The following is a 135,808-nucleotide window of genomic DNA, read 5'->3' as shown; positions in this document are numbered from 1 at the left end:
GTTGCCGTATTTCCTTGGGATAGATCCAATGACCCAGCGCGGTTTATTGGTGCGTACGCGCGACTATGTTAATGATTACACGCCGTCGATTAATCCAGCCTCGCTCAACTCTCACGCCAATGGTGCATTCCGTTACTTCCACTCGTCCATTCTGGGAAGCTTAAGGTACACAGAAACGGTCAAATTCAACGGAGTACGATTGTTCTTTTTAAATTTTTATCTCGTCTCCTTAGTCTTCACCAGGAATCGCGAGCATTTGCCGGTGCGATCAACATCAACGATCACATGTTTAACCCCACGGTGCTGGAGCGAAACGATGGCTACCGGATGCTGACGCGCGGCATGACCACGCAACCGATGGGACGGAACGATTTGAGCTTTGATCCCGAAATCAAACACTTCCTCTTCCGGATGCGCGGTCGCTTCGGTACCGATCTGAAGGCGCTGGACATACAGCGCAGTCGCGATCACGGAATAGCGGGTTACAATGCATTTCGACAGTACTGCGGATTAGGTCGTGCTACTCGGTGGGAAGATTTTGTGGAGCTACGTGGACCAAGAGTAACGTTCATGAATCAATTATCGGGGGATATAATTTTCAAAATTGTCTTTCTCTTTTTGGCAGGATATTCAACTACTTAGCTCACTCTATAGTACCGTGGACGATGTGGATCTAACGGTGGCTGAGTTCTTCGAGAGACACATACCCGGTACTCAGGCCGGTCCCACTTATCACTGTATTCTGATGGAGCAGTTCCTGCGTACGGCCAGCATGTCGCGCATACTGTGCGACAATACGCCAGGTGTGGCGCAGATGCAGCAGCGTGCTTTCCAGCAGATCTCGGACGTGAATCCGTTGGTACCGTGCACGATGATGCCCTCACTCGACACACGTCTGTGGTAAAGTGTTTTTCCATTTCATGTGTGGTGCATATTTTAAAATGTGTTTTCTAGAAAATTTATTAAAGGAACCACATTTAGAGTACAGATATCACGAAATTTCTTTTCCAACAAATCTATCTTATATTTAGAGTCCTTATTTGTAATGCGAAATTATTGACTTCTCGTTTATTTACATGTATGTGGCAGGTTTTGGTCTGAGCAGTCAGTTTGTCAGTGATAAGACAAAATATTCAAAATGTACAGCTGAAGCTGTGATGGACCAAATTGTCATAGGTATAACTAGTATAATCTGATTTAATTGCTATTTGATGACAAGACTTGGGCATCTATCCAAGTTGATGATTTGATTTTACAAAGTATTGAGAATAGGTTTTAAAAATCAATTAATTGTTTGATTATAGAACATTTATTTTGACATCTTCAAAATCTTCCCCATTTATTAATAATGTACATATTCCATTTGTTACCCCAGGCATCGAAGCCTTTCTTTGTGGGCGTCTGAAGAGATCAGCTCCAGTTTCCTCAGCGAATTCTTCTTGATCACCTCAATAATTTAATTTAATTTAATTTATTAGGATGAATTGTCGGACCTCCGCAGGTCTACACAAATAGCTTAACTAATACTTATACTTATAAACTACCAGAATGGAAACGCTGACGAAGACGATCTTTGAACACTGACGTAGAAATAGTAATCCTAGACGGTGCAAAAAAATTACGGCAGCAAGGAGCGCAGGGGAATCTAGTTCACCTTTCAACAGTCGAAATGCGAATACACGCTGCATGTTTTTTCTCCTGACATTAAGCGTCTCCAAACCAAGCAACAGGCACCGTTGGTAATAAGGAGGTTCGACTCCGTTAGACCAAGGAAGGAGCCGTAAAGCGTAACTAGTAAACTTTCGTTGAACACTTTCCATGCGATTGATTGAGCGGGCTGCTAAGGGGCACCAAACTACACAACAATATTCTAAGAGGGAACGAACAATAGCGCAATATACGACTTTTAGGCACATATGATCGTGAAACTCTTGACTAGTGGTGGCTCATACGATTCATTTCACGACCCGACCCGAAGTCGGGTACGAGACAATCGGAATCAATTCCGACCCGTGGGTGCAGCGGGTGCGCTAGGTTGGAATCGGAATCAAATCCGACCCGCGGGTGCAACGAGTTCAAGTCGACCTGAATGATGAGTTGCAAGAAAGCATAAGCGACTCCGACCCGTTGGTGCAGCGAGTTCGGGTCGGGTCGAGTCAAGGTAGGTTCAATCCGACCCAAACCGACCCAAACTCACTGCACCAACGGATCGGAGTCGCTTATGCTTTCTTGCTTCTACCGGAGTCGTTGCATCTACTTGTACCTTTCTGGTCGACCCGAACGACTCCGGGTCGCTTACGGATGGCTCCGACCCGATATGTTCGGATCGACCCGCCCATCACTACTCTTTACACATTTTCATTATGAGTCCTAATGTCTGGTTACCCCTGGATATAACACTTTCAAGATATTCATGAAACTTGAGCTTACAATCTATCAGGACACCAAGATCTCGTACGCAGGGAGTTGGTTTCAGCGAGGTATTAGAGATACAATAATTGTGTCTGATCAGGTGACGTGCTCTAGTGAAGGATATAGTCTGACATTTAACTGGACACAGCTTTAATCGGTTACGGTTACACCAATCTCCGAATAAGTCAAGCATTTCTTGTAGGCACTGGCAGTCACTTGTGTCTTTGACCACAGTAAAAAACTTCAGATCATAAGCAAGATATGATCCCAAGGGCAATATAGACTAGAAGCAGCGCTCGCGAAGTGATAATTTCATTTTTGGGAACAAAGAGAAGTCACAGAGGGTTAAGTACAGTAGAGATTATAACTCAATGATATTTGTGCAATGTTTGGCCCAAAAAAAAACATTGACAGTTGTTAGACGGTGCGCTGTTATGCTGCAAGATCCTTCCACGAATTCATGCAATTTCTCTTTAATGCATTTTTTCTTTAATGCATTTTCTCTCTCAAACGTTGCATAACTTGCAAATAGTACTCCTTATTTATTTATTCCATTTTTATTCATTGCATTCGCAATTGGAAGCAACATCCAGTGGTAGATCCGATATTTCTTGGTTTAGGGAGATATAAAGTATGATGTGCCTAGCGGTATGTATCTTCATGAAAATAGACTGGAAGATAGCATTTGACACTCTACTTTGCTCTATTTTACTCGCAAAAGTTGCAAAATTGAGACTTGCTCTTCCAGTGGCTCAGATCATATCGCGTGGGTCATTAGATCATATCGCGTGGGTCATTTGTATAGCGTCATACTCGATGAACATCTCTAACGAGATTACAAGCGACTTTGGCGTGTGCCAGGGATGCAACATTGGCTCTCTTCTTCATCTTTATGAATGATGTCACTCTCGCACTACCTCCAGGCAGTGTCATCATGTACGCAGATGATGCCAAAATTTTGCTCCCGTTCGCCAGTGATCAGATGACGGGTTTCTTCAAGAATGCCTTGATTTGTTTTGTTCCTGATGCGAACGCCAAATGGCCTGACAGTGTATATCCAAAAATGCATGTTATTGTAATGCATTTTATTATTTCGAAGGAGGAACCAGCTTTTAGCAATCTACAACATAGAGGACACTGCTGACAAAAGGGAATCGAATGTTAAAGTCCGTGGTGGTATGCTTGCCGCGAATTTGACTTTCAAAGAGCATACTGATGATGTCATTGATAGAGAAAAAAATGGTGTAGTATTTACTATTACGGTGCAATCGTCAATATCTGCTATACTTATTTATTTGTTTTATTTACCCGGCGCTACAACCGCTTTGCGCTACAACATGGCCAGCCCACCGGAGCCTGGCAAGCTTGATACGCTGCACAACAGTGAGGTTGCCGTACATCTCGTATAGCTCGTCGTTGTAACGGCTCCTCTATTGTCCTTCCACACATACGGGGCCATGAGTTCTTCTGAGCATCTTCCTCTTGATCGCGACCAAATGGGTTTCTTCAGATTTGAACAGTATCCATGTTGTTGTCGTTTGAATAGTTTTGAGATGCTTTGGCTCCAACGGAGTTCTTTCGCCTACAGCGTCCATGTCTCAGAGGCGTATGTGAGTACTGGTACTATATAGGTACTATATAGTCCCAGCTTCGTCCGTCGCGACAGATTCTTTGAGGTGAACTGCTTTCTCAGCCTGTAGAATAATTGGTTGGCAGCCAGCGTCGTGGCGGGCAGCTCATCTATTATGCTATTGTCGTTACTTTTATTTCACCCGAGGTAGTTGAACTCTTCATCGAACCAAAGCAAACTCTAGGATTTTTCTCGTACCTTTTATCCTTTCCAAATAACAAAGAGTGCGTTGTTTTTTTCATTTAAGTTAGGAAACTTTATTCACAAAACAACATACAGCTACAGCTAATATAATTTCATTTCGTCTTTAAATAACACTATTTCGTTTTACCACTACACTATTCGGTATGGAAGAAGAAAGGAGCATGAGGATGGGAGGTTGTTCGGCGGATGATGAATCGTTTGAATGGTGCGAAGGCCTATCATGGCCTGGTCGGTAAGTGACATCGATTGAGTTTGCTCAATGTTTCGTGCTATCGTGTTGGATGCTGCATAGCTGCCAGCATTTTTCACTTTTTTCATTGATTACTTTTTGTAAGCCGGTGATACGGTAGTTGTGTGATGGTCTGAGCCAAAACAAAATATAAATCAAATCATAGAAAACGTGCACGCCAGGAGGGATAATGTGGCTAAGTTTCGGCTTATAGCTCGGCTATACAAACCGGCCCAAAGAACGAACATATGGCAAACAAACAAAAAAATAATACAACAAAATCCGACAACAATCTTCTTCCAATTGGCTGCCTTTCTTACTTTAGTACGCACTGGCAATCGATTGTTTGGTATGGGAGAAGGTGTGAAACAAAAAGTGGAACGTGCCGGTCGCGGCTGAATGAGGTCGATCAGTGCACTAAGGATGTGGGTGTGTGTGTGCAATGAGTAGTTATCCAGTGTCGATCAAAGACTGAAGGGGGATTATGATTTTATGTGGCCCAACATCGTGGCATCGTGGTGGTACGAGGAGTATTTCTCTATTCACTTCACTTTAGATATGCAAAATCACTCACAAAAAAAGCGTGCGCCATCTCCGTGCGAGTCGCTGCAGGAGTACTTTTAGGTGATTAGAAGAAGATGGCCAAAATAATAATAACAAAGAGTGTGTGTGTGTGTGTGGGAAGGAAGGATGCGGGAAAAACACAATCTAAACAAACGTTATACACGTTGCGTGTGCAAAATGTCTACACACGTACTATGATCGCACTCACCCGCACGCCAAGCGAAGGGAGGGAAAGAGAGACACGGGCAGTGCGATCAATACTGGATACGATAACGAGCCTACTTCTTGTAGTTGTGGTAGTAGTGGAACGAGTTCAGGCTGTTGTCGTACGACAGGTCCTTCCACAGCGACAGATCGACCTCGGGGATCTGCGAGCACGGCACGACCTGGTTGCTGTGAGAAATTCGCAGGAACGCCTTTGGCTGCATCGACGCGACATGGTTGCCGTTGTCGCAGAACAGTCGGGCCATGCTGGCCTTGCGCAGCTCAGCCAGCTGTTCGCGAGTGAAGGCCAGATCCTTGTCGCCGCGCTCGTAGAAGAACCGATCGGCCACACGGGTGCGGTAGAACTGCTCGGTCAGAATGCACAGGAAGGTGGGACCGGCGAGGGCACCGTTGACGTGGGCCTCGAGCGAACCGCCGACCGTTAGATCGATATCGTCAATGCTAGCGTACAGGGACTGCAGTTTCGAAACGTCCTGCGGCGAGATCAGATCCATCAGATCCTCCCAGGTGGAGGCACGCTTGAAGCCGCAGAACTCGCGGTAATCGTTGTAGCCGGCCAGACCATGGTCACGGTTGCGCTGGATGTCGATGGCACGCAGATCACCTCCGAACGGACGACCGCGACGGAACAGGAAGTGCTTGATCTCGGCGTCGAAGTTCGTGTCGGTCAGCTCCTCGGGCTGGGTGGCAAGACCGCGCGTCAGGAAGTCGTAGTTGTCGCCGGCTTCAATGATCGAGGGACGGTTGAACCAGTCGCTCAGACGCAGCGAACCAGTCGGCTTGCGGATCTCCGAAACCAAACTGTGTAAGAAGAGGAGGAAAAGAAAAGCAGAGATCTTGATTAGTAATGGGCTCTCCCAAACAAACACCTTTGCGACCGGTCACTTACTCTAGACGTCCTTCGATCTGCGAGTGGAAGTAACGGAAGGCAGCAGTAGCGTGAGAGTTCAGCACTGACGGGTCCTGGCTCGGGTCGTAGTCGTTGATGTACTCTCCGCCCTTCACACGGTAGATCAGACGGTTCTTGACCATGTTCTCCCAGCCGAGGAAGATTGGCAGCCACTCGTAGTAGTTGATGTGCTGGTACTGGGCAATGTTGATGCGGCGCGCCTCCTGGAACAGCAGCTCATCGTCCCAGTGCGGGTTGTACTTCTGCAGCTGGTCGGCGATGCGGTTGTGCTCGCGCAGCAGCACGATCTGCATGATCGTCAGGCCCGGGTTCTGGTTGACACGCGAATCTCCGGCCAGATAGCACACCTCGTCACGCGACTCGTTCTCGCACTCGGTCGTGGCGTTCGGGTTGTTCGGGGGCCATTCGTATCCGTCGCGCTCGACCACCGCCATACGTCCACCGGTGAAGGCACGGATGCCAGCGTTCTGCTGATCCGAGTTGCCGTACACGAGCGACAGGTCCAGGTAGGAGGTAACGGTCGTCAGCTGTTCGGCGGGCTGGCTCGGATGGGTCGGCGTGCACTGATCCTCCCGGTCGGTGAGCGTGCGGACAAAGTTGATGCACTCCGTTTCCGTCTGCGAGTGGGCCGGATCGTGCTCGGGGACGATGATCGGGTAACAGCTGCTCGGTGCACGCTCCTTGCCAATCAGCTTGCCTTCATCAGTACAGCAACGGGTCGGGTGTTTCTCTGTAAAGGTGCAAGTAAATTAGCCAAGCCCCTCGCACATCACACACAATAACGCCACAATCGCCACACTTACTCGACTGAGTACCGCCAGCCTGCATGCTCATGTCGTGCGTCATGATCTGTCCCCACTGCATGTTAGCGAGAGTGTACTCCGGATCGGGGATGTCCTGCTCACCGAAAGCGACCAGCGAAACGACACGGGCATTGGGCAGCTCCTGGCCAGTAACGGACACGGTCGGCAGCGAGATACCATCACCGTACTTGGGCGTCAGCAGACGACCGTACCGGCGGTTCGGCGTACCCCAGGTCGGGTTCTGCAGGTTGTTGCACGAGCCATCCAGGGTGCGGTAGCGCGACTTCTCGCATGCCGGTGGTGCTGGGCACTGAGGCTGAGCCTGCAGCGCACTCAGGAACGGCACAGTGTAGCGGGTTTTGCTAACCAGCGGGCTGTAGGAAGATGTAGGAAACGTGACTGGTTTAGTAAGATCTGAGCCTGAATGTCCTGAGAGCCAGCTGTTACTTACGCGTAGTGCGGAGCAGCAGCATGGCTGTAATGGTTGGCGGTAACGACGTGAGCGGCCGGTGCATACACGTGGGAAGCTTTCTGCAGCAGCCTTGGCTGTGCGGCCGGTTGATCGTGATGGACCACGCTGTACGAGGTGGCCACATTCACTGCATCGACCTGGGCGAGGGCGATCAACGCTGATGCTACTACAAACAGCATCATCTGTAGAGAGGAGAAAAAGAATAAAGCAATGTCGATCAGTAATGTTATCTTTACAGCAGGTAAAATTGAGTTATCACACGGTATAGAGAGAACAGTTGGTTACGGTTGGTTGCCGCTTTACCAAACGCTCATACATAAATCGGCACACTTTGACCTCTGGTGTCAAAATGGTTGCACACGCGCCACATCCACGGCCCGTTGAGAAACTCTAGTAATTTGGATTGTTTGCATTAGGCTCTGTTCGGGCGCGCACAGCAGCCGTCAACAAAATGCAGCAATCAGTGCTGCAACAGTGCGCATGGCTGTGAGCTTATTACTCCCCAACTAGTAGCAGCACGCCAATGTTCTTACAGAATTCTTAATTCATCTACCCTTAGCATGGAGGGTGACCTAGACACAGCAATGGATACACACTTGCACACCAGCTTACAGGCAATACTGTCCACCGTTTCCATTGAGAATTCCCCGTGTCTAACTTCACTAGTAGTTTATGTAGTGACTACCTTCTGCCCCACTACCTCCTAACCCCTTTTTCTACTTAGCGCTCATTGGATTTACCCGCAGTCTTACTACTTGCAATCATGGAAGGTGTGTGTGTGGTTTGGAGGCCCGCTAGCTGTTTGCTCGAAGCACTGGGTGATGTTTATTCAATGTCGACAGCTTTGGGCAGGGTGGTGCGATCGCGGCACTTGCAGCCGTGTTCGTGTGCACATTTTATCAATTATCCGTTTGTGTGCAATGTAATTGCCACCATCCGGTATATGTGTGTGTGCGTCTGTGTGAGTTTGCTTTAAGGTTCGCAGGTTTGTGGCATTGCTTTGTAGTATGGCTCGTGCGTATTGATTTTGGTGGAAGTGGGTTGCGTTTTAATTAAAAGCGCATTGTAAATTCCACCCATTTCTAACAGCAAAATCAGAAAAATGCCTCTACATGGCTTTCTATCGAACCCGGTGGTTGCGGTTTAGCCATTTCCAATATGCTTCCCACAGCAGTACCAGACATCACTTAATTTACTTTCCAAGGCACACCAAGGCGGCCGTAGCGTGCCATTAAGTGCACAATTAACTGCGCCGCCATCACACCTCTGCGACACTTGCAAATCAAAACTATCATTTTGATTCACTTAATTACTTTCAAATGGTACCAAGCTTAATGCTACATTCCAACCTTAAACCATACACTGGCAACTTATCTCCCAACGACAGTGTGATGCAGGTCGTAGGGTTGGTAAATTATGACGCCCCGACCTTCAAGCTTTCAGTGCACCGGCCGAACGGGGAAGAGATTGAATTTAATCCTTTTGTGAGCGGGTCTGGCGTGATGCAGTGTGTCACCCTACGTTTGTTGGTGGGAGTTTTGCTGCCCCCATTATCATCAGCAGCATCAACAGGCGGGAATGGAAAGCCAATTGACTGCTTAGTCAAATAACCGAATAATGGGTGGTATTGATCGTAACCCCCGCTTGAAGGACACACGAAGCTACGAAGTGACCATTATGTACTCTCTAGTCGGGTACTTTGGGCGTAGCCGGTATGATTGCGCTTGTGGCTTTTGTTGATGATTAATGCGCAGCAGCTTTTGCTTACCATTCCGGGCCAAAGTGCTCTTTTTTTGCTTTGCTTTGTGCAGCAGACTTCTTGACTTTGTGTAGCTACAAACCACGCGGGAAAAACGGGTCACCGTATTTATTTCTACAATTCAGGAAGCATTCGGACCACTCGTTGCTGACCTTACTTAAAAGTGGTGCGCGGGCGAGCTTACGCGATCGTCAGGCTACTCCGCGTGGCCAACTGGATCGCGGTGCACGAACGGTTAAAGGTGCAGCTTGCATATGAACCGCTTTAAATAGTAAAGCCAGTCGGGAGGGCAAAGAACATTTTATCAGCTTGCCTGCATCGCAACAATTTACGTTGGTTGCGGTGGTAGCAATTCCCTCCATCTCCACCACGTGTATGCACGAAGAACTCGCATGAGTTAGAAACGGCTCGGCAGCGTTACCACGGGTAGCGTTTGTAACCGCGTCAACATTGCACTCAGCAGCAGCAGCTACTACACCTGGAGTGGATTGTGATGGCATTCTGGTTCTGGTCTGACTTCTTGTAATGTCATGAAACACGGCACGGCATCGCATTGGAGTGCAGACATGCCTGCCTTAAACGAGTGCGACAAAGGAAAAAATGGTACCGGGCTGGAGTGTGAATCGTGCCCCAGGAAGGGAGGGACGAACGCAAAGTGACGTGCGCGGTGACAGGGAACGATCGCACTGGGAAGCAGAGCATTATGTAATACCTGCCCATACTATTAAACATACTTTTCCATCGGCTCTCGTCGGCGTCTTCGGGAATCGAGGTTGGAAGTCGCTTGCCGATCGAATGTCGAAGCCTCGGCCTCCTCGGTCTGTGCTCACGTATCCGTTGCTCTGAAGGGCAGCTCAAGTTTGCCAGCCATCATTTAAATCAGCACGGTAGCAAAACTGCGATCGGTGGAATATTGTTACGGGCGTTGCGGTCCCTCACCATTCAATTCAGCAGTTTGCCGTTTAATTAATTTAAACTTTTGTCCACAGCTCGTAAATCGTACCGAACAGATTGGTTACAGTGCGCCCCTGCTGAGAGCACAAAGCATGGTGTGCCAGAGCGTTTTAAAACAGCGATTGATTATCATGGTGTGATGGGGTGTTTTTATTAGCCTGCGCACACCTCCTACTACAGCAACAATAAAAAAAAACAGGCGATGGAGTTTTGATAGAGCTGTTTTGTATCGCTATTACCGTAACGAAACCGGGTGTGTAATGTTTCTATTCGTTCGGAAGGCTTTGTCAGCTTCGACCGGCATGCTATGCGGTCTAGGAACCGGACGTACTCGTTGCTCGAGCTTAAACAGCCATTTAATTAGATCGTTTCAAATTTCTATGCGACCTTGAAGGAGATCATGTATCACTCGCTGCTGGTGGTCGGTTGCGGTGTCGTTGGAAGTGTTTATCCACCAATTAGCTGTGAGGGATATGGATCGACAAAGGAGTAGGCGATACCGATCGGTCGGGCTGGTCAGGCTGTCAGATTAGCAAAACGGTGGCGCTTGTCGATTGTACCGAGTATGCGGGAATGATAGATCGTGATCACCGCTGAGACGATCGTAGCCGATTCGCAGATAATCTTGAATCACGACCGTTTCTTTTCAGACACAAAGTAGAATCGGAATCGTACTCTCTTGTGCATTATTAATCGGAGTGATCGTCCGTACCAACCCTACCCCAGCAAAGGGAGTCAACTTTCACCAGACTAGTAACCTTCAACTTGTTTACCATCGGAACGGACTGTGTCCGGTGAATGGGTGAAGGCAGGAAAGGCTACAATAGCAAAGCACTGTTTAACCATTGTGAATCGAGTGTGAATCGAGTGTGAACCAGCTTCTTGCTTTTGTTTCAATCTTGTCCGCCTGCATGGATCGTGGCGGGAAAAAACATAATTTTACCGGAATCCTTTCACATACCATGCATGCGGCTTGTTATTGAGAGCGACCGGATTGCTGGACCACGCAATCGAGTGTTGATAATAATTGATTGGAGTTGGTTTTGTTTTGGTGATGCCGTCGATGCGAGTCCGAGGTCCATTAGTGGCGTGAGTGTAAATTATTGCTTTAAGAAGTGGTTGTGTGCGATCGGGAGATCAGGTTGTCATTCCCGTGCATTGTGATCCAATTCAAATGGGGGACAGCTGTGTGCGTTAATCTTGATTTTACTTTTCTATGAAACAGGATGCCTTTTAAGGTGCTTCTATCGATTGCTTTTGAGACCCAAGTAGCTACTGTATAATTGTTTCTTTTGTAATATAAATCATGCTTTCCCATGAGCGCTAAGTTTATTGATTACGATTACATACACACTCTACCTTTCATCGGGTTTTAAATTGTTTTTTTTTTTTAATATATAACAAGCAGAAAACCTTTGCTTTACCCGCGCCACTATGTGGTTCGTGAGTGCAGGTCACTTACATCATACCGGCGGCTCGTTGCATGCCAAGGCGACCGCCAACTTCCTTCTCTCTAGGGCACGATAATGACAGCTACAAACGCTCCGGTAACACTAGACAAAAGAGCCAACCTTGCCGATCTCGGGTGACAATTTACGGATTTAACCAGCACGAAAGTCAAACACCTTTCGCACGCATCGTTAGCGCATGGTTTGGCGCAAGTGAGGACTGAGTCTGCGGTTACCTGTTGGTACGGTACGTGAGCTGCGGTCAGCTTCGTCCAAGAACGCAGCGATCCATCAAATGTAACGACTGCCGGCAGTGCAAATACCGACGCATTATGTTGCATTATTAATTACCGATCGCCAAACCGTCAAGGGAGTAGTAATGCTATCGATACTACCACCGTCAGCATGTTTCGCCGGCGGCAACGTAAATCCAATTATCAGATGTCGTTGCACATTGCGAATTTCAGAGCCTGAGTGTGCCTTGGTCCTTCTAAGTCTTCCTCTGCACAGGTATTTTGACAGTGGTGTAGCGGGAAACTTCACTAATGAGTCCGTCGGTACAAATCATCGATCGAGCAGTGTAATTTGCACCTATTATGGCGGTTGATTCGTGTGCAGTCGAAAAAAACCCGATCGTTGAACGCTGTTTGGGGCTGTTAAGGTTATAATCTTGAGGTGATGGTAATGCACTGGTAATGAGTAGGGGTCCACACTTCACTATGTTGGTTATTACCTATTATTGCCTCGGGGAAATTGGACTTGTTGGTGAGACAAACCGTGGCTGTTCCAAACAATGTATGATTGAAAAGAACCTTTCAGATCATTTACAAACCGTTTCAATCATTGATCTTAGCTTCATAATGAACACATCAAATAACGCTGGCAGTTCTAATGTCGAACAAATTGCGACAGCAGTTTAACATCTCCGTCAAAAGCGTGATCTAAATGCATCACAATTGCTACACAAAACCAATCGCTGCCATTGTTCAGTTTAGATGTAGCGAAATGTACCAATCGGCGACTACTTCGACACTTCTCGAGATGCATCGATTTTTGTTTGGCGAACCATTTTTCACGAATCACGAATGCATTCCGTGCGTCCAAGTGGATCACCGTTCGGCTGATCGATCGCCAAATCGATTGAGCAACCGGCTGGGTTTTCTCGTGCCCCCGTTATCCATTGAATCTATCGGCTGTTGGTAACGGATTTTCGGACTCAAAAGTCTAGGCTAAAATCTTCGTCACGACCTTGTACGTTGTAACTCCCACTCAGCTCGACATACCAGGAGGTGCATGCATTATGTTGCAAATCTACGCACCGGGGAAAAACGGTAACTAAACCACCAATACTTTGATCGAGCGCTTCAATGCCAACCGTGGCTCCGTCCTCTGGTATGTGCGCCAGGTGGCTGGAAGTTTAATTTTTATACGTCAATAAACTCAACGTTGCCCGTTTGCACGGACATAAAGCTGGAGGGCAACCCCGCACGGTTGATCAACAGGTTCGTGAAGTAGTTCAGCAGAACCTAAGTACCACAACCGCGCGCGAGAGACAGAGGGTCACCTACGTACGCAGGCGGGATTGTGTGGAGCCATAAATCAATGCTTTTAGCCTTAGCCGTGCACGGTACCGTGCTTTGCGGTGCAAGGTTTCATTCAGTTTTGCACCTTCAGCGATCACAACACAATAATGATCGTTATTGTAGCATTCAGCATAAATTCAATTGGATGAATAACAAGTGAGTGTCTGTCGATTGGTTTCAAATCGAATCCAATAAATCCATCTCTTAGTCCCACGAGCGAATTAGTGAAATTTGCACAATTCCATTGAGCTAATTCTCTGTTTATTTTTCCCTATCTGATTCACTACCATCTTGAGCTTTAATTTTACATCAACCACGATGGCATAAAATAAATAAATAAGTGGCACGATGGCAGTCACACCCGGTTGTCAAATCATTAAGCCATTAAGCCGCTATAAATCACCATCGTTCTGATGCGTCTCAATTTCAACTCAATCACCGGCCGGCCCTCTTCCAACGGTCCAGAGGCCAATAATGGAAGTGCCGGTGAACGGTGTCGATGATAATGATCTTCCTCATAATTGCCTCGCTAAAGATGCGAGGCGACTCCTTTCGGCTTCGTACGTGAAGATCAATATCATCGGCGATCGATGATGATCGTGTAAAAAAAAAAAGTTACATCGCTCCGAGCGATGTTTCGCCTAACAAACCACGGCTCTGTACTCAGACACTGTAGGGGTAGTAATGCTACCTGACATTGGCATTACTTTGCACATCAGCACACCGCTGCTGTAGTTCGGTAAAACTTTGGCCACTCATTAGCGAGATGTACACCGGTTTTGGTAACCCTCGGTTGCGCTGTATCTGAAAGGGTTTCCCATCTTTCCGTCCTTCCACACGGTGCGCGCGTTCCATTGTGCAAGAGAGACACACACGGTCGGTGCCACACAAATTATAGCCATTTAGGGCAGGCGAAACGAAACGTAGCGAAAAGCGCTCCCGCAAGTGCTCCAAAATATTTGCGGTGTTGCGGCTGTGGTGTTGCGGGGTAAAAGAAAATCTAACGAAGAATGAAAGGATTGCTCCAACACACATTGTGTAGTGTGCGGGCGTCTCGAGATGCGGCTCGTTTGCGACAGTCAGGCAAAGATTGCAGGTACCGCTTCACCGGGACATGGCTTGTTAGCTTCATGTTCCGTTGCCCAACGGAAACTCCTCCCCCTTTGGTGCAATCGGTGCGAATCGGGTGCGTATTGTTTCGCGGCAGGATGCAGACCAATGGTGCAACTGGTTGTTGTACACAACTGAGTACACAATTGAGATTGAGATTTGAGGGTTGTTTTGGCCAAAGTGTGTTGATTATGGCTTTGGTGAGCGTTTTTCTTCTGCAATATCTATAGAGACAAGGTTTGTCATAATGCTCAAAGTGGGAAGTTTGTGTATTCTTTGTAGATACCACACTGTGGTAATTTTTAAACCTGTTGGTACTTAGTATTTCTTTCATATTTTCCAATAGACGGCGCTAGAGTTTGTTCTTAGTTGACTAATTTCGAAGCCATCATTATATCATTCCATCTACTAGCAAATGTAGCCTCTATTCTGAGCTTCAAATCAAAGTAGAATGTAATGTACATCTACTAGCAAATGTAGCCTCTATTCTGAGCTTCAAATCAAAGCCTCTATTCTGAGCTTCTGTATCAATTTCAGCTTAGCCAAGATTGCCTATAATCGTTCATCACGGAAATATCCTCCCACCAGAAAAAGTCATTAAAATCATTTAACAACCTCCTCGAGTGCAATTTCATTTGCGGAAATGAAATCCAAAATGTCCCATGAAACCTGCTTTGAATCAAGCTAACTCGCTCCAGCAAATACCGCACGGTTCACAAAACATTGTTGCATATATACCTTACGCCTCACTTCCCCGTAGCAAAAAATGCACTGTAAACAAATCACCAATCATGCTCAGCAAACACGATTTCAAATGCGCACGGTCGCACGGTGTCACAAGAGACCGTGAATCCGGACCTAACCTACCGAGCCGCTCGATAACCCTCCCCCTCGGGGTCGGGGTGCGTGGAGTGATGCATTGTAAACAGGCTCCCCCGTTCGGCAAACAGACAAACAAATCGGCAAGTTACCCACGGTGCAACCGATTGTGCCGAGAAGGGTGGGCGGCTTAAAGAAGCATACGAACGGGCGCCCCAAAAGCGCATGTGGCACGTGTTTAATAGTAAGCTTTCGTGCGTTGCATTCAATGCAACCGAGGGGGCTGTTAAGCATGAATCAAAACTTCGCAAACAAATGAACTAAGCTGGTGGCTGTGGGAAAGTGGTTGCTTTCACATCGTGCCTCTACACCTTCCGATGCGTGCAGTGTGGCGCGGCGCAATGATCTACGTTGTATCGCACACCAAGCGTGCACGCAATATCGAGTGAGAACGAATCTCAGCCCGTGGCAAATTCTCATGCCGGGTTGTGATAAGGTTGGTTTTAGCTTAATTAATGTTGATTCAAGTAATGCAACGCTGGTGCGTTGATAGGAGCAAACAATCGGTCTCCATTGCTCACTAGCAACCTCTTAGCAAACCCAACAGCAGCAACAATCGTTGCTGGTAAATGGAACAAAATTGCTGCAAGCTTCTAAATTACTTCACAACACACTTTCATTCCCTACTCCTACTGCCAATAAGAAATTCAATCCATCCATTCCGACGTGTGTAATGTCTATCATTAAACATCCACGGCAAAACGCTACCAACCATCTTCATGCAACCCCGCAATGCTTTTCCTCATTTCGGCCAGTGATAGTAATTATGCTGTACCACGTACCACTGGGGGCTGCAATTTGTCTAAAGTGTTACCGAGTGCGTCGCGCGTTATCGGCCATTTCTTCCGAATGGCCAGGGCTATGGGTAAAGTACAAACTCACTTCCGCGTAAGGCGAGCGGAATGGTTCCACAAACCCACAAGCTCCCCGGGGGTTAAAGGTTGGCCATTTATACACACATCTGCAAAGACGAACGCTTGCCCCATCCGATTGACCGTTGCGTAAGCACAGTGGTTGTTGGATCGGTCAAACGACAGCTCAGCAGCGGAAAGGAATAATCAGTACCAACAACAGGAAACGGTGCTGCCGGTGATGTGATTGATTGGAAAGGAAACCTCGCATCAAAAGTATTGTGCCAACAAAACAGAATTAGATCGAAACGAAAATCGGACACCAACAAGCTTAACAACGGTACACAGGATGATGGGGCGCGAACGCTTTATGATGTAGCGAGATAATTCCAACGTCCTCGTGCCAGTAATGGCACATGACCTTGGTGCGCGGCGTGCAGGGCGTGAAAGGCGCAACCAGCTCCGGTTTATAAATCATTTAACTTCACCAGGTGGAGCCTTCACCAGTTTTTTTTTTGTTGTTGCTGTTGCCGTGGTGTCCACTTATTTTCCGAAAAAGACCAATTTCAAATGTAAATCATCGATTTGCGAACGTTACGCCGGACCACTGGACCGCGGACTGTCATCTTGGGGTGGTGCGTGTCGCAATGCGATCACATTTTACGCACGACCAATTAATCGATCTCGAATGACCCGCCATCGACTAATGATCGATGGCAGTAATCTTGTTCGCTACAGTTGGTCCCACCGCTGCCGGACCCTTGCTCTTGAGCCACTTCCTAGCAAAAAAGTAGGCGCAAAGTAAACGGAATGGTAAGAGATGATTAGAATAACACAGCTTGAGGTTGTGGATGTAGAGGAGCCATTGAGGGGCTCATTTTAGTGTCCCACTGAGTGAACTCGACTAATTGCTGCCAACCCCTCTTCAAAATCGTGCGCTACTCGCGGTGAAGGGGAATTAATTCGAAACGGGCTGACAATCGCGCATGGAATGTGGCGTGTGATGGATTTTCAAACAAAAACATTGATTCTACACCCAATGTGCCAATCAAATGTGGCATATCAGGCGTTTTACTCAACCGGCAACAAGGAAGTGTTGAACGAAATTGGAAAGTTCGATTAGGTTTCCACGATCAATAGGACATTCTTCCCCCATCGAACGAAGTGTTTGTTTCGAAATGCAACTTATTGGAGACACTCTGTGGAATGTTGATTGTCCGCTGCCCGGGCGCACATGTTTAATAGGAGGCTGAAAAATTGAATCCATGCATAAGGCAGCCGGCCAGAGTGTACTCATTACGGGCATGCAAAAATCAATCACCGATTCCAATTTTAACAAGCAATCACTATCACGCTCCGTGACACAGCACGGCCATCTGCATATGACGGCCTAAATGGGAGCGAAACATGACAACGCTGATCATGACCGGGCATAATACCCTGCCGACAAAACAACTCGGTCCCGGTCCCAGTGTGGACACCCGGAGCTGGATTTGGCCACGGTGTTTAGTCGCCTATTTTCCATCCTTCCCCCTAATTCATTCCACCAGCTTCCTTACACCACATTCGTTCCCTGCAATTGGCGCGTGTTTACATTGTAGCCAGAGTCGCCAGAGATAATATCGCATGGAGTGGTAATTTCAGGGCAATTTCACCAACGGGCCGGAAAACGAAGCAAGGCGATCCTGAAGGCAGCAGGTACTGTTACGTACCCAGCTGGTCCCGCACGGTTGAAAGTATCAATCAAAGCCTGACGACGGGAGCAGGTGGTTGTATAATTGATTAATCTTAAGCTACCCGGGCTGTGATGGTGGCCTTATTTGCGATGTGTAGCCTAAGCCTATAACAAAACACCCGGTTCCAAGTCTTCTAATCCTAGTTCCGTGAGAAATATGTGACGGTGATTGGTGAAACCGGGGGTTATGATTAGACGTGTGCGCGGGACTTTACGTAAAGTCACGCACTAATGTGACAACCTCATTTCAAGGAATTACACGCAGCCGGGAGATGTGGGTGTCCAAAATTACCTGAAATGAAAGGAAAGAAAACAAACAAGGTCAGTAAAAACGACGCAAGACACGATTGACAGCGTGCACAGGAAAGCGTATTTTTATTTACGTTGCATCTAGTATTCACTGATCAGGTAAATGTTTAGTGCATTGTGTTTTTCTGAACCTTAAGCTACCCAAATTTGTTCGTGGTTCAGTGTGTTCCGCTAAATTCTAATTTCAATTTTGTTTTCCTAAAATTATTGTGAAAAATTCACACCAATTCTCAAAATCCTCGTACTACTACAATGTCATACATCTTTCTGTTCGAAGTTATTGTCGATGATTTGAATATCTTTTCGGACAGTCGAAATTCGCTCGGTCAGAATGACCCCGGTACGGCACGGCAGGAACTGTGCGTTCGTCTGCAGCTTGCCAGCCTGGTACGGTGTGAGGTGTGTGAGAAAGATTTTGGCTCCGCGCTAGACATCGAGGTTCGTAAAACGGGTGAAAACTGTCTCTTCGCTTACAATCCCTCGTCCGAGCTGATGGAAGAGCAATCGCTCGACTTGCGAATATCGGCCCACGGAAAGGGTCCCGATGGGAGCAAACGATTGATCGGTAGCTGGAGGGAACCGGGGCATGAAATGTTGGTCGCATTGGCCCAGGCGTACGACCTGCAGAATGGTACACCGGCTCAGGACAACTCCAAGGAATCGTTGGCATCTGCCGAATCGCTTACAGCAGATGCCAAACGAAACAAACCCGTTTTGAACACACTGAAAGCAATGTATCCGCTGGAAGCTGAATCGAACGGTAGCAACAACAACAATACGGTCGTTGGGTTCGTCGTTCTTACCATCCGAATGTCTTGCCTTGGACCGAACATCAATCAGAAGGTACTGTTCGGAGGGCGTGATCTGCAGCAGCAACCGGTCACTTGCTACAAGGTGCAAGACGAACCGGTCGTACAGTGTGTGACGCTCGAGGACCAGGACGAGCAGCAGCTGGTATGTCCGAAGGGAAGCCTTGCCAGCATTGTCGGAACGGCCATCGAGCCGGAAGTGCAACCGTACGATGAGTATGCGGCAGAACTGAACGGGAATGCCATCTGTATCCGGGTGGAGAAGGACGCCAACATTGCGGTTAGCCTTGACGGAGAGGAAACTGACGGTTGCACCAAAGGGTGTTGGGTAAGTTGAATCTGAAGGTTGTTGTCCGTGTCCGAAAACATGATCAATTTCCACGTCTTTTTCTATCTCTCTGTCTGAAAAACAGACCTCTCTTACCCTTCCGGATGGAGTGTACGGACTGAAGGAGGAATACGTACGCCGGGAAGCGAACAACTGCCAGCTGCCCGTCATCCGCGGCACCCTCAAGTACCCGGCGTATCATTGGGCGGGCGATTTTATGGTCGCTAAAAAGACAACGCCCGTTACGGTGGACGACTACCGGAAGCGGCCCGATCCTACGCGTACCGTCGGGCTGCAAGCGCTCCCGCCCGATCAGCTCGAGCGAGACTGTGCCGGCATCGAGATCTGTCGCAAGGGATGGCACGATCCGAATGTGGATGTGTTTGTGCTGAAGCTGGGCAAGAACAAGCGCACCACCGCGGCGGATGGAAATCCACGCAACGAGGTGGAAATTGAGCTGCGAACACCGCGTGGCCCATCGCGTGAGATACGGCCAAAGGAAACGAGGGGGGTGCAGGTGATCGAGGCCGAGTTTGAACCGGCCCGGGAAATGCAAAAGCCGGCCGCCGGTGAAGGTGGTGAACCGACCAAGAAAGCGAAGCCCGCCGGCAAGAAAGGCAAAAAGAAATAGAAACAAAACGCAGCAAGACAGAGACAGACACACAAATGGAGCCTTTCCGGTGAGCGTGGTTCGATTATTTAATGCACCTGTACCATATGGGCACAAGGAGGGAGGGGGGGGGTAGGGGATGGTTGGAAAGGGTGGTAGTACTACAGCGTGCAAACGCGGTAATAAATCAGAGAAAGTTTTTTTGATCTGTATATGTTTGCACCGGTAGCGAAAGCAACACTGCTGGGGTGGCCGCGGCGTGTGGGCTTTAGTAACCCAGGGCTAATAAGACTCATTTGAAATGGGCTTTGTTTCCGTTTCGAATGCTGATCGGAATTATGCAATTGTGACGAGTTTGCTTCGAACTGATCAAAAACTGGTTCACCAATTGTTGAATAATATTTATGACGATTTTCTGTTTGTTTTATGTTACACATCAGCCATCTCTGTGGAGCTTTTCGTTTTAGGAGCCGTGTGATAAATTTTATGCTACTCATCATAATTTTCTCATTTGACAGCTTATGGATGGAAAGTGCCATAAGTAAAGAAAATATGACTCTATCGATACAACCTTCACGGGTGGTACCTTTAAGTAACCAAAAGCAGGACACAAAACAAGTGAACTTAATTGGTTGTAATTTGGCACAACACTTTTACAACTTTTTGGTAGTGTACCGTCATCGTTGAACGATGCGTTACGCCATGAAACGCACGCATCATGCAAGATGTGGAACGAAATGTCCAACCCAACCCCGCTTACCACCAAAACTACGAACGAAAAATTTAGTAAGCTTCATAGCGCAAGCTGCTTGCGAAATGTGTGTGTTTAATTTGTACCAATGTTTATGTTGAATTTAATACGAAATTTATGTGCTACCACACGGCAAGCGAAAAAAGGGTCAATTCTTTCGTAATTGTCCATAGTTGTTACTGTCAATGTATTGTTTAATTTAAAATGTTCAATTTGGGCCAAACAATTTACTCCTCGGCGGCTCATGCTGCCCACCGTACTCTTCTTCTTGTGATGTCAATTAGCTTCTGCTGCACCATATAAGTGCTAAATCAAAATCTGCATCATCCAACAATGGCTAAAGCCTTCACGTTTGAACCGCTGGTAAATTGATTCCACCAGCATATAATTCCGCTGACATTTTGCCTCCGGAAGCGCGGGGGAATTATTATTTCAATTACATCGCCCACCTCTTCCCCTATGTCCGCACAAATGCCGTACCGCGGTAGCATCTCACGACGGCCATAAAAGCATGCGCGCGCAACTCAAACTTCAACGTTCAGCGCACAGTTGGCATGTCTTTCGTGAATGCCACCGCACCGACTCGCTGGTTGCACGCCCCAAAATCGACGATAAATAGATTTACCGAACAACGACGCCACGCCACGCTGTAGCCGTTTGCATAATGCTCAGAATCAAGGTTTCCAACATCGTGTAATCAATTTGTTTGATGATTCGCTTTTCTCGATACCGGCGCGTTCCACCGTGCCACGCCAGTGGCACACGAAAAGTGCGGATGTGGATTTTGCTTTCGCCTTCGCGCACACAAACACCCGGCGGCGCATTACCAAAAGGGTTCGTGGCTTGCTGCTGCGTTGAAGTCGTTTGATTGCCACTGTGTGTGCGCGCGCGCACTGGTTGCATTTGAATGCGTGCAGTTTGTATTGTTTTAGGCGCGCTTTCGTTGTGGAATTGAATTGAAGGAAACAAAAGAGCGAAAAACAAACCGTTGTAGTTTCGGGGTTAACTGCTTAACCTTTGCCTAGCAAAGGCGCTAGGGTTGTGTTTTTCCCTCCTCCGCATTCCAACTGAAAAATTGATTGCTCTTTTCGCGATGACATTTGACACCTGATGGAAAAGGTCTCCCGCGCACGCCAGCATGGTCATCATTTCGAGGTGCTGAAATAGGACACCAGTGCGATATGAATGTCATGATCGTGCGCGGCACGAAATGACATGAAAATTGGTCCGAAAAAAACGGCTGCCGGACGGAAACCGTAAAAAATTGTGACGCTTCGAACTGAACATCTCTTCCGAAACGCGATACGATTGCTTCCATTTGAGTTTCTTCAAGCTGTATGAGAAGGTTTGCAAATCGGTTAATAAAACACGGTGTAACAATGTATAAAAAAAAGCCGATCCACCAAACAAACGCAGAGGCACTGTGGCACTTGGCAAGCAGGCACCACGCGATCGATTCTGTAGACGATTCTGTGCGCGATTGGGTTGAGGTCGTGTGAAAGTGTTCGCCCCTACCGTACCGGGAATGGCATTGGAGCTAATTAGCGTTAATGTGGCCGCTTCGAAGGTGAGAAGCTCCAGCGTTCCCGCGCTAACCATTAATCAATTTGCAAACAGAGAAGGAAAAACAGTAACAACCTAGATGAACTGCGGTATTGAACTAATTTCGGAATTGTGTGTATGTTTTTTTTTTCATTCCTTTTTTATGTTTACATGCCTCCGCACTAAGAAAAAAGGGCACTAACTTCGCTGAGCGATGAACCTCACCACGTAGCTGCTCGTTCCGATTGCCGCTTTGTTGTATTGTTGCCCACATGCCTCGGATTATGCTTATGAAATAAACACGCATACACGTTGTAATTGGTGAGGAAAAGGGACGATTTACAACCACCGATAAGGTTTGAAGGAAATATCGCGTTGATGATAGTATTTCAAATTAAGTTATTATCATGCATCGATCACCTTAGGGGGTAGGATCAGCTTTTCCACTATGAAGTGGTTCGGTTGGCATCATCATCCTGATGTAAGCGCACACAAACATACCAACGCCCTTCACATTCGGCCGGTGCAATGTCGCGTGACTGTTCGGCGTACTGTCTGTCCATCCGTGATCCGTTAAAACAACGCGCCTTATAAAGTAAAAGGTGAACATTTTTTTTTTTAATTTTAAGTGACCAAATTTAAGCCATCACTGTCCAATTGACCTGCCGCCGTGGTGGGTTAGGTTCGTATGAAAAATGTATGAACCACATGGCAGAAGTAAAAACAAAAAAAAAACTAGAGGAAGAAATATGACATCCATAATTATGCGCAGATGAGCCGCGCACGCGCATGAGAGAGGCTGCACCTTTCGGTGGCTCCGATCAATTGGAGCAAAACCACCATCACCGTAACAGGGGGCCAAAAGCAACAGCACGCTGAGTGAGTGGTTCGATCATGCCGGCAAAATCTTGCAATCCCCCTACCAGTAAACTGTATTACCAGCGGGTGGCGTTTATTTTTTTGGATTTAGTGCTGCATTGAGTGAACTCGTACATCTTACAGGCGTAAAATTAGATGAAAAATTTATAAGTCAATAAATCATATCGCCCCCAACCCACCTCCCAAGTGCTATTGCTGGTGGTGCGTGGTAAAAAGGCGCAGGGAAAGGTGCATGTGAAAGTTTTGTTTTTGTCCTTTCGTTCCATCGTACCGGCACCTGACGGAAGATGAATAGCTTAAACGTCAATCATGATCGTGGCCCGTTGTCTATTGGTCCATTTATCAAGTTAGTGATCGGTGGAGTGGAATTTGACGCTCATTGCAGGGATGACAGGCTGCACACTTGCTCCAAATAATTAAACCAGCAACTGCTGGGCGCCTCGTGCAAGCCGTCCCATTATGGGCTTGCATTAGGGCATATTCTTACGCTCGTACCTGGCATACAAAAGGCTCTGGCATGTTCGCAGGAGTTTGCGAAATGTGGCCTTACCCCTCTAATAACACAAAAATCTTAACCTCTCCGAACGACTTAACCGACCCCGTTAATCAATCTTGTACTTGCCTGCCCCTTGCTTAAGACGTCACGTTTGGGAATGTGTGGTGCGTGTCTCGCGAAACGCGAAACCGCACGCAGGAACAGTGCGTTTTTGTTCAGGCTCCGTCTTCACAAAGGCTCACACATCTCACAGCGATCGTGAGTTTTCAGCGCGCTGCTACCTTGAGCAATCCTAGCAGCGTGCCCAGCAAACCACACATTAAAGGGTTTGGAGTTTTTCCTTCCCATTGCGATCGGCCGTGTGTGAGCGGCGCCGATGGTCACTGTTCTTTTCGAAATCGGCACAGCGCAAAACGCACCAACCCCGCCCAGAACGCAGCGAACGCGCCGGGTCGTCGTTTCATTAGACAAAAAGTGTCCCGGCTTCCCCGAGCACAGGCGGTAATTGCGAAGCGAGCTGACAATTATGTGTGAGTGTTTGTGCATTCTGCAAGGGCCGGGTGGTAATTATCACGCGGTGGTGACCAACCCGCGGCAAACTGTTGCCGCAATCGCAATCGGTTCGGTTCTGGTTTTGTCTCCTATTGCCCACCGATGAATGGGAATGCGAAATGCGAAATTCTTCGAATGTTTGCGCATTTAACTGCGCCCGGGCATGAATGAAGCATGCTTCCGTCTCTGCCGTTTGATTGATGTACTCTCGAAGGTTTAGCGAGTGTTGTTCTTACCTTCGCAGGGCAGGATCTATGCACGGTAGGGCGTGAATAACGCGTCCACACCTGTCATAACAGTGTCGTTTAAAGCGATTACAAAACGTCACTTGCTAACCTACTTTAATACGGTTGCGATCTCTCGCTACAGATAGATCACAAACGCGCAAGCCCGCACAGAGTTGTGGAGTCAATTTGAGCTGTTTATTGGAATTAATAGCGTTAAGAGATGAAATTGTTTTCTGTATTTGCTGCAGTTGCTCTCGCAGATCCTAATCAGATACAACGCATTCCAATTTGTAGTACGCGCGCTCTCTCCCAGGTTGAAGGGTTTTCCCTTCTATTCCACAGAACCACTGTCATCTCATTCCCGCAGATTACATTAAACCGCGGAATGTCCGTTAATTAACAGACCACCGCAGGGTTCATTAGAGTTGCATTTCAAATTGAGTTATTAGGAGCGTGATTGAAATGTCTCAACATTCCGGGAAACTGGACGTCCATATGTCTCGAAAGACCAAAACCTGATGAAAATCTGCTGCGCGCTGGACCACCCTAACCGAGGCTAACTGAAGTGTTACATCTGTTTTCCGCGATGCTGCGGTGTAATTGCTAGGACGTCATGCACTACACTCGTCATTCCCGATTTGGACGCGAACTGCGTGGCGATTTAATCAGCATGAAAAGATCTTCACCTGAAAGTGTGTAAATTGGTCATGCAGCACGTGAAAGAACCGTACGAATAGCGCACCGTCTGAGTGTTTGATTGCGGGTTGACTCAAACGAGACAATAAGCGTAACAAACGCAACTTTACTCTGTAATTTAACCAACAAGCAACCCAAGAGCATCAATCATAAAGGTCCAGATCATGCGTTGGGTGGACATTAGTGCAGATATCATGTTTCTAGAATGATACGCTTTTGAGGGTCATGAAACGAACGGTGAGTTAGTGAGTTACAAAATCCTCTCCGGTCCATCGATACAGAGCAACTTTCCACACAATTCTAATGTCTAATATCCACTGAAATGTGCGTAGGTATCGTAGCTACTGACATTTCGAGTGTACTCCAAACCCATCAAACCATGCGGACCACCGGTCGGAGACTGTGATTATGTCGTCGCAAATCATAGCCCTACCGTGTGCTGCTGCTGCCTCTGTTTTTGAATGAGGTTTGGAAAGTCGTTGGTTTTGCATTGAAAAATTGACATTCACTACCGGGCGAGGAGTTGGTGATGGTGGTGGTGGGATTGTGCCACAGGCTCACCAAGACGCGAAAGTTTGGCTAATCAGTGAGAAATTGCTAAACAACTGCAACCCTTTACGTAAGAGCGTAAGCGAGGGTGAGTAATGTAACCAGATTTATGAGGTGTTAGAGACGTATAATTGAGCCTGGCAGATGATGATGATGCGGGAAAAGATGTAATTAAAAATGTCCCATACTGAGCGTAGGTAGATAATTTGTGTGCGCATGATTCACATGCACAGTTTGATAACAAGTCACTGATTCGGAGATGAGATCTGAAATTCCCATTGCACAATTTTTGATGGCGCATAGAAGGAAAGGGCTCTACCTAGATGGGATCCGCACAACAAACTATATAGCTAGTTGAGAAACTGTTTCAAACCCAAAAACCTTCCAGCCCTATGATTGACAGATGTAGGTTACTGGTATATTCGTCCTATTGCTGTTCAGTTTGCGTTTCCAAAATTAAACATCCTCCACAGTGGAGAGCGAACCTGTTTCGCTGCACGCAAAACTAATGGAAACCTGTCGCCTCAAGCTAAAACCTTTGTTTATTTTACACTCCTTTTGTGTTGACCCTCGGGTCGAACCTAACCTTTGTCAGCCAGTCAGCAAGCCTGCGAGCCTGCGTGTATTTAATTACGCATAGGTACACGCACGGACTGATGCAATGCGATCAACTACGGGTCTCAAGATCACTCGCGCAACCCTTATTTCCAAGGATTACGAAATTCGCGAATATCCAAACACCCAGAACCTCCGGACACCTTGAAGGACGAAGAAGAAAGAGAGAAAGATACACGTGGGAGTGGAAAGGGGGGGGGGGCACAACAGTGATCGCCCGCAAGTGAAAGCGATCCAAAGCGTTGGCCTTGCCAACGCCAAGGCTCTTCGCATCGCGACAGGGCCGAAGGCGACAGTGATTGGCGATGTGAAGCGTGAGAGAATGGGAAAGAGTGTCGATCGGTGTCGACGTAACCATCCGGTTTCCTTGTGCGACAGCGATCAGAACCTTCCGTTCGCCGGTGACGGTGTGGCGTCAGAATCCAACACTCCATGGTGAATGGTGAAAAGTATTCAAAAAAGCACTTAACCAGTTTGGTGCACAGAAGTTTGGCCCAGCCTTTGTGAAAGTTGTTCTACCGAGCTCGGCTCGTGAGTCATTTCGGGCGTTCTTCAGCCCAACAACTCCAAACGCGCATAGGAAGGTCGTCAATATCGGGCGTTTTTTGTTGTTACTTTTCTTCCTTTTTTCCATCTTCTCCATCACACCTGTGTGTGAGATTGAGGAAACGCAACCGGAATGTGCACCCCTTGTGGCAGTGGGTCATTAAGAGTGGATGATATAATTTCCGAGCGTGAGGAAAGCGGTTGCCCCCGAGGCTTACTGATCCACCTACGTACTTCTTCTGCGATTTGCCATTGTTGAGAAACTGTGCAAGTAATCGGGCATATCGTCCCGAGACATCTCACGTACTTGCAGTGATTACATGCAGACAATGATAGGTGATGATCGTTTTGATGATCAGCAAATTACACGCACACACGATCGTAAGTCGGAGGGAGAAGCAGATCAGCGGTACCAGTAGTTCCGGAGATCCGGTCCGTTGGTGTGGTTTCTCTTTTTCTTTCTCTTGTATTTTCTATCGGTGAGGCTTGTTGGCAGCTGTTACAGGATGAATTTTATCAGATTTCCGCCACTTAGGCATTGGAACCGGCTCTAACGACAGAACCTGCTGTGTGTTTTGTGTACGACAGCGCTTAAGCAGGTACTAAGGAGGTGCACTTACACCGGACAGGGTGTGTGACATTGCAACTTTGAACTATCGAACATAAAATCATTCGTTTTCGTTTACATTTCTTTATCAAAACTGGTGTATAGAGCTTCATTAAATGAACTACTAATAATGTTTAATTAAACGTTTAATTAAAAATCATCAGTTCAAGTTATTAAGAATTGTTTGTTGAATCCATTCATTCAATTTCTTCATTAAACAAGAAAAGAGAACCCTTTTAAATCTATTCTTCTATCGATATCTCTTATTTAACCCGTCTTATGTAACTAAGCTTTATTTTAAAATGTGTGAAAAAGTTGACTTTGTATACCATATAAAATTTATTTTAAAAATTATATTTAAATTAAGATGCTTTTACACCAATTTTAAATTACCATGAGCTGTTTTCTAGGCTTCTTTGCCATTGTTTCATTTTATTTTAGCAACCATTTAACAAACTTCACCACAATATGTTACAATTAACACCAGAAGGATTATTTTACATCGCCCTTTGGTCAATTAGAGCATCGAAAACAAAAATCCGATCACACAACGGTGCTAAAAACTCAATTGACCGTTTTCCCTCATTTCCATCTCACACCCAAAATTCGAACAACACTTTGCTATTTAGAAGCGTTGCTCTCAATTAAACCACCATGCCTCAATGAACATAGTTCGGAGCGTGTGTTGTTTTACCAACATTACAAGGTGAGTCGAGAGCGTTCCTTTCGACCCGTTGCTCATGATCGGTTGCCTGCAGTGCTGGAGGAGAACGCTCGCAGGTCACTCTAGAATCCGCACCGGGTCAATGGAGCAGCAAAACATGTTCTTGAGCTTGAGCATGCCGCTTGCTCCAAAAACATCCAAAAGGTTAGTGTAGGGCATTTCGTTACGAAATGGCTTCCTTGTTGTTGTGTCCTTGCAGTGGTTCAAGTTTGCTTCAAGTTCCTTAACATCGCTATTTGTGCGAATGATCCGGTTCACTGACTAAACTAAATTCCGGAACTTTTCCCATGCACTCCCTTATCACAGTTTGTCAAGTATTTTTTTTAAATATTTTCTTGGAATTGTTCTTTGAGGATAATTGTTTCCATCTATCAAATGAAAAATCCTTCACTTCCTTGTTCTTTTTTTCAGAAATGTTCACAATCACAATCACAATACACTTGTATTTCCGCTCACCTTGGTCGTGTATGTAAGAAAATCCTCTGATTGGGCACTAGTTAGCACTGGCCGCGCTGCAAACACTCGCTATCTTCTCCGCCAACGATGGTTTTAAGTTGAAATTATTTTGTGAAAGAAAAGCACACAGTGATGTACAAAATAGAGAAAAGGACACTCGAAGGAAAAGGTTGCCTGGTGCGTCTAGTTTCTTAGCACCCGCTGTTTGTGCGTGCCAAGAAGCCAAGATCGAACTGTGACTGAAACGGATCCGTTTGCTCCGTTTTATACGCGGACCACTTATTTTCCCCGTTTCGCCTAGGCGATGGTGCAGCCGAGCCGAGGTTTTCTTCTCTTCGTCCCGCGCTCAAACGCCGAACACCGTTGCACCGTTGGGAAGGGAGAGGTGTATCGTAAGGGAAACCCCGAACTCCCCGAAACATAGGCACACTAAAAAAAACACCCCACAACCACGTAAACCGATCGAAACCCGAAGCCGGCACGGTATAGTACGGGCTGTACAGTTTTTAAAATATCTCAAAACCCACCAAACGAACTGACGGTTACCATAAAAGAAAAAGAAACAACCGATCCGAGGCGCAAGCCGCTCGGTTCGTTGATCGTACGGACGAGAGCAAACGAAAGCGAGAGTAAATCTCGTTCGCCCATGCGGTGCTATAAAATTTATGCGCGCCAAACACCCATTACGCCGCGCTGCAGTGGAGAGCAAGCAAAGAAGAGAGAGAGAGAAGTGAATTGTAACGGATAGTTAAGTTAGTGAATTAATGCTCTGCGGAAGGGTTCAATTGTGGAGGGCTGGTGGGAGTGCAAATAAACATGCGGCCTAGGCTCGGGCACGTGAAAAACCCGAAGCTTAGTGGAACGAGCTTAAACAAGGGTGTCTTCTACTTTGGTGCGACGATCGTGTGCTGATCGTTAGTTATACCACTTCAGTTCATCTAATTTTATGCATTTTCTTTAAGTTTTTGTTTTTGATACAGTGAAGAAAAGAATAATGGTAGCTTTTATAAAGCAAGCGAATCAATTTGCTACAGCGCTTATCAACAGAAAAAAATATTGAATAACTAACAGTCCTAATCTTCAACTCTAGGAACCTATTTTCTGTTTTTGCCCGCTAATTTGTTTTGTTTCACTCTACCTTTCTTTTTGAGTAATGCGCAAGATTTATTCATCGAGTGAAATACTGTAAATTACGGGGATTTTTTTTACATCGTGCTATTTTAATTTGAAATATATTTTTTTTTTATATTTCATTCAAGATTCTTTCCCTCTACTCGAAAAATACACTGATCCACAATCAGTCAAGCACAAAACGAAGCACATAAAATTATTTGGTAGGCCAAGAACGACTACGACTTTTGCGTCAAATAAGAAATAAAACCTTTACATCCACCACCGGCTAAGCCGTGCACGATGCAAAGATATGCTAGTATTCAAGAGCAGTAGTTCAAGAGTCTTGGTAAAATCGAGCATTCATTAATCCATACTGACCGGTCACACCGTGATCCTGACCGTGACTAAAACAGGTTCTTTACATATTAATTTTGCAGAGTTCTCATAGATTATGATGCGTAAAGAATGATAATTATTTTTCTTGTTTCTTTGTAAATGTATAAATATCTCGTATGAGGATGTATCCTAACCAACAAAAGTCATTCTTGATATAAAAGTTGCATCCTTCCCGAGATTAATAAAATGTCCACAAAACATGGAAGGAAGCTGCCGCGACTGAGAGGAAATTTAATCAAAAATTAGGACAATGATATTTTTGTTAAATATTGAATAAATAGACGTATGTTATTTGTTGGAATCAATTATTTAATTTGTATTTCTAGATTTAAATTTGTACTAGAATGATGATGAAATTGTAGTAGAGTTTATAAATAACAAAAAAATATTATAATTGTTTTATTTTGCCTTGATGTTTATATCTCATTATCATCGTTTTGAAAGAGCTTATGTATACGTGAAATGTGTTACAATTATGAACAATTCAGGAGTAATAGTGTTGGCCTTACTGCTGCGTTCTATATTAGACTTATGTGAAAATCAATAAAATTAAGTCTATATAGTTTTTAATCAGTTTTTAATTCGTATAGAAGCGTGCGCAATCAAAGGACGGCACCCCGTAGCTTCTAAAACGGACTCCGGTGACGGTTTGTGGACGTCGTATAAGCCTGTTCCGGTATCTACCACATCTTGGCACTGTTAGACGAAAATCAGAGCATCGAAAGAAAGACCAGCTCTTAATGGCCGACGACCCTGAGCGACAGGAAGCTCCAAAGGAAATGAAAACCAAGGAACAAGTCGTTACATCGAGGTGTTCACTTGGCCTGGAGGACGATGCAACCAGACAAACAGTGAAATAGACCCTGAAAAACATGAAACATTTCAGGAATCATAAATATCAATGCGACCATTTAAGGCGAATGTCGGAGGGATTTCGATATAACGAAATTCTTGTTTTTGCTATGTATTTTTTTTTTTATTGAACTGTTACATCTTAATTAGGCCATACGGCCCGTTGAAGATTAATAAATAATAATAATAATAATAACACTCTAGTTCTCGAACTGGTCCAACATCTCCCAGCTGTGTCCCATCGACTTTATCTGGACAAACATGATGCAAAAGCTCTACTTCAACAATTTTGTTGTGACAACTTAGGAGAAATTAATAAAAATCGAAGGTAAATCTGAAAACATACCTACACGCATGACTTCGTTCGCCACGGCGAAAAACTTTCTTCTTCTTCTTCATTTGGCACAATAACGGTTGTCGGTCACGGCCTGCCTGTACAACTTGTGGGGTTGGCTTCAGTCCGTCCTACGTATGGCTGATTGGAGCTTGATCCCATGACGGGCATTGTTGTTAAGTTAAGTCGGGTTGTTAAATCGTACAATTTCACGACTGTACCACGAGACCGGCAAAAATCTTTACAATATTAAAAAAATAATAATAATAACTAGAATAAAAATATTGGAAAAAATGGTTATAGAAAACGAGTTTCATTTCAAAACGTTGAAAATTGATTAAAGTTAAGCTATCTAAACCAATTTTAATGAAAATGTAGGCAATACTACAGAATAGTAAAATGAGAATGGAATGGAAAATGGGGAAGTAGTTGACTCATTGATTAATTGATTAATTCCACTAAATCCGTATAAAATAGGAAAAAACAGCTATTTATTCAGTACCAACAAACACAGAAAAGAACTGTACGTTTTATACACACGCAAAAAAAACTGCGCTATATACGACGTTTGTCTCGAATGATTTATCTTACGTTTTTATGTTTGTCGAAATCAATTTGCCACACGCAACTTAACCTTTAACGGCGCAATAGAACCCCTACACAATAGCGCTACGATTACTCCCACACACGAAATTAACCTATTAATTTCCCATCTCGTACGCACGTAACGAAAATTATGCGCCAGTATGTTTGTTTTCCGGTGCGACAAAAATAGTACCCAACCTCCCTGCGCCACTGCGAATCCATGCGCGGCAGCAAAACAAACGTGCGAACTGGTTTCTTTGAGACTGTAGCCCCCCTACCCCCCAAAACAACAACAAAACGACCACGCACGCTAAGTGGATAATAAGCATCCTCCTCCCAGCAACTTCTGGGAAAGTGCATCCGTTTTCACTCAGCCTTCAGCGAGTTTGCCAAAAAAAAAGAATTTTGCTCACCCTGACCCTGGCTGCCGAAAGCCGTGCCACTTCGAACCAAGGATGTGCACCACCAATGGGCACCAACACCAGAGGGCCACCGAACTCTCGTGCCTTCGCCGCGGACTTGTTGCTTTTGCGACATCGCCCCATAGCCGACAATGGGCGACAACCGCCGGACGGTGATCTTAGATCGACTTCGGGTGCAATTGACAGAGAGAAAGAACAATGCGCACACAATGCATATGGTGGCTTGCGCGATTCCATTACGCGCGCTTTTAATTGCGTTTGGTTGCACGCAATCCTGTCCATCGATTGCCAACGAGGCGTGATCCGGCAAACGATCTACGGTTTACGAGTGTACGTTGGAGTGTTTGTCGCTAGTTTGGCTTCAGCACCTTTTAGCAATTGATATGCCCTTGCAAAGTCCACACTTTGTGTGTGCCTTTGTGTGTGTGCCATGAACAATAAATTCAATTGCACATCCAATGCACATCCGAATCGCGATGACGTGCGCAGCGAACGCTTCAATGCTGCGATTTGGTGACTTGTTCGGCTGTTTCCCATATTTATCAACAGCCCAGCTCAGTGGCTCGGTAAAAATGGCATTAATTTAAACAAGCATAACGCCAGCCACCCTTCAGCGCAAGGTTTCCGCTTGGGCGAGGAATCACTTGAAAATGTTTGGGCAATTTGTCTGTCCTGTGGCCCTGTTCCAGTGGTTGCAAACATGTTTCTTCTCTTTATGTTGTGTTTTTTTTTTCTTCTCATAGCTGTATTACACATCACATGTCAAAGTTCATTGGCGAAATTGAAACTAAAATATAAAAAAAAAAACGATTGCCGATCACTGCCCTTGTCAATGCATTCGATAGAGGTTTGATGTGATGCAAGCCATCTTCATATGGCTGAAGATCAACCCTTTTCGTGGAGCTATATTGTGTTTTATGACTGCGACAATCGCAGCCCCAATCCGATCGGTCAAATCACTCAAATGTGACGATGCACTTCGCAACCAGTACCGAAAGTTGCTGCGAAAGCCCACCGCATATATCGATGACAATCGGATTTTGAGCGTCTCTTTTCCTTCTTCCTGCGCTACCTGCCCTGTTCCAAAAACGCACCCAACTGTCCAGCGGGTGCTTTATGCGTGCCCTACCGCCACCCAGCAATGGAGCCGCATGGTGGTGGGTGTGAAAATGGCGGAAAATAAATACATCGATCCGAAACAAATGCGTGTCGCGAAGCAAAAGCTTGCCACAAGGTGACGGTGACGATTCCGCGGGTGAAAGGAATCGCGCACTCTCTTTCTGTCCCCGTACCGGTACGGTCCGGTCTCGTACTCTTTCCTCTGGTGGGCGGGTGTTGCGGGTGTTTGTGTGGCCCCCCACCCCGGTGGCCTCGTCGTGCGGAACGGTATGCGTCTGCGCAACCAGTGAAAGACACACTCTCGCGCACATTGATCAGGGAGATCGCGCGGTGAGGTGGTGGTCCGGCGGACGAACGGACGGACCGACCGAAAGAAAGGATGAGCTTGTACGGTGGATGGTGTGTCGGCCGGGTCAACCCACCGGCCGTTAGGCTAGCGGTCGCGGCGGGACGGTTAGCGGCGATGATCTAACGTCCAACGAAACCGCACAATAACAACGCACAGCAGCAGCGGCAGCAACAAAAAAAAAACTGTTCCAGTTGTGAGTTTTGCGATCGAGCCAAGTGGCCGAATTGAAGCACTTGACGACTGTGCCCGGGCAGCCGAAAATGTGGTTTGCTGTGAGGTGAGGTTTCGAAATGGAGACTAAGCATTTTATTACACGTTCGTGCACGATATGTCCTGGTTTTTTAAGGTGATCGGTGAAAATTGGATAGAGGGTTGGGATTGGACGAGGAAGCTAAGAGTGGACAGTGGTTTTGTGCAAAATTTATTGGACGCATTTCTAGCGGCTCCAGGGAAAAGCACTCACCGTGGTCTATGGGGATAGTTGTGTAGTAACGTTTAATTATGTAGGGAAAAGGGAACATAATAATTCCGAGTTATTGCCATGCAACTTCGTTCGGCAGGTTGTCATACGATCCCAGACAGGTAAGTATGACAGTTTTTCAATAAAGTGAGCAAATTTGTAAAATCGTGAAAAATCCTAATTGATCTTGTCCATACTGTGTTTTATTCAGGATAAATTCAGGATAAATCTCATCTAGTTATAACATAACTGCATTGATGTGCATTCTTCTATTTCCTCTATTTGGTGTAACCACCAACCGATCAAGCCGGTTTATGTACAGGCGATTAAGGCTTACTATTAAGTAAAGGCGAATCTAGCCAGAAGTGTTAAATTGTACTTAAAATATAGTAAATAAAAACATTAAGCACCACGCAGCAGCTCAATAATGGTCCATACTACGAGGGATGGGTGATATAAGGCTTGAACCCACGACGGCTATGTTGTTGAGTTCTACGAGTTGACGACCGTTCCACGTGGATCTCCCACTGATACACATAAGCTGCATTATTGGGTTCAATTATGAACTTCAATTATGAAACGATCCCTCCATATACACAAGCAAGCAAGATGAACGTATCACATTTAATCATTTCAAATAAGATTGTTTTTTTCTTACCTCAGTATTTTGCTGTTCCAATAAACTAAATTAAACAGAACAAAATATTAAAGATGATTTTGAACTTACTTCCATGGCACAACACAAAAGATTTACACAGAACAGAATTAACCAAAGAAAATACTCAAGTAGCATCGAGAAGATGCTAGAGACTACTGTACATGTTCATTTTATCATAAAATATTCTCTTTTCCTTTCTATAAGCATCGGACGGTAAGCGTGGCCACGGTTAATGTGATGTTTGCATGATCAGATCTAAATGTCATTCAGCTGAAGTTTGAAGCTCCAACACTCACAGTGCAACAAAATGAAAATAGTACAGTGTATCATCATCTCACAGCACAACTGAAGTGTAATATCTTTCTCATGTTTGTGTCTTCTCCAAAATAGCGCACAATTAACGAGCGCACAATTAAATCAATATTCGATGATGATAGCAGCAGCGATAAGAAGCACAATAAGCAAGCCGTTTATTGCATAGCATTAATAACCTCAATTACTGATACACTACACTCCGGTCAGTTACTGTAGAGAAAGAGTAAGGTAGAAAAGATGCGTGTAAGAAATGACCCCACCTCCCCAGTAACAGTAACGTTTTATCGATTGTCTGCCTGATGCTGCTGGTTCAAGTTCGGCGTACGGTGACGGTGAGAGATGGTGAAATTGGAGAGTGTGATTTCGATGCGTGCAAAAACAGCGAACCTTCTCGCCACCATGCTTCGACTGGCAGTTGGTAGCGTAACAACCGCTGGTCAATAAAAAAAACCCGCAACCAATGGCTTTCAATTAATTGGAAGAGGAGGAGGGGGGGAAGTACACCGGTCTGCACGTATAATTTTGCCAGCAACCAGAACTGCCATCTAAAACTCCCCCCAATAACACACAATTGCAAACGCCAAATTCCATCGCGGTAAAGATACAAGTAGGAAAGTCGTAATGCGTTCGTTTTAAAAACGTGCACTATTAAGATCCACGTGTACTGTCGTGCGTCCCATAAAATCCTTCGTCACTGCCCTCCCCCCAAGGGAAAGTCGTTGCTTTTCTGTTTGTTCACACTTGCGCCGGCAGATGGCTATCGCTAGACGACAGGTCGCCCGCCGCCAGACTGCATGACTCCTCCACCGTCGTGCGGCGACGTGCGGAAACTGTTATGACTGACCCGGTGCATTTGCCGAGTAAGCAAGTGTAGAAGGATGAACCTGCCAATCATCGGACAGTGTCCGATTGAGCTGTCGAGGTGTGTTTGTGGGAACCGATCCGGAGAGGGTAAAACCCGTCTGTCTGTCTGTCCGTCTGGCGCACAAATGTCGCAACGAACGGAACGGACTCTCGATGCTTCCGTCAGCTGACTGACGGTGCTTCGGTGCAAGTGTTAACCGGACACACTGTTTGTTCAGCCTGTATTGCACAAAGCGGCTCATTACAACCGGTACAAATGGACGTTGCGCGTGTTGTTGCTTCGTTCCGTTGCGCTATTATGCGATCGAGGTGGTGTGCATGTTGTTGGTTTAAATCTGTGAGGAATGTAATGTGTGATGTTGATAATACCCCTAGAGAGGTATGAAGAATTGTTTGCACTAAAGGCAACAGAAACTAATAATATCATTTTAAGAAATACTATAAAAATCACAGCCTTTAAACCCCCGTTTCTAAAGCATCGATCACTAGTACTGCCCCTTGACAGCGGCACTTGTGATAGCGAACGACGAACCGCTGCGCCACTAATTGCTCGTAAAACTTTTGTCACCCAGCACTGGCCAGAAGAACATTGCCACATAGAGCAATTTTCCAACTCAACCAGCTTGTTGTTGTGTTCTTGCTTTTTTGTTTGCTGAAGCCACATGCAATCAGCAACCTTCCATGCTGCACATTACACCCATTCCGTTCTGGGTGTTGTTCAGAGCTTTTAAGCAAACCAAACCATTGCTCAGAAAAAATGCAGAACAACAATCCATTGCGGGTTTTGCCAAATTGTGAAATGTTACTCGTTTGTTTGCACCAAAAAAACCCAAACCACGCACTCTCTAGTGGGACGATCCAAATGACCTGCCACCTGCCATTTATCACTCTCGAGCGCCATGAAAGTTGCACCACCATTCACCACTCGGCCAGCGAGTCCGGCGCACGTGTGCGGAGCGTCATATAATCTGCTACTATCTGCCGCAGATGGAGGATAAAAATTGCCAACGGGTGCGAGTCTGTTACCGTGAGGTGTGCAAGTGAACCGTAGGTCGGCCGGCTGGTCGGTCAGCCAACTCGGAAGCAGTCGGCCGTGTCACGAAACTTTTCTTTCCCGATGTTTTTTTTTTCACTCTCTCACTAATGTGTGGTGAGTGTAGGCGTTCGAATGCTGCATCCAAATGTGGATGTGAAACGTCTTGCGTGCGAGGGGCGTTATAGGGACGATCGGTGAAGATGGGATGAGCGTATGTAAGCTGATGCTAATTGTAATGAAATAATGATCCGTAAAATGATTCAGGTGTCTGGTGTAATCGTTGTTTGTTGTTTATTTTTGGCAAAATGGTTACCTTTTAGTTATGAAAACAGTTTTTTTGCCTAAATAATTTAGTTATCCTTTCGTAAGTTTGAAGTTTAAAAAAAATCGCATTCGTTTTAATAAATTAACTGAACCATAATGAGCTATGATCTAGATCCCTGGCTGCAGCCTCCCATCCATGTAGACACCCGATCTCCGGCAGGTCTCGCTTCACCTGATCCAGCCATTGAGTTCGCTGTACTCCCCCTCATGCCGAACTGGGGATTGCTATCGAGCATCTTCTTGGTGGGGCATGAGTCCGGCATCTGGGAATCAATGTTAAAGATTTTCTATTTCAACAACAACAGAACAACACCATATTCGTGCACTATTTTTTATTCAAAAGGAACGGCCATATTGTTTACGTTTGAAATGTACTAAATTCAAATTAAAAATTATTTCCTCTTCTTCTTCTTCTCCGGGGTCATGCCAACCTATACAGACCGCCACAGAAATTATTTAAAATGTTTTATAGATTAAACGATTAAACATTCACAATTGACAAATACGAAATATTAGAGTCTGAAGAAAATATTTCATAAATGCAATAATTGTTTGTGATAGAACTATTCCTATTAGAAATGTTCTAACACATAACAAAACATTCACACATTTACATTTACTTCTTTTTATATCGTGTTGTAAAGATCCTTGAATTTACCATACGATTCTTTATGGGTATAAAGAGTATATGGTAAATAAAGTCACCCTCCATAATCCATAATCATTCAATAGGTTCAGTCCCGTGGTTCAGTCAACAACTCGAACGACTCAATATCATACTCATCATGGGATCAATTCTAGAATAGACCGCCCATTCGTAGCAAGGACTGACTATCCGGCAGCGTGACACTGAATCTCACCGCGTAGGACGTTAGACCAAATAGATGAGATGAATTCATTATCATAATCATAATTAAAGTTCTATAAACGACAAAGCGTGTAACACAACATCAAACATAAATAATAACAAAATAGAATTTTAATAATAGAATCAGAAGTGTATAAATAACATTGGCGTGATCTGACCCAGCCTAACTTGATCTAAGCGAGAACGATCGCAGCGATGGTCAAAAAAGTGCCACACTGTACGCATTGCTTGAACAAGCAACTCTTGAAATAAATTGGAGTGTTCTATCTAGTCATTCCTGTTCGAGTTTTGTTAACCGTTTTATTAAAATCTGATACGTGTTCTTCACGTTTTTTGAAGATTTTTTTTGTTCAAAATATCCTCTAATAGCTATAGACTTTATTTGCTTTATTTGCTAAGCAATGGAATCTAAAAAAAAAACAAAACAGCTGAATCCGAATTAAATAAAACCTTATTTTGTGTTTTTAAAAAAAAAGTAGATTTCTGTATAATTTACTATTTCAACAAATAAAATTCTTCAGTAACGCATAATGACGAAACAACATACGTGATCATGCCAGCCTATACAGGCTTACAAAACTTCTTTACAAGACGCATCCGGATAGTCACTATGAGGTTTGAATCCATGGGTAAAAGGCATATACTAAACGATTAATAGCCTCGCAAAAGTCAGTTAGTTCCAAAATAATATAAAAATAACCAAACCAATTTAATACAGAATCAAATTAATTTTGTCTTCACAAAACCTGAAAAACATAATGATATACTTCTTTCCTGGGATTATATATTGATCCATTTAATTGTATCATTGCCCTATCTCTTCATAATAAAATGCCTAACATATCATCAAAACAAGAAAAGCTTCAGCTAACTACAGACAAGGTCATTGAATCTATGGTTTCATTGTAGGAATAAAACCATAACACACGCTCTATCCGCTCTTTAAGCACTTCCACGTGCAGCAACCACATTGTTTAAGTGGCTTATCTCCTTCTCAGCTTTACAGATCAATAAACTGTGAAACAATTCTCAATTAGCTGCATGGGAACAGTTTCAAAATATCTAAAGCATGAATTTATGACTTCATAAATCACGATCATCCAAAGTCGTCAAACTGAACGGACACTCACTCGAAAGCAAAACAAGGCGTTGATCAAACCGTCCGAAACCATAACACAGTAATACGCGTTGATACCGTTCCTTTCTTAGAGGTCAATCTATTACCAGCGTCCTACACGCAGCCGCGGCCCCCAGGCAAGCGCACCCTGAGGTGCATTTTTATCGCACTGGCGACCAGATCGTGGTCACTAGTCCAACGAGATGCATCGAGGCTGTAGCTGGAAATATAACTGCCCAACTGACTAAGCGACAAAGAGACGCCAACCAAACAAGGTCACACCGCTGCATACAAACATGCGTGGTGCAAAGGGGCTCCAACGTCAGCTCTCATTTTGCAAAATTCGACACATTCGCTCTAAGCTTTATAGCACCTCGTAAGTTGTCCCCTTCTTAGCCCTGAAATCTTCCGCCAAGATCAGGAGTAATCGTAGCCGGATTGCTAAAAAAACAGATGCCACCTGCCTTTTACAGCAAGGAATCGGAATCGGAGCCCTGTTCACGATTCTCACACCGCAAAACGAGTAGGAAACCCATGGACAGACACAGGTGGCTTATCTGCATTTGGTCATTGGGGTGTAAGACATCGAGTGAATGTCCGGATGCTGTGGCTTGGGGGTTGAACGATAGATCTATCCTCACGTTTACGACTCATTAATCTGGCGACCCGCCGTCGATCGTGCTGAAATGGATGAACGCAACTCTGAAGGAAATTGTACCAGAATCTTTACCCTGAATTGAATCTCCCAGCCCGGGCAAGGTAGTCCGTTTTCAAGAGAGCGCGATAGGCAAGGTCTCTTTGTAGTATTTTTTTCTGTATGTTATCAATCATCGTCGTCCATCGTTAGCTAGCCAGTGGGTGCGTTGTGCCGTGGCGATCGTGACGTTGAACGAGCGATCAAAAACGTTTTTTTTGTTTCGAGGGTGTGAGCACCCGCTGTCAGCGACGTTGACGCATTAAACTTGAACTTCACTCGCCACGTTTTGGACGCACCCAACTAACCGACGACTCCAATGATCTTGAACGACAGTATCAACCGTAAAAACAACTGTGGTCGTTTTGATCAGAAGGTTACCCGGATTGAATTGATCACCATTGGCTCGTTGATTTTCCAGCGAATAAAAGATTTTCTTTTGTTGATTTGGAAATTTGTCAAGCAGTTGACTGACAGCAGGGTATCGAGCTGGGTAGCAATGTGGCCAATTCACACCTGCCATCTGCATTCTTTAATTGATCGTAACTAATGATCTGGCTGGACCCCACGCTACCGAAGGTTGATTACCGTCCGATCAAATGTTCATTAATAACAACACGCGGTTTGTGATGGATCAGATCCGATCGTTGCGAAATTGGAGTATGCATCTTATAGTTTTATTTTGCACCTTAGGGCAATCTTTAGACTGAGCAATCATTAATCTAATATTAAAGAATACCAAAGACATTAGAAACACGTGTCCACACGGGTTTATTGTTCCGGAGCATAACCATTCTAATTACTATTGAGATTTGGCCCTCTTATAAGATTCTGACGAAACCCTCTTGGAGTTTTTTAATGATCATAAGGTACATTTTGTGCAGTTACAGTTTATTAAAATAGACCTCGAAATAGCTATATCGTTCTATATCTAGTTGGTCTCCGATGTAAAAACAAACCCAACTAAAAAGACTCTACAATGGCTTAATAGTTAGTCTTGAGACCTTTTGCGTAATGTGAATCGATTCAATGTGTATCAATGAACTTTGTGTTTTCAAGGGAAGACAAACCATGTTAGATCATTTGATAGTCGTAGTCGACAAAGTACGGCTCGCACGTCTTTAGTAAATGAATGACGTTTTGTCATCAAAACTAGGAGGAGTACATATTATGATTTCCTTTTTGAATCACTGGAAGTTGTGATACTATCACCTGCTATGCACCTGAGAATATCTAAATAGTTGTTAGTAATGGAATATACAAATAACATGCTGACTAACATACGTTGAACTAGCTGCAGATATTAGTTTAGAGTTCAGCTATTGATAAAATGATATGTGTCCGCGATTAAATTTATCGTTTTAAAGTGAATAGACGCAGTTAAAGTAAAAAGACACCAGAAGATTTTATTGAAATGAGGATTAGTAGTGGGTAATACATTTCATTTAACGATTGATTTAGCCAAGTTTGGTACTTTCTTGCACCTACTGAACCTACTGCGTGATAATATGCTACATATAATGTCCTATGTATGTTATAAAGTGATCGGAGCATGATCTACAAAACCTTTCTCTTTAAATTAACTTTGAAAAATACAATTTAAAACGTTTTAAAGTCGTTAAATTTTTGTGTAAAGTTAGAACGTTTTATTCAATTATATAAACTATCAATAAATACTTTAAGTATTATAACCGAATAATAACCGAAAAAAAACAGCAATAATAGGCTACCGATTGGTAAGGGAAACGATCCACGTCTGATATTGTTGGTGCTGGTATGTCCACCATTAGACCACCTGTTTGTTCGTTGTCTGCTAGATTAGATTGTGATTTAACTATGTGACCCTACGTAAACACATTAACGAAACTGTTACCACATTAACGACAGCGCGTTTAAACAATTATCTATGTTAAAACGATGTTTATTTATTGCCATTTAAGGCATAACCAAATGGAGTTATAAAACAGCGTGCAAAATCTCATGAATCACCGCTGCACATGTTCAAGTGTTTGTGTGCTGAAAGCAGTAACAGAGCACTAAGAAGAAAAGAAGGGCAGTGCTACCTAAGGCTTCCCATAATGTGCAAACGATCTAAACATTACGATAAGCCCGATTTATGATGCCGAACCGCAACGCGCTTAGCGTCAAAACAAGTGCTTAGTGCGCGCGCCGGTTTGCCATTTTCCATCATTTCACAACGAGCCTGCGCGCCTGCATCACAAATGGAAAGCCCATTGTGTTGAATCAATAATCCATTTAGCTGAACTTACTAACCTCGCACATGGTGCCGGCTCAACGATACCTGGGTAAAGTAGGAAGAGAGGGGGTCCTTTCCCGGTCGCATCTCGAATGCGCATCGAAAGGCTGATATTATACTCAACATCAACTAATTGCTTGATTATGGACCGGTATGTAAGGAGTGGAGCGTGCGCAAAGCGGGACTAATAAACGAACTAATAAACACAAACGAACCAACGAACGCTGCCTCCGCGGCCGAGTGCCGAAAATTTTGCGGATTGAAAGCGAAAAATGATTTATTTATCATCGTGTGTTGAATTAATGGACGCTTCCGTATCTCTGCCCGACCGCGGGTAAGGGTGCTTTTCCCGCTTTCCAGCATCGGATAACGGGCGGATAACATGATTGGATCCGGCTTAGTGCACGTGGTGTGTCGATGGTGACGTTTCGACGGTGGAAAACAGCCATCATACAATCACCGTCCCGACCCCGTTGGGTGTACTACCTCATCTCATAAATCATCGTCTTTCTTTCGCCGTACTACCAACACGGTGGCCGCCGCCACCTGGTCGGCTACCGGACTCGATCGGACAAATCGACATAATGGTTAGCTGCCACCAACGCGACGGGCGCGAGAACGCGATGAAACGCGACGATTAATTCGGCCCACAGCGGACGCACTCACCTCTTGGGTCAGCAGTACACCAGTAGCAGCATGAGGTTAGAGCGCAGGTTGCATAAGTGGCGCGGCTACACTTGAGCCGGGCCCACTTGAGCAAACTTCAATTTCGTTGGACCCGACCGGTCGCGTGAAATGGTGTCACACCACCAAATTGCCACCGTAGTTCTTGCCGTAGTGCACTTTTACCGTACGCATCTATCCCTTGCAGAGCGCGGGTTAGCCTTTTTGGACGTCATTATGCACATGTGTGTACACGGCACCCTTCCCTTTTAACCCTTGCCAACATGCGGTCGAATAATTATTCTGCCCAAGTGGACCAAATGGGGTCCATCGGTGGGGTTCGCTCTTATTTCGGCGCCTCCAAAATGTGGCAAGCAAATTGCGCCAATCATTTGGGAGCGTTCTCTTGGCGAAGAAATTTTGAACAACCCAAACGGTAGCCCTTTTGGCAGCGTATTTCAGGGATATTTACATAATTAAAAAGACACAGCGTAGTGAAGTGACCTTAAGACAAAGGAAATATTTCGAAAACGTTATGCAAAATAGAAGTTTTATAATGGTTATAAGGGAGATATACGAACATGATCAGTGCGCTGCTAGAAGATCGCGTCTATTTTAATCTCCATATTCTACTTGTAACTACATTATATATCCGTTCCAGAAGATCGAATCTGTCTGTACAATTATGTGTAGCCTGTTTAATTCCTGAATTATCTGGCTTTTTAGACCCTGTCATTAAGAAATCGATTAAGAGATATGAACAAATACATATTACAATCAATGAACACGTGTTTTCTTCAGAAATTGTGAAATTTGGATCATCTAACTTTTAAAACAGCGGAGTACAGTAGCACAATAATTTCATTTCATTTCATTTCATTTATTAATTCAATATCCGCCATCAAGGCTAAATAAAACAGACTTAAAACTAATTAAACCCTAACAAATAAACAAACTAATTCATGAAAAGCTAAGCCTAACTAAACTAGTCTTGACCTAGCAAAAAAATTTAAGAAAAAAAAACATAATATGTTGTTAATATAATAGTATAATAATTATAATAGCCTTAATAATTATAATATTGTTATGCAAAATAAACAAACGAAAAAGAAAATAATGAGATGATAAGTCCCACCACCTCTTACGCCAACACAGGTTTCAGAACGAAGGACGTATTTTTACGATAATATTTCACTAGGTATGTAGGTAGTTTAGAATAAATTAAAAATTTACGAGCAAATGGTGGCATCGGACACCATTCAAAATACTTCACCGAGTCATACATACTCCCAAGACGACCAACGTATAGTATAGTTCCATCAAGAAAAAACGGGTCTAGCACACTCTTAAACAATCAGGACATAACTGCGACATGAATAGGACCAGTTCCACTGGTACCAACACCGGCTCCAGGGCACTAGTTTATGAAGCAGAAGAACCTAATGTATCTGGAAATGGCCACTTACAATCATCAATGAGTGAATCTTGCTGTGACCTCCCAGACTGCATGCAAACAGCAAACTCTCCAAAACTTAATTAGGTTGTCCACTTGTTCGCACGCGTGTCTCAAAATTATGTTGTCTCTTTCTTATATATTTTTTGTGTAATTTGTTTAATATGTCAAGAAAAATCTTATCATCATTATCAAGCTCGTGATGACAAATGCAGTTGTACATTACATAGTGACATAGGACTTCTACAATAGAATAACATTACACAGTTTGTTTAACATACTAGTTAATTTGGCCCGGTTGCAGGATATTGCAACAGAACCTTAGAGGTGTATACTGCCTGCAGGGCACATTTAAAGGTTTTCATGCACATGTAGATAAACAATTCTGTTCTCTTTTGAAGTCTTTTTACTAATACTCTATATGACCGTGTTGCTATCTTGGTACAGGTTCCTATCAAATTCCTATCCCGGTTCATAGCCCATCAATTTTTTTGTTTTATCTACAATATATGGTAAATGTTACTGTTTCCATTACATTAGGAACCATGGTCCACTTTCTTTCTCAGTATGTTTTACTATCGGCTAGACTCGTGGTACAGTCGTCAACTCGTACGACTTAACAACATGCCAATCATGGGTTCAAGTTCCAAATGGACCGTGTCCCCATACGTATGACTGACTTTTTTCCTGCCATGGATTATCAAAAAGTTATTGAAAACCAAGCCCCGCTGTGGTACAGGCCTTGACCGACGGCAAACGGTTGTTGTGGCAAAGAAGAAGATGTTTGACTATTCTGCTATGATTGACCATTTTTACAACCACATACTACATACAAAAATTTAATTTAGTCATCTTTCAGTCAGTCTTTTTTATAGAGACTTTGAGCCGATTGGCCACATTCGCCTCTTTTAATAATGTTATCTATACCTAAAATTTAACAATCTGCTTTGCAAGCCATTTGTGGTTTGCAAATTACCTTATACCGGATAGACTCAGTTTACTTAAAACTATCTGTTGATTTTATTGTCTGTAACAATTTGGTTTTGGTTAAAGTTGTTTATAAAAGTTAGTATTATGAAGGAATTTTAAAAGGCGAATGAAGGAATGAAATATGAAGGATTTTTTTTTATATTGGCAATCGCTGTCTGGTGAGAGAATGTTTTCGATGCTGTGGTCCAATTGGCAGGTGATGCGTTCTGCTGTATAACCATGGCATTCGGTTAAGATGTGACGGATGGTAATGTCGACGCCACAGAAAATTTAGTCGTTCTAAACTTTTGGAATAGCTACTGTTAAATGTCATGACATGTTCATATGATATATGGATGCGAGTCTCCCATCCACAGAGGTCACTGTCACGGCTTATTATTGACCCGTGCCCCACCTTCTGCAAGAATATTTGAGCACCAAGCAACCATGTATGTGCCAAATGCTAATAAAAACAATTGCACTAACTTCATTCAACTTTGTTACTTTATCATTTTCCCATATATAAAAGAAACCCTAACCTAGGAATGTCCTTATTCCGTGTATATTATTGTCCCATTACTTTTTCCTATAAGAGTTGCTGTTCATTTCAGGTTTTCAGTTCAGTTTAGTTGTATTGCCACTGCTGAACCATACGATAATTTTTCCCGCAAGATATACTTTCAATGGATTATTGAAATTCAATTATTTATATTTTGCTTTTTTCAACTGTTTAACACAACTCGTACAAAGCCTTATCCACGCATCTACGTATGAAGGCCCGATCCATGGGAAATATAAACCCGTTATATGCATGTTTTTAAGATCTTCATGTGGACCTAATTTTCAGCTCCAATGTGTTCACTATATTGCATTGTACCCGAATTTTTGGAGTAATCTATAATGAAAAATTGTATTTGTTCAACGTTCATACTGTACGATTTTGCAATCCTTTCTAGCGAGCATTTGATTTCACTTGGATGATACAGTGAACCCTCTCTTATTTGACACCTCTCCAATTTGAAAAACCTCTCTTATTTGAACATTTTGCACAGTCCCTTGATTTCCAGTACATTTTTGTTCCTCTAATTTAGAAAACCTCTGAAATCTGTGTCCCTCTTATTTGTGTATGGTGTTGCCATGGTTATTGAAAGATGTGTGCTCAAATTGGCGATTCTGTTCGCAGTTTCCTATAGCAACAGTTAAGGCTGCATACTAAATGTTCTGTCTCTTTCTTGTTTGGATGGACCTTTCATTCACTTTTCACCTCTGTAATTTGAAAACCCCTCTTATTCGACAGTCCCATCGCCTCTCAAATAAGAGAGGGTTCACTGTAGTTCGAAGCAAGTACTTTTTTGTCTTACTTTTTGTTTAAATGTTTTGTACCACACAACACTACTCTGCATGATCAAATAGATGGAACGGGGTATAATCTTTACCACACAATTATTTAGAATCACTGGGAATAATTTGATGATTGTTGATACACTTACAATACGTTGGTAGAAGAAAACAATGATGTCTTTCGATTTGAATATCTCAATGATTCTATCAATCTACCATTGCTTGTTGCCTCAAAGAAAGGCATCCTCTTTATGAAATAAAAATCATCCAAGCACCCATAGTTGGTTAGCAAACCGTTCTATAGTGAGTAACTTTTTCGTACAGGAAGATCCTATAGTGAGCAATCGTTTCACCTATGAGCGTAACGTGAGCGTGACGTGAGCGTCACCTCTTACTTCGTTTTGTATAGGGAGATAAAGAAAGCAACCAACGGATGGCAATTAACCACTCAAGAATCGTTGATATTTTTAAACTTATTTTTCAACATATCTAACTTTTCTCCAATATTGGTGCCGTAGCATAGGCTTAGCGTAGCATCGTCAAGTCGTATGACTTAAAAACGTATCCTTCATGGATCTTAGCCCGGTACAAATCGAGACCCATTGATATTTGATTGATAAGATCAATATTTAATATTTACTGATCGACTGTGATCAACAGAAATTGCATTTACTGTGGACCAGACGGCCTTACATAACGGCCTCATTGCAATTGTAATATCGCCGTATAATTCACAAGTTCTTTCACGAATATTAAATCAACAATGATATCTGCACATCAGATCATTTCATGTCAATTATGTCTGCGTGGATGTGATAGAATATATCTTTCAGCGTGATTGTCCGACTTCATTCTTATGACATAACAAGTCTAGTCATCCGTTGTGCTCTCTCGAATCTGTATTCGATCAAAATTCCTTTTCTAAAATTTCCAAAATCATGACTGCAATTTTGAAGCGCGGCATTAATTGTATAACTTCATACCTACTATCACGAATGTCAGCTTTCAATATTCTGAGGATGTATTCTGCACATTCCCTATTCGCCGAGATCGTTCTGCAAACTTCCGCCGCTTTTCTTTATATTAAAATTATCTAAATTATTTTAATTTCAATTATTACAATATAATACAAGAATGTAGTAAAACTTTGGATGTCCTCCAAAGCTACCATACATGCATACTTTCAAGCAAACTGCACACTAAACGATCTCACTCTTCCTCTTGATAGTTGTGAGCTGCTCTAAAGCACGCAGGCAGTCACGGCATCACATTAACTGCAAGTAAATGAACCATTAGTGTCAGACCAACTTATTTATAACACCGAATCGCCATCAACATCAGTTGGCCGACACGGTGAAAGACAAGGACAATTGTGTTATGTTGGGAAATTCTTGCACACATCCTGGAGCAAGGACGGGAATCGTTCCAAAACAGACGATGGGGACAACTTTCACATAGTAAGATTTGATTCTGTTGCAGGGTTGTGTTGGACAATTTAGGTCAAGTACTGGATCCATCAGATTGCATCAGAAAAAAAGGATTGTACTACAGAGAAGAGCAAGGGTTATTATTGGACGTTTCTAAAATAATTTAAAAAAACAAGAATAACATCTCCCAATTAACAAATGGGATTTAAAGGTAAAACTAATTGCATTTTATTTGCACACACGCGTAAAGATGCGCTTGTAAATTACAAAGTAAATCAGATCTGTTTTCCACGTGCTACGCCCTGCTCGAAAACGGTAAAATGGTTCCATTCCAAAAAGCTGTCTGGACTTTTGGGCAGCAAACCCAGCAGGGCGGAAAGTGCGGATGGTGCAAAAATAAAGGCTCCGATACATTATTTACCTTACATGAGAGCGTGTAAAATACAGAATCACACTAAATAACGCAGCAGTATTGGGGTGGTTGGCCGGCACGGGCTACCCTGAAACCCAATTAATCTTTCTTTTTTTACGGAACACGAAATCATTCGCCACGTGTGGCAGTGTTTCTTTCAATAAAGGAAAGGATCGGTCGAAAAAGAGAGGAATTGAAACTCGTAATTTGTATGTTGCACGTGCGAGAAATTAATGTAAACAAAAATCTTAAAAAAGTGTAAATTATAAAATGACAATTAAAAAGACAAACATACACGCACATGCCCGGCTACACCTTTTGCTTATGCTGCTTTCATTAAATTGATTTAAATAATTTCGTATGCGTTTCACTCGTGTGCACGTTATCATCGCTATCAAAAATGTATAATGAAAAAAAAATGTCACGTCTTTGCAGCACTAGCAAATTGTCTGTTTAAACTATGATCACCGTTACGTTCTATACAATAAATTTATTATTAACTATACTGATATTTAATAATCTTTGATTCCCATTACTTAACCATTAGTTATACCATGAAAAGAAACGGTTTAACGAACAATTTAAAAATACCATTAAAACGCCTCCTACGATGAAAAACTGTCAAAGGATGTAACTTTCTATCAAACCGAAAGAGTAAGCTAAAGTAAAGCTAGCCATAAAAAAAAAAAACAAAGAGAGAGAGAGGACAATCGAGCAAATGATCGATCACATGCAAATACCGACCGGTCCCGACTGGGCTTCGGTAGCGATGAATCGAGAAGTAAAGTAATCGCCAACTTTATTTAGTTCGCTAATGTTCGCTTAGCTCATTTTACCGCGGGCCATTTCACGATTTCCACACGCGGAACACGCGGGAAACGGGGTGATCTCTATATATTGCCCCCCTTCTCTCTTTTTTTCCATCCCTTCGCGTTAAGATCTCCGCGTGCTCATGAAACAGTGAGTTGAATTGTGTTGTTTTTTGCTTCTTCCATAAGCTACTCCCTTGAGTGCACTAATCTATTGCTCCGCAACTGCCTCCACGCTTTGGATTTCGTGATCCACGTCAAGAATGCCGCTCTGTTGTGTGTCAAAAGCTGTGGCAACAGCAGCAGCAGCATAGGCTTGCAATGGGTGAGGTTTAATCTAGTTTCGTTTGTCCGAGAATGGGGAGGTAGAGGTGTGTGAACTATTTGGTTGTTTTTTTCTACCTTCATCTCACTATCTCCCTCTGTTTCTCCTAGGTCTAGTTCTAATTCCTTAGGCTAAATAAACGAAGTATGAGAGTTGAGAAAATAGATCAAACTATGATTGTTTTGTTGTGTGCTATGTATGATGTGCTGCCAAATAGCAAAGCAGCAATTTATAATTAAAGCGTAATTATTCGACGATTAATGTAACTGCTGCTGCCGCAGCTAAGAAAATGAATGCTATAGCTCATCAAAAATAGGCAATAAAAAGGCTACACATTGAAAGAATAATCGTCCAAACCCGCAGTTTGTTCCGCGTTGTGGCGCTGAAATTGAAACTACAAAGTGCGAAAACATTGTCCGGTTCTAGTCATCGAAAAAAGCCACCCAAACGTGGTGGCATGCAGCATAGGGGAGCAGAACAGGTGGACCCACCCTAGCCCCACCGGTTCGGGTCGTCCGGGGGTGAACAAACCTTTTTTGGAGTTTCGCTTCGGTCGCCCGTGCCTCGCACCATTCTCTTCCGAAACATACCGCGAATTAAAAAAAAAACCAGAAAGATCGCGATTGCGTTTTGATCGAGCAGCAGCACAACATTAGCGTTAAAGCCGCACCGGGCGGGTAAGAGATGAGATAAACAAGAAAAAGAAACGCATAACCACACCGGAGAGGACAACATTAACTGCCGAAAACAAGCCATCAGCCAACAAACAAAAAACCGCCAAAGCAGCAGTGTGTGTAACGAAGAGGGTAGGGCAATGTCAATGCCAAGAAAACGGCAGCCAACGTGAAGCCAACGCGACCTTCGAGTGCGTCTGACACGATCGCCGGCGGGCAACAAGTGCACGCATGTAGGGAGGGTGTACAAATGAGAACGCATTACAAAAAATGGAATGGGTAATGCTAGAAGAAGTGTGTTGACCAAAAACGCCCCAGGAACTACATTTTGCGCAACTCGGAAGAATTTGATCGAGTTATGTTGATTCGTTTTTTTATCTCTCGCTCGCTCGATCTCTCTCTAGCTATGTCGCATAATCGGTGTGCCGTGATGGGGCAACTTGACCGTACTGTGCGGTAGGCCGTACGATCACCACCAACTGCTACAGATTGTTCCTGCTGCGATTGAAAAGACTTTTCAATATATTTACGTTTCTTAGATGATTATAATTCTAGCAGATTCCTTGCATTTGCTTTTAAATATTTACGCATTTTTACATGCATTAACCGGGTTACATAATGGTTTTTTAATGCGTAACCTCTAATCTAGAATAGAAGTCATTTTGTTCTAATTCATGGGCCTCCAAACTTTTCAGCCCGCGGGCCGCATTGCTTCAAAAATCACTATGTTGAGGGCCATTTGATGTTACCTATAATTGATGAGTGAACGTTTTAATCTCATTTTATAACAAAATACTAACGATACTTGAACAGATTCGTGTTACTAAAGCTTGATTTTTGTCTAAGATATGTAAAAAAATACAATTTCTTTTCAAAAAGTCAAAATAACCTAATATTTATTCTAAATCTGGCAAAGTCATCGGGGCCGCATTTTAAGCTCTTGAGGGCCGCATGCGGCCCGCGGGCCGTAGTTTGGAAACCCCTGTTCTAATTCATCCGAAAGAAAGTTGGTTACTCATACCAAAATTGTTGTTTGCATAAGATTTATTCCTCTTCAGTGCATTTAGGAATGTTTTTCTTAGAACATAAAACATCTAAAAATTATAAAATAATCTATATATCATTGAAACTTTGTAGTTTGAGTATTCTCTCTATAACTCCTTCCTTTACATTCATCAAGATTGGTCTTAATCATTCCTGTTTATAGAAGACAAATGATATGACGGACCGGATGATAATTTAGGTCCGCATTACAAAATGAGTAATTTTGTATTAAGGCCGGGCTACATTGATCGTACTCCGTAGTGTAATTTTTGTGCACGCGTACGCCATCTAGCGGCGGCGGGTTGAAGCAAGATGCTGGTATAATTTATCTGTCAAAAAACGTTTTGGGTCCAGGAGGCTATAATTTTACCCAATGATGGAAAGATGTTGGAAGATGGGGAAAAATGTTGCCTAGTGCTTTGTATGAATGACGATTTATCCACCAACAACAATTAACGGCCTATTTTGTTGCAATTTATGGACGTTTATAAACATTTCATACGGCATACAAGAAGCCTGCTCGAAACTTGATGAGACACCAAGTATGAATAATTTTGACACATAAATTATACCGACATCTAGCTTGCGCTGGTCGTCGCCAGATGCGCTAGTGAAAATCGAAATTACACTTGGGAGTACGATCAATGTAGCCCGGCCTTTAGAATGGATAGATTTTGAAAACCATCGTAAAAATTGATAATTTTTAAAGATTTAATTGAATGCTACATTCATTGAGAGATTTAAAAGCAACTAGTTTAGGCCTTTCCGGGGATCCAGGTGGCATTAACACGGGATATGGCCAATGGAAAGAAGTGTGAGAGCAAAAATGTGTGAAAGTTCGATGAAATATATGTACTGTTAAGAGCCGCCTTCGCGACATCAAAGAGCCTCATGCGGCTCGCGAGCCGCACTTTGACGATTGCTGGGCTAACAAGAAGAGAGGAGTAAACAACTGCCTGGGGCCTCGATGATTATGTTACTGCAAAGATGGCATATGTAGCATGTGCTTCAGTAGTGGTTGATATGAGTGAATATCATGAACTGGGTTTGAAAAAGCTTGTTTTTATGTATCCATTTTTCTACATGGCCAAAGATTTGGCATCAAAATATTTCTTACGAAATTATAGATAGATTCTGTGATCACCGAAACGTTGTTTGTTGATATTTGTTTTCCTATGATAAGTAACATGAAGTGTTTCGGTTGAAGAAATGATCCTGCCTGTACCACTTGTGAGCTTGGCTTTCAGTGACTTATTGATTTCCCCCCATAGCAGGATAATTAGTCCTACATCAGTATGGCGGCACGATCCATTTGGAGCTTGAATCCGTGACGGGCATATTGTTAAGTCGTACGAGTTGACGACTGTACCACGAGACCGGCTAACTGTTCTAGTTCTACTGTGATTACTGTTCTAGTTCTAATAGACATGAAGAAGTAGTAAAAAGAGATGCATTTGCTAATTACAGAAATTCTCCGCCCCTTATTGTTTTGTTAGATTAAAGATCAAAGATTTGATGTGCATCAATCAATCTAAAAATTATATGCGAGTGCATACAGCTTTTACAGACTATATTCACAATGCGATCATGCCATCCCCTCCAACGCTTATTAAGTATTAGTAACCAGTGAGTAATCAATATAGTAATACAATGGCAGGTCCTTGTTACGGAAGGCCAGAACTGGAATTTAACCCATTCGCCTTTGTAGGAGTCGAGACGTCCATCGAATAGATCCCCAGGCTACAGGAATAAGATATATGGATAGTTCATGATCCTATGTTATAATTACTACTTCTATTTATCATTATATCACACGCAGTCGTTGCTACGAAGTGCTGCTTCGTGTCCCATCAGTACTACCCATCGCAGCAAGTATGGTTATCTATTAGCCCTCTGAACCTTCCCGGTATTACATTATTTGAATGTAAACAACCTGGAAATATTGCTACGTTCGGAGTTATAAATTTATGATTAAGAATATTATTATCAATGTGCCAATTAAATATCAAATGATTTGCATTATAAGTAAGAAGACTAATTATTCAAACTTCGGTGTCACATCAGAAGTTGCTATATCTTTTAATCCTATTTTCTCCGATCATTGCTTTGTTTGCAAGTTGTCGACGTTTTCACGAAGCAGTTCTCGTGAAAGCATTAAACTTTGATATTAATAAAAAACGAGTAAAACTACCTAAAAAACGTCGAAACCCACCATTGACTAAAGCAACAAAACTGTATCTCTAGGTCTACAATTTCAAGGTGTAAGTAGATTACGTGCGAACCGGAAGTCTTTTTCATCGCTAAATTGATGATCTTCACCAACCATTTGAATCATGATGAAAAAAGTATCTTCAAGCTTGTTCAAGACAAAATTTGGGCATTGATGAACTATGTCGGTTCATTGTTTAAAATCTGATTTTTGGTAATATTACAAGATTTCGTTAGCAATTTCGTTAGATTTCGGCTCGGCTTCCTGCTAGTGCAGTCCATAATGTTCTTAATTATTTTGATACACGTTTTGAAGTAGCCAAAAGGGATTGGAACTGGACAAAAATGGCACCTAGGAGCCACTAGGGAGAAGAAAAAAAGGCATTTTTTTCAACAACAAAAAATTGATCGGCACAAGCAATATGCAGCTATGGTCGAGAGCAAGCCAAAGCTTAATCACTATCGGAACACGGTATTTTGGAATGGTGTGCGACGAGTGGAGTCCATATTGTAAAAATCGAATCCTCCCAGCTTGCCGGAGTTGCAATAAATCGAGCGGTATTGGGATGAGAGCGTGAAAATCAAACTTTTTGGTCAAGTAACATGCATTTGATCCCTTATGAAGTAGAAATGTGATTTAATGACAGGTTGAAGGGATCACGTAGCTTAATTATGTAGCATGATTGAAGCAAGTTTTCAGATATTTCCATTTCGTATTATATATGATAATAGATTGGTCTAAATACTTATCACAACTCATTTGCTCATGAAACACGTGGTCAATCATGCTGTCAAACAGCTGCCGGTACTTCAACTCAAGCTCGTTTAAGATTCCATTTCTTCCGGGCTCGAAAGACCTTCCCGATACCGGTTTAGCCACCTACGCCGAGATTTTAACTCATATACCGCCCCCTGGAGGCATGAGAGCCGCAGCTATCGCACGTGCTAAACTTCAAGTTTCAACGGAAGCTTACACTAAGCCCCCTCCAATCGCTGTGTATTGTAACTTCCTTTTGCAATTAATTACAAACTGTTGTGAATTATTTTCAATGCAAAAAATAGATAAAGCAAATCGTTTATAACCTAATCGATTCCCTGCCCAGGCAGCTCACATTGATTTTAAAGTCACACATAATCCAACCACCCACTGATAAGTGAAGCTAAACGTTATCGACAGAGCACTTGTTGGAATGTGTGAATGGTCGAATGGTGAAGCAAGATTCGCTTGTCGTGACTAATCGTTCGTCCCTATTTTTGCTTATCATCTACGATAGATTAGAGGTTCTTTATCTAGTCTTTGGCTTATTTTTTCGGGATGCAAACACAAGCGCTCGCCACTACATCCTCCAAGCCATCCAAGGGTTGGCTTTCCGAATCGATAATAGCCGCTTCCTGCATTCGCATTGTTCAATCGATAGACCGTGTCGTTGTTTTTTTATGTATAATGGAGAGACTTGTGAAATTTTCCACCATTGGTAACAAACAGACAAGAAGTAAACACGACTGCAGATCATGGAATTGATGTAATAAGACTTTGCATACTTAAACTTTGGTCGCATCTGTTTGAAACGTGATCGACATCAGACGGTTTCTAGAATGATAATTACACCAGACTATACCACCAGATAAGATGATATAGAGAGGGGTTGAGATCAGAGTCCGATTGCTGAATACATTGTAGCTATCACTCACTCACACTTACCCCTAGGATGAGAAGGGCGCTTTAAATGTCCATTACAGCTTATCATACAGTGTCCTACACGTGATGTTACTTTATTTTACTGCTAGTATTTTAGTGCATTCAATTTAAATTGTTGTTTAAAAAAGAATTGTTCCAATTCGGAAACTAACTGCTCTTGATGTCGTATTCGATAACTTCATTCCTTCCATTATTCTTACACCTCGTCTCGAACGCGCGGGCATACTTTTTTCGTTAATCACTGTTAATAGCTTCTTCGCCGGACACGCTTACACTTACAACCGTCCGTGCATTCGATGTAAAGTGCTCGTGGTGCTATCAGTGGTATTAATGCAATGGCGCTGCCGCCGGACGAACTTATCGCGGCTATATCGCCCTCAAGGCGAAACAACAGGTAACCCCCGATCGGATGACAACCAGCTGTCATCAGTTCCCGATCGACCAGCAACCGAAGCGAAGGTCGCCGTCGCCAATACACCCGCTTCCCGTGCCCATCCGTACGCCGCCATGAACAAACCGCCAGTCCTATTTTGCATTTTACTGCTGCTCGTTGCACCGAGCCTACAGGTACGTCACTGCTGCACGCTCAATTAATTGCACGCTCACTTCCGCTCGCTGCGTCCGTGCTTGTGCCTAACCCTGCCATCTTCACCTTGCCTCTTTTACGCAGATCTCCACGCCAGGTGATCCACACTATTGGGCCGGTGTGGTAGAGTTCAGCTCCGATCGTGTGAATGGCGAAACGGCCGAAACCAGCACGGCGAACCGTCTCGTCCAGTATCTATCGATTATAAACTCCCCCGAGGCGGACACTACCGATGTGCTGGCATTTCCCGAAGGCACGCTGAACCGTGTGGCAACCGCTTCGTTCGTACCACATCCGAAGGATGCGATCGCACCGTGCAACATCCTTGAGTACGAGCCGGTCGTCCGGGACATTTCCTGTGCCGCACGCAACCGCAAAAAGTACGTCGTGATTAATCTGACCGAGAAGGCCCGCTGTCCGGAGGCGGGCGATGTGCGCCCGTGCAGTGCCGATGGGCTGTACCACTTCAACACGAACGTGGCGTTCGACCGGGAGGGTGTGGTCGTGTCGCGGTACCGAAAGTTCAACCTGTTCGGGGAGGCCGGTATCAACACGACCGTCTACCCGGAGATGGCGAGCTTTGAGACGGACTTTGGGGTGAAGTTTGGCCACTTTATCTGTTTCGATCTGATGTTCAACCAGCCGGCGCTGGAGCTCGTACGGTTGGGCATTACCGACTTTATCTTCCCGACGATGTGGTTCTCCGAGCTGCCCTTCCTAACGGCGGCCCAGATCCAGCAGGGGTGGGCATTTTCGAACAACGTGAATCTGCTCGCGGCCGGCGCTAGCTTCCCGGGGGTGGGCAGCACCGGTACGGGGATCTACTCCGGTCGGCGCGGTGAGCTCACGACCGTCATGAACCACGAACCGCAAACGTGCGTATATTGTTGACCGATGCCGCCATTGTGAAGGGTTTAAGTTTTCATTTCATTTCGCTCTTCTCTTTTGCAGCAAGCTTTATGTCGCACAGGTGCCCAAAATGACATTCCCAAATGCGGCGATTAACAAGATCCCGCAGCCGAAAGGTACGCCGGCCCAGATGGCCAAGCTCTACCTGAAGCGTGACCAGATCGACAAGTACGCGACGAAAGATCTGCCGATGACGTCGAACGCACTGCTGCAGGAGTCGGTCTGCTACGAAAGTCACTGTTGCAACTTTACGATTAACTACAGCGTCAAGCCGAATCTGCAAAATACGGTAACATCTTGTCGCTGTTCCGCTTATCACACCTTGCCGGATGGCTTCCTAATATGATATGCGTTAAACGGAGATAACTCTCTCGCATGCTCTCATTTGCAGAACTACTATCGCTACAAGCTGGCGGCTTACGATGCTGGCCGTACGTTCGACGGGTTTGCCGATGGCCAGATTACGACGTGTGCCATTTTTGCCTGCTCCTCCGCCAACTATAGCGACTGTTCGCGCCGGTTCGCTGCAACCGAAGCGTACGATGAAGCGGTCACGTTCAACACCATCACGATACAGGCAAAGTTCGCTAACAACGATGAAACATTTGTGCTGCCGAACAACGTGGATACCAGCATCGTACCGTTCGACGTGTCCGAGACGGAGTACACCGTCGTACCGAGCGTAGGCGATCCGTAGGTTTTCTTGTTTTTTTGCTTGTTTTGTCCTATCATTTCACTTAGTAACGGTTTCGCATTGTTACAGGACACCGCACAACATTGTGACGTACAAGCTGACCCGCGCTCATTCGGACCTCTACACGTTCGCGATCTGGGCGCGCAAGTTCGAGCAGTACGCATCGGCCGGCGCTGCCAATCCGGCCGGTTTGTTCTCCGCGTTAGTATTGATTGTGAGCGCTGCGGTGATGGGGGGGCTGACGAAGAATCTGTGGCAATGTTAACGACACTTCCACCCTTTTTGCAGCATTCATGGTGCAGAATTGTAGCGAGTGCATTTCACCATCACATTGCATCCATATCTCGTCATGCGATCGCTTCACGCCATCAAACATTGCTTCATTCAAATCACATCGTTTCATGCTATGGGGTGAGATGAGGTGGGTAAAGTAAACGTTTTTGATTAATCGTTAATTTATAAATGATGATCTTTGCGGTTAATACAAATAATCGGTTTTCAAGAGATCAAAATAAAAATAATAAACGTTCTTATTATTCGGAATCGTTTTCGATTTAAACTTCTTGTCCAATTGCAAACCATTCACCGACACGCCTTTAAAAAACAAATTCTTCGGATATTAAAACACTCGTTCAAATGGTTCGATAACGCCACGCGCATATAGTTTCACATACAGCTCTCTACAATTGTTTTGATTTTTATTAATCAATATTTGCTTTCCTTTTTTCTGCACGCGTAATAATTGCTTACCACCCACTGCTACTGCGCTACCGCGTATCGTGCCGAAACGTGTGTGTGCGTGTGTGTTTGGATTCTTTGTTTGCCAATATACTTTAGAGTTAATTATGCTATACGAGCCGTACCACGCCGCACGCTGCCTATTTCCGAGCGTGTTGAAACGGCACATCGTCGCCAACGGTCGCCATTTCAAACGGAGAACACTACTCTCTAAAAAGGGTGTGATTTTTTCCTTGTTTTACATTCTACTTTTACCGGGATGAACCTTCACTGGTTGAAGCATTCACGTGATAAGGTTTCACACACACACACACGTACACGGGAGGGCGCTTTTTTTGTTATCAATTTAGAAGCATTAATTTTGAAATTACGAGTTGATTACGTGCAAACACTGGGGGAATTTGAAGGGCCATGCCGTTTGAGTAAGAGAAACGTTATAAGAACGGTTACAATCCAATGTGTTACCAGCTGTGTTCGGGTGGCAAAGTGACTGTATTTAACGGTAGAAGTGCGTAACTTCTAGTGTTTCAGGGCAGGTGGAAGGTTGGCGGGAGCTTAACTATTGGGAATCGGACTATTATCGTGTTGAGAGGGGGGATGAGGGAGGGGTGGGGGTTGTGTGTGATTTCCACGATCCGGAAAACACACATCTGGCATCTCCTATTGGTTTTGGTCGCTTCTGGGCTTAGCGTTTGTAACGATACTTTGAACTTTGTGCTAGTAACTAAAAAAAACATAAACGACGTATCGTGTGTAATGTAAGCAAAAGACGAAATAACATTCCGCAATGTTGCAAAGCTGCTCCTGCTGCTTCTCGCATTACACGCACTCTATAAGAACTAGGGCGATCCGGGGTAGGTATGGGAGGAGGATGGGGAATCCAGAGAGTGATAGGACCTAGCCGCCGGACGACACACTACTGACTGTATAATCTTTTTTTCTAATATATAGGAAGGTTCTTCTTTAGTGTGTGAACACCACACAAAAATGCGATTGAAAGAAAGAAAGATAGGAATGGGAAAGGATAACGAAAGGATTGTGTTTTTGTTTTTGAATTTTCAAAGAAAGTCACGGGACAGCAAACAGAGAAATGCGGGGAAAAAGGACCGAAAAAAGGAAACGGAAAGGACACATCTAGTTCGACTTGCTGTTGCAGAAGTTCTTCTTGTGGATCTTGAGATGGTTGGCTTGGGCGAACGATTTGCCACAGGCCTGGCACCGGTACGTCAGCTCGGCCGTATGGTGCGACGCGTAGTGCTCGGTCAGCTCGTTGAGATCGCTGTAGTTTTTGCCGCACATGCTGCAGTCGAGCGGATTGTCCTTCTTGTGCACCTTCATGTGGTTCTTTATATGGCTCTGCTGGATGAACGACTTCTGGCAGATGTTGCACCGGTACGGACGCTCGCCGTTGTGTATGCGGATGTGGTAGATAAGGTTGATCTTCTGGATGAAGCTGATGCCACAGATCAGGCACTCGTGCGGCCGCTCGCCGGTGTGTATCTTCGTGTGGTTCGACAGGGCCGACGATTGTACGAACGCTTTGCCGCAGGTTAGACATTTGAACGCACGCTCACCTAGAGCCGTAAACAAGAGCAGGGACAGTGGGTGAGTGTGAAAGACATTGCGAGGAGAATTTGTGTTTTGCCGTGCTGTTGAAGTTAGTTTAAAGTGCTGCCTTCTTAGGGAAAAAGAACGCAGAAGCGGGTTAGTAGTTTGTAGTGACTAGGTACGGCAATAACGGACATTTGAATAGTAAATTAAATAGAGAGTAAAGATACCATTTGTAGAACACAAATAGCAAATCTCGATATAACTCGTTCCAGCCAAATTCTACTAAATTAAATAGGAAATACACCATTAATAGAGAATATAGGACAGTCATTAGAAAAATAAAAATGGATTAATCAAGAGGGAAGCGTGTTCAAATACATAATTCCTTCGTTATTTTCTGTATGACACTTAAATATTTATGAAATCAAGTAAGATTTTTCATGATTTCGCTGTAGACTTTTAACATGCCGTTCACTAGTCTAATTGGATGAAAAATATTATTTCAAAGGTTTACAGCCATTAGAGAGAAAGAAGCATCGATTTCTTATGCTATCTAAACCGAATAAATTTGAACAAAAATTGGTTAAAAAATGGTTAATGAAATATTTAAGATTTATCCAAAATATACCCAATCCATGCGATCGTACATTGAACTGTCCGTTTATCGACACACCCAAAACACCCCCTTCGAGTCGCCCGCCCGCCACTTACCTGTATGGATGCGCTTGTGATTATGCAGCGTCGACTGGTGCGCAAACACCTTGCCACAAACGTCGCACCGGTGCGACAGTTCCGGCACGTGGATGCGCACGTGGTAGTTCAGCTTGTACTTATCCTTGAAATACTTCCCGCACACATCGCACTGGTGCTCGCTGACCGCGTTGTAATCGTGGTACTTTCGCTCCTTCTTGCCGGGCGACTTGACCGTGCGGATAAACTGCTCCTGCAAAGAAAGTAACACCGTATGCGAACGAAACGGGAAAAAGGAATAGGGGGGGAGCTTAACAACAGGATCGGCATGAGTCGCAAACAGACCTGGTTCCACCATACTTCCGGGATTTTCGTCACGGTGCGGACGTAGTTTTCCGTGTACTCTTCCTTCACCTTCACGATGAACCCTTCCGGCAGCTGCGGTATGACGATGTTCCGGTTCGCTTTGCCTTTCTTTTTCTTTTTACCCGTACCGGTGGTGGTGGTGTTCGTGGTGCTGGTAGTGCTGGTGGTCGTTGTCGTCGGTGTGGCCGTGTCCGTTGAAGCCGTTGAGGTTTGCGCCTGAGGTGTTTGTTGCTGTTGCGTTTGCGGCGGCTGCTGCTGCTGTTGTTGTTGTTGCTGCTGCTGCGGCTGTTGTTGCTGTTGTTGAGGCTGCTGCTGTTGTTGTTGCTGTTGCTGCTGCTGAGGCTGTTGCTGCTGCTGATGTTGCTGTTGGGCGGCCAGCTGAGACTGCATCTGGGCAGAGATGTGCTGCTGTAGACCCACCATCTGGGCCTGCTGTTGCAGCTGCAGCACATGCTGCTGGTTGTGCGCCTGGCCATCCGGCAGCTTCTCGTACGGATCGAACTGTTCCTTTTTCAGGTTCACGATCATTCCGGGATGCGCGAAACCGAGCAGCTGATGCTGCGACTGCTGGGGCAGTTGGTGGTGCTGCTGGTGTATCAGCGGCGGGCCAAGCTGATGCTGAAGGTAAATACCTTCCCGTTTCACCTCGTTCGGTATGAAGCTAAAATGGGTAGGGAAGAGAAGAACAACAACAAATGAATTCACTCCTGTTACCAAAGATTTTCGTTCGAAAAATGTTTTAAAACACTCAAATTTCTCGCTCTTCGCATTCCGTAAGACACAGTTTGAACACCCGCCACCGTCACCCAGCAACCGCTCCCGCCTACTCATTCCCCTACACACGGCACTGGGAGCAGGCAGGAGGTCTACACCGACCCACACTTCACTTGCTTCGCGCCACCAGTACTTACAAATTCATTTTCACTCGCTGGCTTTGGGACAGGGGCACTAAACGACGCTCAAAAGCATAATTTTACAACAGTTCTCGCCCAGTTTTTGCACTCGGTTACACTTAACAACGCCAACGAAAATAAAACAATAACATTTTCTACTTTTTTCTTGCTGACAGCACTCTTGACGAAACGTTCCCAAATAACCCGAAAAAAAACAAACTTAACGAAAGAGTCAATTTTAACGATGACGGCTGTGAGTGCCTAGTGAGGTGCAGCTGATGGAGGAATCCGAACCGTTGCTGCTTTGGAACAGTTGAGCAAGCGTGGATATATCAACTGCTTGTGTAATTTTAGTTGAATTTTGCCAATTGCTCTTGAAGATAAAACCAATTGCGGATTAAATACAAAGGTAAGTGCAGAAAGACTTTACGTACATGAGAGATTGTTGCAGCACATTGTTAGGACCGTGTGTTTGGTGCATTGGTTGAACAAGATTTCTGAAGTGGTTTACTGGAAATCCAGTCAGGTTCTACGGCACCGCTGTTGTTTGATATCCATACTGACTGTATCCACGTAGCAAGGATTTATAATTCCTTGGTGTTTTAATAAGATCTGGAAATACTACGTAAAACCTGCATGGTCCTTACGTTAGGAGAAGAATATGGTATCAAAGCAAAATCATGGAGACCAGCTCACGCTACATAGTGAACCAAGAACCAAGTCTTTCTCAGTGTTGTCGCAGTGTTTGTGATCTTTCAACTTGATCATTCTTTCTTCGTATGAATATGCAACATATTCTTCTGCAATCAGATCCTTTATTCGGTAACACAATCTCCATCCATGGCCCTTCGCTTCCAATCACTGACAATCACAGTATTCCCTCAATTGTAGCATTAATCCACGTTACAAATCGTGCCACATTCACGTAAGCACCGGGTACGTTCTGCTGATGGCAGCTCAAGCCCCACGAAACAATTCCCGCCAGAACGTACGCACCCGACCCGTTCGGACAAGCCAGCCCGGAACCGCCATCCCCGTCGCACATGTCCGCACCTTCCTCACCACCGGCACAAAGAACGCTCTTGTGCAGGCGGAAGAACGGTCCCAGCCGGGTTTCGGCAAACAACTTTTTGCAGGAAGCTCTCGCTATTACCGGCAGGTCGACTCGCTTTAACACATTCGCGTAAGCGCTGGTTAGCGCCTCTCTACCCCAGCCGGTGGAAATGCAGAGTTGGTCATCGAATCGATCGGTTGGGTTGGGCAGACATATCGGCCGGATATGCTTATCGTAGACCACGTTCTGCTTTAGCTGCGCCAACGCAATATCGTTCAACAGTCCCACGCTATTGTACTCGGGATGAACGATTATGGTCCGATCGATATCAATGTTCTGGATGTGGAATGAAAAATCGGCAGGAAAAACCATTATCCACCTGTTATACGAACATCACTTGCTGTTCAACCTGCTATTACCTGTTTCGGGTACACGTTCTCATCCCGGTTCATGTCCCACTCGCCGAAGCTAGCGACGAGATTTTCGGTTTTGTTAAAAATGTGTGCAGCCGTAACAACGAATCTCGGATGTATAAGCGTACCTCCACCAACGTAGGTAAACTGCTGCTCGTTGGACGAGTAGAAGGCTTTCAGAATCGCCACAACCCAAGGAAATTCACCGTACTGTGCGTACGTACGGTTTCCCTCCACTTGATAAATCAATCCTCCCGGATTGCTTATGCCGCAGCCATATTCTATGGGTTCGTTGTTAGTCACCTAACAAAATAAAAAGGCGCTTTAATAAAGCAGTTTTCCTTGTTTCGATTGCTAGCTACCATATCCCTACCAACTCATATCGCATGCTCGTCGCATTTGAGCAGCACACTTGCATATAGTCCTGGCACACGTCTTCCTCGCCGAAGCGCAGCATAATGATTTCCTGGTTCTGCGCATTCGCCTCGTTGTACGTACCGTTCGGGCAGAGATACTTGGGCGAACAGAATCCTCCCGGACATTCCTACGCAAAGAAATGAAAGATTTGCTTTACAAAGCGACAATACTAAACGTGCTTACTAACAGTCGTTTCTTTACTTGCAGTTCATCTGAGCCATCGTTCTGCGCACTGCTTGGGACGATCATCCGCTGAGCGTACAGTAGCACGACGAGACAACAGCAACACCACCAGCTAGGCATCGTGAGTACCTTTTCGTATGATCACCGTATTGCAACTGAACTGTAGAACAGCTTGAGGCAGCTAGTACAAGAGCGAAGAGGATTCGATTGAATGATAAGGCATAGGTTAATACGAGATACTCTAGCGTGGCACAGGGTTTGTCGTTCAGTGAGGGTTCTAGCACCAGAAAATCGAAATAATTTGCATCAACGACCAATTCTTCAATATTCTGATCATTACTTTCCATATTGTAAAATTATGCTCTATTTCGTCAGCCTTGTTCCTTCATGCGATGATCACGCTAAAGTGCCATCTTTCTACATTTACATCTGGTTTGACTTTTATGATGATTTAGTGATTAATTGACAATAATTTGAATTTATTAAGAGTGATGCGTAAGCCTGCAATCACATCGGCGAGCCCCGCACACACACAAAAACCCCTACGTAACGCATCTCTTGATAAGCAAAATCCCGCGTCGGGATTCCCCGCGAATCGAAATCTACCGTAGGTCGAAGGTCAATACAGCAGAGCAATATGATTGGCAGCCAGCAGCGGCGTTCGTGCGCGGCATTTGCATTTATTCAACCATAAGCATGATACAGACAGTTTATTACAATTTTATATCAAAACTCTCGTTCAGCGCTTGGTCGACGATATGTTCGTTGAGCCACTGCACGTACCGGTTAACGGCCACGTACACGCCCGGGGTGTTGAAACCGCCGCAACCGATGCCCCACGATACGATACCAGCCAGCACGTACGTTCCGCTCTCCGTCTGGCAGGCGAGCGGCGACCCACCATCCCCCTTGCACATGTCCACGGCGTCCTCGCCGCCAGCGCACAGGAAACCCTCGCGCAGGGTGTAGAACGGTCCTAGCCCGGCGTACCGCAGCATCCGCGTACAGTTGGCGCGCCCGATCACGGGGAGCGTCAGTTTCTTCATCACGTTCGCGTACACGCCCCGTTCCTTGCCCCAGCCGTTGGAGACGCACCGCTGGCCCACGAACTCGTCAGTCGGCTGCGGCAGGCAGATGGGCCGTATGTGTGCCGCGTACTGGACGCTTTCCGCCAGCACCAGCAGCGCAATGTCGTTCTGTATCGGGTTGAACACGTACTGAGGATGTTTGATGACCTCCGCGACGTCTATATCCTGGTGCGGGAAAATGCACTCATTGGTGTTGTTTTACTGCATTAAAAACAAATTATATTGTATATCTGCCCACTTACTTGCTGCGGGAACGGTTCCTTGGTGGTGCTGATGTCCCATTCGCCGAAACGTGCCACCAAATCCGTCTTACCGTCCGTATTGTGTGCCGTCGTCACGACAAGCCGTGAATGGATCAGTGTACCACCACAGACAAAATCGCCGGAGTTTGCCTCCTGCTTTTTGAGCGCCAAGATGTACACCACCCAGGGATATTCGGCATACTGGGACAGCGTGTCGTTGTTGCGCAAGTCGTAAATTAAACCACCCTCATTTGCCTGACCGCAGGCAAGGTTGGTGGACGGCGGTGGTTCAATTAGCTCCTAAACACCCAAAAAAGAATAGTTCCAGGCCACCATGAATCTGTGCCCAAACGGCTGCGATCATTTCGTGCATCGTTTACTCACATCACTGGTGGCCGGTTTTTCCGTACTGGTGGCCGTCGGTGCGGGAGCCGACTGACAGCACACCAGCAGATAATCATTGCAATCGTCGAAATCGTCAATCTCGAGCCCCGCGCGCAATCCTATCAGCTGCGTGGTTTGGGCATGCTTTATATCGTCGATGAAGGTCCCGTTGGGACAAAGGTACTTCGAAACGCAGTACCCACCGGGACATCTCTAAAGACGGGCGAAATATTAAATACGTTAATGTGTGTGCAGCATCACGGGGATGATCGGGCCGGCTGCTGTTCTTACCAGTTCTTCTTCAATGTCTTGCCCGGAAGCAATGAGCGTGGTGAGTGAGATAACAATACAGAATAATAAAACTTTCATTGTGCTTTATGTGCCACTCCGTTGATGTGCATCGATCGAGCAGTTAAAGCAAACTAACGCGGTAAGGATTTCGCAAATCGTTGATAAGTACGGATTGTAACCGGTTTTGATGTAAAGCACAATACAATCGTACATTTCACTTCTTACTAACATTCTCTCACTTGACGCTTATATTGCCGCCGTTGGCGATGCTGGTTGAGCATAATCAGCCATGTTAGGCTAGGTCTCAGCTGGGGAAAAATTACGACTGGCAATTGGATTTGTTAACGAAAATTATGTTTCGAACAATTGCTTGACCTACATTGACATTTTGAAATCCCCACATTGACGCACATTGCTTACCCATGGACGGAGCTGAGGAAATCCCCAACTCATTCTCGGATTTCAGAAAGGTCCTGACTGAAGAATTGATTTGGTAAAAATGTGCAAAGTATTGTTTAAGTAACTACTAAGCAATCCAAGATCATTTAGGAACCATAATTTATTTTAAAAAAGTTTCTTAAACTGAACAACATAACTGAACGCATAACAGCCAAAATGCAAACTGTTGCGATTAAACTGAAATTCGAAAACACCACAGGCGTTATTATATTTCCCAAACATGCTTAAACATAGCTCGACTACGATCTTAAAAATAGTAGCACACAGTATCGTTTGTTTAATGTTTGTGCACGCAACGATCGTAGATTAAAGCAAAAGATCCTCCAAAAACTCGTCAAACTCTTCTTCACGTGTCTTTTCTTCCACTTCATGGCCTGCAGAAGAAAGAGCATTAAACAGTGCAATATGGTTAATCATGTTCAGTATCATCATCGCCAGCCGATTCCTTACCCTTCGTCCAACTTCCTTCAGCAACTTCCGGTGCACAGGAACCATCTTGTTCGCCTACCGCTTCCGGTACTTCATCCGGTTCGATGCTTTCCTGTGTTGTCGTGGCGACAGATGTGCCTTCCTGAGTAGGCGCAGCCACGCTACTCGAGGAAACAGCATCATCGCTTACCCTCCTACCGCCACTGGAAGATTTTGCTTTACGATCTCGTTTTTTCAGCCGTTTGATTTCCCTCTTTTTCGAGTGATAGTTAAGTTTGTCGGAACATTTGGGACAAAGGCCTGAGACGGGGGGTAGAATGTGACGGATTTAATATTGATTATCAGTGGAACACCATGCAATGCCGCCTTACTTACGCAGCTTAACTAGTGCGTTCTTTTTCTGCCCATGCTCCTGGTAGCCAAAGTTGACCTCCCAGCTGCGCAGCTCGTTCCGCTCTTCGCAGTGCCGATCGCCGCAAACGAACTGTCCCTTGCCGACAACCACCTCCTTCTCGATTCTCCACCGCATAGCAACCTTCGGAGGGTGAGATGTCAGATTTGTTTTTACCGTACAAAGACCGCGTGACTTCCCACCGTCTGGGGACGGCACACTTACCTTGTTCTCCTTGTACCGGCTCAGGTCCGCTATGCAGTACTCGCGGAACAGCTTATCGTAGTACTTCTTGGCCAGCTGCTTCTCCCAGCTGTCCACCGTTTCGTCATCCCACAGAAACCGGTGATTCTCGCGCACTACATCGTGGTCCGTTTTGTCGCGGGACGTATCACGCTGCAGCAGCTTCGTTGCACCCGGCTTCGTGAGCATGTACTCGTTGATTAGATGCTTGTGCAGCTCGTACGGATTCAGGTGGGCCAGATTCCGGTGATACATCTTGGATGTGGATGGTAAAGTAGCCGGCCGCTCCGAAATCAAACAACCGGTGGCGTAAGCTAGCTCGTGTTGCGCAAACGTCGAGGCACGGTGTCATTCGCGCAAATCCTGTGATGATGATAGTTCGTTACTGCAGGATGATAAATGGAAAGAAGACAAAAGGTTAAAATTCATTTCTGATTAAAGAGTAGCTAAGCAGGCGGTCGCATCGAACCAAGCAGGTCGAGGAGGTATAATGAATCAGTGAGCCTTGTACTGAAAATTAGTATAAATTGATTAAAAAATAAATAATAATAATAACTACTATATATACCGTATAAGTTATTTCCATCAACCACCAAACATTGACCTTCACAGACCCTTTTTTGCCCTAAAAAACTTGCAAATTAATGATGGGAAAGCACCATCACGGCACCGGATTTGTTTGTAAACAGTGGAACGGTGTGACAGTGTGCATGCGCTCGCATATCGCGTCCGCCACTGACATCTGCCTCCATCGTTGTGTGCGTGATGTTTGTGTGCTGTGATTGTGTCGAAAGGGTGCGAAGGGTGCGATGTTCTGGGTAGGAAGGGCGACGACGGGCAGCGGCAGCAAAAAAGAAGAAAAGATTGATCGGCCATTTTCCATCAGCAGCATCAAAGCATCTTTTTCCACCGCCAGGGAAAGGTTTGTAGCTGGATAATGCGTGTGTGAAAGAATTAATTCTCTCCACCCCACCCGCGTGTAGATTGTGTTGTGTTGTGAATACACACAAAAAAACGGCGAAAAGTGTAATTGTTTCTAGTGGAAATTGTGTTGAACTAAAGTGTGCTGCTGCTGCAGTTTTGTTTGCGTACGAAGATGAGCGCGGTTGACGAGAGAACGATTTACGCAAAGCTCGAAGCGATGAAAGACATTCGGTAAGGCGGCGACCCCATCGCAAAGGCGGAGGTGGTTCTGTTCTGTGGTGAAGGGGGTTTTATTTTACATTCTCCTCGTTACTCGTTTTTTTTTTCTAGCTCCAAAACGCTACAGCTGGAAAAGCTGAAGCTGAAAATTATCCGCGAGGTGGAGAACGGCGATGCGGAGGAAAAATGTTTGTCCGAGTATCGGCGCGAGCTGGAGCTGCTGATGCAGGAGAAGATGAGCCATGTGGAGGAACTTCGCCAAATTCATGCCGACATTAATGCTGTAAGTAAATTGGCTGTTTTCTTCCTGTGCAGCTGTTTTTATTCAACAGCAATTTATATGCTAAATTCCCCATTTTTATCTTTTTAGATGGAAACCGTTATTAAACAGGCGGAAGAAAATCGTATCCGTTCGATTAATATGGCCAACCGCGTACACGAGGAATACGTGCCGCTGAAAACCGAGGTGGACTCTATGCGTCGCGACTATCTCGGGCTGGAAAGATTGCCGGAACTGCACGAAGAGGAAGGAACCATTATTTCACCCGAGTGCGTACACTTTGTCCGTCCCGTTTCTCGAGCTAAAATAATTTAATTAATATATTCTTTCGTCCTGTTTCAGCCGCTTCCAAAACTATTACACCGCCAACAAATCACTCTCGACACCTTCCGCCACCTTCTCTCGTCCACCGCTGTCCGCCCACCATCCACTGCCACCCGATGCGCCGGCCACATCGCTGCCGCCGTCCGCACCGCCCGGATTTCTTCCACCGCCCCCGGTAGCGATGCGAATCAACAAACCTCCGGAACTGCCTACGAACCGGCTCCAGCAGGCCCCATCAACGATCGGCATCGGCCATCCGACATTCAGGTCTGATTTCAATGTGAATTTAAGGTGATTTTTCGTTCAGTTTTGTTCTGTTCTTATATGTTCTGATACACTTTAGTATTTTATTTTATATATTTTTATTGTGTTTGTTACAAACATCTCGTTTGTTACAATTGTATTTCTTTCCTCTATCCACTGTATTCGGGTTTTTCACAGCTATTGAGAGCTTCGTGTTTGGTTCGATTTTTTCCTCTTTCAGCAGACAGCAGCCACCCCCGATGAAGTCGTGTCTATCGTGCCATCAGCAAATCCATCGCAACGCCCCAATCTGTCCGCTCTGCAAAGCCAAGAGCCGTTCGCGTAATCCGAAGAAGCCGAAAAAGAAGGACCATTAGTTGCGTACCCTGTGCGACGGCTCACCACATATTCTTCCCAAATTTTAAGCTTGATGGAGATAAGTATTTACTGCATATTGGAGTGGTTTGATTGGATTGATTTTGCCCGTCTATGTCTCCCTTTTCTCCCCTCGTGTGGGCAGCGCCAGTGTGTGGGGCGGAAGGTTAGATTTGTAAGCATATATTTTGCATTTTCGTAGCATGTTAAGGATACGTACAATTTTATGTAGCGCGAATGCGTATGGTCAGCAGTATAGATGTAGCTGTAATGATTTTGCCCAAGTCGGCTCCGGGCAAAATCTATAAATCTCTCAAACATTTTAACAACAAACAAGCCCGCCAGGAAAGTCGTACTAGCATTAAGTTTCAATCGTCGATCGGCAAACATAAATAAATAATTTTCATCATCGTAAACAAAACATTTCTGCACATAATCAATGCGATGGGAGCGATACAATGGGAAGGGTAGAGGGTAGAAAGAAAGAGAGAACCGAAGGATTTATGCTGAAGCGTCAACAATAGAACTTGTTCATCCGGTACATTTTTCGCAAAAAAGTTATGTTATTAATAACCATTCAAAACCACCTTTATACATTTTTATACGGTTGCGAACACGCAGAAAGTGTTTTTTCAAGGAAATTCTTGAAAATGTTATTTTGCCATTCCTGGAACGCCTAGGAACAGACAGCCCGCAGATGATTGAAGCGGTCAACCCGCCTGCTGTAAACGTAAAAAAAATCTAGATCGCCGAAACCTGTCAGCCCCAGCCGTCATTCGTTTGTTCGGTGTGAATCGGTCCGGTCGTGTTTTGTACGAAAGCTAATTGGTGCAGACTTTATTGTCTGAATTCCGGCTAAAAACCAGCAGGCAAGTGTATTCTTTACAAATTTCATGCACTTTTAACGCGTATCACCAACATAAAGGAACAATTAAGAAGGGAAAGCCCTTTTAGTTAGATATTTTTTTTTGCATTTCGGTCTCGAACGTAATTAGCACAATCCACCACCTCCACACGCCAGAGTAGCACCTACACACCTCGCCTCTCACACACTTACACACCGCCATTAGCAGCAGTGCGTTGCAAAACGCAAAACGCGTTTTTTTGCGGTAGGAACGAGGGAACAGACAAAGTGGAGGAAAGCTTTGTATTTATCCATTTTATTTCTATACGTGCCGGAAAAAGCATCACGTTCCTCTCTTTCAAGGCTTGTGTATGTGTGTGTGTGTATCCTGTGTTGCTAGCTAATTAAAATAGACGATTTGTTTTATTTCTTATTTTTACAGCAAGCAGCTTCGCGGCCAACGCTTCTCGAAGAATTCGCAAGAAAGTCCAGCCAAAGAAAAAAAAAGCCGTTAGATAGTCCGAGAAAATGATTCCGATGTTCGTAAAGGGTGCATTGCTGGCCGCACTGGTTGCGCTGCTCACGGTGAACGCATTGCCCGCGGAGGAAACGGCAGGTAAGAAAATATGGGAAAGTGATTCGGGATAATTCTACAGCCAGCCTATTGTGGCACGAATTTCTTAGAATGGTGCAATTCACCACACATACACACACAGGCACAGGTCAGCCGTGCATCCTGGAGCATGATTTGCATGCACATGGCATGACGCCGCGTTGCATATTTTTGCGCAAGCAAGAATATGTACCTGCTGCTCCACCAAAGAAAAGGGGTTAATCTAATTTTCAGCGTATTATTGATGTGTTGGGAAGAAGGAGACTGAGATGAATCATCACTCGTTCGACTCGGAGCCGCTTCAACGGTTGTACAGTTGTTTTTCGTGTTTGGTGCGTTGCCGTGGCCTCGCACTGGTTTGCATTTGCGTATATCCCACCACCACCACATCATCATCATCATCGTGATCATCCCGTTCGCATATCGAACGTGTGTAAGCGGACAGAAAGTCGTTCAGAGAGAGCCACCAAACGGGTATTATGCGGGCAAAAGGTGGCGTGCGTGTTTTGGGTGACTCTAACCCTTCTTCCGTTTCCCCTGCGCACTCACTCCCCGCTGGAATGTCGGTTGAATTAGTCAAGCTTAGGAGGAGGAGAGAGGAAAGACGATGACGACGTTTTGTGCGATAAGAGTGCAAGCGTTCGCGGAATCCCGTGGGGGTTGTTTGAAATGGTTGGGGGTTTTATTTTTTGCATCCATCCATCGCGCACACAAGTGCAGCTGTATAGTATTATGCATCCATCAGCGGTTTTGCGCGAATGTTTCTCCGAGAGAGCCCTTCTGCCTCCTGCATGACGTCTGTTTATAGTTTGCTGCTTCCACCGAACAGCGTTTGTGTTACCAAGCCCCTCTGCCAGATGACCGATGGAGTGGGAGGGATTGAAGATTAGCTGACCGGTGGGGGCAAACGGCTGGACTGAGCGAATTGTGTGTTTGTGTGAAAAAGGCTTGGTATTTGCAGAAAATGGCTTACGCGGCAGTAATAAATTGCGTCTTGTGCTTCATTTGCATCGTAAACAAACAGATATCGTTCGGGCTAGCTTTTCGCGTGCATTAGAGAAATGATGGCGCATAATCTTGTAGTTCGTTTGCAACAAAATATTGTCGGCTTTTTCAGCATATCAAATATGTCTTTATCGTGTAATGAATTTAGTTCATCATTTTTGTTATCTTGAAAGTGACAGTTTGCTAAAAAAAAAATATATAATTTTCCGCTCTTCCCAGGTGTTACTGTAACGCCGAAAATCGAAGTGGCTAACGTCAGCGATGATCTGCCACAAACAACTGTAGCTCCTACTGGTAAGTTTGTCCGTGTATAATTAAAAAATAGTTGCACGAACAGAAAAGTGAACTTTGCCATTTGTATAGGGGAACATGGCACATTCCCGTATCCGTATTCCCCTATACAAGCCTTTTATTGTCGTGCCTTTCGCTTCAATTCTGCGGAATTTCATAAGTAATTTTAGCTTATACAGTCTGTTCCCCAGTTGCGCGATTTTCAAAATTTGTCAATGTTCCCCGACAAACATTGCGAGGGTTGCGAAAGATTTCATGTGCTCGAAATCTTATGGTATTTTAAAAAATCGTTGATTTTTATTCAAGGATTATTTTTTGTGCGGTAGTATTTGGCGAAAAGATCACTACTAAAATTTTTGTGGATTTTTGAAAACTAAAATGTCAAAATTCAGGAGTTTAGTATGCTACAAATCGCACTGTTATACCTGCTCTCGGGGTGCTATAATTATAACTGCTAAAACTAGGTGTGAAAAAATTACCAAGGCTCGCAAGCTGTTTAATGCGAGGGCTCTGGGGCGGTGAACTTGTACGGCATGCGAGCCCTCGCGCGCCCTCGCAAATCGCTGTCAATTGCATGGCGGGTCCTTTAAAACTTTCGCATCCTTTCGAGCTTCTCGATCTCCGTCAACTCCATACAATTTTGACCGGTGCTCGGTGGATTTGAAATTGAAACTTAGCAAGTGTTAGCCAAATCGGTACAATGTGATACAAGAATTGTTTTAAACATCCTAAATTACACTTTTTCAAAACCATTTAAATCCCAAAAAAAAACAGTTCTATGCGAATTGTGCGAACTTAAAAAAAATATGTGTATGACCACTTATGAATGACCGTTTTGACTCAAAAATAAAATATTCGAGTAACGCGAATGTTTTCGGACCGCATTACCTTCGTTTCTCGAGAACAGACTGTAATTGTATTTTTGAAAAAATCATTATTTTACTTTTTATTGCATGTTTTTTAGATTTAAACATGCAATTTAGAATGCAAATCAACAGAATTACAGAACTCTACGATATCTCTTATCATTCGTATGCTTTTATTTTAGATGATAAAAACACGACAACGTCAACCACCACCACAACTACTACGGAAGCAACTACCACCACCACCACCTCCACCACTCCGGCCACCACCTCCTCCACGACTCCGAGTTCTAATACAACCACCACCTCCACCACTCCGGCCACCACCACCTCCACGACCCCAAGTTCTAATACTACTACCACCACCAGCACCACCCCAGCTACGCCTACGACGTCGACGGTGGCTCCCAGCACTACGCCGGCTCCAACACCGGTGCCGCACTGTAACCGATTCGACCCGTACTCCTTCGTTGGCGGTATGATCCTTGCCTACGGCTCGCTGGCCATCTCGCTGGTACTGTACAAGTTCTACAAAACGCACACCAGTGCCGGTGCCATCAACAATTCCAACAACTATCGTACGCTGTAAGCGATCGCAAGGGCAAGGGGGCGAGTCGTCCAGTGTGTCCCACCATCACCAACCGCCCTGCGATTCACCAGTGATCGCCCCCGGTATCAGTAGCCCACTTTTTTATCATCCATTTGCGTTCAGCTTTTGCTAGTGTGGACGTGGGTTCTATTCACTGTCCCAAAAACACACACACAACCAAACCAACTGTTTGGTGGTGATTCAAAGTAGGGACAGCAAAACATCTCTTTTTTACTTCTTATTATTGTCCAATCTATTCGATTTTCTATTTTCATTTCATTTCCATCAGCCCACTATCCCGTGGCAAAGTTTGTTCAGTGATAGAGGTATTTTATATTTTTTTCCTCGTGCTTGTTTTCGTTTCGCCCCCGGAAGCCATTAAAATCTAAGTCTGGTGCGGATAGGATGTTGGAAGTAGAAAGAGTGCGACGCGTGCGTAACAATATCAATCAATTTAGATAGGCACTCGTTTTGGTGAAAAAAAGAAAAACCGACCGCTTTCAGTAGCATAGAAGTAGCTTTCAGTCGCATTTTTCCCTTCCTTCTCGTTAGTAGTACCAAAGTGCCAGGTAGCAAAACATAAAAATCCTACAGAATTTTACATCCCATACCTAGGACACCAGCGTATGAGAGAGAAAGAGAGTGCATTTAAATCAGGTTTTCAAGATCAGAATCTGGGTCTGTAAAGGATTTTTTTATACATATTTTGCTTTTCCTGTACGGCTGAAGGGAAACGGTTGGGCACGACCATTTAATGAAATAAGAATTATTACACACACACACACACAAACGAAAAGGAAGAAAGATTTACCACTCACAGTTTGTTTTTTTTTATAACCAACGTTCCGATCCAAATTTTTATACCAAAACTATCTTTCTATTATATTAATCATAATCATACACTACTTTAACACACGTACACAAACACATCTTTATTCGATAAATCCTGCATCAGCAGACTTTCTGTAGGTTTTCGGCAAATCCAGTAACAGTTCAGGAACAAATAAAAATTAACAGGGAATTAGACAAAAAATATACATATAGAAAATATGATTCCAATTGGCTGCATAAGATCGGTGTGGGTAGTAGATCCCACACACCTCCTCGAAATCCGCACCCAAACACACATAAGTATGTCTACTATTACTCACTGTTGTTCTGCTGCTGCAGGGTGGTGCGAGAGAAACGGAGAGATGGAGAGAGCTACATAAGCTAAATTGTTACTGTAAAAAGAAAATCGTATGAAATAAAAAGGCTGAGACAATGTGTAAGATCGCTCTGGTTTGTAGCGAGAGATAGGAGGAAAACGAAACCTGGGAAAATCGTAGCGATATGTATGTTATCCGTTCGATCCGAAGAACAAATCATCCGTAAGGAAAGGAAAGAAGTGCTCTTAAAGTAGAATGAAACCGGCCACGCGAGCACCGTTGTGTTGCGTATTAGGCGGTTGCACCCAAGTCGGGATTTCAAATAACCACACGGTGCGCGGTGATGCAGCGTGTTTAGTATGGATTTCACGCTGCCATGGATCTAATTCGGCCCATTGGAAGAAGCAGAATCGTAGACCAAAAAGGCCTAAATCATTAAAACATGTGTGCGTAGAACTATTTGTATTCGTTGCAAAAAAAATCCTTTACTTGATATTTTCTCTTTCGCACTACAGCGGGTTATCTTTCTCCTAATTGCAATGAAGTTTATATATCTTCATTTATTGATGAACTCTCTGAATGTGGTGTAGCTTAAAATTATAGGTTTGCATATTTCTAATTGCACTAAAGACAGGGCATATACATCAAGATTAGATTGTTTACACGAATGTGGTGCATAATTTTAAAGAAAATCTTTCAATCTATTTTATGTTTGAGCTCGAATATTACTGTGTCACTTTCAATGTATATGTCGCGTATGGGCCGGTAAAAGAGAAATCGTAAGATATTTTTACTGTACAATATTAAGCGTCACTAAGATTAAAATAAACTTTCACCCTTCAGTTAAACCATGTCACAACAATAATTTCGTTTGGAATCCACATTTTGATTATTTTTTTTTTCATTTACACAAAATATTTCCCTATTGTAAACGCGTAAAAGCTCTTTGTATCCTTTTAGTGTTGTTAGAACAATCTGGGGAACCGAAACAAAGCGGTGGTCTTCAAAAAACGGATGATAACTAAAATTTATCACAGGATTGCATGTGTTGATTTCACAGTATTTCAGTTACAAGACAAATTTTTGGCCATTATAACGCGACTTGTTTGGCCATTACAACAGGTACGGTTCAAATTACGTGTTTATTTTCGAACGTTATAGAGCCCTTTCAGATGTCGATAAAAAATTAAAAATGATTACATTCAACAAAAGTTAAGCACTTTTGGACAAACAATGATAAAAAATCGAAACCAAAACTCCTTAGTGTAAAATGATAGAAACAAAATTACATACCAAATCAAACCGAGATTAATCGGACGGATCGTTCTTTTACGTGTATGAAGTCATGATTTTGAAATGATCGCGTTTGAATTTTTAGCTCCAAGGCTGTAACACTTGCATATGCTTTATGAACTTGATGTACAGTTAGTACAAATTGCTTTCAGCAAAAAAACAACAAAAAAACCCTATATAACTTTGTAGAGCTACTCAAATAATCATCTTATCAATTAACTGTCTCTAGGTTTGCTTTTATTTTACTTTGCTTCACAGTAGCTGTTCCACGATGGAAATGGGGCAGTAGAAGCGACAAATCACAAGCCGCACGTGAACGTTGGCGGGAAAGTATAACACGATGATAAGCAGCAAACCGAACGGTTCAGTTTCACTGTTGTCAGACAGGGGGCTCGCTGTATGCCATCATGCACCATCACCCATTCCCCCGGCACGACTACTCACTCCCGTTCCCGATGAGGTGCTGTGTCAGAGAATTGACACGGGCTGGACGGGTAGCCGAAGAACCGTGTGTTGTGTGTGCTGCAGTACCTATCAGTGAAGTATCCCGAATGGTCGATCGTCGATCGCGCTTCGCTTCGCCTGCGATTTGCAGGTGGATTAATCGGACCACAAGCACCACTCGGCCTGCAGTCAGAGCCGAACCGCGCAGCCGTCTCTCGCTCAACTTCGCGTGTGATTTTGTGAAAAGAAAGAACCATCAACCCTCCACGGGCTTGTAAGCCCGCGGGCGGCCGTAGCAGTGTACAAAACCTGAAATCGTAAGTAAAATCTCGTCACGGTTCATGTGTGTTCTTCTGTAGGCTGTGTTGTTTGCCCCACGTCTAGGGAGCAGTGCTTGCACGAACGTGTATATGGTTACAGTCTTTTTTGCGTTCAGCGACTCGGACGAACCCGTTACGGGTCGATCAGTCCATCGAATCTGTTTATTCAGTTGAGCTTGTTTTTTTCGAGAACAAATTTCTTCATCTTTGTGGCTGCGAGAAGCATAATAACCTTTTTTACCTTTTACCGACCTTTCCTTTGCCCTAGTGGATGGTGTCAGTAAGGTATTCGCCCTGACCGACCCTCCTAAGAGCAAAAACAAAAATCGCGTGATTTGTGTTGCAAACAACTTGTTTGTTTTTATGTGTGCCACGATCTTCGTCCTCGTGCAACGACACTGCTATCGGTTGGTTGGAAAGCTAGCCTCCCTATATTCCCAGGCTCTTTCGGTGCGATTAGCTTGTAGTAGCGCCCGCAAAGAACATCGCGCAAAGCGTGTAACAGATCAAGCGAATATGACGCTATCATATGAATTCTAGATTGCTATCGGTTGGGAGATGTGTACGGCAAAAGGACGCTTCCATCTCGGTGCTTCGGATCCCCCTCCCACGGAAAATGTAAATCTTGTTTTCGATTGGGCACTCTTTTGCGCTTCGATTCGCGCCTCAATTTGGCTGGCGCAGCCTACGCTACTTAATGGACAAAGGAGAGTCCGTGAAGAGAGCGAGGAAGAAGAAACATCCCAAAATTCTTGTCAGAACCAAAAAGAAACTGGTTTGCATAAAATATTCCCGCAGAAAGTCTGTTGTTATTGTGTTTCTGTTCTCTTGGACGTCATGATTAATTACGATTATTTGTGCGTTGTTTGTTGAAAACCAATTCCAATATTCCCTCAAACGACGCGGATGTAATATTTTGGCGTTGGTTTGTTTCGGCTAAACTCGTAATAACTAGTTTTATTCGTATAGTTGTAGATGCCCTTACACGCGTGACCTTCGCTTTGGTGGCATGAAATGCAGATTTGTTGAGAGTACTTCGTCGTTATTGCCCGATCGCTTCAATCAAAGCGAGAACAGTGTGTTTTGGATACACACCAATCGGGAACGTCGATGCAAACGTGTAACGGCCACGAGTTTTTCAAGTCGCAGTTTGTAAGTCGTAACGAATCAGTGTGTTTGTGTGTGTGTTAAGTTTTCCCGTACATAGTTTGACCAGTTACTGAGTTTCTTTGGACGATCACCGATACCAGAGAACTTATACATTTCCACGACTCTTACTTCAAACATTACTTGGCACGTGGCTTTCTTGTGCACATGATGGAGAGAGAACCCAAATAAAAAGGAACCTTCTGTTGACAGTCATGTGTGGCACAATAAAAGAAATAAGATGAGTTTAGCTTCTTTTGCATACCACTTTATGATAAGCAAGTAGCATATATTCATAATCATAAAGTAATCAACACAGCAATCTCAAGCATAAGTACATTCTCACGCCCCCACATACGGATGCACAGTATCTTGGAGTTGGAGATAAGTGTTCGAGTTGGGTTGCTGCCCAACAGTGAATGAATTTTAAAACTAGGACACGAGCCACTATTAAGCAATTAAAAAGTGAGAAGCTCCGCGCTGGTACAGAAATAGATCCAATAAAGGAAGGACAAATATAAGTCGCTGCAAATAACCACCAATGACGATCGCGAGTGTTGTCCTGCCTGTTTGTTTGACACCGTATATTGGATGGAATTATATCTCACGAGTGAAATCTGTGGACTCCGTTCTACGGAAGGTGGCTAGACGGTGATACTCTCGGTCAACTAAAGATATCGCTCCCAGAATAGCTACTGTGTCGAGAAAAGGCCTCAGAAACCGTCTAGGCATGTAACTACGTGTTGATGTTTACAGGCTCGTGTCTGACTTATCAGTATATTGTTTGGTGCCCAAATTTCGTCATCCGGCTCTTTGGAACAATATCGCCCACGATTAGCATACGTCGTCCCATACGGGTGCTCGTGTCTGTCTGTTTCCTTGATAACTTCCATCACCAACAGATCAGTAATGGAAGGAACCGTGAGTAGTAATGGATTGCTACCTGCTATCGATACTGTGATTGCTATAGCTCTGCGGTACGCTGCAGAGTACATCGTCTTATTCAATCTCGATAAGACCTCAACTGTGCTCCAATATTAACGCTACATCAACAATCTGGTCATATTTTCATAAGCTGCTAAGAAGAAATTCAATTTTCGCGCCTGCATTCCGTGCAGTAAATGGAGCTTTATCGCTGTTATGACGAATTGAGCACAGATAGCGTGGCCATCGTACTCCTTCTCATTCAGATGTTGGACAGACTCCCTTCGAAATTCATTATACTCTCTATACTATACTCTCGAACATATATTGAATTTGTGTAATGAATGTCATACGACAGGGATGATAACGCACACAGTTCATTGGACGAAGTTGTCCCCATGTGTTGGAGCAAAGTAATCGGAGAAGTCGTCAAATACCACTACCATTTGGGTAAAACTTTGCAGCGCAGATCTCGTCGCGTACATTCAAATCCCGCGGTCGCACTCTTTTCGCGTGTTGACGGGTACCGTGCGCCTTGTAAACCGAACCACCACAATATCTGCTTTCACCTCCATTGCTCACGTGAGGGATCACGGTTTCGGTAGGATTAAAATTGCTACCCAGCAGTGGAGCTACACCAGTGTTGCGACGAAGGCCGCATTTGCTGCCACCACGCCGTCCGACGAAACTAGTTTCCCGCAAATGCGCAAAAATGGTTCGTGCTCACTGCTGACCTGAACCCTTGAGCCCATTCTTGCGTTCCACGGTTTCGATTCCTTCCCTTCTTGCGGTGCTAAACAGTTTCTGCCAACTCATGGCGTGAGCCTTTTGGGTGCTTTTGTACGAGACACCTCAAGACCTCCTGCTTAGATTGAAAAATGTTCCCCCTACCCAATTGCTATTCAAAGTCACATTGTGTGACTCTGTACCTTAAATACCCAGTCAACAATGACGACGACATGGAGAACCTGAATTCATCTCGAGGATTGTTACTTTCCTTTGCAAAAAATAGCCAAATACTTTAACACTCTCCACGGTAAGCCCTTGCCTTTCTAACGTGGGCTTGGCCATGGGTTTTGTTTGCTTACCCGGGAGATCCCGGTTGCCACACACGGATTGTTCACGATTGGTACACAGCCCACCACCAACGACTCATCACATCTAATCTATTGCTTTTCTTCAACCTGCCAGCAGGACCCGTGGCAGGAAATAGAGATAACTCGGAAGCGTATCGCAGCCTCTACAATCGGTGATGTCGCCAAGAGAGCGGAGAGCAGCTACCTGGCCTGCGAGCAAACAGTAACCACTGCCAACCTTCACCGGGGACAGCGCACCGTTACGAGCGGCTCGGGTTCAAGTTCTCGGCAAGATAGTTCTTCCCTTTCGTGTAGCCCACGCTCACACGCTCGCGCGCGCTTCTTCGCCCCTTCAACCGTGCTATTAAACCGTACACACAAACCTGTCGCGCAGCTCGATCGGATTCGCAGCCAGTCTTGTTAGTGCCGTCGCAGCGGAAGGAACGAACGTGTCGGACGCGCTCTATGTGTGACGTGCAAACTGCTATCGCACGAAAATGAAGCACGATTCGGTTGGAGCGGAAAGTGGCATTGTGAATCCCACCTTTTACCAGGAGCTATCCGAAGAGCAATCCGTCCCGGATGTGACGCCCCGTGGTGACGCTCTGCCGCAGGTGACCGTTTCGCGACCACTCTATCAGCAGCATCAGCTGAACGATGCGTACCAGTATCGCAAACCGAAACGGGCACTGCAGAGGGAGTTGAAGACGCGAATGCGTAAAGTGGACGCGAAGACCTGCTGTAGCACTGTATTTCCCCTGATTACCTGGCTGCCGGAGTACTCGTGGGGCAAGGACCTAGTGCGCGATCTCATCAGTGGGTGTACGGTGGCGGTGATGCACATACCGCAGGGTATTGGATATGCGCTGCTGGCCAATGTGCCGCCGATCGTCGGCATCTATATGGCGTTCTTCCCGGTGCTGGTGTACTTTCTGTTCGGTACCTCACGCCATAACTCGATGGGTAAGTGTTCATAACTGATGGTGATTTCAAGCTTAGTTAAAGTTCCTCTAGACGAAAAATCACCAACTATTGGCCCCAGATGTCTAACAATAAGTTGTTTTTTTGAAATTTGACATCTCTCCTCAAACCAGGAACGTTTGCGGTCGTTTCCATTATGGTTGGGAAAACGGTGCTAGCGTACACCGGTACCAGCGAACCGGGCGAACCGCCCCGCACCGCACTGGAAGTGGCCACGGCCGTTTGTTTCGTCGTCGGCATCATGCAGCTAATCATGTGCGTCTGCCGGCTGGGCGTAATATCCTTTCTGCTGTCCGATACGCTCGTTTCCGGCTTTACGACCGGCGCGGCCATCCACGTCGTTACGTCACAGATCAAGGACCTGCTCGGGCTGACGCTACCCTCCGTCGGCAGTATGTTCGAAATTGTAAAGGTAAGCATCCCCAAGTGGCGTGAATCATACTTATGCACGAATGTTCTGGACAGTTGTATTAACAAACTTGGCCTCGTTTTGGGTGTGCTGCAAGCTGCTTGTTCACCTTCGGCAAAGATGCTATATACCTTACGCGTACAAAACAACACATTACTAATACGTTCCCTCTCCCCGTCTCTCGCCGTGCATTCCCATCCCCAACAGACGTACATCGAAATCTTCAAGCAAATCGTAAACGTTAATTGGGCCGCCATCATCATATCGACCATCACGATCGTGGTGCTGGTGTTCAACAACGAGATCCTGAAGGTAAGAGAGTATTGCCAATTTGCGATTCGCCTGCGTTCGAAGGATGTCAAGTTTGGTTCGCTTCACGCACGTTACGCGACCGTACACTTGGTGCAGCTTGCAATTACAATCTGCCAATCGATTTTAACGGAATCCGTATGTGTTTGTTTGTTTGCTTGCTTGAAATTTTTCCGGTTTCCCCCAGCCGAGGGTCGCTAAGCGCAGTGTCATTCCGATACCGATCGAGCTGATTGCGGTCATTGCCGGGACGCTGCTGTCAAGGTATCTGTATTTGCAGGACAAGTACAGCATCAAAACGATCGGCACCATCCCCACAGGATTGCCCGGTAAGTGTCGAAGTGGAGTTGTGGAGAATTACACGCGTACCAACCTTACTAATAATAATCAATTTCGCGACATTGTTAGTTTTTAGATGTATCTTTTTTTGCAATAACTAATAATGCCTCACTTCCGAAGGTAATAACGTCACTTACGGTGCGAGCAAATGTATTCTAGCTAGCCACATTGTTATTGAGATGATGTTATACGAACACCGGCCCTGAGAATGAATGGAAGAAATTATTGTACCCAATCCCTATCAAAGAAGAAAAAAAACATTGAACACACAGTTTGTTCCACCAGGTGTGTTACTCATGTGCTTTTTCTCCCCCCAAAAAGTACAATTGGTTTATTATTCATCGCGCTATTTCGTGGATTTTGTGTAAGAGCGTGTGTGTGTGTGTTTTTGTGAATTCCAGATTAGTGTAGGAAAAAGTAACGCAAACATTGTTACTTCGAACATTTACGATCGTTCTATTTGGTTAGAAAAAACATGTACAGTTTTCGCCGAACCGAGGGGATGACAAATTTTACCGATCGCGAACCGTATGGAGTGCTTCAGCTCTTTAGCTCTGGGCAATCCGATCGCACTTGATCAAAAACGAGCTGGTAATGCTGATTCCTTTTATTTTCATTGGAATCTTAAAAGTTGAACTGAATCGGTAAGCTTTTGAGCAACTTTAAAAACTAAAAACGGATTTATTCTTGCATAGTGAATGTGATACATTGTATTGTTTAATTCAATTGCAAATGATCTTACAATATTGAATTGTATATCAGAGTAGCCGCAAATAACAACCGACTGGAATTAATTTTACTCTCAAAAAAAAACAAACAAACAAAACGCGCTCATTTCCCAATAGTGCTTTTTACATGATCGAAAGATAATTTCTGCTAAAATTGATGTACTGAGAGATATACTCGAAATTACTCGAATGCATGTTTAATTCATGAAATAACTGCTTGATTGGATAGGCAAAAAACAAGTTGAGTTGAACAAAATGATGACAAGTTGATAATATTTGTTAATAATACAAATAACAAATAATATTTGTTGTATACAAAACTTCATGCATAAATGTTGTAATACTTCGACTAAAAAATCCGATTGGCTAGATTGCCTAGAAGTTGACTTTAAGTTGATTGCATCATTACAAAACTTATATTTCTATTAAATTTGATTCTTTACTCCCGGATGTTCGCCAACGACTGGCGTATTTTTTTACGGCCTTCTCGTTTACCACCAAAAATTAAGCTATATTTAATAATAAAATAATGCAAATTTAGAAATTAATTGTTGAATATTTCACTTCATTAACGACCGCCTTACCTTTGCTTCTCGTTACCTATCCTTTTCAGCACCCACATTGCCCGACTTCAGCCTGATGCCGTCGATACTGATCGACAGCTTCCCAGTGGCAATGGTTGGCTACACCGTGTCCGTCTCGATGGCACTCATCTTTGCCAAGAAGGAAAACTACGAAATCGGCTTCAACCAGGAGCTGTTTGCGATGGGTACCGGCAACGTGTTTGCATCCTTCTTCTCCTGCTTCCCATTCGCGGCATCGCTGTCCCGCTCCTCGATCCAGTACTCGGTCGGTGGCCGCACCCAGATTGCGTCCGTCATCTCCTGCGGACTGTTGGCGATCGTGCTGCTGTGGGTGGGCCCGTTCTTTGAGCCGCTGCCCCGCTGCGTGCTGGCCGGCATCATCGTGGTTTCCCTCAAGGGGTTGCTGATGCAGGTAACGCAGCTGAAAAGCTTCTGGCGCCAAAGCTGGATCGATGGGATGGTGTGGATACTGACCTTCCTGTCGGTGGTGCTGCTCGCGATCGACATCGGTCTGCTGGTTGGCATCGTGCTGAGCATTTGCTGCATCTTCTTCCGCGCGCTCAAACCGTACACCTGCCTGCTGGGAAACGTTCCCAATACGGACATTTATTTGGACGTGAATCGTTACGATGGAGTAAGAGATTGAATGAAACCCGTGACGTTTGATTAAAGATAATAACTTTATTTTTTCTTTGTCCATTTTTTAGCTGATTCAACACGCCGGCATAAAAATATTCCACTACTGCGGTGCGCTTAATTTTGCCTCCCGTGCAGCCTTTAAAACGACAGTCTGCGAAACGCTTGGCATCAATCTTACGGAGGAGATTAAACGGCGGAAGGATCCGGACTGGAAGCCATCCATGGAGCAGAGTAGCTGCCGGGTGCTGATATTAGACTTTACCTCGCTCAGCTCGATCGATCCATCCGCCGTCGGAACGTTCAAGGCAATGGTGCGCGAGTTCGAGGAGCTTGACATACAGATCGTGCTGGCCGGATGTCAGCCGCCCGTCTTTGAGGTGATGCTGAAATGTGGCCTGGTGGGCGATATCGAAAAGCCGTACTGTCGGGTGTTTACCTCCGTGCACGATGCCGTCCAGTTCGGAAAGGAGTGCGTTGGAATGGGTTCGATCAGTGGTAGCGTCGTTTCCGGAGCAACCGGGATTGTGTAGCGGGATTGTGAATGTGTAGAAAACGCACGTGTATAGGGTAACACGAGCCTAAGCTAAGAGTGCATTTTTTCTACGTGCCATGCCAGTCGTACTTAACGGTTGCGGCTCGCCGCAATTGGGATAAAGTATTTTCCTTAGGGTTAGGTGATCATTTTTTTGAAGCAATGATAGTTATTTTTCTGTACAGGTATAGTAGATAAGAACTATTTAAAGGACATTCAGGTTTCTAATCGTTCAGTTACACCTCAGACCAAAATACACCTTTTAATAATAGTTACCTGAAACTGTTTTGGGTGATGCAGAATATTGAGAATTTTTATGTAAACACTTATTGAGAATATATTCTTGAATACCTATAGGTTAGAGGCGAATGAGGCCAAATAGGTTCATTGAAGTGTTGATAATCGGTTTGTATCCGAATTTTAAGACATGTTACACTGACCGATAAAGAAAACAAATATGTAGATAATTGTGAACAGCATCAACACATAATGCTTAAAGTACAAACTTGCCGAAACAATCGAAAGAATGAAAATAAAAATGTACTTTCATTTACATTGTTTCCTGTGCGAAGTTTGGGGATATTCACAACATTTCCTATTTTTAAACCCTGTTTTTTATTGTTCCTTGCTATCCCATATATATAAAATAACAAGTAAGGGGAAAATACCGGATTGGTTGCGGCAATATCATTGGAAAGAGCTACACTCATACGGAAAAAGATGAAGGGAACAGTAAAATTAGCATATCCAGATCGGCGTTAGAATGATAGGATCCTGAAGATTGCAGGGTTTCATGTTTTTCTTGACGTGTCATATTTTATGTTTTATCATACACTAAACGTATTTTATATAATTTAAAACAGGAGAATGATCGTCTTCGTATTGCTAACATTCTTAATAATTATTTTAAAAAATCACAACACCTTCGTAAACTTGTAGGGTATTTTCCCAATATTATTTAATTATTTTGCACATTTTTTGTAAAGTATTAAACATGTTGTGTTTACCCCATTTATCTGTTTTACAATTCTCGCATAGGTATAAAATTTTAACTACTATTAATAAAAACTCATCAATAAAAAAAAACATCCAAATTCAGAATAATAGGTCTGCTTACAGATTAAATGTAAATGTTCAGAAAATAATATGACAAGCCCTGTAGCAGGTAGCCAAATCGGCTCGATTTCTGCTCATATGTTGGACTGTTTTCTGCGTTGTTAGGTCCAATATAATAAAATTTTAACCATAAAAATGCACAAACCCGATTAAAATTGCTGTGTGGATGTGTTTTAAAAATTATTTAAAAATCATCTCAAATAATAAACCCTTGAATTAAGAGAACAGTAACATCGTTCAATAATATTTTAAAATAAGTCGAAAGATGGCACATACTCAAATCAATATGCGACAACATGCGATGAAAAAATAATCAGTTAGTTTTCTAAATTTCATGTAAAAAATCATACGACCTCGGACATTTCAATAGAATTTGCTGCTTTTCTACCTGCATAGATCGGACGCCTTGTTGTGCCGTGCTTTTGGCGCCACAAGCACATCAAGTGCTGACCGTTGCAGTGTAAACATCTGGCGTTTCTCGTGCTGCCAACCTAGCGAGCTGTGCGTCTGGGCAGCGATTATAAAAAGAGCCGATTTTCCTAGAATCCCCTTATTCGTGTGTGAAAATCTCGTTCGATACATCTTCGCTGTGCAAGTTTGTGAAGCTTTTTCCTTTGAAACCCCACCAATACCAATACCAGCAGAATGACCGGTCGCGGCAAGGGAGGCAAGGGACTGGGAAAGGGAGGAGCCAAGCGTCATCGCAAGGTGCTGCGCGATAACATCCAGGGCATCACCAAGCCCGCCATCCGCCGTCTGGCTCGCCGTGGCGGCGTGAAGCGTATCTCCGGCCTGATCTACGAAGAGACGCGCGGTGTGCTGAAGGTGTTCCTGGAGAACGTGATCCGCGATGCGGTCACCTACACCGAGCACGCCAAGCGCAAGACGGTCACGGCGATGGATGTGGTGTACGCTCTGAAGCGCCAGGGCCGTACGCTCTACGGATTCGGAGGTTAAGAAGTTTGCTGTGTGCTATTGCGCGTCCGCGTGTGTGTGTGTGTGTGTGCATGTGCCCAGTCGCGGGACCGTGTGCGCCGCACGCGCCGTCGCCATCACCCCTCGCTCATCTCGAAACCACCACGGATCATCGGCATACAAGAAAAACGGCCCTTTTCAGGGCCACTGATTGAATTGCAGTAAAAAGAACTTCTCTATCGTTCATTCCAATTGGTTCAAAAGGGGGGTTGTGTGTTCATATTCATTGTTTTATTACAGCCACATCGCCGGTTGCGGTGATGCGAATATTCGCAAGCCATTTTTGGTTTGTGCAAAGATGGCGGCGAAAGCGTCATGTCTTGCTTGGGAGGAGAAAATTCTGATACACACTCTCATCTATAGCTACGTACAAGTGTGTGTGAAAGGCTTCAGCGAAAACTGGAAAAGCAGCAGCATCATCGCTTGCTCTTTTTTAAGAGCGGTTTCTCGTTTGCATTTGTCCCTTTAATTTATTCAGTTCATTTTAAATAAAACGCCAATTAAACAAAGAAGATTCTCGCAAATTTCTCTTGACTACAAATGCAAAGACTATTAGTACGTGTAGGTGTGTGCTGTAGCCCATTTTTTATCTGGCATCACATTCTCTCTTGTTGGCAGCATTCGCATTCGATTACAGGACGCGCATCCGATTGTTTTGTTTGTGCATCTCGAAACCGAACCGGTAAACAATTAGTTTTCTCCATTTTTCCATTGTTTTGCCAAAAACAACTATTCTTTTCATTGCATTGCCCTGCGCAGATCATGTACCAACACGTCTGGGTGTGTGTGTAGGGTGTGTAGACGAAAATCGCATGATGATCTTGCATGTGTGCGTGCCGTCCGAAGATGCGATGTTTTTGCTGCGCGCGATGAGTAGGCTGTGGTCTCGTCCGAACATCGATGGGTGTGTAAAAATGAATTTGATACAATTATTTTATTACAACTCATTTCTGTGTTGGAAGAATACAAAAAGTAACAAATCAATGTGATCAAACTGGCGTGCATCATCCAGTCAAATCCATTATAGAATAGAACCGGTAAGTATTATTTGGCTTATCCATTTGAAATAGACGGTAGCGTTTGTATTGGCCACAGCACATTATCAGTCCTGTACTTCCTAGTCTATGTTCTGCACTTACGATCCCTTGTTCTAGCTTAAGCTAAGGTTTTAGCCAGCATGAGCTACGTATCTATAAAAAAAAGAAATCGGCCTAGTTTATTCTAGTTCAAGTTGCTGAATGCCTAAATTTACGCAACACAACGCTTTCTTAATTGTTGGTACGTATTAATCCTTACCCGCTACTGCAGACCGCCTTAAAGTATGGCAATACGAAGTGCTCTATCTACGCAACTACAATCCTGGATAGCCAGTAGCATTGCTTAGCGTCTATTGTACGAAAGTGAAAACGCACCCTTTACGCAACGTAATTTATTTTCGTTAAAACAATATCTCACCCATAACAAATCAAAATAAGAGAAAAAGCACACGCCGCTACGCCTAATCACCGGCACATTCCGGTCATTTCCCGGCAAACTGTATCACCCCGTACTCCCCGGTCACCATCCACGAGGCGTCCTTGCGCGTCAGCTCTTCCGCCATCCCATCCGGCAGCCCGCAGATCAGATCCGCCTTTACCGTGCGCAACGTGCACAGGCTAGTCGGCAGAAAGCCACGCAGCGCCTCAACGAAGGGCGTATTGTACGGGAAGTTAAAATCTCCCAACAGTTTCCGATAGTTCAGATCCCCCTTGAACACGAGCAGCTTTGCCCGCGATAGCTTTTCGTACAGTGCCGGTGCAATGTCGCGCATTCGGTAGAACTCGTACGGTGAGGTCCAGAAGTGATCGACAGGGCGCATTTCTAGCGCCCCGGATGCGAAATGGGCTTTCAGACGCGTACCGAACTGTGCGAGCAGTGGCTGCGATACGTTCGAGGCCAGCGTATCCAGCGTCCACTGCAGGTCCTTCGGCGTTACGTCCGATATGTACCACGGAATGGCCTTCACGTTGAAACACACCTGGGGGGCGAGCTGATGATGGACGATAAAATCTGCCAGACAAAGGTCGGTGAACAGTTCGTACCCGGAGTTGTCATTTATGATCTCCACAATGCCAGAGGAGCCGTTGGCCGTAATGCACTCCCAAATGTCTTGTGTCTGATCGCGCACAATGCACTGGTCTAGCGAGTCGAGCAGACTGAACGGGTCACCGTCCTGTTTCACATCCTGACCGGCGCTGATGGACAAGTCGCATCGATTGCCCCAAAGGTTCAACTACCAATCCGGAAGAGATGATAAGTATGTGACAATTTTTTCAAATTCAAAATGCTCACCTTTAACAGATTGCGGAAAAAGGAACCGATTTCTTCCGTCGTTCTGGTTTCTCCGTTGAATGCTTCGATGGATCGCAACACCGCAACCATGGCATCGTACGAGTTTGTCAGCGCTTTATGCTTTTGCTGCTGAAAGTAGTCCAGCTTTTGTAGCGTTTGACTGCAAAAACACAAACGGTGGATGTTTCTTAGTTAAAGTCCGCTTTTAAAAAATGGATAAAATCATAGTTACGTGTTCTCGAAGATGTTGTTTAACCGCCGGTACATGTACGTTTCCGCGTACAGCCAGCAGGCGGAAAAGTAGGAATTGTCCTGCCCAAGACCTTCGAGAAAGCTGTTCCACACCGTCTCGTCCCCGAGCGCCGTCTTTATCGGGCGAAAGTCCTTATCCGTCTGCAGCTCATACTTCAGCTTGGAAATTTCCCCGATCGCACCCTTCAACTCTTCGCGCGCCGTTTCGCCACCAAAGTTGGCCACAATCTGCTCCTTGTCCTTGGACAGCTGATCAATCACCTGCGTCAGGATGACGGGCAGTCGCTCGCGCATGGTGTAGTAACCGAAGCCCCTGGGTGCGTATGGGTTTAATTGAATTAAGCAAACGCATTAAGAAACAATTATTTTGAATGCTTTTGGGGAAGCTTACTGCGTGTATTGTACCATACTTACTGCTTGTATTGTCCCTTCAACGGTGCGTTAAAGGGTGGCTTTTCATCGATGATATTGTACTTGGTCGTTAGGTCGGTCATTGTAGAAGCAGAGGAACGACTTCTTCGAGCACAAAGTTACGCAGAAATTGCTTCGCTTGCAGCAGCGCTAACACTACTCCAGCTATGATTTGTCTCAACGATCGCAGGTTGCCTTGTTTCAGATCTAGCAGCAACAGCAGCAGCAGGGGAGCATAAATTAAGCACCCCACACAACAGTGTGCACTATTTTTAGAACCGCTCCTTTCCCCGGTGTGTGTGTGTGTGTGTTATGCTGTGAAACGACTTTACGTTCGATACAGTCGATTGGATCGCACGACGCTTACGCAGCAGATAAGGCGAAGGTACACAGGCAGATAGTATGATAATTATTGTGATAAGTTTCGTGTAAACACTTTATGGATTCGGATGGATTGGAGATGCTGCTTCGGTGAGGAAATGCTGCTGTGTTGTTGCTGCAGCTAAAATCAAGGGGGAACTGAACAACCTGCCGCCGTACGCAACAATCAGCTGTTTTGCGGACTGTCAAATCCTGGCAGATTGCGCTTGTGGAGGGTAGGCTGAAAAGTTGTTATGGTACGTATGTTGATTAGTGTTATTTAAAATTTCCGTTCGTACAAAGCAACGAGTAATTACCATTTTACTTACTGCTTTTTTTACATGAAAAACATATCAACATTATTTCTCTTTCTACCTCACAGACCATCAAGCCCAATAGAGCGAGAAAGCAGGGTGATTTTATTGTTTGAGTTAGGCATCAATACTTGCTTTAGTCTTGCTAAACGCGTAAAGTAATGCAATTTAACTCAACAATACTGTTGCTGTTATATTACTGATATAAAATTCATCAAAAATATGTTGAATAGCAGCAAAACAAAAGCAATTACAACAAGAGCTATTAATTTAACTTATATTTTAATCGAGTGAATTTGTCACATTTAAACAAGCAGCCTGTTTCCTCTGTTCGCCTAAAGATATGTAATTTGTGTTGTGTAGTTAATTCACTGTTCCCAACTTGCTTTATTGCATATATTTAGGCGTCAAGCAAAAACAAAATTCGTTAAAATAACCCCATCAGGTGTTGAAAAACGGCAGACAGTATGCTGTAGTGATGGGAAAAATGAAGTTTTTGTCGGAATCGATTCCGGCTAGCTCCGCAGTTTTCTGGAATCGATTCCGGCTAGTAGGTCCGGAATCAGTTTCCGGAATCGATTCCGGAATCGGCTCCGGAATCGGAATCGGTTCCGGAATCGACTCCGGAATCGGTTCCGGAATCGAAGTCGGCTATCGAATCGGAAATGGCTCATAAATTAGAATCGGCTACCAAACGGAGTCAGTTTCGGCATCGCCATAAAAAAGGCGTTTGGGTCCAATCATACTACGTATTGATAACCGCAAAAATCCAAATTTACGTGTAAAAGATCCATTCGCATGGAGATTCCCGGACTGATTTCGCTCCGGAGTCAACACCGGAATCGGCTCCGGAGCCAACTCCGAAATCGGCTCCGGAATTGGCTCCGGAATCGGCTCCGGAATCGGCTCCGGAATCGACTCCGGAATCGGAATCGATTCCAGCATCGGAATCGGCTCCGGAATTGATTCCCAACACGGAATCGGAATCGGGTAGATCCGATTCCGAGCTCCCACCACTAGTATGCTGGCCAATGTTTAATTATTTTTAAATGCAAACAAAAGTAAATTAACATTTCTATCCCATAAGTTTGTCAGTAACTCTAAGCCTAATTAGCAAAACAATGTTTACTTAATCCTTAACTCAAAAATCTTCAAATTGCTTATCGCTTGCAATGGAACCAATTTTTTAGTGTTCCATTTACATCAGGCTTTGGCGAGCAAATTATTGTTTGTAATACTCAAATTAATTATAAAAAAGTCTTTTGGAGTTGTATTTGACACAATATTGGCACAAACATACTAACATAATACTAATTCATATAAAACAATATAATGTTTATTGATATCTTTGAAAAGCAAATATTTCACATGAGTAATGCCTCATTTGTCTTGGATGAAAATTTTGTTTTTGTTATACTTATCTTCTAATAAACTTCTTTTTGTACGCTTTTTTAATCACCGTTTTGCCGTTTATCGACGATGTAACCGTCCTCTTAGAAATCGAACCGATGCTCAATGTTATTCAGCTTGTCGCGATTTTATAAGAGCGGAAAGTTCGTGCAGATTTAACACCGTGTAGGTTTCCTCTTGTTCCGCACCGGGCAGCCCCACCGTGACGGTTTGCTGGCTTAAATCCGCACAGATCGGTTCATTCTCGGGCAGATAGATATCCAAGAAGATTGAATCCAGCGTTAGTCCGCCCGCCTTTGCCTCAGCTAAATGTTCCACCACGCCGTCATGGGTTCGCATCGTTTTGGTCGCCAGCTGGGGCGGTATTTTGCGTATGTTGGACAAATCTACCAGCGTCATCGAACCGTAATCGCAAAGGAAGATGGCCGGTTTACCATCACCGGCCGTTTCGTAGCAAACGCCACGGTACCAGCGGTTCAGGCACCGCACCAAACACATTTCCCCTTCGCGCGGTACGTACGATTGACGGAATTCGGCAACCTTCTTGCCGTAGGATTCGAGCATTCGCTGCAGATTCTCTAGGTAGGGCAGATCGCTCATCGCTATCCACGTGATACGGCTGTCCAGCAGTACGGTTGTACGGTTCAGTATCATAATCTGCTTGCTTTCGCCGAACGACGGCTCAGATTGTGGAATTTCCTGTGAGGCAAAGTAGAATGATGTAACGTTATTTTAATTAAACATGACAATAATCGAATAAGTAAGCCTGCCTTTCGGTCACTACCACGTACCTTGTACATAACGAACGCTCCATTTTTGGCATCTCCCCGTCCGGTGCTGTCGTATTGGTTTGAATCACGGCCAAACGGAGGAATGATGATCAACCTGTTGATCTGTTCATTAACGCTCTCTCCTTCGGGGGTTTGCAGCTGCACGTCGACGATATTATTCGCCTCGAGACGATACTTCATCTGCAGTGGGCGGTCCCGTAGCTTCGCCAAGTACTGCATCGCTTTTTCGTGCTCTCCATGCTCGTCCGTTATGTCCGTTAGGCACACCTTGTAGATCAGCACCTTTCGGTACATCAGTTCGGTGTCCTCAATCAGCAGAAGATCGCCATTGCTAACGAAATCAACCTTTCCATGGTCAATGAAGGCACACTTGGACCTTTCCGGACCAACTTCCGTTACCAGTACCCTGCCGTGAACCCCCAACGGTTCGTACATTGCGAGGTAAATGTCTCCAGCCGTCGGTTCCTTGCTGTTCTGCACCGGCACAGCCGTAAGTCCTGCGCAGGCAAATTCACCAAGCGTTGCCAGATACATCGTGTCGGCTGCTGGGTGTGCGGAACGTACATAAATACGATCAGGCGTCAGGATTGCGGTGATAAACACTTTTGCCTTCTCAGGAAGAGGATCTCTTGTGAGCACTTCCTGCGGTTTGGTCGCAAGTTCCACCTTTTTCCCCACTTCACTTGCATCACTTTGCGCAGCCACTTCTCCTCCCGCTCGCTTATTGCAAATGTGATTGTGTTCGTCGTAGTGTTGTCTCTGGTGCTGCACCGAGCAATAGTACGTTTTGCAGCCCTTGCAGTAACTAAACCCGTACGCTTTACATACCACACAGCGTGTAACGTCGAACAGTGCGCTCTCCTTAGCGGTGAGGCCTTCGTACACTAACGTCTCCCCGTCGAAGCGATTCTGCTCGTTGGCGTATGATTTTTGAAACGATTCCACACGCTTTCTCAGCTCCTCTGGATTGTAATCGAGTGTTTTCTTGGTTTCGAACGATTCCAACACTTTGTATATGCGAAAGAACGACTCTGGGTCGGTCCGTCTCAGTGTTCCTTCTTTCGCCCGGTAGTTAGCATTCGTGGCCAACGTGTCCCGCTCAGGGAAATTGATCAGCAAGGGCAGTGAAAAGCCCACGTTGAAGCGACGCTTCGCACTAACCTGCTCCCAGTCCTCGTCCGGTTGCGGTGGAGCGGAAGCGTCTGGCTCAACAGAGGGTAGAGTTTCCTTCGGTTGTGCCAGTTCCGCATTGTAGTTGAAGCCAAGCTTCTGATTAAGTTGTTGAATTGCCAGTCCTGCTTCGCTGCAAATGAATTAAAAAAAGATTAATCAATTGTCCCGTTTTATCTTAAAGTTATTACTGTTGCTTGTTTTTCTTACGTATCGGAGGAAAATTCGATGAACGCAGTGCCGCCAGATTTGATTTTAAACACATCCACCACCGTACCGTAGTGGCTGCACATTCGCCTTAACCCTGCAACCGTCAGATCGTTCACGTTGCGCACGATGATTTTGGTCAGGCTTTTTTCTTCCTCCTGGTCGATCGTCCATGTTTCGGCCGTTGCCGGATCAGTACCGTCCAGTGTGGCTGCCATGCTTTAATTTTCGCTCTTGTTTGTCCTGGACGCGACCGAACGCATTTGCACGCTGCTCGTGTTGTTTGTTGTTTTATTTGCCGGCACTGCCAGTGTGGCCAGATTATTTTGGCGGTTTTCGGTAGGCGCACCTAAATTTTATCGGTAGTTTTAGGAGGCTTATACGGACGTCACACGAAGCGTAAACTCAAAAAGTTTACGCTTGATTTGTATGGGAGAGCGTAAACTTCCTGTCAAAAGATTTCAGGGTTGTATGGCTGAAATTCAGTTTACGCCAAAGATTAGGGGAAGGTAGGTAAAGACGGACACGTTAAGGGAAATGGTAAAAATCTAGGGATATATAAGTGCAACGATCTTGAAAATGTGCATATATTATCTTACACTCATGTTTTATGAGAAAATGTGTTGAAACTTTTAAGTTTCCATCGATTTTGCGTATTTTTCATGAATGAAAAACATGTTTTTTTTCGTGCGGTTTTGAAATGTTCGGGTAAGACGGACATCTGATATGGGAAAGATGGACACCATGAAGGGTAAGATGGACACCTGTAGAAAACGTTGGAAAGTGAAGAGTTTTACAATATTTTAACAAATTCTATCGCTTTCCACGTCCTGGTACGTTTATAAACCAATTTTTGGCCTATTGCAACGACGATTCATTCAGATGTGGTTTTAGAAATTGTAAGCACCGCTTCTAAGGCTGGAAATAGACGAACCGAGATCGTCTCGGTACCGCGAAATTCGCGCCTTGTTTATAACAATTGTATAACAGTAGAGCTGTCAAATCTTCCGCGCCTCCAATCGCGCCTGCTGTTTCGCAGAGATACCCAACTTCGGTATTGCTGAGATTTTCGCGGTAGCGCGAACCGATTATTTTTACTTTTTCTGGCAGATTTGTGTGAAAACTCGTGTCGAGAAACGAGTTTTGTATTTTATTTTGCATACACTATGTGAAATAAATAATTTTATTCGCAAATTGATAGAAAAATATTTCTTCTTGGCACATTCAATCGTCACCAGACCTCGGATGGTTCCATACACGAACCGCGATTATCTCGCCTATCTGTCAGATTTTATAACATAATTGACAGCTCAAGTCATACGCGATTTTCGCGGTACCGCGATGATCTCGGTTCGTCTATTTCCAGCCTAATATATCGTAGAATGCAGAATCTAAAGCATTATTGAAATATCGCGCACTTACAGCTGACGTTGCTCCAGCTTACAGAACAACAGTCTAGAACTGCCTTTAAGGAAATTACTACGCGAAAAGACCTCGACCCCAGTAATTTTTGAGGGACTTGCTAATAGTTTAATCAATTTTCGACCATGTCAAAATTCAACATTTGATGTTTGTAATCCCATAGAATGTCTCATCTATTCCTTAACAATGTCGTATCAATGCATCATTTTTTTATTGTTTAAAGTTGTCCAAGTCGTGACAAGATATTGGATTTCGTGAAGCGCCTCATCAGCGTCGAGCGTGTAATAGCATAACGAATGGCTACTATTTTAACCGGTGTTTCATTTCTCGCTTATTTCAATACTTTCTCTAGTTACTGATTGATTTATAGCATCGGAATACCCTTATTTAAGATATTTGAAGAAATATATTCATCACCAATTGATATAAGAAGTAAAAAAAATCAATAAATTTGGTGTCCATCTTTCCCTACAACAAGGTGTCCGTCTTTCCCGCTTTGGTGTCAGAATGTTTAAACCACCAGAAAACAATATTTTGTATTGCTTTTATCCTCGTTCTTTCGCCAGTTTTTTCATTAATGATCACGACAACCCATTCATGAAATAAAACTTCCGGAAATATAAACAATACAAGTTGTAGAGCTTAAGATCCGTAGTAGTCAAATTAGATCCACAAGGATGCTCATGATTGAAAGTTTATTTTGTTCGCTGATTTAACCAATTTTGCATATATATTGCCAAAAATGTTCTCAAATGTGTTGTTCAACTTTAAGTTAGGATGCTGCATTGTTGATTTTTTCGAAAATTACCATTTTGATGCATTTATGAGAAGTGTCCATCTTACCCGCAGTGTCCGTCTTTACCTACCTTCCCCTACGCTTCGTGTGACGTCCGTATTATCTGTGAATCGGTAGGCATATGAAAAATCGGTAGGAATACAGACAAATCGGTATTTCTGGTCACTCTGGGCACTGCATCGTTTTGTGTTGACACTTGCTGTCATGCTGGAGGTTACAGTAGAGGGCTTGCATTCACTGCGCTGGTTTCACTGACAACCGCGTGTAATTTTATCGTGGAGTGAATGTTCACTGAATTTAAGCGTTGTTATCAGATCATGTATTTCTGTTTTAACATGTACAAATAGATTACATCATAAAAATACTTCCACATTATTTCGGAAAACCCCAACATGTGCCGCATATAGATATCACCGTTCTGTAGGGTTAGAGTTGTTCACCCCTGATGTAAACAAAGCTCCGCCAGTCAATCTTGGAACGAGCGTCTTTTCCCGCAGTACAACAACGCAATCCCTTGTTCCAGCCACTGCCGCTGCACGATGGTCTGTGAAAAGTGTGAAAAGAAACTGGGCAAGGTAATCACTCCCGATCCATGGAAGGCGGGTGCCAGAAACACCACCGAGGGCGGTGGTAGGAAAATCAACGAAAATAAGGCACTCTCAAGCGCGAAGGCACGGTACAATCCCATGGCAGGAAACTTTGCACCTTGTCGGTAAGTTAGCAATCCCTTTGCATCTTCGTGGAGTATTTTCGTATGCTAATGTATCATCAAACATTTGTTTCACATTTCTTTCCCCGTAGAATATGTAAGCAGAAAATTCACCAAGCCGGATCACATTACTGCCAGCAGTGTGCGTACAAGAAGGGCATCTGTGCGATGTGCGGCAAAAAGTTGCTGGATGTGAAAAACTACCGACAATCTTCAACGTAGGACACAATGCGCACGCACACACGCGTTAGGATAATTGTTTTAACCGCTAACGACGGCAAATATCGGATGAAAGAACGGCATTCAGTACTGCACGGAGACTCTACTTGTATATTTATGACTCACTTTACTCTTGGCAGTTTGAAATGTAATCTGTTTTTTAACGACCACTACACATTTTGTCTGCTTTCTGTACACTACTACCTTTCGTTGGCGCCTGCATTCCACCTTAAAACGCTCGTCTAACCGTCCGATCAATCTGCTCACTGCCAGCCGGCCCTTCGTTCGACCCTCCATCATCACCGTCCGGTTTTTTCTTGCGCTGAGCGTAGCTGAGACTTGCCTTGTCGAAATCTAGCGGCATAATGCCAAGATCGCCGCTGTACCGGTTTTTCGCTACCTGCAGATACTTCTTGCCCCGCACGGACGTTAATCGCTTGTCCTGTATGATCAGTACATTGTCCGCTTCCTGGGACGCTTTCGCCCCGCCAAAGATCGAGCTCGTCGTCAGCTCGTCCGTGTCGCGCTCCTTGCGCGGATGGATCACCAGCGTCACGTGGCAGTTGCGCTTGGTGGCGAACGTGCGAAAGGCGGCAATGATCGCATCCTGCTTCCAGTATCGGTCCAGATGCTTCGACTCGTCCAGCACCCCCATCATAAACTGCAGATTGTCGATGATGACGTGCTGGATGTCGTGCACGTACTGTGCGTGCTCGATCGCTTCCATCACGATCTTGATCGGCTGCTGGCCGTGGAACGTCATAAAGTAGATCGGCAGCCGCTCGAACGCATCCGCCCACTGCTCAAACTCGGAAAGGTTCTCGTCCAGCGGTCGGCCCACCATCTGCCGGAGCAGCGTTACGGCGAGCCGGGTGTTGCGGATTTCGAACGAGCCCCAAAGCGTCGAAACGCCCTGCTGTGCCAGATCGAGCGAGTAGTCCGACATGAAGGTGGTCTTACCACAGCCGGTCGGTCCGGTCAGTACGGTAAGCTCTCCCTTGCGATGGCCTTTAAGCAGCTTGTTGAGCGTCGGGTAGCGTTTCCACTTGACGCCCTGCACTTTGTCGATGTTTTGCAGATCGCTCAGCACGTCCTGTCGCAGCGAGCGGAACGTCGTGATGGATTGGTGCAGGATCGGTTGCGCTTTCGAGAGGATTGCCTTTAGTTCGAGCGTACCTTCCAGCAGCGCCCGGTACGGCGTTGGATGCTGATCGGTCGGGCGCACAAACAGACACCTTCGCTCGTCCAGCTTCTTGGCGTAGTTACGGGCCGTATCCCAGCCGGCAGTGTCGTAGTTGAACCACAGCGTTAACCGCTGGAACCGTTCCAACCCGGGCAGACACTGTTGAGGTAGTGCTTTAAGACCGTGCGGAAGACATACTGCCGTGGCTAGATGGCACAATTTGAGGGAAAAAGAGAGAGAGAAAAAAGCACAATTTGAAATGGTTTTGCTTTCAATGAGCTTAAATGAGCTTACCATTTAGCTTCACACTGCCCAGGGCAAGCAGATCGAGCACGTTAAGTACGAGTATGGCATTGTGTTGACTAAGGTCTTTGGCCTTCGCTACTGGGTTTGAAGGGTTACATCTAAGATAAACGAGACCGCTGGCATTCGTTTCTGGCACGGTACGTTCAAATACTTCTCCATCGGAACCCACGTGGAGCGTCTTGTAACCGATCGCCCGATCTTCTACGTCCAGCAGTGGTATGAAGAGCTCCCGTTTGTCCTCGTTCCAGCGTGCTTTCACGCTCACTAGTGTGTCGGGAATTATATTCTAAAACAACAGCGACATGTTTAATATGTTTATAAAGCAAAAGAGTCATTTGCCAACTTACCTCCAAGCTAAGGAACTTAATAACCTCTCGCGCTCTCTCCACCGTGTCCACCGCAATCGCATCGCCCGGGATAGGACACACCGTACCCACGTGCTCGCCTTTCAGCTCGAGAAAGGCATCCCTCAGCTTGCGCAACTCCTGCACCGTCTTCGGCGTCCGGCTGGTCGGTGGGAAAAACTTCTCTATATGATCCCACCGGCCGAGATACTGGCACGACGAGCACGTAAAATTGCCCGTCGTTTTGTTCACAAAAATTTTGCTCCGTATCGCGTCGCTGATGGGCTTTCCCTCCGCACCCCCCGGTACGACGTGACACACGGGACACACCGTCTGTATGCAGGTGGGCCCTTCGACACTTTCGCCCAGCACCGTACCGGAAGCTTTTATTATTTTCTTCATATGGTACAGTGACACCGTCGTTACCGGCTTTTGTCCATCGTCGGGTGGGTGGTTCGCATCGATGCTGAAGTTCCGCACCAAGGAACGGCATTCGAACGGCGCAACATCGTTGTAATCGGAGGAGGTGTGTTTACTAGCGCTCGGTGCACGCTGTAATCGGTTTAGTGCTTTTGCGTACGAACAAAACAGACGCTTCACGAGCATTACGCACTAACATTACAGTCGGCCGTTACGTGGCGCTGCGAAAGGGAAGGGAGTGGAAAATGCTAACAGAATATTCGATTCGAAATACAAAATTAGTTACAAATACTATTTCATAACATTGCTCTTTGAGGTATAAGATCTAACAAAAAAAACTATCTTCAAATGGCAACAAAGCGAGCTGCTGGAAAGTAACCGCGTAATAAGAATGTGTGCGAATGGGGTTATGTTATTGTTTTGATTACAAACACAAGATGTCTGCAGATGAGCTGTGCTGGTTGTGCTACTCTCTATAAACCTGGGACTGTGGATTACGGGTTTGAGGGGCAATATGGGCATACAAAGGATTGCATCAAAAAGCTTTTTATAATTTTAAAATATTTTTTTTTGTATTGAACAAAAAATAATTCGTATTGAAAATGCAATTGGAAATTTGCAAAAATCCCAGTACTAATAGCGACCGAGACATTGAAGGAAGGAAACGATACTTTTTCTGTTTAATTACTTCATTGTAACCCTTTCTTTCTTTGTTTTTTTGGTTGAATAAGCGCTCAGAGCTGTTTACAAACATATCCATCATAAAAATTACCATATTACCCAGTATTCTCATAAACAGGCTTCTGACTTCATTGCATATTTATATATTTTTTAAAATTTTATGCATTATGAAGATCATCCTATATGTGATACACTCAGCCGAAAAGATCGAATCTGTATGATTTTTTGAATGCATTATCCCATCATTGACTTCGAACAAAAAGACATCTTTATAGATAATTTATATTTATTTACCTTTTCATGTTTGGGTTACTTGTTTGTTTTTTATTCTCTCTCTCTCTTCTCATGCTGATAATTAGTAAACTCGTCATCGTACAGCTTTGCTAATTGTAGAATGTTTCCCACCGCTGTGCGGGTTCCAGCGTGTTTGATAAGTTGCTTTTGCTTAACATAAAAGTAGCACACGCACGAACGAGAGAGGATGTGTATATGCACTTGATAAAAGAAAATCGAAATAAAATTGCTATGTCCACCCTACTGCTCCAATAAACGCAACAGGCATACAGGAAAGTGTTGATCGCTACTACTACCATCATCTTATCCGTGAGAGTCCGTTGCTCACAACGACTCAAAGGCAAAATTCGCTATTTGAACGAGAGCGCGCGCACTTACACAGCTTCACCGAACAGCTTCCCTTTTATATTATTATTTTTTTTTTTTGCCCATCGTCTCTGTACTGTGGAATTGCGGCATCAAGTGTAAGCAGAAATATAATGATATATGTATAATTCACGCAACGATCTGTTACCGCGATTGCGAGAAGAAACATTACAGGACAGTCATCCCGCGACACAGGGATTACACTATTTCAAACTTATCCGTGTAGAAAACTGTTTCGGCCGAGAATTTCACCTCGCTACCGTCGTCGACCAGCAGTACCTTTGCGGGCGCTAGCTCAGCATAGGGAATCTTTGACGAGAATGTAACCTGGGTTAAGAACGAACCAAAAAAATCATTAGATGAATGGGCAACCGCCAACACAATGTTGCGCTTACATCAAGCGGGAAAAAGTCACCCGGAATGGAGCTCGGCACACTGAATTCCATCGAGCCCTGTTTGCTGGAAGCATCGATCACCGGAAGGTTCCACAGCAGCTGGTTCTTTCGCGAATCGTGATTGTAGTCACCGTCACATTCGGCAATCGATGGCGTAATACCCATTCTGAAAAAGGAGCGGCCAAATCAATTTAGCAAGGAATATTCAAGTGAGAGTGGTCTCCTTCTTGTATCGCAGCAACTTACGGTAATGGAATCGTGATGCAAACGTCCTGCAGCTCCAGCCGTGTGTGCTCGAGCTCGTACTCAATATTCACATCACAACCGCCCTCGGCATTTTCCGATGGCCAACAATTGACTGCAAAAAGGCGGAAAAAGGGAAAGTGATAATTTAGTACATCTCCGAGAGCTTTTCTTCAACCGTCTTAGTGTACACTCACTCGTCAACGGAATGGCAGATTCATCCTGTGTCTGGTAGCGCCACTTCAGCACACCCACGTCCGTGTTGAGCGGGAATGGTTTGGCCGGATTTTTCAACCCAATCTGATTCGAGCTACGGAACAGTTCCTTGTCCACGTTCGGGTGCGTCTGCAGCTGTATGCCGCGCTGGTCCGTATTATCCAGCTGCACCTTGATCCGGCCATACTTTTCGTCCGATATGCGCAGCGACAGCAGCCCGGACAGCTCGAACGTTTGCAGCCCACCGTCGCGTCCGATGCGGATCACCACCTTATCCTCCATGCGCAAGTGGACGCTGCAAAATGAGAAGGAATTTGTTAATATAATTTTTATGGGCTCAAAAACAACAAAGCAATGCATGGTACACGTACGAATCCATCGGCACATCCGACACTGGCTTTGCCTTTGCCGCGGCCGATGCTGCTGCTGTGGGCAGTGGCGTAGAAACCACCTTTTCCCCTTCGTTCTTCAGTTGATCGACGAACGTGTCGGCATCGCGTGTTTTTCCTCCCAATTTGAGCGCGTTTCGAGGAGCGGTCGATTTTCTGCAATGATAAATGTAACGTTAATTACACTCAATTGAAAAAGAAGACATTCCCTTGCGCGTTACTTACGATGCCGCCGATGCTGGTTTGCTGATTTCCGCTATGTTAGCCGACGGTGTGCTTAGCGAGGAAATGCTGTCACTAGATATGCCACCGCCACCACCACCACCGCTGCCGAAGCTGTTGTTGCCAAATCCACCCGCACTACCCACACCACCTCGCCCTCCCGACTGGCCCTTCTTCATCTCCATGCGCTGGCGCTGCAGTTCCTTCGCCCGTTCGCGCATCTTCTGCTTCGCCTCACGTTCCTGCGTCTGGCGCACCGCCTGGTAAACCTTCTCCTCGTGCGAATCCATTTCGACGAACGTTTTGATCTGGGCCAGATTGACGCTCTCGCGGTATCCGAGCGCCACAATCTCGTCGAACGCAAAGATCAAATCGAACGCGTTCTCAATTATTTCCTTCTCCTCGAGCGTGCGGCAGTACTCGGGAATTACCTTCGAGAAGAGGCGCAGCGTTTCCAGATCCTCCAGGATGTTGCTCGCCTTCGTAGTGATCAGCAGCATGTACAGCTTCTCCAGCGGCTGGTACACGTAACGCACCGAGTCCGTCTCGACGAAAGTGTGCTGTTTGCCCGAGGTCATTAGCTTTGGAAACGCGGCTAGCAAACCTTCAATGCGTGCCTTCGTCATCTCGACAAACTGCCGGGAAACGATCGCTACAAAGCGGAGTGGACAAACATGAGTAAAACATTAAGCAGTGTTGCTGGAAGAAGCGATAAGCTCTCCCCTTTCCTTCCCGGATGATACATACTTTTCCCTGCCTTCGTACACACGGCGGCTGCTATTAATACCTACAAAGGTGGGTGTAAAAAAGTGGGATTAATGTCACGACCTCGCACTGATTGCACAAATTCCATAAACAATACCATTTTTAAGCCAAAACACTGCTTTTTCCCTGTCGAGCCCGAGAAGATTCACCCGCTTGTGGCTGGGCAAGTGTTTTTTTGTAACAATTAGTGTGTGTGAATTCCGGCTGACGTGTGAGCTAGTGACGTGCGCTCCTCCCCACTGAACGGGATACGAAATTTGCAGCAATTCCTACAACCCGTCCCCGGCACAAAATAACGCAATTCCACCGAGTTAGCACTTCACAGCCGAACCATCATCTACAGGGCACGATTTGTCGTAGTGATTTTATTCGCGGACGTGATCGGATTTATTCCGGGATCAACAAAACGCAAGGATCGGCCCGCAGAACTGTTCACAACAAATGTGGCAAAGAATTGGGCTCTCCGAACCGGCTGTAAACGTAACGGGCCGAGCTCGTGAATGACGGGATGAGATTTCGAAGTAAACTGTCATCGTTTCGAACTCACGGACTTTTCAAAATGGACGTTTTCTGACCTGATTTAAAGTGTTAGCTGAAAATTAAACTTAATCATATGGTTGTGGTTCATAGGCTGTAAACCAATGATTGTTCTTTTTTTTATCTGCCCAAATATCGACGTTATTTTTCTTCACTACAGCTTATTGGCTGGAAAGGGACTAGGATTTGCACCGGGATAGGTTCTGGATAAGTTGCAATAATGGAAATGATTCAAGTAAAATTCCTCAGCCGATATGAATTCAGAATCCAATTAAGAATCTATATTAGATTCCCATAAAAAAAAAAAACATCCCGAGATACATTTAGACTACATACAGAATCAGTTGTATTTCCTGGGTCGCATTACAATCGGTATTAACTCTTGGACTAGAATGGACTTGAAAACTTGGAAACATTGTCCAGGCATGGAATATGTTAAGGATTTCAACTAATATCGGAATAATTTCTAAGGCAATTCCAGCACCCGGAATGTTCTAGGCCTTAATTTCACATTAATATTCGAACAAGGTTTAATTTAGAATGCTTCTAGTTAGGAATCAGGTAGAAACACATGAGTTTTTTGCGCTAAGACACTTGTATTCCTCGACCAATGATTAAGATTCTATCCATTGCAACGACACAATTATCTGGCAAACACGTTTATAAGAAATGCATTGATAGCAATCCAATTTATTCGCCCTTATCGGCCACTTATACGCCCATCATTTAACTCTGTATAACCACTTCCTAAGCTGTTTCTCCAAATTTCTTATTCTTCTCCTCCTTGTACTGGAAGTGCAGATCCATACAGTCCTGGTTGGAGATGTTGACCCATCCAGAAGGCTTGATGTGGTACACGCGCACAATACCGCCAGAATACGCATCACGGTGTGTGGCGTGGTAGATCGCACGTCTTCCCAAGTCTTGCGCCTCCTCATCGGTCAGATCCCAGTGGTAGCCTGAATCGAGCACACCGTAAGCGTAAATCGAACCGCTACCGACGGAAAACACCTTGCCAGGAGTGCGTGTGCCTTCCGAGTCGATGTAGTACAGCTGTGGTCCCTATTTAAAACAAAACATTCAGCATTAGCTACCCGTTCTTGTGCGTGATCCCTTCATCAGCATCTGTTACTTACCCGCTTGTCGTATCCAGCCAGCATCATGCCCATGCTCAATCCCATACCCTTGTAGTAGTAGACAATGTTGGACATAATTTTGCTTGCGGCGGCTACCGAAATTCGCTCCTTGTTGCGCAGCTCGTAGATGCGACACTCCTTGGCGAGCACGCGGTCCCAGTACACGCAATCGGCCGCACCGCCAGCCAGCGTGCCGAGCAGATAGTCGTTAATCTCTACAATCTTCTTCATCGTCTGCGAACCAATGAACTGGCCACCGGTGGCACGGGAGTCGACGGCGAGAATGACACCACCCTGGAACCGGAAGCCCAGTGTGGTGGTACCGTGGTCGAAGTCCATCTTGATGCCGCTCGATTCGCCTGCGGCCTGCAGTTTCGCCAGGTTTAAGGCGGGCTGTGAATAATACACCGAAAGAGAGTGTTATAGCATATGAATCGGAAAACTGTTTGTCACCAAAACACACGGCTTAACCCTACATCTTGGAACGGTGGAACAGCCAGCGACATGTTGTTCTGTAGATTTTGCGTGTTCAGTGCGATGTCCCGGTGGAACATATCGTTGCCCATGGAAGCATCATGAAAGAGGCCACCCTGGGACAGTCCGCACAGTTCTGCTAGAGCCATTTTTGCTATACTTTTCACTGAATTAAGCTGGCGAAAACAAACTAAACGCCTCTCGATCGGTACGCGGTGAGATTTTGGACGAAAATGATGACAAACAAAAATCTTTTTGACAGCTTGCTGACAATGGCTGCGAAACCTTACAAATGTATCATGTACGCTTTTTTGTAAGGTTTTACGTTTGAATTTTAATATGAGAAAAACGGTTAAATTTGATGGTGGTTAAACTTGGCAGTTGTTACCTTTTTCAAGATACATACTGAAATATAGGGTTATTAAAGTCACTTTCGAATGTAAACATTGTTATTTACCGCATCCAAGATGTTTTTCAACAGCTGTCAAATGGTGCATTTGCTTTATAATGAAATTTCAGTTCTTACATATGATTTTCAACACATCACAAAGAACTGGCAAACTCAATCCAGCTTGAGACGTGTTGAAAATTATTCTGAATAAATTAAAAATTATGATGATGGAAATGAAATATCAGATTGATGTGGTATAACATCTTGCATGTGGTGAATAGCAACGTTTACATTCGAAACCGACGTGGAAACCTTATGTAAGTATTGCTTGCAATTCTTTTGAATCATGAAGTTAGACTGAAGATTTGTTGGAAGCGACTCCGGAAGGTATGTCCGTTCAACATTATCTGGAATCGTCCGGAGTCGCACAGAGTTGGTCGGAGTCGGAGTTGACGGGAGTCTGACTTGCTCAGAATCGGGCAACGGCGGGGCCGGAGACGGCTCGCTAAGCGTTATTCTTAGACACAAATGCCTGTCTACGACGTTCAAGTGCAAAATGAAAGAAAAAAATTAAAAGAAATGAAATGCTCTGCCTCGAGCGTGAGCGACTTCGACCGAATCCGAATCCGGTTGACTCCGGTCAATTTCGGTCGATTCCGGTTAACTCCAGTCGACTCCGGTTCCGACTGACTTCGTCTCCAGGTGACTTCCACTCCAAATGCCGAGTCAGTCCTTGCTACGGAGGGACGGTCCAGATGAGACTTGAAGCCATGAGGATATTTTATTAAACTCGTACGACTGTACTGCGGAACCCCCCGGACTGAGATAGCGATTCCGATTTTGCCAGAGTCGGAATCGGAGTAATAATAATCGGAGTTGGATCGGGGTCCTGGGTACGCTCCAAAGACTCCTTCTTTGCCTGTTCGGCCCTTTTCGTGAACTATTTTTACCAACAGGTGGATAATCCGTTCGGCTTACACGATGTCGGTCCTAATGGGAATCAAACTAATTACGTATCGAACCCTCTATTATCAGCGCAGTACCCTGCATCAAAATGTGTTTATCATACAACACATAGAGCCAATAGCGGTCCTAAAAGTCATTTGCAATACCCCAAGCGCAGAACCGCCCGGAGCAATTAGTTTGTCCATGATTTAAACATTTAATATTAACGCACTTCATCCGGTAAAAACAATTGATAGTACGAATACGAAGGAATCTTTATTCAGTTTGGGATATTTTTTCCGAAAATCTATTGTCAGCTTTGTATTACAACTTCTTTTTCGTCCATTAAGTCTTGCTCCCTTCGTAGAGCGTTCTTCTATTATTCTAAAAACTGAGTTCTCAATTTAGTATCTCTCATTTGAGTAGTACCACTAATTATTAACAGTTCAGATAACATAGCATTTCAAAAAAAAAATCCCACAAATAAAAAAAAAAATCATTAATATGTGGGAAACATCCAAAAATCCATAACAATCAATAACAAACCATATAAAAAAACCTGTAGGCAGCTGGATAGCGTGGAGTAGTTCAAAATGTAACTGAGCTTACATTTCGATCAAATTTAAGATTACTATTGAAGATAAAGTGGGTATTTGATGAAATTTTTTATTCATTTTCCAGAACATGGCAATCACTACAAAAACGCCCAACATTGAGCACAGGCTTCAAAATAGGTAAACACATAAACTTACGGTAAAACAATTGAAAACCCCACAGCATACACCCCCAAACCAAACCAAAAGCCACACCAACCATAAAACCCTTCTTCTGCGCAACCGGATCACACTGGATTGGGGCTGGCGGCATCGTAGTTCTTCAGCACGGTCGACGTTGGCGAGGGCGTTTGGCTGATGTCCGGACTGCTGCCAAACAGGCTCGGGCTGCTGATGCTGATTAGCTTCGGATAGCTCTCTATTGGCTGGAAGCCACACGTTTTCGGCAGCTGCTGCCGGGGCAGACCATTGTTAGTTGTACAGCAGACGCGGTACGGTTGTGGTGGCGCCTTATCGTCCTGCACCGGACGGTTGCTTGTATCGCTGTCCATTGGCTCCTGCCCGTGAGGATGCACCGGAACGCGTATTCCCCACAGCTCGGTTACCTTCCTTCTGTTCCACTGTGACTGCAGATTTTCCTGACTGCTGCTTGCCGCTTCCGGTGGCGCTAGCCGGTGCCGGTACGGATGGTGCGGATGGGGCTGATGCTGCTGCTGTTGTAGGGGCAGAAACTTGCGTTGGGGATTGTGATGAAATGACGGCAGGTGCTGGTGCGGGTGCGACGGCTGCAGGTGCTGGTGCAACGGGCTGCTGCTGTACGGTGCCGGTTCCGGTGGCGTAGCTGGACTCATCATAAACTTGCTCAGGGGCGTACTGCTGTGCATCATATGGCTGCTGATAGCCCTGGTACTGCTGCTGATCGTATGCCTGCTGCTGGTCGTACTGCTCTGCATAGCCTTCGTACTGCTGCTGATCGGTGTACTGCTGTTGCGCAGCATCGTATCCGGCTGCAGATTGATCGTCCAGCGGCGCATACTGCTCTCCTCCGGCGGGGTACGCGAACTCTCCGTACTGTCCCTGGGCGGCGTACTGCTGCGATGGGGCGGTGTCAGCACCATCCGCTGCCCCGTACTGTTGCGATCCGGCCAGCGATTGCATGGATTGGCGCGAGGCTCGCTGGTCGGCGACGGATTCGCGCGACAGTCGGCCACTGCTGCCCGATGCTCCACCGCCTCCGGCTCCGGTGCTGTCCGGCTTAGTGGTGTCGCTGGTTCGGGACAGCCGCTCCGGTTCCACAGCACGTCCATACTCTGGCTCCTTTGAAACGGTTCCGGATCGCACCGCGTCCTCATTGGTGACGGAGGAGCGCGACAGCCGGGACTCGCTGCGCCTAGGATCGACATAGTCGGCGACGGAATTGTTTCGTGACAGTTCGGGCGGTTGCTTCGGCTGGGAAGCGCCGTACTGCCGATCGGAGGTGCGTGATTCCGGTCGGGAGGATTTGCCGCCACTGTTTCCGTACGCTCGTCCAGCTGTGCCGGCGGTTGATGCATCATCGTATGTGTCCGCTGGCAGGGTTCTACCGTTGGCGGTAGGGTACCGGGCGGCGGTACTACCGGGCCGTGATCCTGAGTTGACCGCTGTGGAAGAGAATCGGCAAATTAGTGGAAATTCGTGATGGTGCTTTCAAGCATAAAGAAGGGAAAATGCAGCCCGGGGTTGTGTTGCAGTGTCGATGAACTCGATTTTCCCTGTACTGTGCAATGCAGAACCAAAACAAAAACCCAAAGCTAGGTCAGCATGTGCTTCGAGGGGAAATTTTGTGTGCCACGAAACGCAAACGGCAATGCGCAGCCCTCTTGCGTGAGAACTTTCGGTAGCTTTGTGCAACCGACCCACAAACGGGGCGCACTCGGCACTCTGTTGCCGTGGTCGTGGTGATTAGGAACATTTTCAACAAACAATAAATCGCCCCAAAGCGTAAGAATTATGCTAATAATCTTGCAGAACCGATCTTGCGAGCGAAGCAAACAACGCACGTTTTCCCATGGTAAGGTGAGAATGGGAACTACTGGAAGGCGGTCCCATAGGCGTGTGTGTGTGTGTGCGTGGTATGTGACTTCCTACGCGTGAGGGTGGCAGGCGGATGTCTTATTTTTGTGCAAGAGTCGTCCATGTCGGTACCTTCGTAACTGTTCACATCATCACGCACAATCGATTGGTTCGGGGAGGGGCTTGAGTACGCTGCGGTTGCGCTTGCATCAGGCGCCACGGTGGAAACGACAGCAGCAGCAGCAGCAGCGACAGCGCCACCGTAACTACTACTGCCGTTATCAGCCTGATTGTACAGCGATGCCTGCAGCTCATTGGTATAGCGATTGTCATCCATTGTGGGATTGGTCGAAGCGTACGGATTAGTGTCGTTGCTAGTAGTAGTATTAGTAGCGTTAGTGGGATTGGTAGTATTAATATGCTTTGAGAGATATTCTAAGTTTTCCTGCAAATAATCTATCTCCTGCCTGGGTACATCAAAACCATTCAATAGGAAGAGAAGGTTTAGAAAGAAAGAGAGAAGGAGAGAAAGAGAGAGAGAGAGAGAGAGAGAGAGAGAAAGAGAGAAAGAGGAAAGTTAGAAGGGTTTTCCGCCCCGTCACCGTACCTGTTCGTACTTCGATGCGGAAGCATCGTCATCGTTCAACGGTTCATCTGGCAGATCTTCACCGTAGCTCGCCCCACTAGACTTCCGAAATGCGGGACTGATCTGTTTGTAGTTGTGCCAGATCTGCTTCAACCGTTCCATCAGTTCGGAATTCGTTTGGCGTAGCTCACGCTTCTCCTCTCTGCCAGGCCGTGTTTCGGACAATTCAAATGAAAATGGCGTGATGAAACGAAAAATTGCAAACAAAACATGAGGGATGATGAACGGGTGTACTAAGGATGTTTACTAACAATGGGGCTAACTAAGCATTTAGTGGCTATTTACAAAAAAACTTGTGAATTAAAGAAGTAAGAGAATGCAGTGCAACAAACGACACTCGGGAACAAATGGGAAATACGTACTATCTCTTCCATCAACCCTAGATTTAACGCTAGGAAATGAAGCGTTGAAGGAGTGTGTTAGAGTGTGGTACAAATGCTGGTCCTCTTAGTGAGGCTCTGCTCTTAAGACACCGTGTCACGCTGGTCTTCTCCGGAGCTATCGTTTCCGGTAGCTTGTTGACCAATGCGTACGTTGACACCGATCTTAATAGGGTGCAATGGTTGGCCGCACTGTATGGTTGGCCCTTCGCTCAACGTGTTCCCTTTGCCATCGGTTACTGTCACAAAGGGACGCGAGCAGGGGTGAGTATCGTTGCTGTTGGTGCTGTTGGTTGTTGCCACAAATTGCTGATGGCTGATCCGGGACGCTTTCGTGGTGGTGTCCAATTCCCGGTCTTGATTCCGGCGATGGGTAGCGGGTTGGGCAGCGTTGTTGGCAGTGTTCGTAGATGGAGTTAGTATCCGTGAAACGGACTCGCTTCCTTCGCTCGCGCCTTGTGAAGTAGATGCGAAGGGGGCGGGCGTGTGTGTGTGGAACGAGCAGAGATGGATGGGATGATGATGGAGATGACGCGCGGGGGGCCATGGTGAATGGAGGATCCGGTGTTAGTATAAGGGATGTCAACGCGTGCAGTAAAATCCAACACACACAGAAGTGCAAAACACAAACCACTAGAGGGTAGTCTTTAGCAAGCAGTGTGAAAAAAACGGAACAAATAATGTCCTTTCTAATTTACTCTTTTTAAAACCTATGTCAAACTAAAGATAAAAGCTTACTAGAGTGCTTTCAGTGTAGGAAGAAAACACCATTTTGCGTATACAATATGTACCATTTACAGAAAACTCAAACCAACTCATATTAATGCATCTTTTCAAGCAGCAAATGCACGAAACAGTTAACACAAAACAAAACAGGACAGTTAACAAGACTGTTTCTTCAAGTACTTATGCTTCTGTGTGGTGTCCTCTAACTTATGCGTCAAGCTTTTGCATTCTGCAGTTAGTTTTTCCATGAGCTGTTTTTGATCTTGTATCATGCCCTCGAGTTCGGAAACGGTGTTGGCTGGAACGGCGTGACGCGCAATGTGTGTACCGGAAATAGAGAGAGAGCGAAAAGAAGAACATTGATTTGAGCGGTTACGGTCGGAAGTTTACTTCATGTTGCGTGATAGTTGCTTATGGCAAGGAAGCTTAACTAGACAAGTCACCATGGTTTAATGAACAGAAAATTGATTGATCTCTTCATAAAAGACACTTTCTGGTACGACGTACTCGCAATCTGTTTCCAAAGTGGTTTTTTTTCAACGGTTCACAGTGTAAAATAGCTCATGGATAAACTATTGAGAACGATTCCGTGATTGTTTTGTTTTTGCATGTCGTTTAAAAACTGTTCAAAATTTGGATTCAAACGTAATGAATGTTGCAAGTGCACCTATCACACTACGGCAGTACATTGAATCATTCATCGTGAAGATGGGGCGGATATCGTATTGAAAAACTCACACACTGTGGTTATTGAATAATTTTGCTATAAAATTATAACTAAGCAAAAGCAGCGTGCTTGTACCGAATAATTTGTATTTTTACTTGAAAATCAAATGAGTATGGGAAAATCTATTCAAAGCCACTGAGGGCATACAAGGAATTGGGCCATTGGACACCTTTTACATCTGAATTACTGTTGGTAGTAAAACATTCTAAGGTTTAATTTATTGCAAACTATACTTTAATAATGCAAGTTGATATTTTGTAAGCCACTTTTACAAACTCGAGCGAAGAGGAACGATTGTTGCAGTTGCTTAGATACAACTTCACTTCATTTATTTCATGAGCACCCTGCTCAGTAATGCGTATATATTCTAAAAACATCCAATGAAATCACCATTTAATTTCATTTTTGGCGATCGCTTCGATTCTTCGTTTGCGCTTCGATCGAGTTTGGGAAATTGGCTGAATGCGTTAATGAAAATCATACATTAATATACTATCAATTAATATTGTTTTATACAGACTGCATATTTGGATAATTAGCAACAATTTGGATGATATTTAGCAATTTATTCGAAACATTTGATATCTATACACGATCCTGCTGAATACGAATTTATCAAATTTCTTTACATACTGTATCATACAGCAGGTTAATGAATTTAATGTTCAATTCAACTTTTAAGTAAAAGCGATGTGAATTTAAAAATTAACCAACACCTTTACTAAGTGAAACAATTCCTCAAGCATATTCTTTAAAAAATCCAAAAGAAAATATTTTATAGGAATCGAGGGTACATTTCTGGTAGTGAAACTTTTATACCAAACTATAAAAAATCAATATTTGTGAATTTATATTTTATCTCATTTTTATTATGTGTTTTGATTTCATGAAATAATCACATGGAATGATAACACATATTAAGAAGTGTCAATTTATAGCCCATGTCTCATATAGAGCAATTCTCAATTATATACTCTGTAAAATTTCTGTATATGTAATATTATGACGCTAAGCTTCTGATTTTTTTTGAATATTCTGCAAAGCATAAAACTGCCTGAGCCAGAATAGCACCGGTAAAGCAAGATATTTCTAATATTATTCTCTATTATAAAAATATCGCTGTATTTTGAACATTTAACCTAACATAATTGAATGAAATAATGAAATAATAAGCATATGCAATGTACAATACAAGATCACAATTTTCAACTTGGTACTGCTAAAATAGTACTAAACTCAACTATAATGTTTCTAAGGCAATTTTGACTGTAATACCATTAAGTCAGAGATAGACAAGAATGTTAGTGGTTTATGGCAGACCTAGACAGATTACTATTTTGTCTCAGAAGAAGAAAAAGAGGAAGAACATTGAATACAATTCTCAGCATACTCAAATTGCCCTTTGCTCCCATGCTTTAACTGTGAACCCTGCACAGCAGCGCAGCTAAAAGCAAACTTGTACACCCGCAAATAAGAACATAATTTTTTACTAACAATGAATAACTGGCACTAGAATAGCTAACACCAACAGACAACAAACCAGCCTGTGCAGGTGTATATATTGATTGCAAATGATACAAACAAAAAACAATAAGATGCATATTGCGATGGGAACAATAACCGATGTTTTGCAGCACTGATGTGTTAACTGAAGTGGCTTGTGTGAGACTCTGGGTAAAATTTAGGCTTTCAATAGCTTACCCATAGCGTGTTTCGTACAATTTGAATCATGAACATGAACACAATTGAACATTAGACGGATAGAGTGTGAACAGTGGTTACTTACTGTGTTTCGCCTCCATGTCGGATATGATTTTTGCCAGCTCCTTGGAGGGTCGAGTTTCGCGGTTAAGCTCACCAAGCGTTAGCTGTAGTGGAAGATAAGCATTGTTGATTATTTATTTAGAATAATGCATCTGAACTGTTCCGAAGAGCGTGATTCGCTACCATACCTCTTTCTCTAGCGAAGCGACATCATCGGCCAGCTTAAGATTTTCTCGCTTGGAGTGCAACAGGTCAGCATCGGCACGATCGAGCCGTTGGCGGAGGGACGTTATTTCGGCATTCAAACGAGACACTTCCACCTTTGATTGACGTTCGGCACGCTCCAATTGAAGTCTGCCATGCAAATGGGATTAAAGCTGCTTTTTTAAATAGAAAAATAAAAAAAACCGCTAAATAACATACCTCAAAGAAGTAATTTCCTGCTCGAGCGACTGCTTTTCTGCGCTGGCCTGGTTGAGATCAGACATAAAGATGGCCGACTTGTTCTTCAGCTCCATCTTTAGCTCGTCTATTTGTGAGCTCTTTTGATTAAGCTCACGCTTATAGTCCGACTCTATGCGCTTCATACGTTCCACCTCTAGCTGCAACTTGGTGGCATGTTCCCACTGGCTGCTAAGGTCTCCGCCCAGCTGATCCACGTGGTAGGTATACCGCCGTTCGGCACTGGCCCGCTCGTCTGCGATGCGTTTGGCCATCTCGTGCTGTACCTCACGCACTCGCTCATGCTGACGCTCCAGTTCATCCTGTAAGAAAGTGAAAACATACTCAGTAACTTGCCCTTTTTTAATTTTAAATTTTCATCACACCTTTAAACGACGAATTTCAATTTCTGCTTGATTACGTTCGAAGGCAACCTGCTCAATCATATCACGACTTCGTTGTGATTTGCTGAAATTGCACGCCTCCGAGTCCTTTAGCTGATCGATCGACAGCTGTAGCTTACGAACCGTTTCTTCTAGGTTTTGTTTGTCACTGGAAAAAGTCACAGACACAAATGTTGTAAGTCATCATTTTAATCAATTTGTTAACCAAAATCAGTTTACTTACCGCTGTAGATTTTCCACCTGCTTCCGATAGGCATCAGCATTACCCACATCACTCGCCCCGTGCAACAGTTTGCGCTTATTCTCCTCATTCTCGTTGAACAGCTTCTTCAGATCGATCTGTGACTGGGCCAGCTGCGCTTCGAGCTCGCTGATGCGTGACTCAAACACAATGCTTGGCCCGGAAAGGTGCCCTTTGCCTTTGCCACGCTCCGCATAGTCGACATCCTCGCTTTCGGATGAGTCGAGCTGATACAAAGCCTTTGAACGGGATCGATCATTGAGCGCTTCATTCTCCGATACGACTTCCTTCACTTTCTTCAACAAAGTTGAAAGCTCTTCCTACAAATGTGTAATCTGTTTTAGTGAAATGGTTTTATGTTTTACTAGATATTGTGAGCACCAACCCGACAGTACTGAGATTCACGTTCCAGTTGTTCGATGTAGCTTTCTTGCTTTTCAATAAATCCCAACAGCTCAGGCGGTGGTTGTGCCACCTCAAGGCTCTGCGCTGCAAGTACTGTAGCAAACGATAAGAATGGGATGCACTATACTCAATTGCACTGGTATTTTACATTGAATCTTACCCGATGGAGCTGGATGTAAGCTAGAGTTAGACAGTGCTGGCTTCAGCGCTCCAACTTGCCCAACCGATAGGTCCTTGTTGAGAAAGCTGTACCTTCGACTCACCGGACCGCCCCCGTAGCGTGATACAGCGGTGGACGGAAAGTATTTGGACACCTCCGTTATGGACGGCCGCTCAATGACGGACTGACTGTCGGACACTTCTGATTTGCCATCGTCGACGCTGCGATAGTAGAAGGTTGTGGGTGCCTTTGTCGGCTCGTACGCTTCCGTCAGCAGGAACTTCAAGCGGTTAACAGCCTCACGATAGGCATAATCCGTGAAATCGAAGGTTTTCTTCTTGTACAGCGGTGTCTCAACCTTTTCGGTTGATGTTTTTCTGTTTTGGGGAGGAAAAATGATGCATATTTGTAATCGACACGGTCTGTGGCAGGTTTACCAGTTTCCATAAAGTAAATGAAGCGTGTAGAAATCGAAATGTTTCACTATCAAAATGAACTTTATTACTCTGTATCCATGATTATCGGGTTAATACTGTAATACACACTACACTACATTCATTTTTGTAACTAAATTGCCATCAAAAATCACAATTTACACATTACAGTCCGTACTACGCAACAGAATGAAGGTGTCATTTTGCTTCGCAGGAAATCGTATGCGTCTGTTTGGCTAGCGTAAACAACGATCGCCATGGCGCAGGTTGCCCCTAACAACGCATATGTACACGCGCTTGCGCACGGTGTCATTACTGGGTAGCATGCGATCCTCCTCGTCGAAATGCGCTATCGCTTTCAATGGGACAGGGAAAGTTGTTGCATGTTCAAGAATTTGCACACTGTTTTTTATGTTTGCACCATTTGAATGGAAGACATTTTTAGGGTAGTATGACTGAAGCAAAATTATTTGAAACGATTTGAAATTTGGAAATATTTTTTTGTTGTAACATTGGTATTTTGTAATGTAAGGTGTAACTCAAAGCACAGCCCATATATTAAAATTGAATTATGAATGTCCATTATGAAATTTTATCAAACTGTAGGATTTAAATAAATCGTTTAGAGAACTAATGGGTGACTTTTCCGTATTTTACGCATAAAATCAAACTACAAAGGGACAACTGTGAATACATTGGTTGACAAACGAAACGAACATCGGTTGACAAACGAAAAAGACTTTAACAAAGATGTTACTTTAAAGAACCACTCCTCATTTTTCTTCTTGCTTTACGGTGCAACAATAGCCCTCTATGTATGTTTTTTACTAAGACCACGTCAAGACAAGTAAGTCCGGTGAATTGGTTGATATCTCAGTTGGACATGTTAGTATGACTTGTATTTAACGGCTACAGAACCAGCCTGATGATGAATTAAAGAAAGAATTGAGAAATTTGATGAACTTGGATTAAAAGAGGTAGTGATACAAAATTTCTAAAAATGTAATATTTGTTCCTAATTAGCATCGAAAACTATATTTTTATAAAGTGTTTTAAAGGTTTTTAACAAAAAATAACTCGGAGTTAAAGAGGAGCGATGCAACATTTACAAAATTGTAATATTGTTTATCCTTAATCACAAACTGTTTTAATTCAAACAGCTTTTGATATAAAGGATTTTAACGAAACAGTATGGTTTTTACAAAACTGTGCTTTAGATCTTAGTTATAATTCTCTAACGTAGGATCATGACTTTTTCATTCAGGATTCACTGCAAATGCATTTCACATGTGCTAATTTGATAAACATATTGTTAATACACCACATCTCTGTTAAACGTATGAAACACAAATTTCACTGTCCAGTTGTTCACTATTCTATGAAACCAACTTAATATTTTGCCGCAAATTAGCTTTTTCCTTGCCTTAGCTTCGGTTTCTTCACTTTGGGCGTTATCACGTCTTTGTCGAATGCACTTTTTGAGCGTACTCCGGTTGCGGTCGAGCTGTATCCTTTGCTGCCGAGATAGCCGAGTGACGAGTACGGCTTCGAACTATAGCCTAAGTATCCGAGTGAATCTGCCGTATTTAATCCGTATCCAGTTTTCATTGTGCGACGTTGTGTGGCGTTGGTACTATTAGACAGTCTTTATTACAGAGTCTTTCAAACATTCACTATCACACAACACCAATTGAACTTAAACTAAAATTTCCACTTTCACCTCCTCGGCAAATGGGAAGCCGAGCCTGTCGAGCTAAACTTCGCGAGCTACCGGAACTGAAGAACCCGCGGACAAGACATGTCAGCCTTTTATAGGTAACCGGCTTGGTACAAAGCGTATGGGAATCCTTATCCCACTGTCGTCCTTTCGCACGCCTTGCCCAAATCAACAACGTCCTTAGCAACAGACAAATACATGAGCAGCATTCATCGTCCGATCGATCGTTCCATGCTTGGGTCTATTCGTTATAAACGCTTGTTAGCATCCGCAAGCAAAGCAGCAACATTCCTACAGTCCCATGCCCACTGCAAATGCGACGATCGACGGGTGCTCCCCGTCGGTCGGTTAACCGTTCCATTTGGGACCATTTCCTCGGCAAGCACCTCTGCCAATGATTAATCATAGTTGCGTGCAGGGCTAGCATAAAACCCGCGAACGAGGGGAAAGGATAAGGGATTTGGATGGCAAAACTTTTAGGACGAACTTGAGCGCCGCCCGCGTTTGAGTTGACTGAAGAAGCTTTTATGATGAATAAAAAAAAAATGGCACAGAATTTATGTGTCGCTATCGTGAAGAGACTGTCCGGGAAATCCACAGCCATTTAGTGCGCATCGATTTCATGTTTTATTGTGTTTTTTTTTTGTGGTTTTACATTGCCCAGTGGTTCCAACGGTTCATGGAAAAGCGCACCTTTTATGGGAACTTGCAAACTGTTTGTAGTTTCAGTTTTCAACGAACCGGTGAAGGCGATTAGGTGACATTTTGTGATGATGGAATAGAATTGGGATACATGTGATGCGGATGTACATTAACAAAAAAACATTCATAGAATCTATTGGAAATTTGTATTTAAAAATAGCTTTCAGTACAAAACGATAGTTCTTGAGAAGTTAGTAGCATAGGAAGCTTTTGTTTTTCACTTCATAGTTTTGGATTTTTTGGATAGATTAATGAGCAAATGAGAAATATGTTACCTCTGGATAATATAGAACGGTCTTGTTTATTAATCGAAAATTTTTATACTCCTATACTTATTGAACTACTTTGTACAGTAAGGGAAAAATGAGCATGTTATTAATGGCTCCACTTGTAAATCCTTTCCATTATCAATTGTCTTCTATATTTTATCGTTCAGCTGGCCTATACAATAAAAAAGCGCCTGCCACATATGAAAGCGTCATAAACTATACGACTATATGTGAAAGGCTCGTACGACACACATTTAGAATCATTCGTACGTACCACTTGACATTCGAATGTAATAAAGAAATAAATATGGAAAACCACTCTCCAGCAGAAGCGTTCACGGTTGTAGTGCTAGGTCAGTGATCGGAAAAGGTGTATCCCAAAGAGGCTTGGCATGGAATGAAGGAACATTTGAACGTTTACAAAAAAGTTAAAAATAATAAAATGTTATAAAATAATATTCCACTGCAGCAATTGACTTTACCACGGAATCGAGGTGGACTGAACCCGCATATACCAGGAATAACAACATACGCCCTCTTGGCGAATCGATATCGAGCAGAGCGTAGCTCCCTTAAGTACAGCGAGCCTCATATCGTCCAAGCTGATAATCCTCCGGATCTGGTCACCAACCATATATCCCTGCCTCAGAATCGTGGTAAGACAACTGGCGTATTTATCACCTAAATATGTAACAACCCCACTTCACGTACACTTCGTCGCATGCTTGTGGACAGGTTACCAGATGTCAAAGTAGCACAACCATATCCACAAATCTGCTGGACCGGAATCTGGAAAAATATTATCAGTATTTCATTATCATCACAATAAAGGGCTACTCTGTACATACTAGTACATGGGAAAGTCTCACATGGAGAGCTCTTGTCCCGGATGGGAAGAAGGACTTCCAATCAGTTTTCGTTTTGTCCTCAAATGGAATGTCTAGAACACAAATTTGCTTACTGTATAAGAGTAGCGACGGCTTGGGCATTGGTGCAGCAAGAAATAGTTTCAATAGCTCCAGGAGGCCCCAATCTCTTTAATGGTCTGCAATTTCCAGAACTAGCAGGAGCTAGTCCGGGAATGCGTATATCGTTCTTAGATTGTTTGCTAATTACATTTTCCACATCGCTGATAATAACGATGATGAGATAGATTTAATCGTCCTTAAGTGTGCACTATGTAAAAGTATAGGTTATTTTGTAAATATGAGTCATAGAGAGAGTCTGACATAGAGCATATTCTTTACACACGAATAAAGGCAATTTTATAAAAAAAAGAAATTTGGCTGGTATGAAAAAGATGCTTAAAAATACACAAGCTTTGATATCATGGTGAGTAAAATACTTAAAAAGTCAAAATACAATAATAATTAATAATATAAATGAATACACTCATCAATGAGCAGATAAAACCAATAAGTCAAACGGAACATTCATTTTTTTATTTACTAAATTAATAATTCTGTATATAAAAGTATATAAATGAATGAACAAATTCATGCATGTACATTGAAGTTATTTCCAATCGATGGAATGCAAAAAAAGCATTACGAACAAAGCCAAAACGATGTCCAACCGATTTTCTGGTGTTATTCTTTCATTACAACGTTATGCAAAACATTTAAAAAATCCAGTAAACATAATAACAAATAGAATGTTGCTCTGTTTGTATTTTTATTTTATTTTGTATGATCTATGTCTACATTTTTGGAGACCCATCTTCAGAGTTTTCATTATGACTAACATTATGCTTATACTCTAAAACACCAGTTAAAACTGATGGCCTTTACTGGAATATTTTGTGACATAATAGTGCATAATTGAAATTGAAAAACGTTTATAAAATGCCACCCACTCTGGTAGGTGCACGAAATATTCGCATAAAAATATTATAATCCATTTTCCATTAAAGTTAAATGAAGTACGCGCCATTTAGCACGCGCCAACTGAACGATCAAGGTTACTGGATCAATATCGAAAGGTGACGCCAACAGCTATCTACTAGCCCGAGAAGGCCCGTAAATATCATTCCCATTACAACACACCACCCTTTCCTGGGCGGTGTTAAAAAGGGAATTAATTTTTAGTAGCCAGAAATATCCGCCCTAAAGCTTAACTGTTGCATGCTTTAACTGCACCTGGGATCGAATGCGAACTGTCGATTCTTGGGGCCACACTCCCTATAAAAGAGTAGGCGTTCTAATTGGTTCAAACTTTGAACGTTACAGCACGTGATAACGCGTTTGCTGTGTTACTTCAAGACTTAGATACGCTTTTCCTCCTTCCCACAACTGGCGGGGAAATATCTTAAATTTTTGTTTCCTACGACACTATCGAAGCGATGCTGCGCCCTTATACCTTATGCCCTTCGATCGTGATTTTCTGGCAGCAAACAGTTCAAAGCTCTTGTCGCGTCATTCCCACTTTTTCCGGAACGTGTCTCTAATCGTTCGTGAACGTGAGCTGCCTAAGACGGGGAACGATGCGTACTCTACATTGCCGAGGTTTCGGAGTACAATCGAAAACCAATAAATAACAATCAACACGGCCAATATAATGCAACCGTGTAAAGCGAGCGTTTGCAACGCATTGTGATTAATCGTCTTTATCCAGACTGTGTTACAGCGGTTACAGCACAATACTACCACAACAGTACCACCGGTCGGTGCCGACCACCGTCTGGGTCCGTCTGGTTCTGCGTTCGGTGGTGGTGAGTGCGTCCGGTCTGTGAACGCACCTCTTGCTAATGGCCCGGTGACCATTAGCCTGCCGGAATCAAAGAGGTGCTGCGGGTACCATGTAATTGACGCATTGTCGACACGTTCGGGTGCGGTGGTCACGGTCAATCACCACCAGGGCGACGTGTCGTTTGAGCGCCAGAGTGACGTTAAATTTTACAGTAAACATGCCGACAACTTTAACTTCGATCGAGTTTATTGATTAGAGTGACCTTCATACCACAACAGTTGTCAGAGCTGTGTCTCTATATAATGTTTATATATTGTAGGTAGTTTAAAAGTACCTATAACATTCTATAATTTCCCAAAAATATTAAATTTTAATGCCTAAATTTCTAGAACTACATCCATATGGTCTAGGCTTCAATCCAACCAGCTGCAAAATCCGCTCCATAACATATCTCCCTCATTCTTCTTGTACGACTCGTTTACGTTCCATGTTCCCGTCCAATCAACCTCATCTCATGTACCGAGCTGCTTATCTAAACAGTACGATCGTAAAAAAGACACTCTCAAGCGATCGATTATTGCCCACCAGCACGCACGTTACTACCCCTTAGCTCCATCGAGCTAAACCAATTTGACATTTATTGTACCGACTTAGCGCGCAAAACACTCGCGTAAGCTGCGTTACTACGAGCATTGCTTACCAGAAAACGGAAGAAAGAACGGTTCCCGCCAAACACAAAAACCGCACCGCCGGTAATATTGCACCAAATTAGTCACCCAAACATATCCCCGTGAGGGGAGCATATGGTGGAATTTAAATTATTACCTAGTGCCCCGGCCTTGTGCTGGGAGTTGCGTTCGCGCTCCACGTGCGGTTGTACCGGCGCAACATTATCGCGCAAAGAACTAACGCAAGAAGGAAGGAATTTGGGATTGTGTGGTGTAGAACGCCCTGGATCCATTTACTTTTTGACACCAACGCGGAATGTTGTTGACTGAATCGTTTGTTTCCCTCTTCGCATGATATTAGGTCAATCGTAGGATGTTTTAACGATTTCACCATATATTCATCACGATACGGAATGTTGCAATGGAGCTGTGTGCACGCAATTCCTCAAATTCGTAACGCTCCCCATGAAGAAACTCCTTTTTTCGAAGGGAATAATATGGAAATGTCCCTAAAAGACAACCTCAACCCCTCGCAAGTTGAAGGTTAGAAAGAAGTCATTGGTAAAAGTTTATTCAATATTCCATGATAGCTTCCCAGTAGGTAATGGTGAACGGGATAGCGAGAAAATGGGAACCACCATGACATTTGAGGAAAGGATGAACACGGATCAGCTCAAAGTAAATGGAAAAAGTAAACAAACTTGGCTGAGCGTGATTGTGATTGGAAAATCATGAAGCAAGGGAGGTCGTGGAAAAAAGTAGGTTAAAAGGTAAGCAGGACAGTATGGAATGATAGATACGGATACGAAAAGCACGGCATGGGACAGCGGTTTCTTGCGGATTAATCATGAAACACACGATACGTCAGTTTGGTATCATAGTTTTGGGGTGTATGTTACATTGCTACGTTTCTTTCTTCAAAATGTTTTTGTCTATCAGAAGGTAGAAAGTTACGTTTTGTGCTTCTTTAGTGTATGAATTTCAACCAATAACTTTCTATACTTGTTATGTGTTTCATTATTGACACATTCTCAATTATTATTCGGCGTTTTTGTACATTTTTTTGTCAATCTATCGGTGTATCCATGGGATTCGGTTAAGATGTCGCGGATGGTGATGTCAATGCCACCGAAACTGCATAGTGGTTGGCTGGCTTTTTGCTATAAAAAACTGTGAGTAAGCTGGGTGTGGCCAGTCCAAAGACGTGATAGCACTCTCTGATCCTGATGGATGGTGTTGTTTTCCAATGCTCTTTCATAAATACATAGCCAAGCTCCAATGAATCGAATGTATTGAACAAAATTCTGCTGCGCTCAGTGTTGTTCATAGTCTTTTAGGATCAAAATATCCTGCAGTACTGTCGATAGTAATCCAAAAGTGTTTATTGATGTGGATGCATGTTCAAGAACAAGGCTTCAAAAATCCGTTATGATGAGAAATGAAGGGTTTGTTGTTTGTGTTATCTCTTATCTCTTCTCTCACATCCCCAATTGGGGTGGACGCAAGCAGTGGTATAGCTTCAAACGACGTGTTTTAGTGTCTAACTTCGTTCTACGAACACCATAATTATAGCCATAATCATAAACAAATTATTAAAACATGACTTATAAGTCACCCTAGATAACAAACTAAATTTCCATCAACACTAATCGGACATCTTAGTTAAGCAATACACAAATGTTTCGTTTTATTCGCAGGCAATCGAGGGAATTCTCCGCTCCAAACTGCTTCTTAGCGTTGTATAAGTGAATTGTTTGTCCATTGCTTGAGTCCTGTTCTGTGGTGTGGTGTCTTCTTCGAGTTTGGGGTCTAATAAATTAGAGTCAATATAGAGAAAGTTCACACGTTTTGTCCTACGTTTTACTTCATGTCTTAATGCAAAACCTCGACCTTCTTGTAAAACTCGTTGTTCATTGTTAGGATTAGAGGCGCTTGAAAAAAGACGTGACGTTGCACAGCTGTATTTTATATCTAAGTTACTTGTAGGTGAGATTGACGCGTCCGAGCTAATAGCAATTTGAATGTCCTCTCAGAACCCAACTAATTAGACGAGCTTATAGTGAAAACAAACCCCAAACTGCGGTGGCTCTTAAATTCCACACTCAATATGATAGTTTTGACTGACATCATGTTACTAACTTACTGTGCTCGCGTGTTTTTGTTCAGTATCTATGTATTATTTATTGCTAATTATGAGAGTTAGGATAGTTTTAAATCATAACATGTAGTATTTAATGATGCCAAAATTGAATCAAATATGAATAAAGTTGTCAACCACGTTTAGGACAAATACAATATCTTAAGCTTGTTACGTAAGCGAAAACATGTGCTCCACTATCTGCCATATCAGAACCAAAGAACCAAAAAACAAAGTCAGTACGCTTCACGATCTTCATGGTCACTTGACAAGAATATCGTGAGCCCTCAGAAACACCGCACACGAATGTGCATGCACTTTGGCAGTGGCATATATCTTAATACCACCATCAGATTGTACTTGAGCAAGCAATGCACCCCCAGTTGAGCAATATGCGTAAAGCGCAAAATTTGTGTACGCGAAAAATGGTGTACACCTTCCCGCGTGCTGGAAACTGTCGCAAACCTGCATTAAGGCTAAAATAACAGTGTGTCATGTGGAGGTGGTTACCATACTGTCCGGAACCGTTCGGTAAGGTTTGTGTGTCATGCGGCCCTTTTACGGTGTCTCCGTATCGTGTGAGGTGATCTGGTTGATTTTGACTTACTTTTTTTTGGGCCGCATGAAACGCATATGCTATAAACCATTTTCATGGGTGGACGGTTTCCCCCGCGTAAAGTATGACATGCCGGGAGCAACGTACGCCAACTGATGAAATGGTGCGGTGGCGTGGGGCATTCACTGTATCTTGATACGGTGTATACGTTGAGTAGTGTTTGATATGATCTAAAAGAATTATTATTAAGAGAATAGGTAAACATTATAATTGTACAAGTTCTCCATTTAAATGATCACGTAGATGCTCATTGGGGAATAAAGTGTTAAATTTTGATATGATCAGGTAAATTTGTAATAAAATATTATCTGTGAATACCTATTCTAATTTCAATCTTATTAAAGTGTTATTTACACATGCCTTTACACGACATACAAAAAAATGCTTCAAACCGATCGAATTTCCTGACAGCTGTTTCTATTTTCTCTTCCTACTTCACTGACCCACTGACTGGTAGGAAAATGCATTTGTCTCCATACTGTTTGCCTCCCCAACTGGTTAATCAATGGCAGTTGCACCGTATCGCTTCGCGCAACCGGTCCCCACATAGCTCTGCCGTTCGATCGTTTCGGTGGTCTAGGTCGTTGTCATGTTGTGATCGCGATCGTGGAATTTGCATAAAGCCGGCAACCCCCGCTCCGATTACGAATGTGGACCAAGCTGGTACTATTTTACGCGTTGCAGTAACCGAACGCGTCAACCAGAAGTTGACTACTACTAGTGCAGACAGCGGCGAATGATGATGATCGATCGTGGAATTTGCATGAAAATGCGCTCCGGATTGCGTCGCATCGGAGAAGGTTGGTTTTTTGTTTGTGAAGTTTGTGCTTGTTTTTTTTCGGGGTTTATTTATCGTCATTCCATTGATTTTGAAACTGGTCAGTTGAGTTTTAAAGTCAAAGCATCCACTCTGATTGAGTGGTTTGGTTTGAATTGGGCGAGAGACATTAGGAATATTAATTAAATTGGGAAGGTTGTTTGTGTGATTTTTTGTGTGCAACTCTGATCAATGTCATTGGATGTATTCGTGTTATTGGTAAATTAAAGGAATAGAATATTTAAAATCTATGCTCCTCACAGTTAATACATAGCAGGTTCATAGGCAGTAAATTGATTTCATTGACCTCTTCCATTCTGTTGAGGGCTTTAATCAATTGCATTGAGAAATCTGCTATAGAATTTAACAAAGCAGTGAACATTGCAGCTTCCAGTAGTTTCTTCCACATTCAACCGCACCAAAGTGCCCACTTCCATAGATTGCATATTTTTAAAACCAACTCACTAGCTTTTCTTCACAGTTGCACCCTAGCGACGCAACCCCAAACCACCCTAATTAGAGAGGTGAGAGAAGAAAGAGAGAGAGAGAGAGAGAGAGAGAGAGAGAGAGAGAGAGAGAGAGAGAGATAGAAAAAAAGGCACAAAACAAACCCATTACCGTTTTATTTCCCAGCAATTGGAAGTTGGAGCGTGAAGAAGAAAAAAAAACAATTATCCGAATGTGAACAAGATCTTGGCAGCGATTGCAGCGGCCGATGAGGTGAATTCAGACAAATAGTCGACTTGTAGCATATTGCACCCGCTGGCCACGTGACGAAGTGCTGGGTAACACCATCTCCTTCCCCCGTACTTTGCGCATTTGCATATCAACTATCAGTAACGTCAAATGCTGGGGAATGGTTTTGGGGTCTTTTGAATTAAGAGAAGATTTACTCTTTAGCATAATGGTTGTTTATGGGCGATAAGAGGAGGGGGTAGGTGTAGGTTCTAACGCAACTCATAAGCTTGTATTGTTGCGCAGATTTGCGCTTAATTCGTGTGCTAGTCTCACGTAGGTTAATGTACGCAGGTCTCATGAATGAAGTAAAAACACATATGCACAGCTAAATGTTTTTATCTATAATTTCTAGAGGTTGTAATGTCATTTAAATACCATAATTAAAAATCATAAGAAAAATAAAATAATGCTACAAAATATGTAAAATACATAAAAATATATTAATATTTCAATCTGCTTCAAGTTTCTGTTGTATCTTTTAACTATTCACAGTGTCACATTTATTATATTTCAATTTATCATACTTTTTTGTTATTTGTCGATTGACTTTCGTTGGTTTTATTTATAAAGCAATTCGATGTTTTTATGTTATTTATTGTTCATTCAGTTTTTCTTTACTTTCTTATTTTATTTATATCTTTTCTAATACGTTACATTACATTTCTATCTTTTGAAAGCTGTGAGGAAATGAAATAGGCAAAAAAGAGCTTGATAATAAATAGGTATATGCTAGTATCTGGTAATGTAAATTGAAGTTTCTTAGTTATTAAAACAATTTAGGGGCGATCCCGTGGTACAGTCGTCAACTCGAACGACTCAATAACATGCCCGTCATGGGTTCAAGCCCAGAATGGACCGTTCCCCCCTAATCAAGGATTGACTATCCAGCTGCGTGGTAATGACTAAAGCCTCGAAAGCCTGTATAGGTCGGCATGTCTTCGTAAGGCGTTAGGCCAAATAGAAGAAGAAAGCAATTTAGATTTAATCGAGTTTGGACTGGAAGAAATACTTTGCCAAAAAGAATGTCTTAGATATTATGTATTAGTTATAAAATTATTTAACAAGACGAGCGAAGCGAATAGTCGATTGTTATAACATTAACATAAACAATAACATTAATAAAAGATTGTTTAAACATTAACATTACATGAACATTAACAAACAATGAAATTACTACACTACAATGGGAGATCACTGGAATAGATGATAGGTTTATCATTATATTTACATCATTTTATCTTCTCAAATGTTCATTTATGGGAAAATCAAATAAAAAAAAGAGCTTTCATTGAGAAATGTTATTGAAATCGCAAGTAAAATATATCTACGATCACATTTACTACGTTTATATTTTTCCCTCATTTTATTCATGGTAAATTGTACATACAAAAGAGACCGTTTCTCCTAAGAGAAAAAAAAAGTCAAAGTTCTGACTAATGAACCAAGGTACTCCAAGTACTACTTACGGTGGGTTTCCTATAAAATCGTCCAATATCACTCCTTCTCGACTACACCACCACTTCGAGGGAGCGCAATCTCCCACCCGCGCAACAACGAAAACAGAACCCCTCTCCGCTAGCGCTTAGGGGGGAGAGGGCTTTTTTTGCGGCTTTCGCGCGCGTTTAAGCCTAACCCGGTGGCCAGCTTTACGGCCCAACACTGTGCACCGATCGATCTGCGTCCGTTCAGTGCCCAGCAGGAGCGTAACATAATCGGACGTGTGTTGTATTCCACCTTCGTTCTGCTCAACTCATAAGTCACTTGTTTCGCGTGTGTGTCTATCCGTATGGTTGCAAATTTGAAAAGTTTGCACAAAGAGCCGTCTCTTTAAAGTGTGATCATAATAGTGTAAGTTGCATTTGTTTGTGTGTTTGCAAGGTGTAATAAAATTGTAATAGCTCTTGTAAGCGTTACGAGTAGATTCGCCACATCAAATAGACATCTGAATGTACTCATCCCAGTGAAAGTGATTTAAAGAAATCAATCGTAAACTGTACCGGTTGCAACAGATCACGATCGGCGACAGATCGTGAAGTGTAAAATCTGCCTATCGCGCAAATCTGTTTCGACCCGCCAATATACACCAGTGTAGTGTCGTGTTGAACGCGTGTAAAAAGCGTGTCTTGTGTCAAAACGCAGGCCACCTCAGATAGGATTAATTGTCGACATCGAGCCGAACAATGTTGCCAATTAGGAGCCCTTTCGTGCAAAGCAACAGAGCGGGCGACACCCGCTGCTGTCCAGCTTCTCGATGGCGCAAACACCGATTTTCGGCCGACTTCCTTTCCAATCAGTTTGCTGGTTGGGAAAGATCGTTCGCTACCATACGCCGCACGCGCAAAAAAAAACAGTTGGGCGGTGCTGGGCAGGATTAGCTATACCTTCCGTGTCAACACCGGATAAACGTGTGTAACCTGTGGGGGTCCGCCGGTGCACCAGCAAACGCCTGCACCGTGGAATGTTAATGCCGTCGATGCGGTAAATCGGTGTACATCATGTGTGGGTAGGGATCCAACTTTGGGTTGTTGTTGTTACTGCTACGTTGGAGAGAAACGATGCGGATATTGTCTGTGCCTTAGGCATCGGTGTGAACCCGGTACGTTTTGTCACCAGCGGCACGACGGAACCGAATATCCGTTCGACGTGAGGTGCATATGTTTTTGGTGATCGATTTGACGATTGGGAATAGTGAAAGAACATGCGTAGGAAGTGAACTGTTTGGTGGAAAGCATTATTGAGTAACTTATTATTTTATGCAATGGATTATTTTTTTTGTGGTCTTGTATGTTTGTTTATTGGTTTTCGTGTGTTTATAATATTTCGCTTCTCTGCGATAGTCATGAGTAGCTTGAAATTGAAATTAATGAAATAGGAAATAGTTACAAATATGCAAAACGTTAAATTTTAAGCATTATATGACTATTAATTTACTTTTCTACGCTTTTGCGTGAAATTATTAGGGGATGGCAAAAGAACTCGTTGTAAAAGTTTAATTAAAAAAAAACCATGTTATTTATCCATGAGGAAGTTAAATATCGTTTGATGCATAAAACCAAAATTAAAACATTCATTTTCACTTTTATGCTGCTCCTTATCGCGCATTTTCTTTGTAATTTTCGTATTTATTCAATTTTATTCTGTCTTTTTCCGGTTTTTTTCTTTTAATTTCAATATTGCACATTGAATATTATTAACTGATTAAGTTTTGCATTTAGTACTTTCATTTTCAATTCCCATTTCCCATCCCCACCACCCTCCTTTGGGAAGGACGAGATACTTACTCAATTGCTCAATTAGCCTGGTATGTCTATGCAGGCCAGCATGATCACGTAGGTCGTTTTGCTAAAAAGAAAAAAATAATATCTACGGTGCAAATATATTTTTTCTCCCTTCATTACTATCTGTTTTTATTATTTTCATAATTTAAGTTCCAAATTTGCTTGCTTCCATTAATGGTAATATTTGATATTGTGTTGTTTATTCATCTTGTTTACTTTTATGTTATTGTGTTATATCCTTATGTCTAGCTATTTTATCTGTTTGCTGTTTAAATTACAAATTTATATGCAAATTGAATATCAACGATAGGCAACAATACACTGTTACCACTAAGGCAATCTGTTATTCCATAATAATCGGACTTTAACACATAGCTGTGATAAATCATAGTATTTAATGTTAATCTTTTTACATTTACATACTTATTATTTTTTATCATACACGCTGGAGATATCGTTGCTATTGTAGGAGTAGTATTATTATGTGACTTTCGATAACAAATCCAATCTTTTCGTTTTTAAGGTCTCTGCCTATTCCCGTAATTTCAATGATTTCAAATCGATGAGATGTTATTCCTTCAATTCTACACAAAAGTGTGTATAAAGCATTTTCAATACAATATTGTTATTTTTTGGACATTTCTTTTGCCTTCTTTTTCTACTAAGAAATTTAAATCTCGCTCAATTTTAACCCTTGAATAATATTTTCTAATACAGGGTTTTCCAGTAGTTCTCTTAGCTATAGGACACTTTATTGAATCTTTCTGCCAGGGAAAGGAACATAATGCGATATGAATTGGGCTCTATAGTAGCCTTGTTGGATAATTCCAATAGGAATTTCCAAGGAGCCTGTCTAAAAAAGGTGCCACAGATTCCAATTTCTATCATATGAAGTTCACTTCCCTCAGTAAGAAAGTGTCCCACAACTATGAGAACCCCTGGAAAACCCTGTATAACTAATATAACTGATAAAATGTGTTTTTACGCAATTAATAACAAGCACACTTTTTATAATCGAATGTGTGCGGTATTAAGAGGGATCTGTTAAAAGACTTGAGCGTCATAAAAAAGAAAGTCAACCTGCATCATCCTCTTAAAGCTATCAAAACTCCTTAAAATGTGCTTGATGTCCACAGCAACACTTTCGCTACATGCTACAAACAATAAACACTTCAAACTCAAATCATTTTTTGCAAAAAACCAGCCCGCTTATACATTTGCATGGTCCGCACCCCAACAATAAAAACGACATCTTCACGTTGCGCAACGCCCGAAAGCTTCGCGTGCTTTGCGCGACCAACTACCCTGGCCCGTGCAGCTCTCTAATTGGTATGTTAATTAAGCGTTAAATAATATCGCTTCTATCTCATTGGCCGCGTTAGGGGAAGGGAAAGAACGGCTGAGGGAGGAAGATGTTGCCTTTGATCCGATCCAGCACGCGTATTTGTATGGGGAGATGCTGAGTTTAATAGCAAACGTGACTACACGCAATTTTCGTGCGATGTTTGCCACTTTCCAGATCAAACGCGTAGGTCAAGATCTTCAGGGCGCCCCTGTCCGCGGTATAGGGAAACCATTAGAAACGATCGTGTGTAGCAGCTCCCCTGCAGTGGCGTGCGTTATTGTTGTTGGTGGTTGCGTGTTATGCCTTGTTTGCGGGGGTGCCCGCTTTTGACCAACATGTCCCAATTAGACAAACACCGATGTTTCGACACGCACGGTTAGGTACAGTGTTTTTTTGATGGCATGCTTTCGCCACTCCGTACGATGTTTATGACCCACAGCCCCAATCAAAGTTCTGACGGCTAATGGGAACCACCAATAGGTCGTTTATGGACCACCGCTGCATGATTAAGACGCGTAGGACAAAGGTGTTTGTTTTTAAGGGTGCCGGGTCAAGGTGAACACGGATGATCTGGAAGATCCAGAGAACCGTTCTTGTCATTTAAGCATGGTGTTGCGATGGAGTTCGTGATTTTATTAGGCCATTGAGTTGAACTGTGTCTGAAGAAGTTGAAGGTTAACGCTGAATGGTTTATTGTACCTATTCGATTTTGGGGGATAATGTTAAGATATCCTAGATTAAGTAATCTTTGAAATTTTATCATTATAAGAGGATTATTACATTTTAATGAGCCAACATAGGTTGTATCGTCCTCGTCCTTCGCAAACCTATGTTGGGGTAAGAGGTGGGATTTATCATCATCGTCATCTGTAACCGTTACTATTTCATATGCAACTTACTTACAAGGTTTTCCAGGAGTGTTCATAGCTGTGTCACACTTTATTGACTCTTTCTTACATGAAATGAACTTAATGTAAAGAGAATTGGACTCTATAGCCTTGTCGGACCAAGCTAATAGGAATTTCCAAGGAGCCTGTTCAAAAAGAGTGCCATAGAGTCCAATTTCCATCATATAAAGTTCACCTCCTGTAAGAAAGAGTCAAGGAAGTGTCACAATACTATAAGAACCCATGGAAAACTCTGTACTTACTTATCCGGTGCTACAACCGCTTTGCGGTCTGGGACTGCCTCAGGAGTGTCCGAAAAGGCTCACGGTCTCGCTCCGTTATGCAAGCCTGCATAGAAAATCTGAGTAAAATTGATCTAGACCTATAATGTCTTTGGTTTTTCGTTTAAAAACAGTATCTGTAATACAATGTATGCTAATATTATGCATACAAAGAGGAGCTCTTTAAATTCCATCATTTAAATAACTGGATATTTACAATTGTTATCAACAAATCACTTGTCGTTCGCCCTAGTTGCGCATACAATTCGCCAACCAAATATAACTGCAATGGAAGGTCACTGGCAATTGCGGCTAGCAAAATATATCGGTCCCGGAGGTTGGCCTTACCAACCGCTGGTCGCATTTTTGGCGTGTGAAGAAGTTATTTGTGTGAAAAGCGACAAAACCACATGTAATAAACATAGTGAAAGAGAGAGGAACAAAAAAACTAACACCCATCCAAACTAAACGCAAACGGTTTTGTTTCATTTTTCCCTTTTTCAGCTCTAGCCACTTGCATTTGCAACCGCAACGACACGCGGGTTCACCCTGTGGATGTGCTGAAATCATTCCGAACCTAGGTGGGAACCGAAAATGCAGTCAAGGTGTTCGTTGGCAATCATGAAGGTAAGGCCGGCAGTAAGACAATGTTAGCACCCTAGTGCGCTCCGGGCATGGTAACGCCAGGGAAATTGTCTTCGGTTTGTTTTCTGCTTGAACAATGTTAGCTTAAATACATACACACAAAAACGTTCTCTTTCTATCTCCCACACACCCCCTTTTGACAGCTTACTTGGGGCTTGGTGGTGACGCTTGGCACGCTCGCAGGGCTGCCTGCATGTGACGCCGTGGCGGCCGAATCTCCCGAGCCGGCATCACTGCTGCGGCCTCGTGACGTCAATCCACACCCGTACCAGCACGCCTACGAGGGTATAGCCATCTTCGACCGGAACCTCATTACCAACAGCGAGAAATTCACCCAAAATCTGCTCAAGTAAGCACCCGTTGCCAATGGAAATGATGGGATGGAACGCCCCGCTTACTGCGTGAATCGGTTAGCAGGCGCGCCATCGGTTTGATAGGGCTGCCATATTGTCACAGTAGTGTAGTATAATAATCTCCCACGATCTATTACGGTCTCTGCCCTTCGCAGCCAAGGTCCCGTGCAGTTCCCACGGCTGCGAGACGGAAGCTCGGTTAACGCACTGCCCTACCCGTACGAAACGCTTGCCCTGAAGGAACGCCACCAGAAGATGGTACGGTTTTCCGGTGCCGATAGCCAGACGGTGAAACCGGCGTATCAAGCGTTGGCCAAACATGCGGCCCGTGTGCTCGGCAAGAGCTATGCCGTGGAAGACATCGACAGCCTCAATGTGAGTAATCGTAAGCTCATCTTCACCGTTTTATTGCTTTTATTGTGGGAATTGAGAATGTAACATAAATTAAGTCATTATTAAATATTCAACATTCACATTAAATAAAATGTTGCCAATGCCAATTTTAGTTAAGGCCAACAAGTTCTTAGTTAGTTTGTACGTGACCAAATTCTGACCATTATCTAAACACAATCACAAAATCCTCCTATTTTCTTCTACCGACCCAGGAGGCGGCTACGGACGTTAAGAAAAATTATGTATTTTCATACGCCGTCAAGGATACGGCCTCGGGTGATGATTTTTCGCACACCCAACAGCAGCATCAGGACGGTGCAGTCAAGGGCAGCTACAAGGTACACCTTCCCGATGGACGCATGCAGATCGTCAAGTACATCGCCGACAACAATGGCTACCGTGCGGACGTTACCTATGAAAATGAACCTGCGGGTGTTGTGCCGGCATCAGCAGTAGCATCAGCAGCAGCAACGGCACAAGCGGCACCAGTGGCTCCCACTGGACCGGTCAGTCCCATCGCCTATCAGAGGTACTACGCAAGCACTCCCGTGCAGCAACCACAGCAACAATACATCACGCACCAGATTCGACCAGCTCGACTGTACTATGCCGCACAAAATCCGACCCAAATTCCGGCTCCTTTCTATCCCTCCCAACTCCGACCGAGTGATGTGAAGATTCATAGCTACAACACGGCTCCCCATGCCGGGGCAGTGATCGCTTCGACGACCACCCAGGCGACCCCCGTTGCTGGAGCATATCTGGCCGCCTTCCCGGCAGCGGGCAACCTAGCATACATTGCGACAGCACCCGTAAACGGTGGACCGATCAGAACGCTACAGCTACAATCGAACGGTGGTGGTGCTGCCGGCACGATAGCGGTCCCCGTAACAGCAATTCCGCTGGCAGCGTACCGTGACATCAATGTGCCGCCGTCACCACCCGTCCAGCCGCTTGGTGTAGCGTTCGCTTCGGCCGGTAGACGTACGACGGTTTATGCTGATCAGGCGCGTGTTTCGCCCCAAGGTTCGGGCACGCTACAACAAGTGATCTACCAGCAGCAGCAGCAGCAATCGCAACAGCAACCACAAAGCTTGGACTACGGGTACGTGCAGATTCCAGTTGACAATCGGGTGTACAAACGAAACACGGATCACAGCACGGAGGTAATGGCCGGTTCTAAGGCACCCAAGAATGTGGCGCAAAAGCCACGGAATCAAACCAAACGCCACCAGCAGGAGCAGAAAACGCTGTAAATCGTGCGTCTGGTGGTTGTAATGATCTTTCTATCTAATAGCTAATTATTTGTAATAAAAATATTGGTAACAGTCTACTATTTGGATGGTCTTTCAATGTGTTTTCAAAGAAAAGTCGATCATTGGTGGGACCGTGGCTGTACAACAAGAATCAGAATGCGATTTAACAAGACAAGAATTAAAATGCGAAAATTTTAAATTCTATTTTACTTACTTAATTACTTACTTATCCGGCACTACAATCGCTTTACTGACTTGGATTGTTGTATGAGTGTGCGAAACCGCTCACGATATCGCGCTTTCGTCTGCCAATCCGTTCTTAATGGCGAACGCCTCCAAACCATCTTGCTGGCCTAAAAGAACTTTATGGACTGGGTCGTCCGGTTCCGGTTGAACTGGGACGTTCAATATTGGTTTTAGGTAACCAAAAGAGGACATCCCGAATTTAGTACTTTCTCAATTTTCTGATTCGGTTATTTTTCTCTAGAAAACTGTGAACTATCCGAAACTACCACAGGGTAATCGCCGCCTCTTCTCTCACGTTGTAAGAATTTGCAACCTTTTAACAATAATACGAACAATAATACGAACAGCAATAAAAACCTCATCTAACCAAATCAAAAGTTGTTTTAAATGAACCCCTTCATTCTATAACAGTTTCGCTCATATTACAGTTTAAATTGAAGAATTGTGTTCGTTAAACATGTGTGCGTATCAGGTAGCAGCAGTTGTACTGCTTACCTGCCATATGCCGCTGTTATAACGAGCGAAACGCATAGACAACGCATCCAAAGGACATGTGTAGCCATGAGGAAACTTTTCTGTGTCTCTTTTGCCTTGTCCTTGCCTTTAGATCCTGATGAGTGAAGCATGCATACCTTTCAGGTACGTTCGTGGTATAAGCCTATCCCTGCTACGTTAATGGTAAAGATAGAATCGTATGCAATCGGCTCTGCATTCGGGCGTGGGCATGCAGGCCCGTGGGCGTCGTGTGTACGCGGGCTATGGCACCCTTTTTGGACAGGCTCCTTGGAAATTCCTATTGGATTTGTCCAACAAAAGTGTTATAGAGTCCAATTCCCGTAACATTAAGTTCATTTCACGCAAGAAAGAAGCAATAGAGTGTCCCACAGCCATGAGAACTTCTGGTAAACCTTGTATCGACCAGTATGATCACTAAATGAGTAAATCCATCTCATTTCACAGAATGGATTTTCGAAGTGCTTACTGAACTTTAAATAAGTGCTTTTCTTGAAATACCGAAAAAATAGACAAACAACCGTGAAAAAGCTATTAAGGCCTTGGTCTATTGATCTGTAAACTTTGTAATAATACTATATGCGCCTTGAGCGTTGTACATACTTGGCCGATGTATACTTGACCACCTGCTTACCATCACCTATGTCCATATTACCGAATGCTGCTGTGCTACCCATAAAAAATAATAATAATAATTTTCGAATTAGATCATAAATTACTGTGTATATGAATAATTCCTTCTTAAGCTTTATCTATGATTAAACAACTCTATTTTAACTCTAGTATTATGCTCTTGAGATTTACATATCACGTACTAT

General features: G+C 44.0%; 20 protein-coding genes across 36 annotated transcripts in view; 9 read left to right on the top strand and 11 right to left on the bottom strand.

Annotated features, from left to right (window-relative positions):
* Positions 1 to 999, top strand: part of LOC120904158 (peroxidase-like) — a 1,947-nt gene extending 948 nt beyond the window's left edge. Inside the window, exons 1-3 of the mRNA XM_040313965.1 lie at positions 1 to 165; positions 234 to 561; positions 626 to 999. The exon at positions 1 to 165 is cut by the window's left edge and continues 948 nt beyond it. Coding sequence (XP_040169899.1) covers positions 1 to 165; positions 234 to 561; positions 626 to 904 — 772 coding nt within the window. The 3' untranslated portion in view covers positions 905 to 999. The remainder of the gene's footprint in view (positions 166 to 233; positions 562 to 625) is intronic.
* A 3,275-nt stretch (positions 1,000 to 4,274) lies between these two features.
* On the bottom strand, positions 4,275 to 29,037 carry LOC120902885 (peroxidase). Of its 3 annotated transcripts, none has more exons than XM_040311964.1 (5): positions 28,465 to 29,037; positions 7,429 to 7,631; positions 6,978 to 7,351; positions 6,154 to 6,904; positions 4,275 to 6,065 (listed from the first exon to the last, which is right to left on the bottom strand). In XM_040311964.1, exons 2-5 carry the CDS (start codon positions 7,629 to 7,631, stop codon positions 5,318 to 5,320), a joined length of 2,076 nt encoding a protein of 691 aa, XP_040167898.1. In that variant the 5' UTR covers positions 28,465 to 29,037; the 3' UTR covers positions 4,275 to 5,317. The 3 variants fall into 3 exon arrangements, with proteins under 3 accessions (XP_040167898.1, XP_040167899.1, XP_040167897.1); XM_040311965.1 differs by lacking the exon at positions 28,465 to 29,037 and adding an exon at positions 7,983 to 8,002; XM_040311963.1 differs by lacking the exon at positions 28,465 to 29,037 and adding an exon at positions 7,766 to 7,908.
* Positions 18,183 to 19,881, top strand: LOC120902886. The gene is made up of 2 exons (XM_040311966.1): positions 18,183 to 19,214; positions 19,300 to 19,881. The coding sequence occupies exons 1-2, from the start codon at positions 18,330 to 18,332 to the stop codon at positions 19,843 to 19,845; spliced, it is 1,431 nt and encodes a 476-aa protein (XP_040167900.1). The 5' UTR covers positions 18,183 to 18,329; the 3' UTR covers positions 19,846 to 19,881.
* A 26,612-nt stretch (positions 29,038 to 55,649) lies between the features above and the next one.
* LOC120901537 (vanin-like protein 1) lies at positions 55,650 to 57,999 on the top strand. The gene is made up of 5 exons (XM_040309563.1): positions 55,650 to 55,818; positions 55,922 to 56,712; positions 56,789 to 57,035; positions 57,138 to 57,439; positions 57,510 to 57,999. Exons 1-5 carry the CDS (start codon positions 55,759 to 55,761, stop codon positions 57,703 to 57,705), a joined length of 1,596 nt encoding a protein of 531 aa, XP_040165497.1. The 5' UTR covers positions 55,650 to 55,758; the 3' UTR covers positions 57,706 to 57,999.
* Positions 58,000 to 58,099: 100 nt separating this feature from the next.
* On the bottom strand, positions 58,100 to 61,869 carry LOC120901538 (adult enhancer factor 1-like). Of its 3 annotated transcripts, none has more exons than XM_040309564.1 (4): positions 61,697 to 61,869; positions 60,765 to 61,446; positions 60,441 to 60,672; positions 58,100 to 59,752 (listed from the first exon to the last, which is right to left on the bottom strand). In XM_040309564.1, the coding sequence occupies exons 1-4, from the start codon at positions 61,702 to 61,704 to the stop codon at positions 59,313 to 59,315; spliced, it is 1,362 nt and encodes a 453-aa protein (XP_040165498.1). In that variant the 5' UTR covers positions 61,705 to 61,869; the 3' UTR covers positions 58,100 to 59,312. The 3 variants fall into 3 exon arrangements, with proteins under 3 accessions (XP_040165498.1, XP_040165499.1, XP_040165500.1); XM_040309565.1 differs by having other exon boundaries at positions 60,441 to 60,666; XM_040309566.1 differs by having other exon boundaries at positions 60,780 to 61,446.
* Positions 61,870 to 62,473: 604 nt separating this feature from the next.
* Positions 62,474 to 63,920, bottom strand: LOC120904999 (phenoloxidase-activating factor 2-like). Of its 2 annotated transcripts, none has more exons than XM_040315604.1 (4): positions 63,764 to 63,920; positions 63,519 to 63,689; positions 63,152 to 63,448; positions 62,474 to 63,068 (listed from the first exon to the last, which is right to left on the bottom strand). In XM_040315604.1, the coding sequence occupies exons 1-4, from the start codon at positions 63,863 to 63,865 to the stop codon at positions 62,547 to 62,549; spliced, it is 1,092 nt and encodes a 363-aa protein (XP_040171538.1). In that variant the 5' UTR covers positions 63,866 to 63,920; the 3' UTR covers positions 62,474 to 62,546. The 2 variants fall into 2 exon arrangements, with proteins under 2 accessions (XP_040171538.1, XP_040171539.1); XM_040315605.1 differs by having other exon boundaries at positions 63,750 to 63,865.
* A 461-nt stretch (positions 63,921 to 64,381) lies between these two features.
* LOC120904998 (phenoloxidase-activating factor 2-like) lies at positions 64,382 to 65,894 on the bottom strand. Its single transcript, XM_040315603.1, has 4 exons — positions 65,751 to 65,894; positions 65,460 to 65,672; positions 65,076 to 65,375; positions 64,382 to 64,998 (listed from the first exon to the last, which is right to left on the bottom strand). The coding sequence occupies exons 1-4, from the start codon at positions 65,826 to 65,828 to the stop codon at positions 64,459 to 64,461; spliced, it is 1,131 nt and encodes a 376-aa protein (XP_040171537.1). The 5' UTR covers positions 65,829 to 65,894; the 3' UTR covers positions 64,382 to 64,458.
* Positions 65,895 to 66,381: 487 nt separating this feature from the next.
* On the bottom strand, positions 66,382 to 67,998 carry LOC120905001 (protein FRA10AC1 homolog). Of its 2 annotated transcripts, none has more exons than XM_040315611.1 (5): positions 67,887 to 67,998; positions 67,255 to 67,657; positions 67,014 to 67,173; positions 66,660 to 66,938; positions 66,382 to 66,583 (listed from the first exon to the last, which is right to left on the bottom strand). In XM_040315611.1, the coding sequence occupies exons 2-5, from the start codon at positions 67,525 to 67,527 to the stop codon at positions 66,516 to 66,518; spliced, it is 780 nt and encodes a 259-aa protein (XP_040171545.1). In that variant the 5' UTR covers positions 67,528 to 67,657; positions 67,887 to 67,998; the 3' UTR covers positions 66,382 to 66,515. The 2 variants fall into 2 exon arrangements, with proteins under 2 accessions (XP_040171545.1, XP_040171544.1); XM_040315610.1 differs by having other exon boundaries at positions 67,841 to 67,986.
* A 74-nt stretch (positions 67,999 to 68,072) lies between these two features.
* On the top strand, positions 68,073 to 70,058 carry LOC120905000 (zinc finger C4H2 domain-containing protein). Of its 4 annotated transcripts, none has more exons than XM_040315609.1 (5): positions 68,073 to 68,427; positions 68,527 to 68,698; positions 68,786 to 68,964; positions 69,038 to 69,286; positions 69,507 to 70,058. In XM_040315609.1, exons 1-5 carry the CDS (start codon positions 68,369 to 68,371, stop codon positions 69,637 to 69,639), a joined length of 792 nt encoding a protein of 263 aa, XP_040171543.1. In that variant the 5' UTR covers positions 68,073 to 68,368; the 3' UTR covers positions 69,640 to 70,058. The 4 variants fall into 4 exon arrangements, with proteins under 4 accessions (XP_040171543.1, XP_040171542.1, XP_040171541.1 ...); XM_040315608.1 differs by having other exon boundaries at positions 69,504 to 70,058; XM_040315607.1 differs by having other exon boundaries at positions 69,038 to 69,310.
* Positions 70,059 to 70,389: 331 nt separating this feature from the next.
* Positions 70,390 to 75,167, top strand: LOC120905002 (integumentary mucin C.1-like). Of its 3 annotated transcripts, none has more exons than XM_040315612.1 (4): positions 70,390 to 70,506; positions 70,924 to 71,097; positions 72,319 to 72,393; positions 73,439 to 75,167. In XM_040315612.1, exons 2-4 carry the CDS (start codon positions 71,010 to 71,012, stop codon positions 73,843 to 73,845), a joined length of 570 nt encoding a protein of 189 aa, XP_040171546.1. In that variant the 5' UTR covers positions 70,390 to 70,506; positions 70,924 to 71,009; the 3' UTR covers positions 73,846 to 75,167. The 3 variants fall into 3 exon arrangements, with proteins under 3 accessions (XP_040171546.1, XP_040171547.1, XP_040171548.1); XM_040315613.1 differs by lacking the exon at positions 70,390 to 70,506 and adding an exon at positions 70,724 to 70,850; XM_040315614.1 differs by lacking the exons at positions 70,390 to 70,506; positions 70,924 to 71,097 and adding an exon at positions 72,004 to 72,234.
* Positions 75,168 to 76,586: 1,419 nt separating this feature from the next.
* Positions 76,587 to 85,104, top strand: LOC120904997 (solute carrier family 26 member 10-like). Of its 2 annotated transcripts, none has more exons than XM_040315602.1 (7): positions 76,587 to 77,047; positions 80,315 to 81,159; positions 81,291 to 81,589; positions 81,794 to 81,898; positions 82,083 to 82,224; positions 83,576 to 84,180; positions 84,254 to 85,104. In XM_040315602.1, exons 2-7 carry the CDS (start codon positions 80,694 to 80,696, stop codon positions 84,713 to 84,715), a joined length of 2,079 nt encoding a protein of 692 aa, XP_040171536.1. In that variant the 5' UTR covers positions 76,587 to 77,047; positions 80,315 to 80,693; the 3' UTR covers positions 84,716 to 85,104. The 2 variants fall into 2 exon arrangements, with proteins under 2 accessions (XP_040171536.1, XP_040171535.1); XM_040315601.1 differs by having other exon boundaries at positions 80,312 to 81,159.
* A 1,269-nt stretch (positions 85,105 to 86,373) lies between these two features.
* Positions 86,374 to 87,016, top strand: LOC120900962 (histone H4). Its single transcript, XM_040308602.1, has one exon. The coding sequence runs from the start codon at positions 86,479 to 86,481 to the stop codon at positions 86,788 to 86,790; it is 312 nt and encodes a 103-aa protein (XP_040164536.1). The 5' UTR covers positions 86,374 to 86,478; the 3' UTR covers positions 86,791 to 87,016.
* Positions 87,017 to 88,222: 1,206 nt separating this feature from the next.
* Positions 88,223 to 90,322, bottom strand: LOC120900961 (damage-control phosphatase ARMT1-like). Its single transcript, XM_040308601.1, has 4 exons — positions 89,806 to 90,322; positions 89,372 to 89,704; positions 89,140 to 89,299; positions 88,223 to 89,080 (listed from the first exon to the last, which is right to left on the bottom strand). The coding sequence occupies exons 1-4, from the start codon at positions 89,883 to 89,885 to the stop codon at positions 88,328 to 88,330; spliced, it is 1,326 nt and encodes a 441-aa protein (XP_040164535.1). The 5' UTR covers positions 89,886 to 90,322; the 3' UTR covers positions 88,223 to 88,327.
* Positions 90,323 to 91,790: 1,468 nt separating this feature from the next.
* LOC120900959 lies at positions 91,791 to 94,359 on the bottom strand. The gene is made up of 3 exons (XM_040308598.1): positions 94,058 to 94,359; positions 92,678 to 93,980; positions 91,791 to 92,585 (listed from the first exon to the last, which is right to left on the bottom strand). Exons 1-3 carry the CDS (start codon positions 94,270 to 94,272, stop codon positions 91,995 to 91,997), a joined length of 2,109 nt encoding a protein of 702 aa, XP_040164532.1. The 5' UTR covers positions 94,273 to 94,359; the 3' UTR covers positions 91,791 to 91,994.
* Positions 94,360 to 96,547: 2,188 nt separating this feature from the next.
* LOC120900963 (cysteine-rich PDZ-binding protein) lies at positions 96,548 to 97,373 on the top strand. The gene is made up of 2 exons (XM_040308603.1): positions 96,548 to 96,984; positions 97,074 to 97,373. The coding sequence occupies exons 1-2, from the start codon at positions 96,812 to 96,814 to the stop codon at positions 97,201 to 97,203; spliced, it is 303 nt and encodes a 100-aa protein (XP_040164537.1). The 5' UTR covers positions 96,548 to 96,811; the 3' UTR covers positions 97,204 to 97,373.
* Positions 97,292 to 99,859, bottom strand: LOC120900960 (twinkle protein, mitochondrial). Its single transcript, XM_040308599.1, has 3 exons — positions 99,037 to 99,859; positions 98,678 to 98,975; positions 97,292 to 98,589 (listed from the first exon to the last, which is right to left on the bottom strand). The coding sequence occupies exons 1-3, from the start codon at positions 99,637 to 99,639 to the stop codon at positions 97,430 to 97,432; spliced, it is 2,061 nt and encodes a 686-aa protein (XP_040164533.1). The 5' UTR covers positions 99,640 to 99,859; the 3' UTR covers positions 97,292 to 97,429.
* A 558-nt stretch (positions 99,860 to 100,417) lies between these two features.
* Positions 100,418 to 103,478, bottom strand: LOC120903087 (coatomer subunit delta). The gene is made up of 8 exons (XM_040312301.1): positions 103,122 to 103,478; positions 103,007 to 103,046; positions 102,263 to 102,911; positions 102,020 to 102,193; positions 101,630 to 101,943; positions 101,436 to 101,547; positions 101,190 to 101,355; positions 100,418 to 101,121 (listed from the first exon to the last, which is right to left on the bottom strand). The coding sequence occupies exons 1-8, from the start codon at positions 103,122 to 103,124 to the stop codon at positions 100,993 to 100,995; spliced, it is 1,587 nt and encodes a 528-aa protein (XP_040168235.1). The 5' UTR covers positions 103,125 to 103,478; the 3' UTR covers positions 100,418 to 100,992.
* A 738-nt stretch (positions 103,479 to 104,216) lies between these two features.
* Positions 104,217 to 105,413, bottom strand: LOC120903761 (proteasome subunit beta type-5). Its single transcript, XM_040313367.1, has 3 exons — positions 105,174 to 105,413; positions 104,698 to 105,090; positions 104,217 to 104,623 (listed from the first exon to the last, which is right to left on the bottom strand). Exons 1-3 carry the CDS (start codon positions 105,318 to 105,320, stop codon positions 104,309 to 104,311), a joined length of 855 nt encoding a protein of 284 aa, XP_040169301.1. The 5' UTR covers positions 105,321 to 105,413; the 3' UTR covers positions 104,217 to 104,308.
* Positions 105,414 to 107,164: 1,751 nt separating this feature from the next.
* On the bottom strand, positions 107,165 to 115,642 carry LOC120903776 (actin cytoskeleton-regulatory complex protein pan1). 2 transcript variants are annotated; one of them, XM_040313385.1, is made up of 11 exons: positions 115,513 to 115,642; positions 115,008 to 115,384; positions 114,828 to 114,940; positions 114,425 to 114,762; positions 114,184 to 114,349; positions 113,780 to 114,120; positions 113,545 to 113,710; positions 113,379 to 113,460; positions 111,046 to 111,163; positions 109,721 to 109,901; positions 107,165 to 108,701 (listed from the first exon to the last, which is right to left on the bottom strand). In XM_040313385.1, the coding sequence occupies exons 1-11, from the start codon at positions 115,521 to 115,523 to the stop codon at positions 107,349 to 107,351; spliced, it is 3,246 nt and encodes a 1,081-aa protein (XP_040169319.1). In that variant the 5' UTR covers positions 115,524 to 115,642; the 3' UTR covers positions 107,165 to 107,348. The 2 variants fall into 2 exon arrangements, with proteins under 2 accessions (XP_040169319.1, XP_040169320.1); XM_040313386.1 differs by lacking the exon at positions 109,721 to 109,901 and adding an exon at positions 109,246 to 109,580 and having other exon boundaries at positions 107,462 to 108,701.
* Positions 115,643 to 127,451: 11,809 nt separating this feature from the next.
* LOC120903818 lies at positions 127,452 to 134,308 on the top strand. Of its 4 annotated transcripts, XM_040313448.1 has the most exons (7): positions 127,452 to 127,641; positions 129,595 to 129,665; positions 130,276 to 130,400; positions 132,089 to 132,211; positions 132,373 to 132,578; positions 132,738 to 132,957; positions 133,188 to 134,308. In XM_040313448.1, exons 4-7 carry the CDS (start codon positions 132,179 to 132,181, stop codon positions 134,229 to 134,231), a joined length of 1,503 nt encoding a protein of 500 aa, XP_040169382.1. In that variant the 5' UTR covers positions 127,452 to 127,641; positions 129,595 to 129,665; positions 130,276 to 130,400; positions 132,089 to 132,178; the 3' UTR covers positions 134,232 to 134,308. The 4 variants fall into 4 exon arrangements, with proteins under 4 accessions (XP_040169382.1, XP_040169381.1, XP_040169380.1 ...); XM_040313447.1 differs by lacking the exon at positions 129,595 to 129,665; XM_040313446.1 differs by lacking the exon at positions 129,595 to 129,665 and having other exon boundaries at positions 130,208 to 130,400.
* Positions 134,309 to 135,808: the final 1,500 nt, after the last annotated feature.

This window comes from Anopheles arabiensis, chromosome 3, assembly GCF_016920715.1.
Source record: "Anopheles arabiensis isolate DONGOLA chromosome 3, AaraD3, whole genome shotgun sequence".
Taxonomy (NCBI): Eukaryota; Metazoa; Arthropoda; class Insecta; order Diptera; family Culicidae; genus Anopheles; species Anopheles arabiensis.
The sequence above is the reverse complement of the archived record's forward strand: the minus strand, read 5'-3'. Positions and strand labels throughout refer to the sequence as shown.

Bases quoted from the DNA above. Each gene is read 5' to 3' on its own strand.
- LOC120902885 (XM_040311963.1), bottom strand. From the start codon at position 7,819: ATGTGGCGCGTGTGCAACCATTTTGACACCAGAGGTCAAAGTGTGCCG. The intron at 6,905-6,977 runs GTAAGTGTGGCG...GCACCTTTACAG, and splicing joins GGCTGGCGGTACTCAGTCGA to AGAAACACCCGACCCGTTGC. The intron at 6,066-6,153 runs GTAAGTGACCGG...CTTCTTACACAG, and splicing joins CAGATCGAAGGACGTCTAGA to TTTGGTTTCGGAGATCCGCA.
- LOC120902886 (XM_040311966.1), top strand. From the start codon at position 18,330: ATGTCATACATCTTTCTGTTCGAAGTTATTGTCGATGATTTGAATATC. The intron at 19,215-19,299 runs GTAAGTTGAATC...TCTGAAAAACAG, and splicing joins GTTGCACCAAAGGGTGTTGG to ACCTCTCTTACCCTTCCGGA.
- LOC120901537 (XM_040309563.1), top strand. From the start codon at position 55,759: ATGAACAAACCGCCAGTCCTATTTTGCATTTTACTGCTGCTCGTTGCA. The intron at 56,713-56,788 runs GTGCGTATATTG...TCTCTTTTGCAG, and splicing joins ATGAACCACGAACCGCAAAC to CAAGCTTTATGTCGCACAGG. The intron at 57,440-57,509 runs GTAGGTTTTCTT...GCATTGTTACAG, and splicing joins GTACCGAGCGTAGGCGATCC to GACACCGCACAACATTGTGA.
- LOC120901538 (XM_040309564.1), bottom strand. The intron at 60,673-60,764 runs GTCTGTTTGCGA...CTTTCTTTGCAG, and splicing joins CGGAAGTATGGTGGAACCAG to GAGCAGTTTATCCGCACGGT. The intron at 59,753-60,440 runs GTAAGTGGCGGG...TTACGGCTCTAG, and splicing joins TCACAAGCGCATCCATACAG to GTGAGCGTGCGTTCAAATGT.
- LOC120904999 (XM_040315604.1), bottom strand. From the start codon at position 63,865: ATGCCTAGCTGGTGGTGTTGCTGTTGTCTCGTCGTGCTACTGTACGCT. The intron at 63,449-63,518 runs GTAGGGATATGG...TTATTTTGTTAG, and splicing joins CGAGCATGCGATATGAGTTG to GTGACTAACAACGAACCCAT. The intron at 63,069-63,151 runs GTAATAGCAGGT...TTCCACATCCAG, and splicing joins AGAACGTGTACCCGAAACAG to AACATTGATATCGATCGGAC.
- LOC120904998 (XM_040315603.1), bottom strand. From the start codon at position 65,828: ATGAAAGTTTTATTATTCTGTATTGTTATCTCACTCACCACGCTCATT. The intron at 65,673-65,750 runs GTAAGAACAGCA...GCCCGTCTTTAG, and splicing joins AAGACATTGAAGAAGAACTG to AGATGTCCCGGTGGGTACTG. The intron at 65,376-65,459 runs GTGAGTAAACGA...TTGGGTGTTTAG, and splicing joins AAAAACCGGCCACCAGTGAT to GAGCTAATTGAACCACCGCC.
- LOC120905001 (XM_040315611.1), bottom strand. From the start codon at position 67,527: ATGTATCACCGGAATCTGGCCCACCTGAATCCGTACGAGCTGCACAAG. The intron at 67,174-67,254 runs GTAAGTGTGCCG...CACCCTCCGAAG, and splicing joins GCCGGTACAAGGAGAACAAG to GTTGCTATGCGGTGGAGAAT. The intron at 66,939-67,013 runs GTAAGTAAGGCG...CCCCCGTCTCAG, and splicing joins GAACGCACTAGTTAAGCTGC to GCCTTTGTCCCAAATGTTCC.
- LOC120905000 (XM_040315606.1), top strand. From the start codon at position 68,369: ATGAGCGCGGTTGACGAGAGAACGATTTACGCAAAGCTCGAAGCGATG. The intron at 68,428-68,526 runs GTAAGGCGGCGA...TTTTTTTTCTAG, and splicing joins GAAGCGATGAAAGACATTCG to CTCCAAAACGCTACAGCTGG. The intron at 68,965-69,037 runs GTGCGTACACTT...GTCCTGTTTCAG, and splicing joins GGAACCATTATTTCACCCGA to CCGCTTCCAAAACTATTACA.
- LOC120905002 (XM_040315612.1), top strand. From the start codon at position 71,010: ATGATTCCGATGTTCGTAAAGGGTGCATTGCTGGCCGCACTGGTTGCG. The intron at 71,098-72,318 runs GTAAGAAAATAT...CGCTCTTCCCAG, and splicing joins GCCCGCGGAGGAAACGGCAG to GTGTTACTGTAACGCCGAAA. The intron at 72,394-73,438 runs GTAAGTTTGTCC...CTTTTATTTTAG, and splicing joins AACAACTGTAGCTCCTACTG to ATGATAAAAACACGACAACG.
- LOC120904997 (XM_040315602.1), top strand. From the start codon at position 80,694: ATGAAGCACGATTCGGTTGGAGCGGAAAGTGGCATTGTGAATCCCACC. The intron at 81,160-81,290 runs GTAAGTGTTCAT...TCCTCAAACCAG, and splicing joins CTCACGCCATAACTCGATGG to GAACGTTTGCGGTCGTTTCC. The intron at 84,181-84,253 runs GTAAGAGATTGA...TCCATTTTTTAG, and splicing joins ACGTGAATCGTTACGATGGA to CTGATTCAACACGCCGGCAT.
- LOC120900962 (XM_040308602.1), top strand. From the start codon at position 86,479: ATGACCGGTCGCGGCAAGGGAGGCAAGGGACTGGGAAAGGGAGGAGCC.
- LOC120900961 (XM_040308601.1), bottom strand. From the start codon at position 89,885: ATGACCGACCTAACGACCAAGTACAATATCATCGATGAAAAGCCACCC. The intron at 89,300-89,371 runs GTAACTATGATT...GTGTTTTTGCAG, and splicing joins AACAACATCTTCGAGAACAC to TCAAACGCTACAAAAGCTGG. The intron at 89,081-89,139 runs GTGAGCATTTTG...CCGGATTGGTAG, and splicing joins TTTTCCGCAATCTGTTAAAG to TTGAACCTTTGGGGCAATCG.
- LOC120900959 (XM_040308598.1), bottom strand. From the start codon at position 94,272: ATGGCAGCCACACTGGACGGTACTGATCCGGCAACGGCCGAAACATGG. The intron at 93,981-94,057 runs GTAAGAAAAACA...ATTCATTTGCAG, and splicing joins ATCGAATTTTCCTCCGATAC to CGAAGCAGGACTGGCAATTC. The intron at 92,586-92,677 runs GTACGTGGTAGT...TTTGCCTCACAG, and splicing joins GAGCGTTCGTTATGTACAAG to GAAATTCCACAATCTGAGCC.
- LOC120900963 (XM_040308603.1), top strand. From the start codon at position 96,812: ATGGTCTGTGAAAAGTGTGAAAAGAAACTGGGCAAGGTAATCACTCCC. The intron at 96,985-97,073 runs GTAAGTTAGCAA...CTTTCCCCGTAG, and splicing joins GGAAACTTTGCACCTTGTCG to AATATGTAAGCAGAAAATTC.
- LOC120900960 (XM_040308599.1), bottom strand. From the start codon at position 99,639: ATGCTCGTGAAGCGTCTGTTTTGTTCGTACGCAAAAGCACTAAACCGA. The intron at 98,976-99,036 runs GTAAGTTGGCAA...CTGTTGTTTTAG, and splicing joins TTAAGTTCCTTAGCTTGGAG to AATATAATTCCCGACACACT. The intron at 98,590-98,677 runs GTAAGCTCATTT...TGTGCCATCTAG, and splicing joins GGGCAGTGTGAAGCTAAATG to CCACGGCAGTATGTCTTCCG.
- LOC120903087 (XM_040312301.1), bottom strand. The intron at 102,912-103,006 runs GTATGTATCATC...TCCGCTTTGTAG, and splicing joins GTGTACGAAGGCAGGGAAAA to CGATCGTTTCCCGGCAGTTT. The intron at 101,548-101,629 runs GTGAGTGTACAC...GCCTTTTTGCAG, and splicing joins ATCTGCCATTCCGTTGACGA to TCAATTGTTGGCCATCGGAA.
- LOC120903761 (XM_040313367.1), bottom strand. From the start codon at position 105,320: ATGGCTCTAGCAGAACTGTGCGGACTGTCCCAGGGTGGCCTCTTTCAT. The intron at 105,091-105,173 runs GTAGGGTTAAGC...TATTATTCACAG, and splicing joins CTGTTCCACCGTTCCAAGAT to CCCGCCTTAAACCTGGCGAA. The intron at 104,624-104,697 runs GTAAGTAACAGA...TGTTTTAAATAG, and splicing joins TGGCTGGATACGACAAGCGG to GGACCACAGCTGTACTACAT.
- LOC120903776 (XM_040313385.1), bottom strand. The intron at 114,763-114,827 runs GTTGGTGCTCAC...ACACATTTGTAG, and splicing joins GTGAATCTCAGTACTGTCGG to GAAGAGCTTTCAACTTTGTT. The intron at 109,902-111,045 runs GTACTTGAAGAA...ACGGCCTGGCAG, and splicing joins GACACCACACAGAAGCATAA to AGAGGAGAAGCGTGAGCTAC.
- LOC120903818 (XM_040313449.1), top strand. From the start codon at position 132,179: ATGCAGTCAAGGTGTTCGTTGGCAATCATGAAG. The intron at 132,579-132,737 runs GTAAGCACCCGT...TGCCCTTCGCAG, and splicing joins TTCACCCAAAATCTGCTCAA to CCAAGGTCCCGTGCAGTTCC. The intron at 132,958-133,187 runs GTGAGTAATCGT...CTACCGACCCAG, and splicing joins AAGACATCGACAGCCTCAAT to GAGGCGGCTACGGACGTTAA.